Source organism: Ascaphus truei, unplaced genomic scaffold, assembly GCF_040206685.1.
Source record: "Ascaphus truei isolate aAscTru1 unplaced genomic scaffold, aAscTru1.hap1 HAP1_SCAFFOLD_794, whole genome shotgun sequence".
Classification (NCBI taxonomy): Eukaryota; Metazoa; Chordata; class Amphibia; order Anura; family Ascaphidae; genus Ascaphus; species Ascaphus truei.
The window spans coordinates 2,106-146,284 of NW_027457129.1; the positions used below are offsets into that span (position 1 = coordinate 2,106).

The 144,179-nt window shown below is 52.3% G+C and overlaps 1 protein-coding gene across 1 annotated transcript; it reads left to right on the top strand.

Moving 5' to 3' along the window:
* The first annotated feature begins 1,213 nt into the window (after positions 1-1,213).
* Positions 1,214-76,971, top strand: LOC142486231 (uncharacterized). The gene is made up of 4 exons (XM_075584869.1): positions 1,214-1,295; positions 51,113-52,118; positions 54,772-54,941; positions 75,395-76,971. Exons 2-4 carry the CDS (start codon positions 51,305-51,307, stop codon positions 76,547-76,549), a joined length of 2,139 nt encoding a protein of 712 aa, XP_075440984.1. The 5' UTR covers positions 1,214-1,295; positions 51,113-51,304; the 3' UTR covers positions 76,550-76,971.
* The last annotated feature ends 67,208 nt before the right edge of the window (positions 76,972-144,179 follow it).

Consider the following 144,179-nt stretch of genomic DNA (forward strand, 5'->3'; position numbering starts at 1 on the left):
CACCTCTATATAACACACACACACACCTCTGTATAACACACACCTCTGTATAACACACACCTCTGTATAACACACACACCTCTGTATAACACACACACCTCTGTATAACACATACACCTCTGTATAACACACACACAACTCTGTATAACACACACACACACCTCTGTATAACACACACACACCTCTGTATAACACACACACACCCTCTGTATAACACACACACCTCTGTATAACACACACACCTCTGTATAACACACACACCTCTGTATAACACATACACCTCTGTATAACACACACATACACCTCTGTATAACACACACACACACACCTGTGTATAACACACACACACCTCTGTATAACACACACACACACCTGTGTATAACACACACACCTCTGTATAACACACACACACACACCTCTGTATAAACACACACACACACCTCTGTATAACACACACACACACCTCTGTATAACACACACACACCTCTGTATAACACACACCTCTGTATAACACACACACACCTGTGTATAACACACACACCTGTGTATAACACACACACACCTCTGTATAACACACACACACACCTCTGTATAACACACACCTCTGTATAACACACACCTCTGTATAACACACACACACACCTCTGTATAACACACACACACCTCTGTATAACACACACACACCTCTGTATAACACACACACACACCTGTGTATAACACACACACCTCTGTATAACACACACACACACACCTCTGTATAACACACACACACACCTCTGTATAACACACACCTCTCTATCTCCAGCGCTGGATCCTTCTTCCCGGCCGTACCATCAGCTGCACACACGTGGGGGGATCTGATGCCCGCGCACTGACAGGTTCTCCGCGCGCGCACTGCATATCCCCCCTGCACCTGATGTCCGATGGATCCGTCCGGTAAGTACAGCCTCTGCCCCTGGCCCCTGGCCCCCCCGATCTGAGAATGGACGCGCCCAAAGGCCGCACTGTGACCAGGAGGACCGTACCACCTGCCCCAGCGCGCGGGGGAGCACAATGCGCCCCTGTTGTAGTGATGTTGAGCGAGTCCGCCCTCGCAGCGCACATAGAAGGACGGACCCAAGTGCGGCGGGGGGGGGGGTACATAGCTATAAATATATAACGAGTGCGGGGCCGCCGCGGGGTGTACTTACCCCTCACCCAGGAGGTCACGTGACCGCAGCGCGCCTTCCCCGGCAAGGTGCCGCGGTGACGTCATCACCGGACCAGAGACCGTTACAGAAAGGAGATAACTACCGGTATGTGCCCCCTCACTCCCCCCCCCTCACTCCCCCCCCCTCACTCCCCCCCCCTCACTCACCCCCCCTCACTCCCCCCCCCCTCACTCACCCCCCCTCACTCACACTCACCCCCCTCACTCACACTCACATATGCAGGAGGGGGGCGGTGCCAGTATGCAGGGGGGGGGGGGGCGGTGCCAGTATGCAGGGGGGGGGGGGCGGTGCCAGTATGCAGGGGGGGGGGGGGCGGGTGCCAGTATGCAGGGGGGGGGGCGGTGCCAGTATGCAGGGGGGGGGGGGCGGTGCCAGTATGCAGGGGGGGGGGGGGCGGTTGCCAGTATGCAGGGGGGGGGGGGGCGGTGCCAGTATGCAGGGGGGGGGGGGGCGGTGCCAGTATGCAGGGGGGGGGGGCGGTGCCAGTATGCAGGGGGGGGGGGCGGTGCCAGTATGCAGGGGGGGGGGGCGTGTGCCAGTATGCAGGGGGGGGGGGGGGGCGGTGCCAGTATGCAGGGGGGGGGGGGCGGTGCCAGTATGCAGGGGGGGGGGGCGGTGCCAGTATGCAGGGGGGGGGGGCGGTGCCAGTATGCAGGGGGGGGGGGCGGTGCCAGTATGCAGGGGGGGGGGGCGGTGCCAGTATGCAGGGGGGGGGGGGGCGGTGCCAGTATGCAGGGGGGGGGGGGGCGGTGCCAGTATGCAGGGGGGGGGGGGCGGTGCCAGTATGCAGGGGGGGGGGGGCGGTGCCAGTATGCAGGGGGGGGGGGCGGTGCCAGTATGCAGGGGGGGGGGGGGCGGTGCCAGTATGCAGGGGGGGGGGGGCGGTGCCAGTATGCAGGGGGGGGGGGGCGGTGCCAGTATGCAGGGGGGGGGGCGGTGCCAGTATGCAGGGGGGGGGGGGGCGGTGCCAGTATGCAGGGGGGGGGGGGGGGGCGGTGCCAGTATGCAGGGGGGGGGGCGGTGCCAGTATGCAGGGGGGGGGGGGGGCGGTGCCAGTATGCAGGGGGGGGGGGGGCGGTGCCAGTATGCAGGGGGGGGGGGGCGGTGCCAGTATGCAGGGGGGGGGGCGGTGCCAGTATGCAGGGGGGGGGGGGCGGGTGCCAGTATGCAGGGGGGGGGGGGGGGGCGGTGCCAGTATGCAGGGGGGGGGGGGCCGGCGGTGCCAGTATGCAGGGGGGGGGGGGGGGCGGTGCCAGTATGCAGGGGGGGGGGGGGGCGGGGTGCCAGTATGCAGGGGGGGGGGGGGCGGTGCCAGTTATGCAGGGGGGGGGGGGGGCGGGTGCCAGTATGCAGGGGGGGGGGGGGGCGGTGCCAGTATGCGGGGGGGGGGGCGGTGCCAGTATGCAGGGGGGGGGGGGGGCGGTGCCAGTATGCAGGGGGGGGGGGCGGTGCCAGTATGCAGGGGGGGGGGGCGGTGCCAGTATGCAGGGGGGGGGGGGCGGTGCCAGTATGCAGGGGGGGGGGGGGGGCGGGTGCCAGTATGCAGGGGGGGGGGGGGGGCGGTGCCAGTATGCAGGGGGGGGGGGGCGGTGCCAGTATGCAGGGGGGGGGGGGCGGTGCCAGTATGCAGGAGGGGGGGCGGTGCCAGTATGCAGGGGGGGGGGCGGGTGCCAGTATGCAGGGGGGGGGGCGGTGCTAGTATTGCAGGGGGGGGGCGGTGCCAGTATGCAGGGGGGGGGGGCGGTGCCAGTATGCAGGAGGGGGGGCGGTGCCAGTATGCAGGAGGGGGGAGGTGCCAGTATGCAGGGGGGGGGGCGGTGCCAGTATGCAGGCGGGGGGTGCGGTGCCAGTATGCAGGGGGGGGGGGCGGTGCCAGTATGCAGGAGGGGGGCGGTGCCAGTTTGCAGGGGGGATGGCGGTGCCAGTTTGCAGGGGGGGGGGGGCGGTGCCAGTTTGGCAGGGGGGGGGGCGGTGCCAGTATGCAGGGGGGGGGGCGCGGTGCCAGTATGCAGGGGGGGGGGTGGCGCGGTGCCAGTTTGCAGGGGGGGGGGGCGGGTGCGCGGGGTGCCAGTATGCAGGGGGGGGGCGGTGCCAGTATGCAGGGGGGGGCGGTGCCAGTATGCAGGGGGGGGGGGCGGTACCAATTTGCAGGGGGGGGCGGTGCCAGTATGCAGGGGGGGGGTGCCAGTTTGCAGGGGGGGGGCGGTACCAATTTGCAGGGGGGCGGTGCCAATTTGCAGGGGGGGGGGGGGCGGGTACCAATTTGCAGGGGGGTGCCAGTTTGCAGGGGGGGGGCGGGTACCAATTTGCAGGGGGGGGCGGGGGGGGGCCAGTTTGCAGGGGGGGCGTGGTGCCAGTTTGCAGGGGGGGGGGTGCCAGTTTGCAGGGAGGGGGGGTGCCAGTTTTGCAGGGGGGGGTGGTGCCAGTTTGCAGGGGGGGGGGGTGCCAGTTTGCAGGGGGGGAGGGGCGGGTGCCAGTATGCAGGGGGGGGGGGGGGGGCGGTGCCAGTATGCAGGGGGGGGGGGGGCGGGTGCCAGTATGCAGGGGGGGGGGCGCGGTGCCAGTTTGCAGGGGGGGGGGCGCGGTGCGCGGTGCCAGTATGCAGGGGGGGGGCGGTGCCAGTATGCATGGGGGGGCGGTGCCAGTATGCAGGGGGGGGGGGCGGGTACCAATTTGCAGGGGGGGGCGGTGCCAGTATGCAGGGGGGGGGTGCCAGTTTGCAGGGGGGGGGCGGGTACCAATTTGCAGGGGGGGCGGTGCCAATTTGCAGGGGGGGGGGGGGCGGTACCAATTTGCAGGGGGGGTGCCAGTTTGCAGGGGGGGGGGCGGGTACCAATTTGCAGGGGGGGGAAGGGGGGGGCCAGTTTGCAGGGGGGGGCGTGGTGCCAGTTTGCAGGGGGGGGGGGTGCCAGTTTGCAGGGAGGGGGGGGTGCCAGTTTGCAGGGGGGGGGGGGGTGCCAGTTTGCAGGGGGGAGGGGCGGTGCCAGTATGCAGGGGGCGGCGGTGCCGCCAGTATGCAGGGGGCGGCGGGTGCCAGTTTGCAGGGGGGGCGGTGCCAGTTTGCGGGGGCGCGGTGCCAGTTTGCAGGGGGGGGGCGGTGCCAGTTTGCAGGGGGGGGGGGGCGGGTGCCAGTTTGCAGGGGGGGGGGGCGGTAACCAGTTTGCAGGGGGGGGGGGGCGGTACCAGATTGCAGGGGGGGGGGGGGCGGTACCAGTTTGCAGGGGGGGGGGGCGGGTACCAGTTTGCAGGGGGGGGGGGGCGGGTACCAGTTTGCAGGGGGGGGGGGGCAGTGCCAATTTGCAGGGGGGGGGGGGCGGTGCCAATTTGCAGGGGGTGGGGCGGTGCTAGTTTGCAGGGGGGGGGTGCCAGTATGCAGGGGGGGGGGCGGGGTGCTAGTTTGCAGGGGGGGGTGGCGGTGCTAGTTTGCAGGGGGGGGTGGCGGTGCCAGTTTGCAGGGGGGGGGGGTGTGCCAGTATGCAGGGGGGGGGGCGGTACTAGTTTGCAGGGGGGGTGGCGGGTGCCAGTATGCAGGGGGGGGGGGCGGTGCTAGTTTGCAGGGGGGGGGGGGGCGGTGCCAGTATGCAGGGGGGGGGGGGGGCGGTGCCAGTATGCAGGGGGGGGCGGTGCCAGTATGCAGGGGGGGGGGCGGTGCCAGTTTGCAGGGGGGGGGCGGTGCTAGTTTGCAGGGTGGGGGGCGGTTGCAAGTTTGCAGGGGGTGGGCGGTGCTAGTATGCAGGGGGGGGGGGCGGTGCTAGTATGAAGGGGGGGTGGTGCCAGTTTGGGGGGGCGGTGCCAGTATAACAGGGGGGGGGGGTGGTGCCAGTTTGTGGGGGGGGGGCAGTATGCGGGGGGGGCAGTTTGTGGGGGGGGTGGTGCCAGTATACGGGGGCGGTGCCAGTATGCGGGGGGGGGGGGCAGTTTGTGGGGGGGGGGCGGTGCCAGTTTGTTTTGTTCCATACTCTGCCCGAATGTTACACACATTTTGTCAAAAAAAGACAGACCTGAGTTTTCACCAAAACTGGCAAACTTCAGCCCAAGCGATGCGGTATCACAAAGGCTATTAATGTCAATTAATATTACAGTAATGTGTAATATTTTTATATTATAATTGCTCTCACACCGGTGCTGTGGAATATGTCGGCCCTTTATGGATAAATTATAATACATTTCATGACCCTATCATCATTTTGATTCACTCGGCAGTTTTACGCGTAGCTTAGAATTGTAGCCTTAAAATATCGCGGTTTATCGGTATGTATGGGATTGAGATGTCGCGGTTTATCGGTATGTATGGGATTGAGATGTCGCGGTTTATCGGTATGTGTGGGACTGAGATATCGCGGTTTATCGGTATGTATGGGACTGAGATGTCGCGGTTTATCGGTATGTATGGGATTGAGATGTCGCAGTTTATCGGTATGTATGGGATTGAGATATGGCGGTTTATCGGTATGTATGGGATTGAGATATCGCGGTTTATCGGTATGTATGGATTGAGAGAGAGCGCGGTTTATCGGTATGTATGGGATTGAGATATCGCGGTTTATCGGTATGTATGGGACTGAGAGAGCGCGGTTATCGGTATGTATGGGATTGAGATATGCCGGTTTATCGGTATGTATGGGATTGAGATATCGCGGTTTATCGGTATGTATGGGATTGAGAGAGCGCGGTTTATCGGTATGTATGGGATTGAGATATCGCGGTTTATCGGTATGTATGGGATTGAGAGAGCGCGGTTTATCGGTATGTATGGGATTGAGGAGAGCGCGGTTTATCGGTATGTATGGGATTGAGATATCGCGGTTTATCGGTATGTATGGGATTGAGATATCGCGGTTTATCGGTATGTATGGGATTGAGAGAGCGCGGTTTATCGGTATGTATGGGATTGAGATATCGCGGTTTATCGGTATGTATGGGATTGAGAGAGCGCGGTTTATTGGTATGTATGGGATTGAGATGTCGCGGTTTATTGGTATGTATGGGATTGAGATGTCGCGGTTTTTTTTTCGGTATGTATGGGACTGAGATATCGCGGTTTATCGGTATGTATGGGACTGAGATATGGCGGTTTATCGGTATGTATGGGATTGAGAGAGCGCGGTTTATCGGTATGTATGGGATTGAGATATCGCCGTTTATCGGTATGTAGGGGAGTGAGATATGGCGGTTTATCGGTATGTAAGGGGAGTGAGATATGGCGGTTTATCGGTATGTATGGGATTGAGAGAGCGCGGTTTATCGGTATGTATGGGATTGAGATATGGCAGTTTATTGGTATGTATGGGATTGAGATGTCGCGGTTTATCGGTATGTATGGGACTGAGATCGCGGTTTATCGGTATGTATGGGACTGAGATATGGCGGTTTATCGGTATGTATGGGATTGAGATATCGCCGTTTATCGGTATGTAGGGGAGTGAGATATGGCGGTTTATCGGTATGTAGGGGAGTGAGATATGGCGGTTTATCGGTATGTATGGGATTGAGAGAGCGCGGTTTATCGGTATGTATGGGATTGAGATATCGCGGTTTATCGGTATGTATGGGACTGAGATATCGCGGTTTTATCGGTATGTACGGGATTGAGAGAGCGCGGTTTATTGGTATGTATGGGATTGAGATATCGCGTTTTATCGGTATGTATGGGATTGAGATATCGCGGTTTATCGGTATGTATGGGATTGTGATATGGCGGTTTATCGGTATGTATGGGATTGAGATGTCGCGGTTTATCGGTATGTATGGGATTGTGATATGGCGGTTTATCGGTATGTATGGGATTGAGATGTCGCGGTTTATCGGTATGTATGGGATTGTGATATGGCGGTTTATCGGTATGTATGGGACTGAGATATGGCGGTTTATCGGTATGTATGGGACTGAGATCGCGGTTTATCGGTATGTATGGGACTGAGAGCGCGGTTTATCGGTATGTATGGGATTGAGAGAGCGCGGTTTATCGGTATGTATGGGATTGAGAGAGCGCGGTTTATCGGTATGTATGGGACTGAGATATCGCGGTTTATCGGTATGTATGGGACTGAGAGCGCGGTTTATCGGTATGTATGGGATTGAGAGAGCGTGGTTTATCGGTATGTATGGGATTGAGAGAGCGCGGTTTATCGGTATGTATGGGATTTAGATATCGCGGTTTTATCGGTATGTAATGGGATTGAGAGAGCGCGGTTTATCGGTATGTATGGGATTGAGATATGGCGGTTTATCGGTATGTATGGGATTGAAATATGGCGGTTTTATCGGTATGTTATGGGATTGAGAGAGTGCGGTTTATCGGTATGTATGGGATTGAGATATGCCGGTTTATCGGTATGTATGGGATTGAGATATCGCGGTTTATCGGTATGTAGGGGATTGAGAGAGTGCGGTTTATCGGTATGTAGGGGATTGAGATATGGCGGTTTATCAGTATGTATGGGATTGAGATATCGCGGTTTATCGGTATGTATGGGATTGAGATCGCGGTTTATCGGTATGTAGGGGATTGAGATATCGCGGTTTATCGGTATGTATGGGATTGAGATATGGCGGTTTATCGGTATGTATGGGATTGAAATATGTCGGTTTATCGGTATGTATGGGATTGAGAGAGTGCCGGTTTATCGGTATGTGGGGGATTGAGATATGGCGGTTTATCGGTATGTATGGGATTGAGAGAGTGCGGTTTATCGGTATGTATGGGATTGAGAGAGCGCGGTTTATCGGTATGTATGGGATTGAGATATGGCGGTTTATCGGTATGTATGGGATTGAGATATCGCGGTTTATCGGTATGTATGGGATTGAGATATCGCGGTTTATCGGTATGTATGGGATTGAGATATCGCGGTTTATCGGTATGTAGGGGATTGTGATATAGCGGTTTATCGGTATGTATGGGACTGAGATATCGCGGTGTATCGGTATGTAGGGGATTGAGATATCGCGGTTTATCGGTATGTATGGGATTCAGAGAGCGCGGTTTATCGGTATGTAGGGGATTGAGATATCGCGGTTTATCAGTATGTATGGGATTGAGATGTCGCGGTTTATCGGTATGTATGGGATTGAGATATCGCGGGTTATCGGTATGTATGGGACTGAGATATTGCGGTTTATCGGTATGTATGGGATTGAGAGAGCGCGGTTTATCGGTATGTATGGGACTGAGATATTGCGGTTTATCGGTATGTATGGGATTGAGATGTCGCGGTTTATCGGTATGTATGGGATTGTGATATGGCGATTTATCGGTATGTATGGGATTGAGATATGGCGGTTTATCGGTATGTATGGGATTGAGATATGGCGGTTTATCGGTATGTAGGGGATTGAGATATGGCGGTTTATCGGTATGTATGGGATTGAGATATCGCGGTTTATCGGTATGTATGGGATTGAGATATCGCGGTTTATCGGTATGTATGGGATTGAGATATCGCGGTTTATCGGTATGTATGGGATTGAGATATGGCGGTTTATCGGTATGTATGGGATTGAGATATCGCGTTTATCGGTATGTATGGGATTGAGATATGGCGGTTTATCGGTATGTATGGGACTGAGATATGGCGGTTTATCGGTATGTATGGGACTGAGATAATGGCGGTTTATCGGTATGTATGGGATTGAGATATCGCGGTTTATCGGTATGTATGGGAGTGAGATATCGCGGTTTATCGGTATGTATGGGATTGAGATATCGCGGTTTATCGTTATGTATGGGATTGAGATATGGCGGTTTATCGGTATGTATGGGATTGAGATATGGCTGTTTATCGGTATGTATGGGATTGAGATATGGCGGTTTATCGGTATGTATGGGATTGAGAAGAGCGCGGTTTATCGGTATGTATGGGATTGAGATAAGGCGGTTTATCGGTATGTATGGGATTGAGAGAGCGTGGTTTATCGGTATGTATGGGATTGAGATATGGCGGTTTATCGGTATGTATGGGATTGAGATATGGCGGTTTATCGGTATGTAGGGGATTGAGATGTCGCGGTTTATCGGTATGTATGGGATTGAGATATTGCGGTTTATCGTTATGTAGGGGGATTGAGATATCGCGGTTTATCGGTATGTATGGGATTGAGATATCGCGGTTTATCGGTATGTATGGGATTGAGAGAGCGCGGTTTATCGGTATGTATGGGACTGAGAGCGCGGTTTATCGGTATGTATGGGATTGAGATATGGCGGTTTATTGGTATGTATGGGATTGAGATGTCGCGGTTTATCGGTATATATGGGATATAGATATCGCGGTTTATCGTATGTATGGGATTGAGATATCGCGGTTTATCGGTATGTATGGGATTGAGATATGGCGGTTTATCGGTATGTATGGGATTGAGATATGGCGGTTTATCGGTATGTATGGGATTGAGAGAGCGCGGTTTATCGGTATGTATGGGATTGAGAGAGCGCGGTTTATCGGTATGTATGGGATTGAGATATGGCGGTTTATCGGTATGTATGGGATTGAGAGAGCGCGGTTTATCGGTATGTATGGATTGAGATATCGCGGGTTTATCGGTATGTATGGGATTGAGATATGGCGGTTTATCGGTATGTAGGGGATTGAGATGTCGCGGTTTATCGGTATGTATGGGATTGAGATATCGCGGTTTATCGGTATGTAGGGGATGAGATATCGCGGTTTATCGGTATGTATGGGATTGAGATATCGCGGTTTATCGGTGTGTATGGGATTGAGAGAGCGCGGTTTATCGGTATGTATGGGATTGAGATATGGCGGTTTATCGGTATGTATGGGATTGAGATATCGCGGTTTATCGGTATGTATGGGATTGAGAGAGCGCGGTTTATCGGTATGTATGGGACTGAGAGCGCGGTTTATCGGTATGTAGGGGATTGAGAGGGCGCGGTTTATCGGTATGTATGGGATTGAGATATGGCGGTTTATCGGTATGTATGGGATTGAGATGTCGCGGTTTATCGGTATGTATGGGATTGAGATGTCGCGGTTTATCGGTATGTATGGGATTGAGAGAGCGCGGTTTATCGGTATGTATGGGATTGAGAGAGCGCGGTTTATCGGTATGTATGGTACTGAGAGCGCGGTTTATCGTTATGTAGGGGATTGAGATATCGCGGTTTATCGGTATGTATGGGATTGAGATATCGCGGTTTATCGGTATGTATGGGATTGAGAGAGCGCGGTTTATCGGTATGTATGGGATTGAGATATGGCGGTTTATCGGTATGTATGGGATTGAGATATGGCGGTTTATCGGTATGTATGGGATTGAGAGAGCGCGGTTTATCGGTATGTATGGGATTGAGATAAGGCGGTTTATCGGTATGTATGGGATTGAGATATGGCGGTTTATCGGTATGTATGGGATTGAGATATGGCGGTTTATCGGTATGTATGTGATTGAGATATGGCGGTTTATCGGTATGTAGGGGATTGAGATGTCGCGGTTTATCGGTATGTATGGGATTGAGATATCGCGGTTTATCGGTATGTAGGGGATTGAGATATCGCGGTTTATCGGTATGTATGGGATTGAGATATCGCGGTTTATCGGTATGTATGGGATTGAGAGAGCGCGGTTTATCGGTATGTATGGGACTGAGAGCGCGGTTTATCGGTATGTATGGGATTGAGATATGGCGGTTTATTGGTATGTATGGGATTGAGATGTCGCGGTTTATCGGTATGTATGGGATATAGATATCGCGGTTTATCGGTATGTATGGGATTGAGATATCGCGGTTTATTGGTATGTATGGGATTGAGATATGGCGGTTTATCGGTATGTATGGGATTGAGATATGGCGGTTTATCGGTATGTATGGGATTGAGAGAGCGCGGTTAATCGGTATGTATGGGATTGAGAGAGCGCGGTTTATCGGTATGTATGGGATTGAGATATGGCGGTTTATCGGTATGTATGGGATTGAGAGAGCGCGGTTTATCGGTATGTATGGGATTGAGATATCGCGGTTTATCGGTATGTATGGGATTGAGATATGGCGGTTTATCGGTATGTAGGGGATTGAGATGTCGCGGTTTATCGGTATGTATGGGATTGAGATATCTCGGTTTATCGGTATGTAGGGGATTGAGATATCGCGGTTTATCGGTATGTATGGGATTGAGATATCGCGGTTTATCGGTGTGTATTGAGAGAGCGCGGTTTATCGGTATGTATGGGATTGAGATATGGCGGTTTATCGGTATGTATGGGATTGAGATATCGCGGTTTATCGGTATGTATGGGATTGAGAGAGCGCGGTTTATCGGTATGTATGGGACTGAGAGCGCGGTTTATCGGTATGTAGGGGATTGAGAGAGCGCGGTTTATCGGTATGTATGGGATTGAGATATGGCGGTTTATCGGTATGTATGGGATTGAGATATGGCGGTTTATCGGTATGTATGGGATTGAGAGAGCGCGGTTTATCGGTATGTATGGGATTGAGAGAGAGCGCGGTTTATCGGTATGTATGGGATTGAGATATGGCGGTTTATCGGTATGTATGGGATTGAGAGAGCGCGGTTTATCGGTATGTATGGGATTGAGATATCGCGGTTTATCGGTATGTATGGGATTGAGATATGGCGGTTTATCGGTATGTAGGGGATTGAGATGTCGCGGTTTATCGGTATGTATGGGATTGAGATATCGCGGTTTATCGGTATGTAGGGGATTGAGATATCGCGGTTTATCGGTATGTATGGGATTGAGATATCGCGGTTTATCGGTGTGTATGGGATTGAGAGAGCGCGGTTTATCGGTATGTATGGGATTGAGATATGGCGGTTTATCGGTATGTATGGGATTGAGATATCGCGGTTTATCGGTATGTATGGGATTGAGAGAGCGCGGTTTATCGGTATGTATGGGACTGAGAGCGCGGTTTATCGGTATGTAGGGGATTGAGAGGGCGCGGTTTATCGGTATGTATGGGATTGAGATATGGCGGTTTATTGGTATGTATGGGATTGAGATGTCGCGGTTTATCGGTATGTATGGGATTGAGATGTCGCGGTTTATCGGTATGTATGGGATTGAGAGAGCGCGGTTTATCGGTATGTATGGGATTGAGAGAGCGCGGTTTATCGGTATGTATGGTACTGAGAGCGCGGTTTATCGGTATGTATGGGATTGAGATAAAGCGGTTTATCGGTATGTATGGGATTGAGATATGCCGGTTTATCGGTATGTATGGGACTGAGAGAGCGCGGTTTATCGGTATGTATGGGATTGAGATATGGCGGTTTATCGGTATGTATGGGATTGAGATATGGCGGTTTATCGGTATGTATGGGATTGAGATATCGCGGTTTATCGGTATGTAGGGGATTGAGATATCGCGGTTTATCGGTATGTATGGGATTGAGATATCGCGGTTTATCGGTGTGTATGGGATTGAGAGAGCGCGGTTTATCGGTATGTATGGGATTGAGATATGGCGGTTTATCGGTATGTATGGGATTGAGATATCGCGGTTTATCGGTATGTATGGGATTGAGAGAGCGCGGTTTATCGGTATGTATGGGACTGAGAGCGCGGTTTATCGGTATGTAGGGGATTGAGAGGGCGCGGTTTATCGGTATGTATGGGATTGAGATATGGCGGTTTATTGGTATGTATGGGATTGAGATGTCGCGGTTTATCGGTATGTATGGGATTGAGATGTCGCGGTTTATCGGTATGTATGGGATTGAGAGAGCGCGGTTTATCGGTATGTATGGGATTGAGAGAGCGCGGTTTATCGGTATGTATGGTACTGAGAGCGCGGTTTATCGGTATGTATGGGATTGAGATAAAGCGGTTTATCGGTATGTATGGGATTGAGATATGCCGGTTTATCGGTATGTATGGGACTGAGAGAGCGCGGTTTATCGGTATGTATGAGATTGAGATATGGCGGTTTATCGGTATGTATGGGATTGAGATATGGCGGTTTATCGGTATGTATGGGATTGAGAGAGCGCGGTTTATCGGTATGTATGGGATTGAGATAAGGCGGTTTATCGGTATGTATGGGATTGAGATGTCGCGGTTTATCGGTATGTATGGGATTGAGATATGGCGGTTTATCGGTATGTATGGGATTGAGATAAGGCGGTTTATCGGTATGTATGGGATTGAGAGAGCGCGGTTTATCGGTATGTATGGGATTGAGATATGGCGGTTTATCGGTATGTATGTGATTGAGATATGGCGGTTTATCGGTATGTAGGGGATTGAGATGTCGCGGTTTATCGGTATGTATGGGATTGAGATATCGCGGTTTATCGGTATGTATGGGATTGAGATAAAGCGGTTTATCGGTATGTATGGGATTGAGATATGCCGGTTTATCGGTATGTATGGGAGTGAGAGAGCGCGGTTTATCGGTATGTATGGGATTGAGATATGGCGGTTTATCGGTATGTATGGGATTGAGATATGGCGGTTTATCGGTATGTATGGGATTGAGAGAGCGCGGTTTATCGGTATGTATGGGATTGAGATAAGGCGGTTTATCGGTATGTATGGGATTGAGATATGGCGGTTTATCGGTATGTATGGGATTGAGATATGGCGGTTTATCGGTATGTATGTGATTGAGATATGGCGGTTTATCGGTATGTAGGGGATTGAGATGTCGCGGTTTATCGGTATGTATGGGATTGAGATATCGCGGTTTATCGGTATGTAGGGGATTGAGATATCGCGGTTTATCGGTATGTATGGGATTGAGATATCGCGGTTTATCGGTATGTATGGGATTGAGAGAGCGCGGTTTATCGGTATGTATGGGACTGAGAGCGCGGTTTATCGGTATGTATGGGATTGAGATATGGCGGTTTATTGGTATGTATGGGATTGAGATGTCGCGGTTTATCGGTATGTATGGGATATAGATATCGCGGTTTATCGGTATGTATGGGATTGAGATATCGCGGTTTATTGGTATGTATGGGATTGAGATATGGCGGTTTATCGGTATGTATGGGATTGAGATATGGCGGTTTATCGGTATGTATGGGATTGAGAGAGCGCGGTTAATCGGTATGTATGGGATTGAGAGAGCGCGGTTTATCGGTATGTATGGGATTGAGATATGGCGGTTTATCGGTATGTATGGGATTGAGAGAGCGCGGTTTATCGGTATGTATGGGATTGAGATATCGCGGTTTATCGGTATGTATGGGATTGAGATATGGCGGTTTATCGGTATGTAGGGGATTGAGATGTCGCGGTTTATCGGTATGTATGGGATTGAGATATCTCGGTTTATCGGTATGTAGGGGATTGAGATATCGCGGTTTATCGGTATGTATGGGATTGAGATATCGCGGTTTATCGGTGTGTATTGAGAGAGCGCGGTTTATCGGTATGTATGGGATTGAGATATGGCGGTTTATCGGTATGTATGGGATTGAGATATCGCGGTTTATCGGTATGTATGGGATTGAGAGAGCGCGGTTTATCGGTATGTATGGGACTGAGAGCGCGGTTTATCGGTATGTAGGGGATTGAGAGAGCGCGGTTTATCGGTATGTATGGGATTGAGATATGGCGGTTTATCGGTATGTATGGGATTGAGATATGGCGGTTTATCGGTATGTATGGGATTGAGAGAGCGCGGTTTATCGGTATGTATGGGATTGAGAGAGAGCGCGGTTTATCGGTATGTATGGGATTGAGATATGGCGGTTTATCGGTATGTATGGGATTGAGAGAGCGCGGTTTATCGGTATGTATGGGATTGAGATATCGCGGTTTATCGGTATGTATGGGATTGAGATATGGCGGTTTATCGGTATGTAGGGGATTGAGATGTCGCGGTTTATCGGTATGTATGGGATTGAGATATCGCGGTTTATCGGTATGTAGGGGATTGAGATATCGCGGTTTATCGGTATGTATGGGATTGAGATATCGCGGTTTATCGGTGTGTATGGGATTGAGAGAGCGCGGTTTATCGGTATGTATGGGATTGAGATATGGCGGTTTATCGGTATGTATGGGATTGAGATATCGCGGTTTATCGGTATGTATGGGATTGAGAGAGCGCGGTTTATCGGTATGTATGGGACTGAGAGCGCGGTTTATCGGTATGTAGGGGATTGAGAGGGCGCGGTTTATCGGTATGTATGGGATTGAGATATGGCGGTTTATTGGTATGTATGGGATTGAGATGTCGCGGTTTATCGGTATGTATGGGATTGAGATGTCGCGGTTTATCGGTATGTATGGGATTGAGAGAGCGCGGTTTATCGGTATGTATGGGATTGAGAGAGCGCGGTTTATCGGTATGTATGGTACTGAGAGCGCGGTTTATCGGTATGTATGGGATTGAGATAAAGCGGTTTATCGGTATGTATGGGATTGAGATATGCCGGTTTATCGGTATGTATGGGACTGAGAGAGCGCGGTTTATCGGTATGTATGGGATTGAGATATGGCGGTTTATCGGTATGTATGGGATTGAGATATGGCGGTTTATCGGTATGTATGGGATTGAGATATCGCGGTTTATCGGTATGTAGGGGATTGAGATATCGCGGTTTATCGGTATGTATGGGATTGAGATATCGCGGTTTATCGGTGTGTATGGGATTGAGAGAGCGCGGTTTATCGGTATGTATGGGATTGAGATATGGCGGTTTATCGGTATGTATGGGATTGAGATATCGCGGTTTATCGGTATGTATGGGATTGAGAGAGCGCGGTTTATCGGTATGTATGGGACTGAGAGCGCGGTTTATCGGTATGTAGGGGATTGAGAGGGCGCGGTTTATCGGTATGTATGGGATTGAGATATGGCGGTTTATTGGTATGTATGGGATTGAGATGTCGCGGTTTATCGGTATGTATGGGATTGAGATGTCGCGGTTTATCGGTATGTATGGGATTGAGAGAGCGCGGTTTATCGGTATGTATGGGATTGAGACAGCGCGGTTTATCGGTATGTATGGTACTGAGAGCGCGGTTTATCGGTATGTATGGGATTGAGATAAAGCGGTTTATCGGTATGTATGGGATTGAGATATGCCGGTTTATCGGTATGTATGGGACTGAGAGAGCGCGGTTTATCGGTATGTATGAGATTGAGATATGGCGGTTTATCGGTATGTATGGGATTGAGATATGGCGGTTTATCGGTATGTATGGGATTGAGAGAGCGCGGTTTATCGGTATGTATGGGATTGAGATAAGGCGGTTTATCGGTATGTATGGGATTGAGATGTCGCGGTTTATCGGTATGTATGGGATTGAGATATGGCGGTTTATCGGTATGTATGGGATTGAGATAAGGCGGTTTATCGGTATGTATGGGATTGAGAGAGCGCGGTTTATCGGTATGTATGGGATTGAGATATGGCGGTTTATCGGTATGTATGTGATTGAGATATGGCGGTTTATCGGTATGTAGGGGATTGAGATGTCGCGGTTTATCGGTATGTATGGGATTGAGATATCGCGGTTTATCGTTATGTAGGGGATTGAGATATCGCGGTTTATCGGTATGTATGGGATTGAGATATCGCGGTTTATCGGTATGTATGGGATTGAGAGAGCGCGGTTTATCGGTATGTATGGGACTGAGAGCGCGGTTTATCGGTATGTATGGGATTGAGATATGGCGGTTTATTGGTATGTATGGGATTGAGATGTCGCGGTTTATCGGTATGTATGGGATATAGATATCGCGGTTTATCGGTATGTATGGGATTGAGATATCGCGGTTTATTGGTATGTATGGGATTGAGATATGGCGGTTTATCGGTATGTATGGGATTGAGATATGGCGGTTTATCGGTATGTATGGGATTGAGAGAGCGCGGTTTATCGGTATGTATGGGATTGAGAGAGCGCGGTTTATCGGTATGTATGGGATTGAGATATGGCGGTTTATCGGTATGTATGGGATTGAGAGAGCGCGGTTTATCGGTATGTATGGGATTGAGATATCGCGGTTTATCGGTATGTATGGGATTGAGATATGGCGGTTTATCGGTATGTAGGGGATTGAGATGTCGCGGTTTATCGGTATGTATGGGATTGAGATATCTCGGTTTATCGGTATGTAGGGGATTGAGATATCGCGGTTTATCGGTATGTATGGGATTGAGATATCGCGGTTTATCGGTGTGTATGGGATTGAGAGAGCGCGGTTTATCGGTATGTATGGGATTGAGATATGGCGGTTTATCGGTATGTATGGGATTGAGATATCGCGGTTTATTGGTATGTATGGGATTGAGAGAGCGCGGTTTATCGGTATGTATGGGACTGAGAGCGCGGTTTATCGGTATGTAGGGGATTGAGAGAGCGCGGTTTATCGGTATGTATGGGATTGAGATATGGCGGTTTATTGGTATGTATGGGATTGAGATGTCGCGGTTTATCGGTATGTATGGGATTGAGATGTCGCGGTTTATCGGTATGTATGGGATTGAGAGAGCGCGGTTTAGCGGTATGTATGGGATTGAGAGAGCGCGGTTTATCGGTATGTATGGGATTGAGATGTCGCGGTTTATCGGTATGTACGGGATTGAGAGAGCGCGGTTTATCGGTATGTATGGGATTGAGATATCGCGGTTTATCGGTATGTATGGGATTGAGAGAGCGCGGTTTATCGGTATGTATGGTACTGAGAGAGCGCGGTTTATCGGTATGTATGGGATTGAGATAAAGCGGTTTATCGGTATGTATGGGATTGAGATATGCCGGTTTATCGGTATGTATGGGATTGAGATATGGCGGTTTATTGGTATGTATGGGATTGAGATGTCGCGGTTTATCGGTATGTATGGGATTGAGATATAGCGGTTTATCGGTATGTATGGGTTTGAGATATCGCGGTTTATCGGTATGTATGGGACACAGATATCGCGGTTTATCGGTATGTATGGGATTGAGAGAGCGCGGTTTATCGGTATGTATGGGATTGAGATATCGCGGTTTATCGGTATGTATGGGATTGAGAGAGCGCGGTTTATCGGTATGTATGGGACTGAGATATGGCGGTTTATCGGTATGTATGGGATTGAGATATCGCGGTTTATCGGTATGTAGGGGATTGAGATATGGCGGTTTATCGGTATGTAGGGGATTGAGATGTCGCGGTTTATCGGTATGTATGGGATTGAGATATCGCGGTTTATCGGTATGTATGGGATTGAGATATCGCGGTTTATCGGTATGTATGGGATTGAGATGTCGCGGTTTATCGGTATGTATGGGACACAGATATCGCGGTTTATCGTTATGTATGGGATTGAGAGAGCGCGGTTTATCGGTATGTAGGGGATTGAGATATGGCGGTTTATCGGTATGTATGGGATTGAGATGTCGCGGTTTATCGGTATGTATGGGATTGAGAGAGCGCGGTTTATCGGTATGTATAGGATTGAGATATCGCGGTTTATCGGTATGTATGGGATTGAGATATCGCGGTTTATTGGTATGTATGGGATTGAGAGCGCGCGGTTTATCGGTATGTATGGGATTGAGATATGGCGGTTTATTGGTATGTATGGGATTGAGATGTCGCGGTTTATCGGTATGTATGGGATTAAGATGTCGCGGTTTATCGGTATGTATGGGATTGAGATATCGCGGTTTATCGGTATGTATGGGATTGAGATATCGCGGTTTATCGGTATGTATGGGATTGAGATTTGGCGGTTTATCAGTATGTATGGGATTGAGATGTCGCGGTTTATCGGTATGTATGGGACTGAGATATCGCGGTTTATCGGTATATATGGGACACAGATATCGCGGTTTATCGGTATGTACGGGATTGAGAGAGCGCGGTTTATCGGTATGTATGGGATTGAGATATCGCGGTTTATCAGTATGTACGGGATTGAGATATCGCGGTTTATCGGTATGTATGGGACTGAGATATCGCGGTTTATCGGTATGTATGGGACTGAGATATCGCGGTTTATCGGTATGTACGGGATTGAGAGAGCGCGGTTTATCGGTATGTATGGGATTGAGAGTGCGCGGTTTATCGGTATGTAGGGGACTGAGATATCGCGGTTTATCGGTATGTAGGGGATTGAGATGGCGGTTTATCGGTATGTAGGGGATTGAGAGAGCGCGGTTTATCGGTATGTATGGGATTGAGAGAGCGCGGTTTATCGGTATGTATGGGATTGAGATATCGTGGTTTATCGGTATGTTTGGGAGTGAGATATCGCGGTTTATCGGTATGTAGGGGATTGAGATGGCGGTTTATCGGTATGTAGGGGATTGAGAGAGCGCGGTTTATCGGTATGTATGGGATTGAGAGTGCGCGGTTTATCGGTATGTAGGGGACTGAGATATCGCGGTTTATCGGTATGTAGGGGATTGAGATGGCGGTTTATCGGTATGTAGGGGATTGAGAGAGCGCGGTTTATCGGTATGTATGGGATTGAGAGAGCGCGGTTTATCGGTATGTATAGGATTGAGATATCGCGGTTTATCGGTATGTATGGGATTGAGATATCGCGGTTTATTGGTATGTATGGGATTGAGAGCGCGCGGTTTATCGGTATGTATGGGATTGAGATATGGCGGTTTATTGGTATGTATGGGATTGAGATGTCGCGGTTTATCGGTATGTATGGGATTAAGATGTCGCGGTTTATCGGTATGTATGGGATTGAGATATCGCGGTTTATCGGTATGTATGGGATTGAGATATCGCGGTTTATCGGTATGTATGGGATTGAGATTTGGCGGTTTATCAGTATGTATGGGATTGAGATGTCGCGGTTTATCGGTATGTATGGGACTGAGATATCGCGGTTTATCGGTATATATGGGACACAGATATCGCGGTTTATCGGTATGTACGGGATTGAGAGAGCGCGGTTTATCGGTATGTATGGGATTGAGATATCGCGGTTTATCAGTATGTACGGGATTGAGATATCGCGGTTTATCGGTATGTATGGGACTGAGATATCGCGGTTTATCGGTATGTATGGGACTGAGATATCGCGGTTTATCGGTATGTACGGGATTGAGAGAGCGCGGTTTATCGGTATGTACGGGATTGAGAGAGCACGGTTTATCGGTATGTATGGGATTGAGAGAGCGCGGTTTATCGGTATGTATGGGATTGAGATATCGCGGTTTATCAGTATGTATGGGATTGAGATATCGCGGTTTATCGGTATGTACGGGATTGAGAGAGCGCGGTTTATCGGTATGTATGGGATTGAGAGTGCGCGGTTTATCGGTATGTAGGGGACTGAGATATCGCGGTTTATCGGTATGTAGGGGATTGAGATGGCGGTTTATCGGTATGTAGGGGATTGAGAGAGCGCGGTTTATCGGTATGTATGGGATTGAGAGAGCGCGGTTTATCGGTATGTATGGGATTGAGATATCGTGGTTTATCGGTATGTTTGGGAGTGAGATATCGCGGTTTATCGGTATGTAGGGGATTGAGATGGCGGTTTATCGGTATGTAGGGGATTGAGAGAGCGCGGTTTATCGGTATGTATGGGATTGAGAGTGCGCGGTTTATCGGTATGTAGGGGACTGAGATATCGCGGTTTATCGGTATGTAGGGGATTGAGATGGCGGTTTATCGGTATGTAGGGGATTGAGAGAGCGCGGTTTATCGGTATGTATGGGATTGAGAGAGCGCGGTTTATCGGTATGTATGGGATTGAGATATCGCGGTTTATCGGTATATATGGGATTGAGAGAGCGCGGTTTATCGATATGTACGGGATTGAGATATCGCGGTTTATCGGTATGTAGGGGACTGAGATATCGCGGTTTATCGGTATGTATGGGATTGAGATATCGCGGTTTATCGGTATGTATGGGATTGAGAGAGCGCGGTTTATCGGTATGTATGGGATTGAGATATCGCGGTTTATCGGTATGTATGGGACTGAGATATTGCGGTTTATCGGTATGTATGGGATTGAGATCGCGGTTTATCGGTATGTACGGGATTGAGAGAGCGCGGTTTATCGGTATGTATGGGATTGAGAGTGCGCGGTTTATCGGTATGTAGGGGACTGAGATATCGCGGTTTATCGGTATGTAGGGGATTGAGATGGCGGTTTATCGGTATGTAGGGGATTGAGAGAGCGCGGTTTATCGGTATGTATGGGATTGAGAGAGCGCGGTTTATCGGTATGTATGGGATTGAGATATCGTGGTTTATCGGTATGTTTGGGAGTGAGATATCGCGGTTTATCGGTATGTAGGGGATTGAGATGGCGGTTTATCGGTATGTAGGGGATTGAGAGAGCGCGGTTTATCGGTATGTATGGGATTGAGAGTGCGCGGTTTATCGGTATGTAGGGGACTGAGATATCGCGGTTTATCGGTATGTAGGGGATTGAGATGGCGGTTTATCGGTATGTAGGGGATTGAGAGAGCGCGGTTTATCGGTATGTATGGGATTGAGAGAGCGCGGTTTATCGGTATGTATGGGATTGAGATATCGCGGTTTATCGGTATATATGGGATTGAGAGAGCGCGGTTTATCGATATGTACGGGATTGAGATATCGCGGTTTATCGGTATGTAGGGGACTGAGATATCGCGGTTTATCGGTATGTATGGGATTGAGATATCGCGGTTTATCGGTATGTATGGGATTGAGAGAGCGCGGTTTATCGGTATGTATGGGATTGAGATATCGCGGTTTATCGGTATGTATGGGACTGAGATATTGCGGTTTATCGGTATGTATGGGATTGAGATCGCGGTTTATCGGTATGTACGGGATTGAGAGAGCGCGGTTTATCGGTATGTATGGGATTGAGAGTGCGCGGTTTATCGGTATGTAGGGGACTGAGATATCGCGGTTTATCGGTATGTAGGGGATTGAGATGGCGGTTTATCGGTATGTAGGGGATTGAGAGAGCGCGGTTTATCGGTATGTATGGGATTGAGAGAGCGCGGTTTATCGGTATGTATGGGACTGAGATATCGCGGTTTATCGGTATGTATGGGAGTGAGATATCGCGGTTTATCGGTATGTATGGGATTGAGAGAGCGCGGTTTATCGGTATGTACGGGACTGAGATATCGCGGTTTATCGGTATGTATGGGATTGAGATGGCGGTTTATCGGTATGTAGGGGATTGAGAGAGCGCGGTTTATCGGTATGTATGGGACTGAGATATCGCGGTTTATCGGTATGTATGGTACTGAGATATCACGGTTTATCGGTATGTATGGTACTGAGATATCGCGGTTTATCGGTATGTAGGGGATTGAGATATGGCGGTTTATCGGTATGTATGGGACTGAGATCGCGGTTTATTGGTATGTATGGGATTGAGAGAGCGCGGTTTATTGGTATGTATGGGATTGAGAGAGCGCGGTTTATTGGTATGTAGGGCATTGAGAGTGCGTGGTTTATCAGTATGTAGGGGATTGAGAGAGCGCGGTTTATCGGTATGTATGGGACTGAGATATCGCGGTTTATCGGTATGTAGGGGATTGAGAGAGCGCGGTTTATCGGTATGTATGGAATTGAGAGAGCGCGGTTTATCGGTATGTATGGGACTGAGATATCGCGGTTTATCGGTATGTATGGGACTGAGAGCGCGGTTTATCGGTATGTATGGGATTGAGAGAGCGTGGTTTATCGGTATGTATGGGATTGAGAGAGCGCGGTTTATCGGTATGTATGGGATTTAGATATCGCGGTTTATCGGTATGTATGGGATTGAGAGAGCGCGGTTTATCGGTATGTATGGGATTGAGATATGGCGGTTTATCGGTATGTATGGGATTGAAATATGGCGATTTATCGGTATGTATGGGATTGAGAGAGTGCGGTTTATCGGTATGTATGGGATTGAGATATGCCGGTTTATCGGTATGTATGGGATTGAGATATCGCGGTTTATCGGTATGTAGGGGATTGAGAGAGTGCGGTTTATCGGTATGTAGGGGATTGAGATATGGCGGTTTATCAGTATGTATGGGATTGAGATATCGCGGTTTATCGGTATGTATGGGATTGAGATCGCGGTTTATCGGTATGTAGGGGATTGAGATATCGCGGTTTATCGGTATGTATGGGATTGAGATATGGCGGTTTATCGGTATGTATGGGATTGAAATATGTCGGTTTATCGGTATGTATGGGATTGAGAGAGTGCGGTTTATCGGTATGTGGGGGATTGAGATATGGCGGTTTATCGGTATGTATGGGATTGAGAGAGTGCGGTTTATCGGTATGTATGGGATTGAGAGAGCGCGGTTTATCGGTATGTATGGGATTGAGATATGGCGGTTTATCGGTATGTATGGGATTGAGATATCGCGGTTTATCGGTATGTATGGGATTGAGATATCGCGGTTTATCGGTATGTATGGGATTGAGATATCGCGGTTTATCGGTATGTAGGGGATTGTGATATAGCGGTTTATCGGTATGTATGGGACTGAGATATCGCGGTGTATCGGTATGTAGGGGATTGAGATATCGCGGTTTATCGGTATGTATGGGATTCAGAGAGCGCGGTTTATCGGTATGTAGGGGATTGAGATATCGCGGTTTATCAGTATGTATGGGATTGAGATGTCGCGGTTTATCGGTATGTATGGGATTGAGATATCGCGGGTTATCGGTATGTATGGGACTGAGATATTGCGGTTTATCGGTATGTATGGGATTGAGAGAGCGCGGTTTATCGGTATGTATGGGACTGAGATATTGCGGTTTATCGGTATGTATGGGATTGAGATGTCGCGGTTTATCGGTATGTATGGGATTGTGATATGGCGATTTATCGGTATGTAGGGGATTGAGATATGGCGGTTTATCGGTATGTATGGGATTGAGATATCGCGGTTTATCGGTATGTATGGGATTGAGATATCGCGGTTTATCGGTATGTATGGGATTGAGATATCGCGGTTTATCGGAATGTATGGGATTGAGATATGGCGGTTTATCGGTATGTATGGGATTGAGATATCGCGGTTTATCGGTATGTATGGGATTGAGATATGGCGGTTTATCGGTATGTATGGGACTGAGATATGGCGGTTTATCGGTATGTATGGGACTGAGATATGGCGGTTTATCGGTATGTATGGGATTGAGATATCGCGGTTTATCGGTATGTATGGGAGTGAGATATCGCGGTTTATCGGTATGTATGGGATTGAGATATCGCGGTTTATCGTTATGTATGGGATTGAGATATGGTGGTTTATCGGTATGTATGGGATTGAGATATGGCCGTTTATCGGTATGTATGGGATTGAGATATGGCGGTTTATCGGTATGTATGGGATTGAGAGAGCGCGGTTTATCGGTATGTATGGGATTGAGATAAGGCGGTTTATCGGTATGTATGGGATTGAGAGAGCGCGGTTTATCGGTATGTATGGGATTGAGATATGGCGGTTTATCGGTATGTATGGGATTGAGATATGGCGGTTTATCGGTATGTAGGGGATTGAGATGTCGCGGTTTATCGGTATGTATGGGATTGAGATATCGCGGTTTATCGGTATGTATGGGATTGAGAGAGCGCGGTTTATCGGTATGTATGGGACTGAGAGCGCGGTTTATCGGTATGTATGGGACTGAGAGCGCGGTTTATCGGTATGTATGGGATTGAGATATGGCGGTTTATTGGTATGTATGGGATTGAGATGTCGCGGTTTATCGGTATATATGGGATATAGATATCGCGGTTTATCGGTATGTATGGGATTGAGATATCGCGGTTTATCGGTATGTATGGGATTGAGATATGGCGGTTTATCGGTATGTATGGGATTGAGATATGGCGGTTTATCGGTATGTATGGGATTGAGAGAGCGCGGTTTATCGGTATGTATGGGATTGAGAGAGCGCGGTTTATCGGTATGTATGGGATTGAGATATGGCGGTTTATCGGTATGTATGGGATTGAGAGAGCGCGGTTTATCGGTATGTATGGGATTGAGATATCGCGGTTTATCGGTATGTATGGGATTGAGATATGGCGGTTTATCGGTATGTAGGGGATTGAGATGTCGCGGTTTATCGGTATGTATGGGATTGAGATATCGCGGTTTATCGGTATGTAGGGGATTGAGATATCGCGGTTTATCGGTGTGTATGGGATTGAGAGAGCGCGGTTTATCGGTATGTATGGGATTGAGATATGGCGGTTTATCGGTATGTATGGGATTGAGATATCGCGGTTTATCGGTATGTATGGGACTGAGAGCGCGGTTTATCGGTATGTAGGGGATTGAGAGGGCGCGGTTTATCGGTATGTATGGGATTGAGATATGGCGGTTTATTGGTATGTATGGGATTGAGATGTCGCGGTTTATCGGTATGTATGGGATTGAGATGTCGCGGTTTATCGGTATGTATGGGATTGAGAGAGCGCGGTTTATCGGTATGTATGGGATTGAGAGAGCGCGGTTTATCGGTATGTATGGTACTGAGAGCGCGGTTTATCGGTATGTATGGGATTGAGATAAAGCGGTTTATCGGTATGTATGGGATTGAGATATGCCGGTTTATCGGTATGTATGGGACTGAGAGAGCGCGGTTTATCGGTATGTATGGGATTGAGATATGGCGGTTTATCGGTATGTATGGGATTGAGAGAGCGCGGTTTATCGGTATGTATGGGATTGAGATAAGGCGGTTTATCGGTATGTATGGGATTGAGAGAGCGCGGTTTATCGGTATGTATGGGATTGAGATATGGCGGTTTATCGGTATGTATGTGATTGAGATATGGCGGTTTATCGGTATGTAGGGGATTGAGATGTCGCGGTTTATCGGTATGTATGGGATTGAGATATCGCGGTTTATCGTTATGTAGGGGATTGAGATATCGCGGTTTATCGGTATGTATGGGATTGAGATATCGCGGTTTATCGGTATGTATGGGATTGAGAGAGCGCGGTTTATCGGTATGTATGGGACTGAGAGCGCGGTTTATCGGTATGTATGGGATTGAGATATGGCGGTTTATCGGTATGTATGGGATTGAGATGTCGCGGTTTATCGGTATGTATGGGATATAGATATCGCGGTTTATCGGTATGTATGGGATTGAGATATCGCGGTTTATTGGTATGTATGGGATTGAGATATGGCGGTTTATCGGTATGTATGGGATTGAGATATGGCGGTTTATCGGTATGTATGGGATTGAGAGAGCGCGGTTTATCGGTATGTATGGGATTGAGAGAGCGCGGTTTATCGGTATGTATGGGATTGAGATATGGCGGTTTATCGGTATGTATGGGATTGAGAGAGCGCGGTTTATCGGTATGTATGGGATTGAGATATCGCGGTTTATCGGTATGTATGGGATTGAGATATGGCGGTTTATCGGTATGTAGGGGATTGAGATGTCGTGGTTTATCGGTATGTATGGGATTGAGATATCTCGGTTTATCGGTATGTAGGGGATTGAGATATCGCGGTTTATCGGTATGTATGGGATTGAGATATCGCGGTTTATCGGTGTGTATTGAGAGAGCGCGGTTTATCGGTATGTATGGGATTGAGATATGGCGGTTTATCGGTATGTATGGGATTGAGATATCGCGGTTTATCGGTATGTATGGGATTGAGAGAGCGCGGTTTATCGGTATGTATGGGATTGAGAGCGCGGTTTATCGGTATGTAGGGGATTGAGAGAGCGCGGTTTATCGGTATGTATGGGATTGAGATATGGCGGTTTATCGGTATGTATGGGATTGAGATATGGCGGTTTATCGGTATGTATGGGATTGAGAGAGCGCGGTTTATCGGTATGTATGGGATTGAGAGAGCGCGGTTTATCGGTATGTATGGGATTGAGATATGCCGGTTTATCGGTATGTATGGGACTGAGAGAGCGCGGTTTATCGGTATGTATGGGATTGAGATATGGCGGTTTATCGGTATGTATGGGATTGAGATATGGCGGTTTATCGGTATGATTGGGATTGAGATATCGCGGTTTATCGGTATGTAGGGGATTGAGATATCGCGGTTTATCGGTATGTATGGGATTGAGATATCGCGGTTTATCGGTGTGTATGGGATTGAGAGAGCGCGGTTTATCGGTATGTATGGGATTGAGATATGGCGGTTTATCGGTATGTATGGGATTGAGATATCGCGGTTTATCGGTATGTATGGGATTGAGAGAGCGCGGTTTATCGGTATGTATGGGACTGAGAGCGCGGTTTATCGGTATGTAGGGGATTGAGAGGGCGCGGTTTATCGGTATGTATGGGATTGAGATATGGCGGTTTATTGGTATGTATGGGATTGAGATGTCGCGGTTTATCGGTATGTATGGGATTGAGATGTCGCGGTTTATCGGTATGTATGGGATTGAGAGAGCGCGGTTTATCGGTATGTATGGGATTGAGAGAGCGCGGTTTATCGGTATGTATGGTACTGAGAGCGCGGTTTATCGGTATGTATGGGATTGAGATAAAGCGGTTTATCGGTATGTATGGGATTGAGATATGCCGGTTTATCGGTATGTATGGGACTGAGAGAGCGCGGTTTATCGGTATGTATGGGATTGAGATATGGCGGTTTATCGGTATGTATGGGATTGAGATATGGCGGTTTATCGGTATGTATGGGATTGAGAGAGCGCGGTTTATCGGTATGTATGGGATTGAGATAAGGCGGTTTATCGGTATGTATGGGATTGAGAGAGCGCGGTTTATCGGTATGTATGGGATTGAGATATGGCGGTTTATCGGTATGTATGGGATTGAGATAAGGCGGTTTATCGGTATGTATGGGATTGAGAGAGCGCGGTTTATCGGTATGTATGGGATTGAGATATGGCGGTTTATCGGTATGTATGTGATTGAGATATGGCGGTTTATCGGTATGTAGGGGATTGAGATGTCGCGGTTTATCGGTATGTATGGGATTGAGATATCGCGGTTTATCGTTATGTAGGGGATTGAGATATCGCGGTTTATCGGTATGTATGGGATTGAGATATCGCGGTTTATCGGTATGTATGGGATTGAGAGAGCGCGGTTTATCGGTATGTATGGGACTGAGAGCGCGGTTTATCGGTATGTATGGGATTGAGATATGGCGGTTTATTGGTATGTATGGGATTGAGATGTCGCGGTTTATCGGTATGTATGGGATATAGATATCGCGGTTTATCGGTATGTATGGGATTGAGATATCGCGGTTTATTGGTATGTATGGGATTGAGATATGGCGGTTTATCGGTATGTATGGGATTGAGATATGGCGGTTTATCGGTATGTATGGGATTGAGAGAGCGCGGTTTATCGGTATGTATGGGATTGAGAGAGCGCGGTTTATCGGTATGTATGGGATTGAGATATCGCGGTTTATCGGTATGTATGGGATTGAGATATGGCGGTTTATCGGTATGTAGGGGATTGAGATGTCGCGGTTTATCGGTATGTATGGGATTGAGATATCTCGGTTTATCGGTATGTAGGGGATTGAGATATCGCGGTTTATCGGTATGTAGGGGACTGAGATATCGCGGTTTATCGGTATGTAGGGGATTGAGATGGCGGTTTATCGGTATGTAGGGGATTGAGAGAGCGCGGTTTATCGGTATGTATGGGATTGAGAGAGCGCGGTTTATCGGTATGTATGGGATTGAGATATCGTGGTTTATCGGTATGTTTGGGAGTGAGATATCGCGGTTTATCGGTATGTAGGGGATTGAGATGGCGGTTTATCGGTATGTAGGGGATTGAGAGAGCGCGGTTTATCGGTATGTATGGGATTGAGAGTGCGCGGTTTATCGGTATGTAGGGGACTGAGATATCGCGGTTTATCGGTATGTAGGGGATTGAGATGGCGGTTTATCGGTATGTAGGGGATTGAGAGAGCGCGGTTTATCGGTATGTATGGGATTGAGAGAGCGCGGTTTATCGGTATGTATGGGATTGAGATATCGCGGTTTATCGGTATATATGGGATTGAGAGAGCGCGGTTTATCGATATGTACGGGATTGAGATATCGCGGTTTATCGGTATGTAGGGGACTGAGATATCGCGGTTTATCGGTATGTATGGGATTGAGATATCGCGGTTTATCGGTATGTATGGGATTGAGAGAGCGCGGTTTATCGGTATGTATGGGATTGAGATATCGCGGTTTATCGGTATGTATGGGACTGAGATATTGCGGTTTATCGGTATGTATGGGATTGAGATATCGCGGTTTATCGGTATGTACGGGATTGAGAGAGCGCGGTTTATCGGTATGTATGGGATTGAGAGTGCGCGGTTTATCGGTATGTAGGGGACTGAGATATCGCGGTTTATCGGTATGTAGGGGATTGAGATGGCGGTTTATCGGTATGTAGGGGATTGAGAGAGCGCGGTTTATCGGTATGTATGGGATTGAGAGAGCGCGGTTTATCGGTATGTATGGGACTGAGATATCGCGGTTTATCGGTATGTATGGGAGTGAGATATCGCGGTTTATCGGTATGTATGGGATTGAGAGAGCGCGGTTTATCGGTATGTACGGGACTGAGATATCGCGGTTTATCGGTATGTATGGGATTGAGATGGCGGTTTATCGGTATGTAGGGGATTGAGAGAGCGCGGTTTATCGGTATGTATGGGACTGAGATATCGCGGTTTATCGGTATGTATGGTACTGAGATATCGCGGTTTATCGGTATGTATGGTACTGAGATATCGCGGTTTATCGGTATGTATGGTACTGAGATATCGCGGTTTATCGGTATGTAGGGGATTGAGATATGGCGGTTTATCGGTATGTATGGGACTGAGATCGCGGTTTATTGGTATGTATGGGATTGAGAGAGCGCGGTTTATTGGTATGTATGGGATTGAGAGAGCGCGGTTTATTGGTATGTAGGGCATTGAGAGTGCGTGGTTTATCAGTATGTAGGGGATTGAGAGAGCGCGGTTTATCGGTATGTATGGGACTGAGATATCGCGGTTTATCGGTATGTAGGGGATTGAGAGAGCGCGGTTTATCGGTATGTATGGGATTGAGAGAGCGCGGTTTATCGGTATGTATGGGACTGAGATATCGCGGTTTATCGGTATGTATGGGACTGAGAGCGCGGTTTATCGGTATGTATGGGATTGAGAGAGCGTGGTTTATCGGTATGTATGGGATTGAGAGAGCGCGGTTTATCGGTATGTATGGGATTTAGATATCGCGGTTTATCGGTATGTATGGGATTGAGAGAGCGCGGTTTATCGGTATGTATGGGATTGAGATATGGCGGTTTATCGGTATGTATGGGATTGAAATATGGCGGTTTATCGGTATGTATGGGATTGAGAGAGTGCGGTTTATCGGTATGTATGGGATTGAGATATGCCGGTTTATTGGTATGTATGGGATTGAGATATCGCGGTTTATCGGTATGTAGGGGATTGAGAGAGTGCGGTTTATCGGTATGTAGGGGATTGAGATATGGCGGTTTATCAGTATGTATGGGATTGAGATATCGCGGTTTATCGGTATGTATGGGATTGAGATCGCGGTTTATCGGTATGTAGGGGATTGAGATATCGCGGTTTATCGGTATGTATGGGATTGAGATATGGCGGTTTATCGGTATGTATGGGATTGAAATATGTCGGTTTATCGGTATGTATGGGATTGAGAGAGTGCGGTTTATCGGTATGTGGGGGATTGAGATATGGCGGTTTATCGGTATGTATGGGATTGAGAGAGTGCGGTTTATCGGTATGTATGGGATTGAGAGAGCGCGGTTTATCGGTATGTATGGGATTGAGATATGGCGGTTTATCGGTATGTATGGGATTGAGATATCGCGGTTTATCGGTATGTTTGGGATTGAGATATCGCGGTTTATCGGTATGTATGGGATTGAGATATCGCGGTTTATCGGTATGTAGGGGATTGTGATATAGCGGTTTATCGGTATGTATGGGACTGAGATATCGCGGTGTATCGGTATGTAGGGGATTGAGATATCGCGGTTTATCGGTATGTATGGGATTCAGAGAGCGCGGTTTATCGGTATGTAGGGGATTGAGATATCGCGGTTTATCGGTATGTATGGGATTGAGATATCGCGGGTTATCGGTATGTATGGGACTGAGATATTGCGGTTTATCGGTATGTATGGGATTGAGAGAGCGCGGTTTATCGGTATGTATGGGACTGAGATATTGCGGTTTATCGGTATGTATGGGATTGAGATGTCGCGGTTTATCGGTATGTATGGGATTGTGATATGGCGATTTATCGGTATGTATGGGATTGAGATATGGCGGTTTATCGGTATGTATGGGATTGAGATATGGCGGTTTATCGGTATGTAGGGGATTGAGATATGGCGGTTTATCGGTATGTATGGGATTGAGATATCGCGGTTTATCGGTATGTATGGGATTGAGATATCGCGGTTTATCGGTATGTATGGGATTGAGATATCGCGGTTTATCGGTATGTATGGGATTGAGATATGGCGGTTTATCGGTATGTATGGGATTGAGATATCGCGGTTTATCGGTATGTATGGGATTGAGATATGGCGGTTTATCGGTATGTATGGGACTGAGATATGGCGGTTTATCGGTATGTATGGGACTGAGATATGGCGGTTTATCGGTATGTATGGGATTGAGATATCGCGGTTTATCGGTATGTATGGGAGTGAGATATCGCGGTTTATCGGTATGTATGGGATTGAGATATCGCGGTTTATCGTTATGTATGGGATTGAGATATGGCGGTTTATCGGTATGTATGGGATTGAGATATGGCCGTTTATCGGTATGTATGGGATTGAGATATGGCGGTTTATCGGTATGTATGGGATTGAGAGAGCGCGGTTTATCGGTATGTATGGGATTGAGATAAGGCGGTTTATCGGTATGTATGGGATTGAGAGAGCGCGGTTTATCGGTATGTATGGGATTGAGATATGGCGGTTTATCGGTATGTATGGGATTGAGATATGGCGGTTTATCGGTATGTAGGGGATTGAGATGTCGCGGTTTATCGGTATGTATGGGATTGAGATATCGCGGTTTATCGTTATGTAGGGGATTGAGATATCGCGGTTTATCGGTATGTATGGGATTGAGATATCGCGGTTTATCGGTATGTATGGGATTGAGAGAGCGCGGTTTATCGGTATGTATGGGATTGAAATATGTCGGTTTATCGGTATGTATGGGATTGAGAGAGTGCGGTTTATCGGTATGTGGGGGATTGAGATATGGCGGTTTATCGGTATGTATGGGATTGAGAGAGTGCGGTTTATCGGTATGTATGGGATTGAGAGAGCGCGGTTTATCGGTATGTATGGGATTGAGATATGGCGGTTTATCGGTATGTATGGGATTGAGATATCGCGGTTTATCGGTATGTATGGGATTGAGATATCGCGGTTTATCGGTATGTATGGGATTGAGATATCGCGGTTTATCGGTATGTAGGGGATTGTGATATAGCGGTTTATCGGTATGTATGGGACTGAGATATCGCGGTGTATCGGTATGTAGGGGATTGAGATATCGCGGTTTATCGGTATGTATGGGATTCAGAGAGCGCGGTTTATCGGTATGTAGGGGATTGAGATATCGCGGTTTATCAGTATGTATGGGATTGAGATGTCGCGGTTTATCGGTATGTATGGGATTGAGATATCGCGGGTTATCGGTATGTATGGGACTGAGATATTGCGGTTTATCGGTATGTATGGGATTGAGAGAGCGCGGTTTATCGGTATGTATGGGACTGAGATATTGCGGTTTATCGGTATGTATGGGATTGAGATGTCGCGGTTTATCGGTATGTATGGGATTGTGATATGGCGATTTATCGGTATGTATGGGATTGAGATATGGCGGTTTATCGGTATGTATGGGATTGAGATATGGCGGTTTATCGGTATGTAGGGGATTGAGATATGGCGGTTTATCGGTATGTATGGGATTGAGATATCGCGGTTTATCGGTATGTATGGGATTGAGATATGGCGGTTTATCGGTATGTATGGGATTGAGATATCGCGGTTTATCGGTATGTATGGGATTGAGATATGGCGGTTTATCGGTATGTATGGGATTGAGATATCGCGGTTTATCGGTATGTATGGGATTGAGATATGGCGGTTTATCGGTATGTATGGGACTGAGATATGGCGGTTTATCGGTATGTATGGGACTGAGATATGGCGGTTTATCGGTATGTATGGGATTGAGATATCGCGGTTTATCGGTATGTATGGGAGTGAGATATCGCGGTTTATCGGTATGTATGGGATTGAGATATCGCGGTTTATCGTTATGTATGGGATTGAGATATGGCGGTTTATCGGTATGTATGGGATTGAGATATGGCCGTTTATCGGTATGTATGGGATTGAGATATGGCGGTTTATCGGTATGTATGGGATTGAGAGAGCGCGGTTTATCGGTATGTATGGGATTGAGATAAGGCGGTTTATCGGTATGTATGGGATTGAGAGAGCGCGGTTTATCGGTATGTATGGGATTGAGATATGGCGGTTTATCGGTATGTATGGGATTGAGATATGGCGGTTTATCGGTATGTAGGGGATTGAGATGTCGCGGTTTATCGGTATGTATGGGATTGAGATATCGCGGTTTATCGTTATGTAGGGGATTGAGATATCGCGGTTTATCGGTATGTATGGGATTGAGATATCGCGGTTTATCGGTATGTATGGGATTGAGAGAGCGCGGTTTATCGGTATGTATGGGACTGAGAGCGCGGTTTATCGGTATGTATGGGACTGAGAGCGCGGTTTATCGGTATGTATGGGATTGAGATATGGCGGTTTATTGGTATGTATGGGATTGAGATGTCGCGGTTTATCGGTATATATGGGATATAGATATCGCGGTTTATCGGTATGTATGGGATTGAGATATCGCGGTTTATCGGTATGTATGGGATTGAGATATGGCGGTTTATCGGTATGTATGGGATTGAGATATGGCGGTTTATCGGTATGTATGGGATTGAGAGAGCGCGGTTTATCGGTATGTATGGGACTGAGATATTGCGGTTTATCGGTATGTATGGGATTGAGATGTCGCGGTTTATCGGTATGTATGGGATTGTGATATGGCGATTTATCGGTATGTATGGGATTGAGATATGGCGGTTTATCGGTATGTATGGGATTGAGATATGGCGGTTTATCGGTATGTAGGGGATTGAGATATGGCGGTTTATCGGTATGTATGGGATTGAGATATCGCGGTTTATCGGTATGTATGGGATTGAGATATCGCGGTTTATCGGTATGTATGGGATTGAGATATCGCGGTTTATCGGTATGTATGGGACTGAGATATGGCGGTTTATCGGTATGTATGGGACTGAGATATGGCGGTTTATCGGTATGTATGGGATTGAGATATCGCGGTTTATCGGTATGTATGGGAGTGAGATATCGCGGTTTATCGGTATGTATGGGATTGAGATATCGCGGTTTATCGTTATGTATGGGATTGAGATATGGCGGTTTATCGGTATGTATGGGATTGAGATATGGCCGTTTATCGGTATGTATGGGATTGATATATGGCGGTTTATCGGTATGTATGGGATTGAGAGAGCGCGGTTTATCGGTATGTATGGGATTGAGATAAGGCGGTTTATCGGTATGTATGGGATTGAGAGAGCGCGGTTTATCGGTATGTATGGGATTGAGATATGGCGGTTTATCGGTATGTATGGGATTGAGATATGGCGGTTTATCGGTATGTAGGGGATTGAGATGTCGCGGTTTATCGGTATGTATGGGATTGAGATATCGCGGTTTATCGTTATGTAGGGGATTGAGATATCGCGGTTTATCGGTATGTATGGGATTGAGATATCGCGGTTTATCGGTATGTATGGGATTGAGAGAGCGCGGTTTATCGGTATGTATGGGATTGAAATATGTCGGTTTATCGGTATGTATGGGATTGAGAGAGTGCGGTTTATCGGTATGTGGGGGATTGAGATATGGCGGTTTATCGGTATGTATGGGATTGAGAGAGTGCGGTTTATCGGTATGTATGGGATTGAGAGAGCGCGGTTTATCGGTATGTATGGGATTGAGATATGGCGGTTTATCGGTATGTATGGGATTGAGATATCGCGGTTTATCGGTATGTATGGGATTGAGATATCGCGGTTTATCGGTATGTATGGGATTGAGATATCGCGGTTTATCGGTATGTAGGGGATTGTGATATAGCGGTTTATCGGTATGTATGGGACTGAGATATCGCGGTGTATCGGTATGTAGGGGATTGAGATATCGCGGTTTATCGGTATGTATGGGATTCAGAGAGCGCGGTTTATCGGTATGTAGGGGATTGAGATATCGCGGTTTATCAGTATGTATGGGATTGAGATGTCGCGGTTTATCGGTATGTATGGGATTGAGATATCGCGGGTTATCGGTATGTATGGGACTGAGATATTGCGGTTTATCGGTATGTATGGGATTGAGAGAGCGCGGTTTATCGGTATGTATGGGACTGAGATATTGCGGTTTATCGGTATGTATGGGATTGAGATGTCGCGGTTTATCGGTATGTATGGGATTGTGATATGGCGATTTATCGGTATGTATGGGATTGAGATATGGCGGTTTATCGGTATGTATGGGATTGAGATATGGCGGTTTATCGGTATGTAGGGGATTGAGATATGGCGGTTTATCGGTATGTATGGGATTGAGATATCGCGGTTTATCGGTATGTATGGGATTGAGATATCGCGGTTTATCGGTATGTATGGGATTGAGATATCGCGGTTTATCGGTATGTATGGGATTGAGATATGGCGGTTTATCGGTATGTATGGGATTGAGATATCGCGGTTTATCGGTATGTATGGGATTGAGATATGGCGGTTTATCGGTATGTATGGGACTGAGATATGGCGGTTTATCGGTATGTATGGGACTGAGATATGGCGGTTTATCGGTATGTATGGGATTGAGATATCGCGGTTTATCGGTATGTATGGGAGTGAGATATCGCGGTTTATCGGTATGTATGGGATTGAGATATCGCGGTTTATCGTTATGTATGGGATTGAGATATGGCGGTTTATCGGTATGTATGGGATTGAGATATGGCCGTTTATCGGTATGTATGGGATTGAGATATGGCGGTTTATCGGTATGTATGGGATTGAGAGAGCGCGGTTTATCGGTATGTATGGGATTGAGATAAGGCGGTTTATCGGTATGTATGGGATTGAGAGAGCGCGGTTTATCGGTATGTATGGGATTGAGATATGGCGGTTTATCGGTATGTATGGGATTGAGATATGGCGGTTTATCGGTATGTAGGGGATTGAGATGTCGCGGTTTATCGGTATGTATGGGATTGAGATATCGCGGTTTATCGTTATGTAGGGGATTGAGATATCGCGGTTTATCGGTATGTATGGGATTGAGATATCGCGGTTTATCGGTATGTATGGGATTGAGAGAGCGCGGTTTATCGGTATGTATGGGACTGAGAGCGCGGTTTATCGGTATGTATGGGACTGAGAGCGCGGTTTATCGGTATGTATGGGATTGAGATATGGCGGTTTATTGGTATGTATGGGATTGAGATGTCGCGGTTTATCGGTATATATGGGATATAGATATCGCGGTTTATCGGTATGTATGGGATTGAGATATCGCGGTTTATCGGTATGTATGGGATTGAGATATGGCGGTTTATCGGTATGTATGGGATTGAGATATGGCGGTTTATCGGTATGTATGGGATTGAGAGAGCGCGGTTTATCGGTATGTATGGGATTGAGAGAGCGCGGTTTATCGGTATGTATGGGATTGAGATATGGCGGTTTATCGGTATGTATGGGATTGAGAGAGCGCGGTTTATCGGTATGTATGGGATTGAGATATCGCGGTTTATCGGTATGTATGGGATTGAGATATGGCGGTTTATCGGTATGTAGGGGATTGAGATGTCGCGGTTTATCGGTATGTATGGGATTGAGATATCGCGGTTTATCGGTATGTAGGGGATTGAGATATCGCGGTTTATCGGTGTGTATGGGATTGAGAGAGCGCGGTTTATCGGTATGTATGGGATTGAGATATGGCGGTTTATCGGTATGTATGGGATTGAGATATCGCGGTTTATCGGTATGTATGGGACTGAGAGCGCGGTTTATCGGTATGTAGGGGATTGAGAGGGCGCGGTTTATCGGTATGTATGGGATTGAGATATGGCGGTTTATTGGTATGTATGGGATTGAGATGTCGCGGTTTATCGGTATGTATGGGATTGAGATGTCGCGGTTTATCGGTATGTATGGGATTGAGAGAGCGCGGTTTATCGGTATGTATGGGATTGAGAGAGCGCGGTTTATCGGTATGTATGGTACTGAGAGCGCGGTTTATCGGTATGTATGGGATTGAGATAAAGCGGTTTATCGGTATGTATGGGATTGAGATATGCCGGTTTATCGGTATGTATGGGACTGAGAGAGCGCGGTTTATCGGTATGTATGGGATTGAGATATGGCGGTTTATCGGTATGTATGGGATTGAGAGAGCGCGGTTTATCGGTATGTATGGGATTGAGATAAGGCGGTTTATCGGTATGTATGGGATTGAGAGAGCGCGGTTTATCGGTATGTATGGGATTGAGATATGGCGGTTTATCGGTATGTATGTGATTGAGATATGGCGGTTTATCGGTATGTAGGGGATTGAGATGTCGCGGTTTATCGGTATGTATGGGATTGAGATATCGCGGTTTATCGTTATGTAGGGGATTGAGATATCGCGGTTTATCGGTATGTATGGGATTGAGATATCGCGGTTTATCGGTATGTATGGGATTGAGAGAGCGCGGTTTATCGGTGTGTATGGGACTGAGAGCGCGGTTTATCGGTATGTATGGGATTGAGATATGGCGGTTTATCGGTATGTATGGGATTGAGATGTCGCGGTTTATCGGTATGTATGGGATATAGATATCGCGGTTTATCGGTATGTATGGGATTGAGATATCGCGGTTTATTGGTATGTATGGGATTGAGATATGGCGGTTTATCGGTATGTATGGGATTGAGATATGGCAGTTTATCGGTATGTATGGGATTGAGAGAGCGCGGTTTATCGGTATGTATGGGATTGAGAGAGCGCGGTTTATCGGTATGTATGGGATTGAGATATGGCGGTTTATCGGTATGTATGGGATTGAGAGAGCGCGGTTTATCGGTATGTATGGGATTGAGATATCGCGGTTTATCGGTATGTATGGGATTGAGATATGGCGGTTTATCGGTATGTAGGGGATTGAGATGTCGCGGTTTATCGGTATGTATGTGATTGAGATATCTCGGTTTATCGGTATGTAGGGGATTGAGATATCGCGGTTTATCGGTATGTATGGGATTGAGAGCGCGCGGTTTATCGGTATGTATGGGATTGAGATATGGCGGTTTATCGGTATGTATGGGATTGAAATATGGCGGTTTATCGGTATGTATGGGATTGAGAGAGTGCGGTTTATCGGTATGTATGGGATTGAGATATGCCGGTTTATTGGTATGTATGGGATTGAGATATCGCGGTTTATCGGTGTGTATTGAGAGAGCGCGGTTTATCGGTATGTATGGGATTGAGATATGGCGGTTTATCGGTATGTATGGGATTGAGATATCGCGGTTTATCGGTATGTATGGGATTGAGAGAGCGCGGTTTATCGGTATGTATGGGATTGAGAGCGCGGTTTATCGGTATGTAGGGGATTGAGAGAGCGCGGTTTATCGGTATGTATGGGATTGAGATATGGCGGTTTATCGGTATGTATGGGATTGAGATATGCCGGTTTATCGGTATGTATGGGACTGAGAGAGCGCGGTTTATCGGTATGTATGGGATTGAGATATGGCGGTTTATCGGTATGTATGGGATTGAGATATGGCGGTTTATCGGTATGTATGGGATTGAGATATCGCGGTTTATCGGTATGTAGGGGATTGAGATATCGCGGTTTATCGGTATGTATGGGATTGAGATATCGCGGTTTATCGGTGTGTATGGGATTGAGAGAGCGCGGTTTATCGGTATGTATGGGATTGAGATATGGCGGTTTATCGGTATGTATGGTACGGAGAGCGCGGTTTATCGGTATGTATGGGATTGAGATAAAGCGGTTTATCGGTATGTATGGGATTGAGATATGCCGGTTTATCGGTATGTATGGGACTGAGAGAGCGCGGTTTATCGGTATGTATGGGATTGAGATATGGCGGTTTATCGGTATGTATGGGATTGAGATATGGCGGTTTATCGGTATGTATGGGATTGAGAGAGCGCGGTTTATCGGTATGTATGGGATTGAGATAAGGCGGTTTATCGGTATGTATGGGATTGAGAGAGCGCGGTTTATCGGTATGTATGGGATTGAGATATGGCGGTTTATCGGTATGTATGGGATTGAGATAAGGCGGTTTATCGGTATGTATGGGATTGAGAGAGCGCGGTTTATCGGTATGTATGGGATTGAGATATGGCGGTTTATCGGTATGTATGTGATTGAGATATGGCGGTTTATCGGTATGTAGGGGATTGAGATGTCGCGGTTTATCGGTATGTATGGGATTGAGATATCGCGGTTTATCGTTATGTAGGGGATTGAGATATCGCGGTTTATCGGTATGTATGGGATTGAGATATCGCGGTTTATCGGTATGTATGGGATTGAGAGAGCGCGGTTTATCGGTATGTATGGGACTGAGAGCGCGGTTTATCGGTATGTATGGGATTGAGATATGGCGGTTTATTGGTATGTATGGGATTGAGATGTCGCGGTTTATCGGTATGTATGGGATATAGATATCGCGGTTTATCGGTATGTATGGGATTGAGATATCGCGGTTTATTGATATGTATGGGATTGAGATATGGCGGTTTATCGGTATGTATGGGATTGAGATATGGCGGTTTATCGGTATGTATGGGATTGAGAGAGCGCGGTTTATCGGTATGTATGGGATTGAGAGAGCGCGGTTTATCGGTATGTATGGGATTGAGATATGGCGGTTTATCGGTATGTATGGGATTGAGAGAGCGCGGTTTATCGGTATGTATGGGATTGAGATATCGCGGTTTATCGGTATGTATGGGATTGAGATATGGCGGTTTATCGGTATGTAGGGGATTGAGATGTCGCGGTTTATCGGTATGTATGGGATTGAGATATCTCGGTTTATCGGTATGTAGGGGATTGAGATATCGCGGTTTATCGGTATGTATGGGATTGAGATATCGCGGTTTATCGGTGTGTATGGGATTGAGAGAGCGCGGTTTATCGGTATGTATGGGATTGAGATATGGCGGTTTATCGGTATGTATGGGATTGAGATATCGCGGTTTATCGGTATGTATGGGATTGAGAGAGCGCGGTTTATCGGTATGTATGGGACTGAGAGCGCGGTTTATCGGTATGTAGGGGATTGAGAGAGCGCGGTTTATCGGTATGTATGGGATTGAGATGGCGGTTTATTGGTATGTATGGGATTGAGATGTCGCGGTTTATCGGTATGTATGGGATTGAGATGTCGCGGTTTATCGGTATGTATGGGATTGAGAGAGCGCGGTTTATCGGTATGTATGGGATTGAGAGAGCGCGGTTTATCGGTATGTATGGGATTGAGATGTCGCGGTTTATCGGTATGTACGGGATTGAGAGAGCGCGGTTTATCGGTATGTATGGGATTGAGATATCGCGGTTTATCGGTATGTATGGGATTGAGAGAGCGCGGTTTATCGGTATGTATGGTACTGAGAGAGCGCGGTTTATCGGTATGTATGGGATTGAGATAAAGCGGTTTATCGGTATGTATGGGATTGAGATATGCCGGTTTATCGGTATGTATGGGACTGAGAGAGCGCGGTTTATCGGTATGTATGGGATTGAGATATGGCGGTTTATTGGTATGTATGGGATTGAGATGTCGCGGTTTATCGGTATGTATGGGATTGAGATATAGCGGTTTATCGGTATGTATGGGTTTGAGATATCGCGGTTTATCGGTATGTATGGGACACAGATATCGCGGTTTATCGGTATGTATGGGATTGAGAGAGCGCGGTTTATCGGTATGTATGGGATTGAGATATCGCGGTTTATCGGTATGTATGGGATTGAGAGAGCGCGGTTTATCGGTATGTATGGGACTGAGATATGGCGGTTTATCGGTATGTATGGGATTGAGATATCGCGGTTTATCGGTATGTAGGGGATTGAAATATGGCGGTTTATCGGTATGTAGGGGATTGAGATGTCGCGGTTTATCGGTATGTATGGGATTGAGATATCGCGGTTTATCGGTATGTATGGGATTGAGATATCGCGGTTTATCGGTATGTATGGGATTGAGATGTCGCGGTTTATCGGTATGTATGGGACACAGATATCGCGGTTTATCGTTATGTATGGGATTGAGAGAGCGCGGTTTATCGGTATGTAGGGGATTGAGATATGGCGGTTTATCGGTATGTATGGGATTGAGATGTCGCGGTTTATCGGTATGTATGGGATTGAGAGAGCGCGGTTTATCGGTATGTATAGGATTGAGATATCGCGGTTTATCGGTATGTATGGGATTGAGATATCGCGGTTTATCGGTATGTATGGGATTGAGAGCGCGCGGTTTATCGGTATGTATGGGATTGAGATATGGCGGTTTATCGGTATGTATGGGATTGAAATATGGCGGTTTATCGGTATGTATGGGATTGAGAGAGTGCGGTTTATCGGTATGTATGGGATTGAGATATGCCGGTTTATTGGTATGTATGGGATTGAGATATCGCGGTTTATCGGTATGTAGGGGATTGAGAGAGTGCGGTTTATCGGTATGTATGGGATTGAGATATGGCGGTTTATCGGTATGTATGGGATTGAAATATGGCGGTTTATCGGTATGTATGGGATTGAGAGAGTGCGGTTTATCGGTATGTATGGGATTGAGATATGCCGGTTTATTGGTATGTATGGGATTGAGATATCGCGGTTTATCGGTATGTAGGGGATTGAGAGAGTGCGGTTTATCGGTATGTAGGGGATTGAGATATGGCGGTTTATCAGTATGTATGGGATTGAGATATCGCGGTTTATCGGTATGTATGGGATTGAGATCGCGGTTTATCGGTATGTAGGGGATTGAGATATCGCGGTTTATCGGTATGTATGGGATTGAGATATGGCGGTTTATCGGTATGTATGGGATTGAAATATGTCGGTTTATCGGTATGTATGGGATTGAGAGAGTGCGGTTTATCGGTATGTGGGGGATTGAGATATGGCGGTTTATCGGTATGTATGGGATTGAGAGAGTGCGGTTTATCGGTATGTATGGGATTGAGAGAGCGCGGTTTATCGGTATGTATGGGATTGAGATATGGCGGTTTATCGGTATGTATGGGATTGAGATATCGCGGTTTATCGGTATGTATGGGATTGAGATATCGCGGTTTATCGGTATGTAGGGGATTGTGATATAGCGGTTTATCGGTATGTATGGGACTGAGATATCGCGGTGTATCGGTATGTAGGGGATTGAGATATCGCGGTTTATCGGTATGTATGGGATTCAGAGAGCGCGGTTTATCGGTATGTAGGGGATTGAGATATCGCGGTTTATCAGTATGTATGGGATTGAGATGTCGCGGTTTATCGGTATGTATGGGATTGAGATATCGCGGGTTATCGGTATGTATGGGACTGAGATATTGCGGTTTATCGGTATGTATGGGATTGAGAGAGCGCGGTTTATCGGTATGTATGGGACTGAGATATTGCGGTTTATCGGTATGTATGGGATTGAGATGTCGCGGTTTATCGGTATGTATGGGATTGTGATATGGCGATTTATCGGTATGTATGGGATTGAGATATGGCGGTTTATCGGTATGTATGGGATTGAGATATGGCGGTTTATCGGTATGTAGGGGATTGAGATATGGCGGTTTATCGGTATGTATGGGATTGAGATATCGCGGTTTATCGGTATGTATGGGATTGAGATATCGCGGTTTATCGGTATGTATGGGATTGAGATATCGCGGTTTATCGGTATGTATGGGATTGAGATATGGCGGTTTATCGGTATGTATGGGATTGAGATATCGCGGTTTATCGGTATGTATGGGATTGAGATATGGCGGTTTATCGGTATGTATGGGACTGAGATATGGCGGTTTATCGGTATGTATGGGACTGAGATATGGCGGTTTATCGGTATGTATGGGATTGAGATATCGCGGTTTATCGGTATGTATGGGAGTGAGATATCGCGGTTTATCGGTATGTATGGGATTGAGATATCGCGGTTTATCGTTATGTATGGGATTGAGATATGGCGGTTTATCGGTATGTATGGGATTGAGAGAGCGCGGTTTATCGGTATGTATGGGATTGAGATATGGCGGTTTATCGGTATGTATGGGATTGAGATATGGCGGTTTATCGGTATGTAGGGGATTGAGATGTCGCGGTTTATCGGTATGTATGGGATTGAGATATCGCGGTTTATCGTTATGTAGGGGATTGAGATATCGCGGTTTATCGGTATGTATGGGATTGAGATATCGCGGTTTATCGGTATGTATGGGATTGAGAGAGCGCGGTTTATCGGTATGTATGGGACTGAGAGCGCGGTTTATCGGTATGTATGGGACTGAGAGCGCGGTTTATCGGTATGTATGGGATTGAGATATGGCGGTTTATTGGTATGTATGGGATTGAGATGTCGCGGTTTATCGGTATATATGGGATATAGATATCGCGGTTTATCGGTATGTATGGGATTGAGATATCGCGGTTTATCGGTATGTATGGGATTGAGATATGGCGGTTTATCGGTATGTATGGGATTGAGATATGGCGGTTTATCGGTATGTATGGGATTGAGAGAGCGCGGTTTATCGGTATGTATGGGATTGAGAGAGCGCGGTTTATCGGTATGTATGGGATTGAGATATGGCGGTTTATCGGTATGTATGGGATTGAGAGAGCGCGGTTTATCGGTATGTATGGGATTGAGATATCGCGGTTTATCGGTATGTATGGGATTGAGATATGGCGGTTTATCGGTATGTAGGGGATTGAGATGTCGCGGTTTATCGGTATGTATGGGATTGAGATATCGCGGTTTATCGGTATGTAGGGGATTGAGATATCGCGGTTTATCGGTGTGTATGGGATTGAGAGAGCGCGGTTTATCGGTATGTATGAGATTGAGATATGGCGGTTTATCGGTATGTATGGGATTGAGATATCGCGGTTTATCGGTATGTATGGGACTGAGAGCGCGGTTTATCGGTATGTAGGGGATTGAGAGGGCGCGGTTTATCGGTATGTATGGGATTGAGATATGGCGGTTTATTGGTATGTATGGGATTGAGATGTCGCGGTTTATCTGTATGTATGGGATTGAGATGTCGCGGTTTATCGGTATGTATGGGATTGAGAGAGCGCGGTTTATCGGTATGTATGGGATTGAGAGAGCGCGGTTTATCGGTATGTATGGTACTGAGAGCGCGGTTTATCGGTATGTATGGGATTGAGATAAAGCGGTTTATCGGTATGTATGGGATTGAGATATGCCGGTTTATCGGTATGTATGGGACTGAGAGAGCGCGGTTTATCGGTATGTATGGGATTGAGATATGGCGGTTTATCGGTATGTATGGGATTGAGAGAGCGCGGTTTATCGGTATGTATGGGATTGAGATAAGGCGGTTTATCGGTATGTATGGGATTGAGAGAGCGCGGTTTATCGGTATGTATGGGATTGAGATATGGCGGTTTATCGGTATGTATGTGATTGAGATATGGCGGTTTATCGGTATGTAGGGGATTGAGATGTCGCGGTTTATCGGTATGTATGGGATTGAGATATCGCGGTTTATCGTTATGTAGGGGATTGAGATATCGCGGTTTATCGGTATGTATGGGATTGAGATATCGCGGTTTATCGGTATGTATGGGATTGAGAGAGCGCGGTTTATCAATGTGTATGGGACTGAGAGCGCGGTTTATCGGTATGTATGGGATTGAGATATGGCGGTTTATCGGTATGTATGGGATTGAGATGTCGCGGTTTATCGGTATGTATGGGATATAGATATCGCGGTTTATCGGTATGTATGGGATTGAGATATCGCGGTTTATTGGTATGTATGGGATTGAGATATGGCGGTTTATCGGTATGTATGGGATTGAGATATGGCGGTTTATCGGTATGTATGGGATTGAGAGAGCGCGGTTTATCGGTATGTATGGGATTGAGAGAGCGCGGTTTATCGGTATGTATGGGATTGAGATATGGCGGTTTATCGGTATGTATGGGATTGAGAGAGCGCGGTTTATCGGTATGTATGGGATTGAGATATCGCGGTTTATCGGTATGTATGGGATTGAGATATGGCGGTTTATCGGTATGTAGGGGATTGAGATGTCGCGGTTTATCGGTATGTATGTGATTGAGATATCTCGGTTTATCGGTATGTAGGGGATTGAGATATCGCGGTTTATCGGTATGTATGGGATTGAGATATCGCGGTTTATCGGTGTGTATTGAGAGAGCGCGGTTTATCGGTATGTATGGGATTGAGATATGGCGGTTTATCGGTATGTATGGGATTGAGATATCGCGGTTTATCGGTATGTATGGGATTGAGACAGCGCGGTTTATCGGTATGTATGGGATTGAGAGCGCGGTTTATCGGTATGTAGGGGATTGAGAGAGCGCGGTTTATCGGTATGTATGGGATTGAGATATGGCGGTTTATCGGTATGTATGGGATTGAGATATGGCGGTTTATCGGTATGTATGGGATTGAGAGAGCGCGGTTTATCGGTATGTATGGGATTGAGAGAGCGCGGTTTATCGGTATGTATGGGATTGAGATATGCCGGTTTATCGGTATGTATGGGATTGAGATATGGCGGTTTATCGGTATGTATGGGATTGAGATATGGCGGTTTATCGGTATGTATGGGATTGAGATATCGCGGTTTATCGGTATGTAGGGGATTGAGATATCGCGGTTTATCGGTATGTATGGGATTGAGATATCGCGGTTTATCGGTGTGTATGGGATTGAGAGAGCGCGGTTTATCGGTATGTATGGGATTGAGATATGGCGGTTTATCGGTATGTATGGTACGGAGAGCGCGGTTTATCGGTATGTATGGGATTGAGATAAAGCGGTTTATCGGTATGTATGGGATTGAGATATGCCGGTTTATCGGTATGTATGGGACTGAGAGAGCGCGGTTTATCGGTATGTATGGGATTGAGATATGGCGGTTTATCGGTATGTATGGGATTGAGATATGGCGGTTTATCGGTATGTATGGGATTGAGAGAGCGCGGTTTATCGGTATGTATGGGATTGAGATAAGGCGGTTTATCGGTATGTATGGGATTGAGAGAGCGCGGTTTATCGGTATGTATGGGATTGAGATATGGCGGTTTATCGGTATGTATGGGATTGAGATAAGGCGGTTTATCGGTATGTATGGGATTGAGAGAGCGCGGTTTATCGGTATGTATGGGATTGAGATATGGCGGTTTATCGGTATGTATGTGATTGAGATATGGCGGTTTATCGGTATGTAGGGGATTGAGATGTCGCGGTTTATCGGTATGTATGGGATTGAGATATCGCGGTTTATCGTTATGTAGGGGATTGAGATATCGCGGTTTATCGGTATGTATGGGATTGAGATATCGCGGTTTATCGGTATGTATGGGATTGAGAGAGCGCGGTTTATCGGTATGTATGGGACTGAGAGCGCGGTTTATCGGTATGTATGGGATTGAGATATGGCGGTTTATTGGTATGTATGGGATTGAGATGTCGCGGTTTATCGGTATGTATGGGATATAGATATCGCGGTTTATCGGTATGTATGGGATTGAGATATCGCGGTTTATTGGTATGTATGGGATTGAGATATGGCGGTTTATCGGTATGTATGGGATTGAGATATGGCGGTTTATCGGTATGTATGGGATTGAGAGAGCGCGGTTTATCGGTATGTATGGGATTGAGAGAGCGCGGTTTATCGGTATGTATGGGATTGAGATATGGCGGTTTATCGGTATGTATGGGATTGAGAGAGCGCGGTTTATCGGTATGTATGGGATTGAGATATGGCGGTTTATCGGTATGTAGGGGATTGAGATGTCGCGGTTTATCGGTATGTATGGGATTGAGATATCTCGGTTTATCGGTATGTAGGGGATTGAGATATCGCGGTTTATCGGTATGTATGGGATTGAGATATCGCGGTTTATCGGTGTGTATGGGATTGAGAGAGCGCGGTTTATCGGTATGTATGGGATTGAGATATGGCGGTTTATCGGTATGTATGGGATTGAGATATCGCGGTTTATCGGTATGTATGGGATTGAGAGAGCGCGGTTTATCGGTATGTATGGGACTGAGAGCGCGGTTTATCGGTATGTAGGGGATTGAGAGAGCGCGGTTTATCGGTATGTATGGGATTGAGATGGCGGTTTATTGGTATGTATGGGATTGAGATGTCGCGGTTTATCGGTATGTATGGGATTGAGATGTCGCGGTTTATCGGTATGTATGGGATTGAGAGAGCGCGGTTTATCGGTATGTATGGGATTGAGAGAGCGCGGTTTATCGGTATGTATGGGATTGAGATGTCGCGGTTTATCGGTATGTACGGGATTGAGAGAGCGCGGTTTATCGGTATGTATGGGATTGAGATATCGCGGTTTATCGGTATGTATGGGATTGAGAGAGCGCGGTTTATCGGTATGTATGGTACTGAGAGAGCGCGGTTTATCGGTATGTATGGGATTGAGATAAAGCGGTTTATCGGTATGTATGGGATTGAGATATGCCGGTTTATCGGTATGTATGGGACTGAGAGAGCGCGGTTTATCGGTATGTATGGGATTGAGATATGGCGGTTTATTGGTATGTATGGGATTGAGATGTCGCGGTTTATCGGTATGTATGGGATTGAGATATAGCGGTTTATCGGTATGTATGGGTTTGAGATATCGCGGTTTATCGGTATGTATGGGACACAGATATCGCGGTTTATCGGTATGTATGGGATTGAGAGAGCGCGGTTTATCGGTATGTATGGGATTGAGATATCGCGGTTTATCGGTATGTATGGGATTGAGAGAGCGCGGTTTATCGGTATGTATGGGACTGAGATATGGCGGTTTATCGGTATGTATGGGATTGAGATATCGCGGTTTATCGGTATGTAGGGGATTGAAATATGGCGGTTTATCGGTATGTAGGGGATTGAGATGTCGCGGTTTATCGGTATGTATGGGATTGAGATATCGCGGTTTATCGGTATGTATGGGATTGAGATATCGCGGTTTATCGGTATGTATGGGATTGAGATGTCGCGGTTTATCGGTATGTATGGGACACAGATATCGCGGTTTATCGTTATGTATGGGATTGAGAGAGCGCGGTTTATCGGTATGTAGGGGATTGAGATATGGCGGTTTATCGGTATGTATGGGATTGAGATGTCGCGGTTTATCGGTATGTATGGGATTGAGAGAGCGCGGTTTATCGGTATGTATAGGATTGAGATATCGCGGTTTATCGGTATGTATGGGATTGAGATATCGCGGTTTATCGGTATGTATGGGATTGAGAGCGCGCGGTTTATCGGTATGTATGGGATTGAGATATGGCGGTTTATTGGTATGTATGGGATTGAGATGTCGCGGTTTATCGGTATGTATGGGATTAAGATGTCGCGGTTTATCGGTATGTATGGGATTGAGATATCGCGGTTTATCGGTATGTATGGGATTGAGATATCGCGGTTTATCGGTATGTATGGGATTGAGATTTGGCGGTTTATCAGTATGTATGGGATTGAGATGTCGCGGTTTATCGGTATGTATGGGACTGAGATATCGCGGTTTATCGGTATGTATGGGACACAGATATCGCGGTTTATCGGTATGTACGGGATTGAGAGAGCGCGGTTTATCGGTATGTATGGGATTGAGATATCGCGGTTTATCAGTATGTACGGGATTGAGATATCGCGGTTTATCGGTATGTATGGGACTGAGATATCGCGGTTTATCGGTATGTATGGGACTGAGATATCGCGGTTTATCGGTATGTACGGGATTGAGAGAGCGCGGTTTATCGGTATGTACGGGATTGAGAGAGCACGGTTTATCGGTATGTATGGGATTGAGAGAGCGCGGTTTATCGGTATGTATGGGATTGAGATATCGCGGTTTATCAGTATGTATGGGATTGAGATATCGCGGTTTATCGGTATGTACGGGATTGAGAGAGCGCGGTTTATCGGTATGTATGGGATTGAGAGTGCGCGGTTTATCGGTATGTATGGGATTGAGATATCGTGGTTTATCGGTATGTTTGGGAGTGAGATATCGCGGTTTATCGGTATGTAGGGGATTGAGATGGCGGTTTATCGGTATGTAGGGGATTGAGAGAGCGCGGTTTATCGGTATGTATGGGATTGAGAGTGCGCGGTTTATCGGTATGTAGGGGACTGAGATATCGCGGTTTATCGGTATGTAGGGGATTGAGATGGCGGTTTATCGGTATGTAGGGGATTGAGAGAGCGCGGTTTATCGGTATGTATGGGATTGAGAGAGCGCGGTTTATCGGTATGTATGGGATTGAGATATCGCGGTTTATCGGTATATATGGGATTGAGAGAGCGCGGTTTATCGGTATGTATGGGATTGAGAGAGCGCGGTTTATCGGTATGTATGGGATTGAGATATCGCGGTTTATCGGTATATATGGGATTGAGAGAGCGCGGTTTATCGATATGTACGGGATTGAGATATCGCGGTTTATCGGTATGTAGGGGACTGAGATATCGCGGTTTATCGGTATGTATGGGATTGAGATATCGCGGTTTATCGGTATGTATGGGATTGAGAGAGCGCGGTTTATCGGTATGTATGGGACTGAGATATTAAGGTTTATCGGTATGTATGGGATTGAGATATCGCGGTTTATCGGTATGTACGGGATTGAGAGAGCGCGGTTTATCGGTATGTATGGGATTGAGAGTGCGCGGTTTATCGGTATGTAGGGGACTGAGATATCGCGGTTTATCGGTATGTAGGGGATTGAGATGGCGGTTTATCGGTATGTAGGGGATTGAGAGAGCGCGGTTTATCGGTATGTATGGGACTGAGATATCGCGGTTTATCGGTATGTATGGGAGTGAGATATCGCGGTTTATCGGTATGTATGGGATTGAGAGAGCGCGGTTTATCGGTATGTACGGGACTGAGATATCGCGGTTTATCGGTATGTATGGGATTGAGATGGCGGTTTATCGGTATGTAGGGGATTGAGAGAGCGCGGTTTATCGGTATGTATGGGACTGAGATATCGCGGTTTATCGGTATGTATGGTACTGAGATATCGCGGTTTATCGGTATGTATGGTACTGAGATATCGCGGTTTATCGGTATGTAGGGGATTGAGATATGGCGGTTTATCGGTATGTATGGGACTGAGATCGCGGTTTATTGGTATGTATGGGATTGAGAGAGCGCGGTTTATTGGTATGTATGGGATTGAGAGAGCGTGGTTTATTGGTATGTAGGGCATTGAGAGTGCGTGGTTTATCAGTATGTAGGGGATTGAGAGAGCGCGGTTTATCGGTATGTATGGGACTGAGATATGGCGGTTTATCGGTATGTAGGGGATTGAGATATCGCGGTTTATCGGTATGTATGGGATTGAGATATCGCGGTTTATCGGTATGTAGGGGATTGAGATATCGCGGTTTATTGGTATGTAGGGGATTGAGAGAGCGCGGTTTATTGGTATGTAGGGAGGCCTGGATTGAAATGATTGACATATTGTGTTTTCTCTTGTAGAACGGACCGGAGCTTCCCTAGCACTGCACTTTCCAATGTAATGTGTCCGGAGCTTTCCGTGGGCTGCTGTGTATCGCTGCCAGAACATTCCGGAGACGCGGCTTCTTTTGGTTGTGATGGGTAACCCGTTGCCCTCCTTCCTAGTCACAGGAACGCAGTGTCCGTATTACAGGTGATGGGGAAACCATTATAATGAGTCAAGGCAGCAGCTACCTGCCCTGCCTGAATCCCCAGGGCCCAACTCCCAGCTCCGCCGGGTCAGAACCGAAAGCCATGACTGTCCGGGGTGGTTCATGCGACATCCGTGCGGGCCCGAGCGGCACAGAGAGAGCTCTCAAAATGAAGAGGAAGAAAAGCAAGAAGGAGCGTAACCACGCCAGGTTCAGCAATCCGCAGGCCAAGCGCGTCCTGGGGCAGGGGTCCCACGGGTCCTTCCCCCCAAAGTGTCCTCCCCCGAGCTGTGCGAGAGCGATTCCCCCCTCTGCACTGAGGGGAGCGTGCAACTCCAACCCGGTCATCATAACCCAGAGCCGCCTGACTCAGCACCTAGGGATCTTCAACAGGGAGGTGAAGTCTGCCGACATCGGGAGGCTCCTGAGCACGGGGGCGCAGGCGCAGGACCCCCGCAGCAAGTCCCAATCCCAGGGGGGCAGCACGGGGCCAGGGGACGTCACCCCCACACCTGGGACAGAACCGCAGGGTCAGGGAGAAGAGCCTGCCCCAAACATAACACAGGCTGACCAGAAAGGGACTTCCAGCAGCCAGCCGTCCAGCACATTGCCGGCCAGCGGGGCTGACATCTCCCCTCCCCAGCGGCACACAGCGCCCGTCCCGGAGGCAGCACTGGCAATCCTGCACATGCTCCGCTCCCAGCCTCCGTTCCCAGGCCGGAGCCTGCTGAGCGAGACACAACAGGCCATCACCGCAAATGTGCTGCTTCAGCACGGCACAATGCCCAACCTGTCGGCATTATCTGTGAGGAGGAAGCTGGACTACAGCAGCAAAGGTAAAGCACCCACAAGGCAGGGTTACCATGCACGCAGGCACTCGTGTCATGTGCTGTCTGCGATTCCAGTCTCTACAAATACACAGCTGCTTACCTGTAACGGTCACTAACCTCGCGTAGCACCCGATTGTAAGCTCTGCGGGCCACACATCGCCTCTACTGGTGCCTGAATCTATGTTTGTGGCACACATTGTTATAGTGTGTGTGTGTGTGTGTGTGTGTGTGTGTGTGTGTGTGTGTGTGTGTGTGTGTATATACATACACTTGTGTGAAAAAGAAAGTACACCCTCTTTGAGTTCTATGGTGTTACATATCAGGGAATAATAACAATCTGTTCCTTAGCAGGTCTTAAATTAGGTAAATACAACAGATGAACAACACATGACATATTACACCGTGTGTGTGTGTGTGTGTGTGTGTGTGCGTGTGTGTGCGCACACGACATATTACAGTGTGTGTGTGTGTGCGCACACGACATATTACTGTGTGTGTGTGTGTGTGTGTGTGTGTGCGCGTGCGCACACGACATATTACAGTGTGTGTGTGTGTGTGTGTACACATGACATATTACACTGTGTGTGTGTGTGTGTGTGTGTGGTGTGTGTGTGTGTGTGTGTGTGTGTGTGTGTGTGTGTGTGTGTGTGTGTGTGTGTGTGTGTGTACACATGACATAATACACCGCGTCATGATTTATTTAACAAAAATAAAGCCAAAATGGAGGAGTTATGTGTGAAAAACTAAGTACCCCCTTACTGCTTCCATAGGAATTAAGATGCTAAGTAGCAGACAGTTGCTGCTAATCAATGCCCTTGATTAATTGATCCTCAGCAAGTGTGACCACCCCTATAAAAGCCGAAGTTTTAGCAGTTTGCTGGTCTGGAGCATTCAGGGGTGTGTTAACACAATGCCAAGGAGGAAAGACATCAGCAATGCGCGTGCGCGGCGCCAACAACAGACGTCCCTCCATGGGGCCGGCCACAATGCGCGCACAGCGTCGCTCACCCTCACCCTCTCACACCCTCACCTCTCCCCCATCCCTCTCACACCCTCACCTCTCCCCCATCCCTCTCACACCCTCACCTCTCCCCCATCCCTCTCACACCCTCACCTCTCCCCCATCCCTCTCACACCCTCACCTGTCCCCCATACCCCGTACACCTCTCACACTCTCACATCCCTCTCTCTCCCCCTCGCCTCTCACCCTCACCTCTCCCTCTCTCACACCCTCACTTCCCTCCCTCTCTCACACCCTCACTTCCCTCCCTCTCTCACACCCTCACTTCCCTCCCTCTCTCACACCCTCACTTCCCTCCCTCTCTCACACCCTCACTTCCCTCCCTCTCTCACACCCTCACTTCCCTCCCTCTCTCACACCCTCACTTCCCTCCCTCTCTCACACCCTCTCCTCCCTCCCTCTCTCACACCCTCACTTCCCTCCCTCTCTCACACCCTCACTTCCCTCCCTCTCTCACACCCTCACTTCCCTCCCTCTCTCACACCCTCACTTCCCTCCCTCTCTCCACACACCCTCACTTACCTCCCTCTCTCCACACACCCTCACTTCCCTCCCTCTCTCCACACACCCTCACTTCCCTCCCTCTCTCCACACACCCTCACTTACCTCCCTCTCTCCACACACCCTCACTTCCCTCCCTCTCTCCACACACCCTCACTTCCCTCCCTCTCTCCACACACCCTCACTTCCCTCCCTCTCTCCACACACCCTCACTTCCCTCCCTCTCTCCACACACCCTCACTTCCCTCCCTCTCTCCACACACCCTCACTTCCCTCCCTCTCTCCTCACACCCTCACTTCCCTCCCTCTCTCCTCACACCCTCTCCTCCCTCCCTCTCCTCTCTCACACCCTCTCCTCCCTCCCTCTCTCACACCCTCATCTGTCCCCCATACCCTTTACACCTCTCACCCTCACCTCTCCCTCTCACACTCTCACTTCCCTCACCCTCCCGTCCCCCACACTCTCACACCCTCACTTCCCTCTCCTCACCTTCCACCCTCACCTCTCTCACACCCTTGCCCCTCCCTCTCTCACACCCTTGCCTCTCCCCCCTCCCTCTCTCACACCCTCACTTCTCTCTCCTCCCTCTCTCACACCCTCACTTCTCTCTCCTCCCTCTCTCACACCCTCACTTCTCTCTCCTCCCTTTCCCCCTCACCTCTCTTCGGCCTATGCTCTCCCACTATGGAATTTCCAGAAGGCCTCCAGCATAGCGCCGACTAATCACATACTTCCCTGCAAAGCCCAATCAGCGGCCTCGCGCCGAGACCACCCAATCGGCGGCCTCGCGCCGAGAAACCGCCAGTGTCCCCGTAGTATACAGGCAAGGTCTCGGCTCTGGGGTTCATGGGGTTCACGGTGTTGGAGATATGCCTGTGTTTTCATTTGGAAGTGCTGCCCTCTACAGTTTGTCATTAAGAAATGCAAGTGCTGTGACTTGCTTGTCAGATACATTTTAATGACTCATAAAATGAATGTGTTTAATAAAAATGAGAAATAACCCCCAGGTGCGCACCCCCTTAGTCCGCATGCAAAGTCCCGGGGGTCCAGGTTTCCTGGTCCTGGCGCTGTCTCTCTGATTATTACAGATACGGAGCCCGCGTATTTCATGGGATTCGTGTTTCCTGTTATTGCAGTTGGTGCTGACGCCTGTGAGGATATGGACCAGCGACACTCGAACATTGAGGGAACAGGCAGCAGGAAAACTGGGCATAGGTCAGAGAGAGAGAGAAACCTGAAGCAACGATTTCCACTTCAGTTCCTGTCCAGCCCCGAAGCCCGTCCCGTCCACACGGGCATCAAGAGTGTGAGTTTCCTGCACTTCTTCCTCCTCCAAAGTAGAGGCCAGAAACCAGCTGTAGTACAGTAACACCTGAGCGGGCCTCCTGTAAGCGCCCTGTGCACCTCCAGCTCTAGTACAGTAACACCTGAGCGGGCCTCCTGTAAGCGCCCTGTGCACCTCCAGCTGTAGTACAGTAACACCTGAGCGGGCCTCCTGTAAGCGCCCTGTGCACCTCCAGCTGTAGTACAGTAACACCTGAGCGGGCCTCCTGTAAGCGCCCTGTGCACCTCCAGCTGTAGTATAGTAACACCTGAGCGGGCCTCCTGTAAGCGCCCTGTGCACCTCCAGCTGTAGTATAGTAACACCTGAGCGGGCCTCCTGTAAGCACCCTGTGCACCTCCAGCTGTAGTACAGTAACACCTGAGCGGGCCTCCTGTAAGCGCCCTGTGCACCTCCAGCTGTAGTATAGTAACACCTGAGCGGGCCTCCTGTAAGCGCCCTGTGCACCTCCAGCTGTAGTATAGTAACACCTGAGCGGGCCTCCTGTAAGCGCCCTGTGCACCTCCAGCTGTAGTATAGTAACACCTGAGCGGGCCTCCTGTAAGCGCCCTGTGCACCTCCAGCTGTAGTATAGTAACACCTGAGCGGGCCTCCTGTAAGCACCCTGTGCACCTCCAGCTGTAGTACAGTAACACCTGAGCGGGCCTCCTGTAAGCGCCCTGTGCACCTCCAGCTGTAGTACAGTAACACCTGAGCGGGCCTCCTGTAAGCGCCCTGTGCACCTCCAGCTGTAGTACAGTAACACCTGAGCGGGCCTCCTGTAAGCGCCCTGTGCACCTCCAGCTGTAGTATAGTAACACCTGAGCGGGCCTCCTGTAAGCACCCTGTGCACCTCCAGCTGTAGTACAGTAACACCTGAGCGGGCCTCCTGTAAACGCCCTGTGCACCTCCAGCTGTAGTATAGTAACACCTGAGCGGGCCTCCTGTAAGCACCCTGTGCACCTCCAGCTGTAGTATAGTAACACCTGAGCGGGCCTCCTGTAAGCGCCCTGTGCACCTCCAGCTGTAGTACAGTAACACCTGAGCGGCCTCCTGTAAGCACCCTGTGCACCTCCAGCTGTAGTACAGTAACACCTGAGCGGGCCTCCTGTAAGCACCCTGTGCACCTCCAGCTGTAGTACAGTAACACCTGAGCGGGCCTCCTGTAAGCACCCTGTGCACCTCCAGCTGTAGTATAGTAACACCTGAGCGGGCCTCCTGTAAGCACCCTGTGCACCTCCAGCTGTAGTACAGTAACACCTGAGCGGGCCTCCTGTAAGCACCCTGTGCACCTCCAGCTGTAGTATAGTAACACCTGAGCGGGCCTCCTGTAAGCACCCTGTGCACCTCCAGCTGTAGTACAGTAACACCTGAGCGGGCCTCCTGTAAGCGCCCTGTGCACCTCCAGCTGTAGTATAGTAACACCTGAGCGGGCCTCCTGTAAGCGCCCTGTGCACCTCCAGCTGTAGTACAGTAACACCTGAGCGGGCCTCCTGTAAGCACCCTGTGCACCTCCAGCTGTAGTATAGTAACACCTGAGCGGGCCTCCTGTAAGCGCCCTGTGCACCTCCAGCTGTAGTACAGTAACACCTGAGCGGGCCTCCTGTAAGCACCCTGTGCACCTCCAGCTGTAGTACAGTAACACCTGAGCGGGCCTCCTGTAAGCGCCCTGTGCACCTCCAGCTGTAGTACAGTAACACCTGAGCGGGCCTCCTGTAAGCGCCCTGTGCACCTCCAGCTGTAGTACAGTAACACCTGAGCGGGCCTCCTGTAAGCGCCCTGTGCACCTCCAGCTGTAGTACAGTAACACCTGAGCGGGCCTCCTGTAAGCACCCTGTGCACCTCCAGCTGTAGTACAGTAACACCTGAGCGGGCCTCCTGTAAGCACCCTGTGCACCTCCAGCTGTAGTACAGTAACACCTGAGCGGGCCTCCTGTAAGCACCCTGTGCACCTCCAGCTGTAGTACAGTAACACCTGAGCGGGCCTCCTGTAAGCACCCTGTGCACCTCCAGCTGTAGTACAGTAACACCTGAGCGGGCCTCCTGTAAGCACCCTGTGCACCTCCAGCTGTAGTACAGTAACACCTGAGCTGCCTCCTGTAAGCACCCTGTGCACCTCCAGCTGTAGTACAGTAACACCTGAGCGGGCCTCCTGTAAGCACCCTGTGCACCTCCAGCTGTAGTACAGTAACACCTGAGCGGGCCTCCTGTAAGCGCCCTGTGCACCTCCAGCTGTAGTACAGTAACACCTGAGCGGGCCTCCTGTAAGCGCCCTGTGCACCTCCAGCTGTTGTACAGTAACACCTGAGCGGGCCTCCTGTAAGCGCCCTGTGCACCTCCAGCTGTAGTACAGTAACACCTGAGCGGGCCTCCTGTAAGCGCCCTGTGCACCTCCAGCTGTAGTATAGTAACACCTGAGCGGGCCTCCTGTAAGCGCCCTGTGCACCTCCAGCTGTAGTACAGTAACACCTGAGCGGGCCTCCTGTAAGCGCCCTGTGCACCTCCAGCTGTAGTACAGTAACACCTGAGCGGGCCTCCTGTAAGCGCCCTGTGCACCTCCAGCTGTAGTATAGTAACACCTGAGCGGGCCTCCTGTAAGCACCCTGTGCACCTCCAGCTGTAGTACAGTAACACCTGAGCGGGCCTCCTGTAAGCACCCTGTGCACCTCCAGCTGTAGTACAGTAACACCTGAGCGGGCCTCCTGTAAGCACCCTGTGCACCTCCAGCTGTAGTACAGTAACACCTGAGCGGGCCTCCTGTAAGCACCCTGTGCACCTCCAGCTGTAGTATAGTAACACCTGAGCGGGCCTCCTGTAAGCACCCTGTGCACCTCCAGCTGTAGTACAGTAACACCTGAGCGGGCCTCCTGTAAGCACCCTGTGCACCTCCAGCTGTAGTACAGTAACACCTGAGCGGGCCTCCTGTAAGCACCCTGTGCACCTCCAGCTGTAGTACAGTAACACCTGAGCTGCCTCCTGTAAGCACCCTGTGCACCTCCAGCTGTAGTAAAGTAACACCTGAGCTGCCTCCTGTAAGCACCCTGTGCACCTCCAGCTGTAGTACAGTAACACCTGAGCTGCCTCCTGTAAGCACCCTGTGCACCTCCAGCTGTAGTACAGTAACACCTGAGCTGCCTCCTGTAAGCACCCTGTGCACCTCCAGCTGTAGTATAGTAACACCTGAGCGGGCCTCCTGTAAGCACCCTGTGCACCTCCAGCTGTAGTACAGTAACACCTGAGCGGGCCTCCTGTAAGCACCCTGTGCACCTCCAGCTGTAGTACAGTAACACCTGAGCGGGCCTCCTGTAAGCACCCTGTGCACCTCCAGCTGTAGTACAGTAACACCTGAGCGGGCCTCCTGTAAGCACCCTGTGCACCTCCAGCTGTAGTATAGTAACACCTGAGCGGGCCTCCTGTAAGCACCCTGTGCACCTCCAGCTGTAGTACAGTAACACCTGAGCGGGCCTCCTGTAAGCACCCTGTGCACCTCCAGCTGTAGTATAGTAACACCTGAGCGGGCCTCCTGTAAGCACCCTGTGCACCTCCAGCTGTAGTATAGTAACACCTGAGCGGGCCTCCTGTAAGCACCCTGTGCACCTCCAGCTGTAGTACAGTAACACCTGAGCGGGCCTCCTGTAAGCGCCCTGTGCACCTTCAGCTGTAGTACAGTAACACCTGAGCGGGCCTCCTGTAAGCACCCTGTGCACCTCCAGCTGTAGTATAGTAACACCTGAGCGGGCCTCCTGTAAGCGACCTGTGCACCTCCAGCTGTAGTATAGTAACACCTGAGCGGGCCTCCTGTAAGCACCCTGTGCACCTCCAGCTGTAGTACAGTAACACCTGAGCTGCCTCCTGTAAGCACCCTGTGCACCTCCAGCTGTAGTATAGTAACACCTGAGCGGGCCTCCTGTAAGCACCCTGTGCACCTCCAGCTGTAGTATAGTAACACCTGAGCGGGCCTCCTGTAAGCACCCTGTGCACCTCCAGCTGTAGTATAGTAACACCTGAGCGGGCCTCCTGTAAGCGCCCTGTGCACCTCCTGCTGTAGTATAGTAACACCTGAGCGGGCCTCCTGTAAGCACCCTGTGCACCTCCAGCTGTAGTATAGTAACACCTGAGCGGGCCTCCTGTAAGCACCCTGTGCACCTCCAGCTGTAGTACAGTAACACCTGAGCGGGCCTCCTGTAAGCGCCCTGTGCACCTCCAGCTGTAGTATAGTAACACCTGAGCGGGCCTCCTGTAAGCGCCCTGTGCACCTCCAGCTGTAGTACAGTAACACCTGAGCGGGCCTCCTGTAAGCGCCCTGTGCACCTTCAGCTGTAGTACAGTAACACCTGAGCGGGCCTCCTGTAAGCACCCTGTGCACCTCCAGCTGTAGTATAGTAACACCTGAGCGGGCCTCCTGTAAGCGACCTGTGCACCTCCAGCTGTAGTATAGTAACACCTGAGCGGGCCTCCTGTAAGCACCCTGTGCACCTCCAGCTGTAGTATAGTAACACCTGAGCGGGCCTCCTGTAAGCACCCTGTGCACCTCCAGCTGTAGTACAGTAACACCTGAGCGGGCCTCCTGTAAGCACCCTGTGCACCTCCAGCTGTAGTACAGTAACACCTGAGCGGGCCTCCTGTAAGCACCCTATGCACCTCCAGCTGTAGTACAGTAACACCTGAGCGGGCCTCCTGTAAGCACCCTGTGCACCTCCAGCTGTAGTACAGTAACACCTGAGCGGGCCTCCTGTAAGCACCCTGTGCACCTCCAGCTGTAGTACAGTAACACCTGAGCGGGCCTCCTGTAAGCACCCTGTGCACCTCCAGCTGTAGTACAGTAACACCTGAGCGGGCCTCCTGTAAGCACCCTGTGCACCTCCAGCTGTAGTATAGTAACACCTGAGCGGGCCTCCTGTAAGCACCCTGTGCACCTCCAGCTGTAGTACAGTAACACCTGAGCGGGCCTCCTGTAAGCACCCTGTGCACCTCCAGCTGTAGTACAGTAACACCTGAGCGGGCCTCCTGTAAGCACCCTGTGCACCTCCAGCTGTAGTACAGTAACACCTGAGCGGGCCTCCTGTAAGCACCCTGTGCACCTCCAGCTGTAGTACAGTAACACCTGAGCGGGCCTCCTGTAAGCACCCTGTGCACCTCCAGCTGTAGTACAGTAACACCTGAGCGGGCCTCCTGTAAGCACCCTGTGCACCTCCAGCTGTAGTACAGTAACACCTGAGCGGGCCTCCTGTAAGCACCCTGTGCACCTCCAGCTGTAGTACAGTAACACCTGAGCGGGCCTCCTGTAAGCACCCTGTGCACCTCCAGCTGTAGTATAGTAACACCTGAGCGGGCCTCCTGTAAGCACCCTGTGCACCTCCAGCTGTAGTACAGTAACACCTGAGCGGGCCTCCTGTAAGCGCCCTGTGCACCTCCAGCTGTAGTACAGTAACACCTGAGCGGGCCTCCTGTAAGCACCCTGTGCACCTCCAGCTGTAGTACAGTAACACCTGAGCGGGCCTCCTGTAAGCACCCTGTGCACCTCCAGCTGTAGTACAGTAACACCTGAGCGGGCCTCCTGTAAGCACCCTGTGCACCTCCAGCTGTAGTACAGTAACACCTGAGCGGGCCTCCTGTAAGCGCCCTGTGCACCTCCAGCTGTAGTACAGTAACACCTGAGCGGGCCTCCTGTAAGCGACCTGTGCACCTCCAGCTGTAGTACAGTAACACCTGAGCGGGCCTCCTGTAAGCGCCCTGTGCACCTCCAGCTGTAGTACAGTAACACCTGAGCGGGCCTCCTGTAAGCGCCCTGTGCACCTCCAGCTGTAGTACAGTAACACCTGAGCGGGCCTCCTGTAAGCACCCTGTGCACCTCCAGCTGTAGTACAGTAACACCTGAGCGGGCCTCCTGTAAGCACCCTGTGCACCTCCAGCTGTAGTACAGTAACACCTGAGCGGGCCTCCTGTAAGCACCCTGTGCACCTCCAGCTGTAGTACAGTAACACCTGAGCGGGCCTCCTGTAAGCGCCCTGTGCACCTCCAGCTGTAGTACAGTAACACCTGAGCGGGCCTCCTGTAAGCGACCTGTGCACCTCCAGCTGTAGTACAGTAACACCTGAGCGGGCCTCCTGTAAGCGCCCTGTGCACCTCCAGCTGTAGTACAGTAACACCTGAGCGGGCCTCCTGTAAGCGCCCTGTGCACCTCCAGCTGTAGTACAGTAACACCTGAGCGGGCCTCCTGTAAGCGCCCTGTGCACCTCCAGCTGTAGTACAGTAACACCTGAGCGGGCCTCCTGTAAGCACCCTGTGCACCTCCAGCTGTAGTACAGTAACACCTGAGCGGGCCTCCTGTAAGCACCCTGTGCACCTCCAGCTGTAGTATAGTAACACCTGAGCGGGCCTCCTGTAAGCACCCTGTGCACCTCCAGCTGTCAGTTACATTCTTGGCTCGGGGGGAAAGCTCCCTAAGCACCGCCCCGTCCAGGGTCCTCTCGTAACCAGCACGGGGCACACTGTGCGGGAAGGAAATGGTTACTGGTCACTGTAGGAGACGAGTGCAGAGGTATAACCAGGGGGACACAGATTTGGGGGAAACAAACATTGGCTTTTATTTAGCCCGTATCTTCAAACAACACATCTTTAAGGCAGGATACAAATTAGCAGAACGGCCTGTCCCCTTGTAAGGGATAACTCACGTCCCCGGTCCCTATCTGCAGGGCTGGGGGGATACACCCCTTACCCACCTATCCCTGTGTAAGGGGTAACTCACTCCCCCAGTCCCTATCTGCAGGGCTGGGGGGATACGCCCCTTACCCACCTATCCCTGTGTAAGGGATAACTCACTCTCCCAGTCCCTATCTGCAGGGCTGGGAGGATACCCCCCTTACCCACCTATCCCTGTGTAAGGGGTAACTCACTCTCCCCGTCCCTATCTGCAGGGCTGGGGGGATACGCCCCTTACCCACCTATCCCTGTGTAAGGGATAACTCACGTCCCCGGTCCCTATCTGCAGGGCTGGGAGGATACGCCCCTTACCCACCTATCCCTGTGTAAGGGATAACTCACTCCCCCAGTCCCTATCTGCGGAGCTGGGAGGATACGCCCCTTACCCACCTATCCCTGTGTAAGGGATAACTCACTCCCCTAGTCCCTATCTGCAGGGCTGGGAGGATACGCCCCTTACCCACCTATCCCTGTGTAAGGGGTAACTCACTCCCCCAGTCCCTATCTGCGGAGCTGGGAGGATACGCCTCTTACCCACCTATCCCTGTGTAAGGGGTAACTCACGTCCCCGGTCCCTATCTGCAGGGCTGGGAGGATACGCCCCTTACCACCTATCCCTGTGTAAGGGGTAACTCACTCTCCCAGTCCCTATCTGCAGGGCTGGGGGGATACGCCCCTTACCCACCTATCCCTGTGTAAGGGATTACTCACTCCCCCAGACCCTATCTGCAGGGCTGGGGGGATACGCCCCTTACCCACCTATCCCTGTGTAAGGGATAACTCACTCTCCCAGTCCCTATCTGCAGGGCTGGGGGGATACGCCCCTTACCCACCTATCCCTGTGTAAGGGGTAACTCACGTCCCCGGTCCCTATCTGCAGGGCTGGGAGGATACGCCCCTTACCACCTATCCCTGTGTAAGGGGTAACTCACTCCCCCGTCCCTATCTGCAGGGCTGGGGGGATACGCCCCTTACCCACCTATCCCTGTGTAAGGGATAACTCACTTCCCCCAGTCCCTATCTGCAGGGCTGGGGGGATACGCCCCTTACCCACCTATCCCTGTGTAAGGGATAACTCACTTCCCCCAGTCCCTATCTGCAGGGCTGGGGGGATACGCCCCTTACCCACCTATCCCTGTGTAAGGGATAACTCACTTCCCCCAGTCCCTATCTGCAGGGCTGGGAGGATACGCCTCTTACCCACCTATCCCTGTGTAAGGGATAACTCACTCTCCCTGTCCCTATCTGCAGGGCTGGGGGGATACGCCCCTTACCCACCTATCCCTGTGTAAGGGGTAACTCACTCCCCCGTCCCTATCTGCAGGGCTGGGAGGATACGCCCCTTACCCACCTATCCCTGTGTAAGGGGTAACTCACTCTCACAGTCCCTTTCTGCAGGGCTGGGAGGATACGCCCCTTACCCACCTACCCCTGTGTAAGGGATAACTCACTCTCCCTGTCCCTATCTGCAGAGCTGGGAGGATACGCCCCTTACCCACCTATCCCTGTGTAAGGGGTAACTCACATCCCTCGTCCCTATCTGCAGGGCTGGGAGGATACGCCCCTTACCCACCTATCCCTGTGTAAGGGATAACTCACTCTCCCAGTCCCTATCTGCAGGGCTGGGAGGATACGCCCCTTACCCACCTATCCCTGCGTAAGGGGTAACTCACTCTCCCAGTCCCTATCTGCAGGGCTGGGGGGATACGCCTCTTACCCACCTATCCCTGTGTAAGGGATAACTCACACTCCCAGTCCCTATCTGCAGGGCTGGGGGGATACGCCCCTTACCCACCTATCCCTGTGTAAGGGATAACTCACTCCCCAGTCCCTATCTGCAGGGCTGGGGGGATACGCCCCTTACCCACCTATCCCTGTGTAAGGGATAACTCACTCCCCAGTCCCTATCTGCAGGGCTGGGGGGATACGCCCCTTACCCACCTATCCCTGTGTAAGGGATAACTCACTCTCCCAGTCCCTATCTGCAGGGCTGGGAGGATACGCCCCTTACCCACCTATCCCTGTGTAAGGGGTAACTCACTCTCCCAGTCCCTATCTGCAGGGCTGGGAGGATACGCCCCTTACCCACCTATCCCTGTGTAAGGGGTAACTCACTTCCCCCTCCCTATCTGCAGGGCTGGGAGGATACGCCCCTTACCCAGCTATCCCTGTGTAAGGGGTAACTCACATCCCTCGTTCCTATCTGCAGGGCTGGGGGGATACGCCCCTTTCCCACCTATCCCTGTGTAAGGGATAACTCACTCCCCCCGTCCCTATCTGCAGGGCTGGGAGGATACGTCCCTTACCCACCTATCCCTGTGTAAGGGATAACTCACTCTCCCAGTCCCTATCTGCAGGGCTGGGGGGATACACCCCTTACCCACCTATCCCTGTGTAAGGGATAACTCACGTCCCAGGTCCCTATCTGCAGGGCTGGGAGGATACGCCCCTTACCCACCTATCCCTGTGTAAGGGATAACTCACTCTCCCGGTCCCTATCTGCAGGGCTGGGGGGATACGCCCCTTACCCACCTATCCCTGTGTAAGGGGTAACTCACTCCCCCGTCCCTATCTGCAGGGCTGGGAGGATACGCCCCTTACCCACCTATCCCTGTGTAAGGGGTAACTCACGTCCCCGGTCCCTATCTGCAGGGCTGGGAGGATACGCCTCTTACCCACCTATCCCTGTGTAAGGGATAACTCACGTCCCCGGTCCCTATCTGCAGGGCTGGGGGGATACACCCCTTACCCACCTATCCCTGTGTAAGGGGTAACTCACTCCCCCAGTCCCTATCTGCAGGGCTGGGGGGATACGCCCCTTACCCACCTATCCCTGTGTAAGGGATAACTCACTCTCCCCGTCCCTATCTGCAAGGCTGGGGGGATACACCCCTTACCCACCTATCCCTGTGTAAGGGATAACTCACGTCCCAGGTCCCTATCTGCAGGGCTGGGAGGATACGCCTCTTACCCACCTATCCCTGTGTAAGGGATAACTCACTCTCCCAGTCCCTATCTGCAGGGCTGGGAGGATACGCCCCTTACCCACTTATCCCTGTGTAAGGGATAACTCACTCCCCCAGTCCCTATCTGCAGGGCTGGGAGGATACGCCCCTTACCCACCCATCCCTGTGTAAGCGATAACTCACTCTCCCAGTCCCTATCTGCAGGGCTGGGAGGATACGCCTCTTACCCACCTATCCCTGTGTAAGGGGTAACTCACTCTCCCAGTCCCTATCTCCAGGGCTGGGGGAATGTACCCCTTACCCACCTATCCATGTGTAAGGGATAACTCACTCCCCCCGTCCCTATCTGCGGGGCTGGGAGGATACGCCTCTTACCCACCTATCCCTGTGTAAGGGGTAACTCGCTCTCCCAGTCCCTATCTGCAGGGCAGGGAGGATACGCCCCTTACCCACCTTTCCCTGTGTAAGGGGTAACTCACTCTCCCAGTCCCTATCTGCAGGGCAGGGAGGATACGCCCCTTACCCACCTTTCCCTGTGTAAGGGATAACTCACTCTCCCAGTCCCTATCTGCAGGGCTGGGGGGATACGCCCCTTACCCACCTATCCCTGTGTAAGGGGTAACTCACTCCCCCAGTCCCTATCTGCAGGGCTGGGAGGATACGCATCTTACCCACCTATCCCTGTGTAAGGGATAACTCACTCCCCCTGTCCCTATCTGCAGGGCTGGGAGGATACGCCCCTTACCCACCTATCCCTTGTTAAGGGATAACTCACTCTCCTAGTCCCTATCTGCAGGGCTGGGGGGATACGCCTCTTACCCACCTACCCCTGTGTAAGGGATAACTCACCTTCCCAGTCCCTATCTGCAGGGCTGGGGGGATACGCCCCTTACCCACCTATCCCTGTGTAAGGGGTAACTCACTCCCCCTGTCCCTATCTGCAGTGCTGGGGGGATACGCCCCTTACCCACCTATCCCTGTGTAAGGGGTAACTCACTATCCCCGTCCCTATCTGCAGGGCTGGGAGGATACGCCCCTTACCCACCTATCCCTTGTTGAGGGATAACTCGCTTCCCCCAGTCCCTATCTGCAGGGCTGGGAGGATACGCCTCTTACCCACCTATCCCTGTGTAAGGGATAACTCACTCTCCCAGTCCCTATCTGCAGGGCTGGGAGGATATGCCTCTTACCCACCTATCCCTGTGTAAGGGGTAACTCACTCTCCCAGTCCCTATCTGCAGGGCTGGGAGGATACACCCCTTACCCACATATCCCTATGTAAGGGATAACTCACTCTCCCAGTCCCTATCTGCAGGGCTGGGAGGATACGCCCCTTACCCACCTATCCCTGTGTAAGGGTAACTCACTCTCCCAGTCCCTATCTGCAGGGCTGGGAGGATACGCCTCTTACCCACCTATCCCTGTGTAAGGGGTAACTCACCTCCCCGGTCCCTATCTGCAGGGCTGGGAGGATACGCCCCTTACCCACCTATCCCTGTGTAAGGGATAACTCACTCTCCCAGTCCCAATCTGCAGGGCTGGGAGGATACGCCCCTTACCCACCTATCCCTGTGTAAGGGGTAACTCACGTCCCAGGTCCCTATCTGCAGGGCTGGGGGGATACGCCCCTTACCCACCTATCCCTGTGTAAGGGATAACTCACTCTCCCAGTCCCAATCTGCAGGGCTGGGAGGATACGCCCCTTACCCACCTATCCCTGTGTAAGGGGTAACTCACGTCCCAGGTCCCTATCTGCAGGGCTGGGAGGATACCCCCCTTACCCACCTATCCATGTGTAAGGGGTAACTCACTCTCCCAGTCCCTATCTGCAGGGCTGGGAGGATACGCCCCTTACCCACCTATCCCTGTGTAAGGGGTAACTCACGTCCCAGGTCCCTATCTGCAGGGCTGGGGGGATACGCCCCTTACCCACCTATCCCTGTGTAAAGGATAACTCACTCTCCCAGTCCCAATCTGCAGGGCTGGGAGGATACGCCCCTTACCCACCTATCCCTGTGTAAGGGGTAACTCACGTCCCAGGTCCCTATCTGCAGGGCTGGGAGGATACCCCCCTTACCCACCTATCCCTGTGTAAGGGGTAACTCACGTCCCAGGTCCCTATCTGCAGGGCTGGGAGGATACCCCCCTTACCCACCTATCCCTGTGTAAGGGGTAACTCACTCTCACAGTCCCTATCTGCAGGGCTGGGAGGATACGCCTCTTACCCACCTATCCCTGTGTAAGGGATAACTCACTCTCCCCGGTCCCTATCTGCAGAGCTGGGAGGATACGCCTCTTACCCACCTATCCCTGTGTAAGGGATAACTCACTCTCCCCGGTCCCTATCTGCAGAGCTGGGAGGATACGCCCCTTACCCACCTATCCCTGTGTAAGGGATAACTCACTCTCCCAGCCCCTATCTGCAGGGCTGGGAGGATACGCCCCTTACCCACCTATCCCCCTGTAAGGGCTGACTCGCATCCCCCGTCCCTCTCTTGGGGCTGGGAGGGTCGGCCTCTTACCAGACTCTGACCCAAAGTCCAAAGAGGTACCTGTTATCAGGGGCTCGTTCCCTCAGTCTGGGTTGGTGTCCGTGGGTGGGGTGGCACTCTCTAGCGGAATCCAGAGACTGCTGTGTCCTGGAATAGAGGGGCTGCTTCCCTGGGATCTCTCTGGCAGCACACACCTCCTGGAGTAGAGGGGCTGGTTCCCTGGGATCTCTCTGGCAGCACACACCTCCTGGAGTAGAGGGGCTGGTTCCCTGGGATCTCTCTGGCAGCACACACACCTCCTGGAGTAGAGGGGCTGGTTCCCTGGGATCTCTCTGGCAGCACACACCTCCTGGAGTAGAGGGGCTGGTTCCCTGGGATCTCTCTGGCAGCACACACCTCCTGGAGTAGAGGGGCTGGTTCCCTGGGATCTCTCTGGCAGCACACACCTCCTGGAATAGAGGGGCTGGTTCCGTGGGATCTCTCTGGCAGCACACACCTCCTGGAATAGAGGGGCTGGTTCCCTGGGATCTCTCTGGCAGCACACACCTCCTGGAGTAGAGGGGCTGGTTCCCTGGGATCTCTCTGGCAGCACACACCTCCTGGAGTAGAGGGGCTGGTTCCCTGGGATCTCTCTGGCAGCACACACCTCCTGGAATAGAGGGGCTGGTTCCCTGGGATCTCTCTGGCAGCACACACCTCCTGGAATAGAGGGGCTGGTTCCCTGGGATCTCTCTGGCAGCACACACCTCCTGGAGTAGAGGGGCTGGTTCCCTGGGATCTCTCTGGCAGCACACACCTCCTGGAGTAGAGGGGCTGGTTCCCTGGGATCTCTCTGGCAGCACACACCTCCTGGAGTAGAGGGGCTGGTTCCCTGGGATCTCTCTGGCAGCACACACCTCCTGGAATAGAGGGGCTGGTTCCGTGGGATCTCTCTGGCAGCACACACCTCCTGGAATAGAGGGGCTGGTTCCCTGGGATCTCTCTGGCAGCACACACCTCCTGGAGTAGAGGGGCTGGTTCCCTGGGATCTCTCTGGCAGCACACACCTCCTGGAGTAGAGGGGCTGGTTCCCTGGGATCTCTGGCAGCACACACCTCCTGGAGTAGAGGGGCTGGTTCCCTGGGATCTCTCTGGCAGCACACACCTCCTGGAGTAGAGGGGCTGGTTCCCTGGGATCTCTCTGGCAGCACACACCTCCTGGAGTAGAGGGGCTGGTTCCCTGGGATCTCTCTGGCAGCACACACCTCCTGGAATAGAGGGGCTGGTTCCCTGGGATCTCTCTGGCAGCACACACCTCCTGGAATAGAGGGGCTGGTTCCCTGGGATCTCTCTGGCAGCACACACCTCCTGGAATAGAGGGGCTGGTTCCCTGGGATCTCTCTGGCAGCACACACCTCCTGGAGTAGAGGGGCTGGTTCCCTGGGATCTCTCTGGCAGCACACACCTCCTGGAGTAGAGGGGCTGGTTCCCTGGGATCTCTCTGGCAGCACACACCTCCTGGAGTAGAGGGGCTGGTTCCCTGGGATCTCTCTGGCAGCACACACCTCCTGGAATAGAGGGGCTGGTTCCCTGGGATCTCTCTGGCAGCACACACCTCCTGGAGTAGAGGGGCTGGTTCCCTGGGATCTCTCTGGCAGCACACACCTCCTGGAATAGAGGGACTGGTTCCCTGGGATCTCTCTGGCAGCACACACCTCCTGGAATAGAGGGGCTGGTTCCCTGGGATCTCTCTGGCAGCACACACCTCCTGGAATAGAGGGGCTGGTTCCCTGGGATCTCTCTGGCAGCACACACCTCCTGGAATAGAGGGGCTGGTTCCCTGGGATCTCTCTGGCAGCACACACCTCCTGGAATAGAGGGACTGGTTCCCTGGGATCTCTGGCAGCACACACCTCCTGGAATAGAGGGGCTGGTTCCCTGGGATCTCTCTGGCAGCACACACCTCCTGGAGTAGAGGGGCTGGTTCCCTGGGATCTCTCTGGCAGCACACACCTCCTGGAATAGAGGGGCTGGTTCCCTGGGATCTCTCTGGCAGCACACACCTCCTGGAATAGAGGGGCTGGTTCCCTGGGATCTCTCTGGCAGCACACACCTCCTGGAGTAGAGGGGCTGGTTCCCTGGGATCTCTCTGGCAGCATACACCTCCTGGAGTAGAGGGGCTGGTTCCCTGGGATCTCTCTGGCAGCACACACCTCCTGGAATAGAGGGGCTGGTTCCCTGGGATCTCTCTGGCAGCATACACCTCCTGGAATAGAGGGGCTGGTTCCCTGGGATCTCTCTGGCAGCACACACCTCCTGGAGTAGAGGGGCTGGTTCCCTGGGATCTCTCTGGCAGCACACACCTCCTGGAGTAGAGGGGCTGGTTCCCTGGGATCTCTCTGGCAGCACACACCTCCTGGAGTAGAGGGGCTGCTTCCCTGGGATCTCTCTGGCAGCACACACCTCCTGGAATAGAGGGGCTGGTTCCCTGGGATCTCTCTGGCAGCACACACCTCCTGGAGTAGAGGGGCTGGTTCCCTGGGATCTCTCTGGCAGCACACACCTCCTGGAGTAGAGGGGCTGGTTCCCTGGGATCTCTCTGGCAGCACACACCTCCTGGAATAGAGGGGCTGGTTCCCTGGGATCTCTCTGGCAGCACACACCTCCTGGAATAGAGGGGCTGGTTCCCTGGGATCTCTCTGGCAGCACACACCTCCTGGAGTAGAGGGGCTGGTTCCCTGGGATCTCTCTGGCAGCACACACCTCCTGGAATAGAGGGGCTGGTTCCCTGGGATCTCTCTGGCAGCACACACCTCCTGGAGTAGAGGGGCTGGTTCCCTGGGATCTCTCTGGCAGCACACACCTCCTGGAATAGAGGGGCTGGTTCCCTGGGATCTCTCTGGCAGCACACACCTCCTGGAATAGAGGGGCTGGTTCCCTGGGATCTCTCTGGCAGCACACACCTCCTGGAGTAGAGGGGCTGGTTCCCTGGGATCTCTCTGGCAGCACACACCTCCTGGAGTAGAGGGGCTGGTTCCCTGGGATCTCTCTGGCAGCACACACCTCCTGGAATAGAGGGGCTGGTTCCCTGGGATCTCTCTGGCAGCACACACCTCCTGGAGTAGAGGGGCTGGTTCCCTGGGATCTCTCTGGCAGCACACACCTCCTGGGATCTCTCTGGCAGCACACACCTCCTGGAATAGAGGGGCTGGTTCCCTGGGATCTCTCTGGCAGCACACACCTCCTGGAGTAGAGGGGCTGGTTCCCTGGGATCTCTCTGGCAGCACACACCTCCTGGAGTAGAGGGGCTGCTTCCCTGGGATCTCTCTGGCAGCACACACCTCCTGGAATAGAGGGGCTGGTTCCCTGGGATCTCTCTGGCAGCACACACCTCCTGGAGTAGAGGGGCTGGTTCCCTGGGATCTCTCTGGCAGCACACACCTCCTGGAGTAGAGGGGCTGGTTCCCTGGGATCTCTCTGGCAGCACACACCTCCTGGAATAGAGGGGCTGGTTCCCTGGGATCTCTCTGGCAGCACACACCTCCTGGAGTAGAGGGGCTGGTTCCCTGGGATCTCTCTGGCAGCACACACCTCCTGGAATAGAGGGGCTGGTTCCCTGGGATCTCTCTGGCAGCACACACCTCCTGGAGTAGAGGGGCTGGTTCCCTGGGATCTCTCTGGCAGCACACACCTCCTGGAATAGAGGGGCTGGTTCCCTGGGATCTCTCTGGCAGCACACACCTCCTGGAGTAGAGGGGCTGGTTCCCTGGGATCTCTCTGGCAGCACACACCTCCTGGAATAGAGGGGCTGGTTCCCTGGGATCTCTCTGGCAGCACACACCTCCTGGAGTAGAGGGGCTGGTTCCCTGGGATCTCTCTGGCAGCACACACCTCCTGGAATAGAGGGGCTGGTTCCCTGGGATCTCTCTGGCAGCACACACCTCCTGGAATAGAGGGGCTGGTTCCCTGGGATCTCTCTGGCAGCACACACCTCCTGGAGTAGAGGGGCTGGTTCCCTGGGATCTCTCTGGCAGCACACACCTCCTGGAGTAGAGGGGCTGGTTCCCTGGGATCTCTCTGGCAGCACACACCTCCTGGAATAGAGGGGCTGGTTCCCTGGGATCTCTCTGGCAGCACACACCTCCTGGAGTAGAGGGGCTGGTTCCCTGGGATCTCTCTGGCAGCACACACCTCCTGGGATCTCTCTGGCAGCACACACCTCCTGGAATAGAGGGGCTGGTTCCCTGGGATCTCTCTGGCAGCACACACCTCCTGGAGTAGAGGGGCTGGTTCCCTGGGATCTCTCTGGCAGCACACACCTCCTGGAGTAGAGGGGCTGGTTCCCTGGGATCTCTCTGGCAGCACACACCTCCTGGAGTAGAGGGGCTGGTTCCCTGGGATCTCTCTGGCAGCACACACCTCCTGGAGTAGAGGGGCTGGTTCCCTGGGATCTCTCTGGCAGCACACACCTCCTGGAATAGAGGGGCTGGTTCCCTGGGATCTCTCTGGCAGCACACACCTCCTGGAATAGAGGGGCTGGTTCCCTGGGATCTCTCTGGCAGCACACACCTCCTGGAATAGAGGGGCTGGTTCCGTGGGATCTCTCTGGCAGCACACACCTCCTGGAATAGAGGGGCTGGTTCCCTGGGATCTCTCTGGCAGCACACACCTCCTGGAATAGAGGGGCTGGTTCCCTGGGATCTCTCTGGCAGCACACACCTCCTGGAGTAGAGGGGCTGGTTCCCTGGGATCTCTCTGGCAGCACACACCTCCTGGAGTAGAGGGGCTGGTTCCCTGGGATCTCTCTGGCAGCACACACCTCCTGGAATAGAGGGGCTGGTTCCCTGGGATCTCTCTGGCAGCACACACCTCCTGGAATAGAGGGGCTGGTTCCCTGGGATCTCTCTGGCAGCACACACCTCCTGGAATAGAGGGGCTGGTTCCCTGGGATCTCTCTGGCAGCACACACCTCCTGGAATAGAGGGGCTGGTTCCCTGGGATCTCTCTGGCAGCACACACCTCCTTAGTGCTAGAGAGATCCCCTGCAGATTAAGCAGGAGCTTTTCTACCTGTCTGATGAGCCAGGTGGAGACTGGTTAATTGTCTCTAGTTGCAATTAACCAGCTCCCTGCTGGATTCCTCGGCCATATACAGGCTTCCTATTAAGGCCTTAACCGGTCTAGTCACAGTCAGTGAGTTAGATGCACAACGTTTCCACCCCAAAGACCTTCCTCAGGGCAAACACTTTTATTTTAAGGGAAAATGCGTGACAATCTCGCAGACGCAATGCATGCTGGGAATGCAGTTACCAAGCAACAGGTAAACAAATCAGAGACAGAGTGCAAAATCCTTATACCCATTAAAAATACAATGGGTGCTGAGTAATTGCAATATTGAAAAAATATATAATAAAGTATTAATATATTGAGGATATTCTAACTATATATATATATATATATATATAATGTAGAGGTATCAGTACCGTGTTAGCCGAGCTTCAATAATTCCTTGCTTCATTCATTGTAACATCGCCGGAAGAAGAGATCAGTGTATCTCAAAAGCTCGCACAAATAAAAGCATTTCGTTAGCCACAGAACGGTATCATCTATTTATTTTTTGATTATATATTAATATATATATATTAATATAATGATAATTGATTCAGCTAGCGCTCTTGCCTTGGTATGCAGAATAGGCGCCCTGTTGGTGAAAAACCTAGTAAACAGAGTGAAATAATGCTACTATAATAAGCAAAGTTACCCATTGCAGCAGGGAAACCAGCGATGTGCGAGTCCTGAGGAGTCCTGAGGAGTCCTGAGCCGACTGAGGAGTCCTGAGCCGACTGAGGAGTCCTGAGCCGACTGAGGAGTCCTGAGCCGACTGAGGAGTCCTGAGCCGACTGAGGAGTCCTGAGCCGACTGAGGAGTCCTGAGCCGACTGAGGAGTCCTGAGCAGTCCTGAGCAGTCCTGAGCAGTCCTGAGCAGTCCTGAGCAGTCCTGAGGAGTCCTGAGGAGTCCTGAGGAGTCCTGAGGAGTCCTGAGGAGTCCTGTGCCCCACTGAGGAGTCCTGTGCCCCACTGAGGAGTCCTGTGCCCCACTGAGGAGTCCTGTGCCCCACTGAGGAGTCCTGTGCCCCACTGAGGAGTCCTGTGCCCCACTGAGGAGTCCTGTGCCGGGATTCCTGAGGCCTGAGGACTCGCACATCGCTGGTTTCCCTGCTGCAATGGGTAACTTTGCTTATTATAGTAGCATTATTTCACTCTGTTTACTAGGTTTTTCACCAACAGGGCGCCTATTCTGCACATAGGGATTTTCCATGGGCAAACCACCAGGACATACCCGTTTCGGATAAGGATTGGACTATGGACTGGACACTAAGGCTCTTGGACATTGAGCAGGTTTTGCATTAAAGATTATCATGTTTTGCCTTTTAGGTGGTTAATGCCCCATTTATCAGTAATGTCATTAGAAGCCACACCCAGGCTACATATTATGTATCCATTGCAATGGTCTTGTGACGCTTCTGCCACAGCTTTATGCCAGGGCAGTTTATATTGGCCACGTGCCGGGGCCACGGAAACAGCCACTGATTTGATACTAGGTCCACGAGTGACCAACAGCCTTCCACATCGTGATTTTAACATTTATATTTATATTTTTGCACTTAGCATGTTGGAATATTGATTTTTGTATGACAGTGCATGTCTGACCTTGGCCTCATATGCAATTTGTGGTTGGGGCTTTTTTCTGTTTGCCACACAAGTGACACTGCAGCAATGTGAATAGGGACCACAGTTCAGCTCTATGGCTTCTGCCACACACATACATGTGGAGCCTACACACACCACTTTAGGCTTGGGAGCCACTGTGTGAACTTTAATCCCCCTGCAGTGGCTTCCACTATATTTCCTATTGATCTACTAAGTACACCTTGTACTGAGCGCTCACATTGAGGTTACCCCAGGTCAGCACTGCATCTGTACCCCTTGTACTGAGCGCTCACACTGAGGTTACCCCAGGTCAGCACTGCATCTGTACACCTTGTACTGAGCGCTCACACTGAGGTTACCCCAGGTCAGCACTGCATTTGTACCCTTTGTACTGGTGTGTGTGTGTGTGTGTGTTGCTATGAGAGAAATGATGAGGGGCTTGAGTGTCTGTCTCATACCGGTGACTTACAGTTCACTTCCAGGATCATCTCATTCATGGAAAACCTCTTCTTTGTGTCCTATCCGGAGCATTTCATAGTGTGCTAGGCTGCTTCATAAGGGATCCCTGATGAAGCAGTGACTCACTGTGAAATGCGTTAGGAAACAAGGGGATCCCTGATGAAGCAGTGACTCACTGTGAAATGCGTTAGGAAACAAGGGGATCCCTGATGAAGCAGTCACTCACTGTGAAACGCATTGGATAGAAAACAAGGGGATCCCTGATGAAGCAGTGACTCACTGTGAAACGCATTGGATAGAAAACAAGGGGATCCCTGATGAAGCAGTGACTCACTGTGAAACGCATTGGATAGAAAACAAGGGGATCCCTGATGATTCATATAGAGCAATTTAGACGGTGAATCAGAGAGAGATAATAACTAATAATCAGGGAAGTAACACTTTATGGGGGTGGTGGGAGAGACATAAATATTGTAAACATGTTGGTGACCATCGTTGACACCTGGAGAGAAGGGAAGAAACACAATTAATTCATTGTGAATATGGTAAAAATAAATCCGACTGCTGGGATCCCAGATTCCACTCTTATGAGGTTTAATACAAGTTACAGTTGGAAACACCCAGAGAAAATATTACGGTTGTCAATCTACTTTATAAGACATCACATTGAACTCCGTTTCACAATAGGTAATTTTGGGGGGGAGCTGCACCTTTAAACTGCAAGTCACCAAATAGTAGGTAGCAGACCGAGATCAAACCCAAAAGGGAGCCATGTCTGTTTCTGAATGGGTCTGCTGGCTCTATACTTCTGTAACCTGTACTTGGCTGTTCGAGGGCAAACTTTTCCCTCCTGTTCTACCCACCTTTAACCATGTTAAATGGTAAACTTGCTTCACTATGATATATAATGTGCCCACCACAAAGACATGTTAACAATTATTGTATGCCCATCACATGACATATTCCATATGTAACCCCACCATGGTTTGACTAATGTAGAGCCCCCTAGATAAGGGCGCTTTATAAGTATATGCCTGTGTAGGGAACGGTCACTGTTCAGGCCTATCTGTATTACAGCTTTGGTTATGGGATACACTGATGTGTCACCTTCTGATCTGTCTCCCACACAGGCCAAGAATCCACAAGGTCAGCGGGAGGTCACCGATCCCTTTAACAAGCTTTGCGGACCTGAATATAACTTGGCTAGGTGCCCCCAGCGGCACCAGCGCTCACATCAGCACCGGCCGAGGCTTACAGCAGGGGAGGACCATTCATCACTAAGGGACCACCCCGAGCTGGTGTGGGACCCCAGGAGCAGGTTAGAGAGGACCACGGAGGCTTTCCGCCAGGCAATGAGACAAAACCAAACCGACAATCTCTCTGCTGCTGATTGTGGCCCTGGGTTGGGATGGAAAAGGGCACACGATGAGTGTCAGACTTCTCAAACATGTACACACTATGGTCACCAGCATAATGCCAGGCACACTATCAGCCCAAAGCAGTGGGTGCTGAGTGAGCGAAAGCCTCCCGTCAACTACCAGAGCTACCCTTTGCAAGAGATGTTCCCAGGGCAGGTCACACAGGCAGGGCACAGGCACAGGGCTGGAGAAAACCAGACTTCATTTGATGTTCTCAGCAGTATCTGGAGCTGTAATACTCACAAGTCACCTGGTTCCAAAATCTCTGTTCACCAAAGTCACTGCTTGAACGTATCCCCTCAGGAGGCTATGCCATGTTACAGGGAGCTAAGTGCACAAAGAGAGCACTCAAAGGGCAGCCTTCAGAATTACCCCAGCTATTACCCCAGCTTCCCACCTGGGGAGGGCTTTCAGGATGTGGCAGATGCCTCACACGTGGAATCTTTGGAGCTCAGGGATGTAAAGACTGTGCAGAGGCAGCGGGCTCAAAGCTTTGGGTCAGAGACCATATTCCATCATGCGGTACTTCCACCAACCTCCTCTAGATGGAAGGGTGTCCATGAGCACAACCATGGTGCGCTGTGGAGCCCAATATCTGCTCTAACAAGGGACCCTGTGCCCACGGGCGGCATGGAGAATTTGTGGGGCAAAGGATGGCACAGCAATAAGGACTGGTCTTGTGTAGCTGTACACTCGGACCTGCACGGTCACCGAGGCCAGTTGCCCATCTCGATGTTTCCCCCTTCAGAATCCCTGGACCTGGAAGACTCATTTCACACTCTTCCCTCCGGAGGATCATACAGGCGAACACTGTTAAATAGGTCGAGCCCCGACACCTGGGTATTCCCAAGAATGAAACTTTATTAGCAATATTGCACAATCTCCGAGACCCCCAGAGACTGGGGGCTGCCCGAGACCCCCAGAGACTGGGGGCTGCCCGAGACCCCCAGAGACTGGCGGCTGCCCGAGACCCCCAGAGACTGGGGGCTGCAGTACTCCAAGGTACAAGTGTTCCCCATTCTTGAGATATGTAACAATTCTTACCCGGGTCAGCCTTACTATAACGGCTCATTAAAGAGCGGTGACATCGCGAGACGATGTAGGACTAGCTGTGTTTATACCTGACAAGCCCATAACAAGAAAAGCCTTTCTATTACTAGGACAAAGACGCAATTGTCCCCTTGGTGCATGCCAACGTGTCCTCACCCTGCCTGTGTTCCTCTGTCAGTGTCACATTGTATTGTTTGTTTATAAATGCTATCCACAAAACTGTGTCCTCAATGTTTCACTCCACAGCAGACAACATGCACAGGGGGGAGGCAGCACCGCTGCTAGGGCTGACTTACAGGTCACATATCCCACTATCCAACATGCACAGGGGGGAGGCAGCACCGCTGCTAGGGCTGACTTACAGGTCACATATCCCACTATCCAACATGCACAGGGGGGAGGCAGCACCGCTGCTAGGGCTGACTTACAGGTCACATATCCCACTATCCAACATGCACAGGGGGGAGGCAGCACCGCTGCTAGGGCTGACTTACAGGTCACATATCCCACTATCCAACATGCACAGGGGGGAGGCATCACCGCTGCTAGGGCTGACTTACAGGTCAGATATCCCACTATCCAACATGCACAGGGGGGAGGCAGCACCGCTGCTAGGGCTGACTTACAGGTCACATATCCCACTATCCAACATGCACAGGGGGGAGGCAGCACCGCTGCTAGGGCTGACTTACAGGTTAGATATCCCACTATCCAACATGCACAGGAGGGAGGCAGCACCGCTGCTAGGGCTGACTTACAGGTCAGATATCCCACTATCCAACATGCACAGGGGGGAGGCAGCACCGCTGCTAGGGCTGACTTACAGGTCACATATCCCACTATCCAACATGCACAGGGGGGAGGCAGCACCGCTGCTAGGGCTGACTTACAGGTCAGATATCTCACTATCCAACATGCACAGGGGGGAGGCAGCACCGCTGCTAGGGCTGACTTACAGGTCAGATATCCCACTATCCAACATGCACAGGGGGGAGGCAGCACCGCTGCTAGGGCTGACTTACAGGTCAGATATCTCACTATCCAACATGCACAGGGGGGAGGCAGCACCGCTGCTAGGGCTGACTTACAGGTCAGATATCTCACTATCCAACATGCACAGGGGGGAGGCAGCACCGCTGCTAGGGCTGACTTACAGGTCAGATATCCCACTATCCAACATGCACAGGGGGGAGGCAGCACCGCTGCTAGGGCTGACTTACAGGTCATATATCCCACTATCCAACATGCACAGGAGGAGGCAGCACCGCTGCTAGGGCTGACTTACAGCTCAGATATCTCACTATCCAACATGCACAGGGGGGAGGCAGCACCGCTGCTAGGGCTGACTTACAGGTCAGATATCTCACTATCCAACATGCACAGGAGGGAGACAGCACCGCTGCTAGGGCTGACTTACAGGTCAGATATCTCACTATCCAACATGCACAGGGGGGAGGCAGCACCGCTGCTAGGGCTGACTTACAGGTCAGATATCCCACTATCCAACATGCACAGGGGGGAGGCAGCACCGCTGCTAGGGCTGACTTACAGGTCACATATCCCACTATCCAACATGCACAGGGGGGAGGCAGCACCGCTGCTAGGGCTGACTTACAGGTCAGATATCTCACTATCCAACATGCACAGGAGGGAGACAGCACCGCTGCTAGGGCTGACTTACAGGTCAGATATCTCACTATCCAACATGCACAGGAGGGAGGTAGCACCGCTGCTAGGGCTGACTTACAGGTCAGATATCTCACTATCCAACATGCACAGGAGGGAGACAGCACCGCTGCTAGGGCTGACTTACAGGTCAGATATCCCACTATCCAACATGCACAGGGGGGAGGCAGCACCGCTGCTAGGGCTGACTTACAGGTCAGATATCTCACTATCCAACATGCACAGGAGGGAGGCAGCACCGCTGCTAGGGCTGACTTACAGGTCATATATCCCACTATCCAACATGCACAGGGGGGAGGCAGCACCGCTGCTAGGGCTGACTTACAGGTCAGATATCTCACTATCCAACATGCACAGGAGGGAGACAGCACCGCTGCTAGGGCTGACTTACAGGTCAGATATCTCACTATCCAACATGCACAGGAGGGAGACAGCACCGCTGCTAGGGCTGACTTACAGGTCAGATATCCCACTATCCAACATGCACAGGGGGGAGGCAGCACCGCTGCTAGGGCTGACTTACAGGTCAGATATCTCACTATCCAACATGCACAGGAGGGAGGCAGCACCGCTGCTAGGGCTGACTTACAGGTCATATATCCCACTATCCAACATGCACAGGGGGGAGGCAGCACCGCTGCTAGGGCTGACTTACAGCTCAGATATCTCACTATCCAACATGCACAGGGGGGAGGCAGCACCGCTGCTAGGGCTGACTTACAGGTCAGATATCCCACTATCCAACATGCACAGGGGGGAGGCAGCACCGCTGCTAGGGCTGACTTACAGGTCATATATCTCACTATCCAACATGCACAGGGGGGAGGCAGCACCGCTGCTAGGGCTGACTTACAGGTCAGATATCCCACTATCCAACATGCACAGGGGGGAGGCAGCACCGCTGCTAGGGCTGACTTACAGGTCACATATCCCACTATCCAACATGCACAGGGGGGAGGCAGCACCGCTGCTAGGGCTGACTTACAGGTCAGATATCTCACTATCCAACATGCACAGGAGGGAGACAGCACCGCTGCTAGGGCTGACTTACAGGTCAGATATCTCACTATCCAACATGCACAGGGGGGAGGCAGCACCGCTGCTAGGGCTGACTTACAGGTCAGATATCCCACTATCCAACATGCACAGGGGGGAGGCAGCACCGCTGCTAGGGCTGACTTACAGGTCACATATCCCACTATCCAACATGCACAGGGGGGAGGCAGCACCGCTGCTAGGGCTGACTTACAGCTCAGATATCTCACTATCCAACATGCACAGGGGGGAGGCAGCACCGCTGCTAGGGCTGACTTACAGGTCAGATATCTCACTATCCAACATGCAGAGGGGGGAGGCAGCACCGCTGCTAGGGCTGACTTACAGGTCAGATATCTCACTATCCAACATGCACAGGGGGGAGGCAGCACCGCTGCTAGGGCTGACTTACAGGTCAGATATCCCACTATCCAACATGCACAGGGGGGAGGCAGCACCGCTGCTAGGGCTGACTTACAGGTCACATATCCCACTATCCAACATGCACAGGGGGGAGGCAGCACCGCTGCTAGGGCTGACTTACAGGTCAGATATCTCACTATCCAACATGCACAGGAGGGAGACAGCACCGCTGCTAGGGCTGACTTACAGGTCAGATATCTCACTATCCAACATGCACAGGAGGGAGGTAGCACCGCTGCTAGGGCTGACTTACAGGTCAGATATCTCACTATCCAACATGCACAGGGGGGAGGAAGCACCGCTGCTAGGGCTGACTTACAGGTCACATATACCACTATCCAACATGCACAGGGCGGAGGCAGCACCGCTGCTAGGGCTGACTTACAGGTCAGATATCTCACTATCCAACATGCACAGGAGGGAGGTAGCACCACTGCTAGGGCTGACTTACAGGTCAGATATCTCACTATCCAACATGCACAGGGGGGAGGCAGCACCGCTGCTAGGGCTGACTTACAGGTCAGATATCCCACTATCCAACATGCACAGGGGGGAGGCAGCACCGCTGCTAGGGCTGACTTACAGGTCATATATCCCACTATCCAACATGCACAGGGGGGAGGCAGCACCGCTGCTAGGGCTGACTTACAGGTCAGATATCTCACTAACCAACATGCAGAGGGGGGAGGCAGCACCGCTGCTAGGGCTGACTTACAGGTCAGATATCCCACTATCCAACATGCACAGGGGGGAGGCAGCACCGTTGCTAGGGCTGACTTACAGGTCATATATCTCACTATCCAACATGCACAGGGGGGAGGCAGCACCGCTGCTAGGGCTGACTTACAGGTCAGATATCTCACTATCCAACATGCAGAGGGGGGAGGCAGCACCGCTGCTAGGGCTGACTTACAGGTCAGATATCCCACTATCCAACATGCACAGGGGGGAGGCAGCACCGCTGCTAGGGCTGACTTACAGGTCAGATATCCCACTATCCAACATGCACAGGGGGGAGGCAGCACCGCTGCTAGGGCTGACTTACAGGTCAGATATCTCACTATCCAACATGCACAGGGGGGAGGCAGCACCGCTGCTAGGGCTGACTTACAGGTCAGATATCCCACTATCCAACATGCACAGGGGGGAGGCAGCACCGCTGCTAGGGCTGACTTACAGGTCAGATATCCCACTATCCAACATGCACAGGGGGGAGGCAGCACCGCTGCTAGGGCTGACTTACAGGTCAGATATCTCACTATCCAACATGCACAGGGGGGAGGCAGCACCGCTGCTAGGGCTGACTTACAGGTCAGATATCCCACTATCCAACATGCACAGGGGGGAGGCAGCACCGCTGCTAGGGCTGACTTACAGGTCACATATCCCACTATCCAACATGCACAGGGGGGAGGCAGCACCGCTGCTAGGGCTGACTTACAGGTCACATATCCCACTATCCAACATGCACAGGGGGGAGGCAGCACCGCTGCTAGGGCTGACTTACAGGTTAGATATCCCACTATCCAACATGCACAGGGGGGAGGCAGCACCGCTGCTAGGGCTGACTTACAGGTCAGATATCCCACTATCCAACATGCACAGGGGGGAGGCAGCACCGCTGCTAGGGCTGACTTACAGGTCACATATCCCACTATCCAACATGCACAGGGGGGAGGCAGCACCGCTGCTAGGGCTGACTTACAGGTCAGATATCTCACTATCCAACATGCACAGGGGGGAGGCAGCACCGCTGCTAGGGCTGACTTACAGGTCATATATCCCACTATCCAACATGCACAGGGGGGAGGCAGCACCGCTGCTAGGGCTGACTTACAGGTCAGATATCTCCCTATCCAACATGCACAGGGGGGAGGCAGCACCGCTGCTAGGGCTGACTTACAGGTCAGATATCCCACTATCCAACATGCACAGGGGGGAGGCAGCACCGCTGCTAGGGCTGACTTACAGGTCAGATATCTCACTATCCAACATGCACAGGAGGGAGGCAGCACCGCTGCTAGGGCTGACTTACAGGTCATATATCCCACTATCCAACATGCACAGGGGGGAGGCAGCACCGCTGCTAGGGCTGACTTACAGGTCAGATATCTCACTATCCAACATGCACAGGAGGGAGACAGCACCGCTGCTAGGGCTGACTTACAGGTCAGATATCTCACTATCCAACATGCACAGGAGGGAGACAGCACCGCTGCTAGGGCTGACTTACAGGTCAGATATCCCACTATCCAACATGCACAGGGGGGAGGCAGCACCGCTGCTAGGGCTGACTTACAGGTCATATATCTCACTATCCAACATGCACAGGGGGGAGGCAGCACCGCTGCTAGGGCTGACTTACAGGTCAGATATCCCACTATCCAACATGCACAGGGGGGAGGCAGCACCGCTGCTAGGGCTGACTTACAGGTCACATATCCCACTATCCAACATGCACAGGGGGGAGGCAGCACCGCTGCTAGGGCTGACTTACAGGTCAGATATCTCACTATCCAACATGCACAGGAGGGAGGCAGCACCGCTGCTAGGGCTGACTTACAGGTCAGATATCTCACTATCCAACATGCACAGGAGGGAGGTAGCACCGCTGCTAGGGCTGACTTACAGGTCAGATATCCCACTATCCAACATGCACAGGAGGGAGACAGCACCGCTGCTAGGGCTGACTTACAGGTCAGATATCCCACTATCCAACATGCACAGGGGGGAGGCAGCACCGCTGCTAGGGCTGACTTACAGGTCAGATATCTCACTATCCAACATGCACAGGGGGGAGGAAGCACCGCTGCTAGGGCTGACTTACAGGTCACATATCCCACTATCCAACATGCACAGGGCGGAGGCAGCACCGCTGCTAGGGCTGACTTACAGGTCAGATATCTCACTATCCAACATGCACAGGAGGGAGGTAGCACCGCTGCTAGGGCTGACTTACAGGTCAGATATCTCACTATCCAACATGCACAGGGGGGAGGCAGCACCGTTGCTAGGGCTGACTTACAGGTCATATATCTCACTATCCAACATGCACAGGGGGGAGGCAGCACCGCTGCTAGGGCTGACTTACAGGTCAGATATCTCACTATCCAACATGCAGAGGGGGGAGGCAGCACCGCTGCTAGGGCTGACTTACAGGTCAGATATCCCACTATCCAACATGCACAGGGGGGAGGCAGCACCGCTGCTAGGGCTGACTTACAGGTCAGATATCCCACTATCCAACATGCACAGGGGGGAGGCAGCACCGCTGCTAGGGCTGACTTACAGGTCAGATATCCCACTATCCAACATGCACAGGGGGGAGGCAGCACCGCTGCTAGGGCTGACTTACAGGTCAGATATCCCACTATCCAACATGCACAGGGGGGAGGCAGCACCGCTGCTAGGGCTGACTTACAGGTCAGATATCTCACTATCCAACATGCACAGGAGGGAGGCAGCACCGCTGCTAGGGCTGACTTACAGGTCATATATCCCACTATCCAACATGCACAGGGGGGAGGCAGCACCGCTGCTAGGGCTGACTTACAGCTCAGATATCTCACTATCCAACATGCACAGGGGGGAGGCAGCACCGCTGCTAGGGCTGACTTACAGGTCAGATATCCCACTATCCAACATGCACAGGGGGGAGGCAGCACCGCTGCTAGGGCTGACTTACAGGTCATATATCTCACTATCCAACATGCACAGGGGGGAGGCAGCACCGCTGCTAGGGCTGACTTACAGGTCAGATATCCCACTATCCAACATGCACAGGGGGGAGGCAGCACCGCTGCTAGGGCTGACTTACAGGTCACATATCCCACTATCCAACATGCACAGGGGGGAGGCAGCACCGCTGCTAGGGCTGACTTACAGGTCAGATATCTCACTATCCAACATGCACAGGAGGGAGACAGCACCGCTGCTAGGGCTGACTTACAGGTCAGATATCTCACTATCCAACATGCACAGGGGGGAGGCAGCACCGCTGCTAGGGCTGACTTACAGGTCAGATATCCCACTATCCAACATGCACAGGGGGGAGGCAGCACCGCTGCTAGGGCTGACTTACAGGTCACATATCCCACTATCCAACATGCACAGGGGGGAGGCAGCACCGCTGCTAGGGCTGACTTACAGCTCAGATATCTCACTATCCAACATGCACAGGGGGGAGGCAGCACCGCTGCTAGGGCTGACTTACAGGTCAGATATCTCACTATCCAACATGCAGAGGGGGGAGGCAGCACCGCTGCTAGGGCTGACTTACAGGTCAGATATCTCACTATCCAACATGCACAGGGGGGAGGCAGCACCGCTGCTAGGGCTGACTTACAGGTCAGATATCCCACTATCCAACATGCACAGGGGGGAGGCAGCACCGCTGCTAGGGCTGACTTACAGGTCACATATCCCACTATCCAACATGCACAGGGGGGAGGCAGCACCGCTGCTAGGGCTGACTTACAGGTCAGATATCTCACTATCCAACATGCACAGGAGGGAGACAGCACCGCTGCTAGGGCTGACTTACAGGTCAGATATCTCACTATCCAACATGCACAGGAGGGAGGTAGCACCGCTGCTAGGGCTGACTTACAGGTCAGATATCTCACTATCCAACATGCACAGGAGGGAGACAGCACCGCTGCTAGGGCTGACTTACAGGTCAGATATCTCACTATCCAACATGCACAGGAGGGAGACAGCACCGCTGCTAGGGCTGACTTACAGGTCAGATATCTCACTATCCAACATGCACAGGAGGGAGACAGCACCGCTGCTAGGGCTGACTTACAGGTCAGATATCCCACTATCCAACATGCACAGGGGGGAGGCAGCACCGCTGCTAGGGCTGACTTACAGGTCAGATATCCCACTATCCAACATGCACAGGGGGGAGGCAGCACCGCTGCTAGGGCTGACTTACAGGTCAGATATCTCACTATCCAACATGCACAGGGCGGAGGCAGCACCGCTGCTAGGGCTGACTTACAGGTCAGATATCTCACTATCCAACATGCACAGGGGGGAGGCAGCACCGCTGCTAGGGCTGACTTACAGGTCAGATATCTCACTATCCAACATGCACAGGGCGGAGGCAGCACCGCTGCTAGGGCTGACTTACAGGTCAGATATCTCACTATCCAACATGCACAGGGGGGAGGAAGCACCGCTGCTAGGGCTGACTTACAGGTCACATATACCACTATCCAACATGCACAGGGCGGAGGCAGCACCGCTGCTAGGGCTGACTTACAGGTCAGATATCTCACTATCCAACATGCACAGGAGGGAGGTAGCACCACTGCTAGGGCTGACTTACAGGTCAGATATCTCACTATCCAACATGCACAGGGGGGAGACAGCACCGCTGCTAGGGCTGACTTACAGGTCAGATATCTCACTATCCAACATGCACAGGGGGGAGGCAGCACCGCTGCTAGGGCTGACTTACAGGTCAGATATCTCACTATCCAACATGCACAGGGGGGAGGCAGCACCGTTGCTAGGGCTGACTTACAGGTCATATATCTCACTATCCAACATGCACAGGGGGGAGGCAGCACCGCTGCTAGGGCTGACTTACAGGTCAGATATCTCACTATCCAACATGCAGAGGGGGGAGGCAGCACCGCTGCTAGGGCTGACTTACAGGTCAGATATCCCACTATCCAACATGCACAGGGGGGAGGCAGCACCGCTGCTAGGGCTGACTTACAGGTCAGATATCCCACTATCCAACATGCACAGGGGGGAGGCAGCACCGCTGCTAGGGCTGACTTACAGGTCAGATATCTCACTATCCAACATGCACAGGGGGGAGGCAGCACCGCTGCTAGGGCTGACTTACAGGTCAGATATCCCACTATCCAACATGCACAGGGGGGAGGCAGCACCGCTGCTAGGGCTGACTTACAGGTCAGATATCCCACTATCCAACATGCACAGGGGGGAGGCAGCACCGCTGCTAGGGCTGACTTACAGGTCAGATATCTCACTATCCAACATGCACAGGGGGGAGGCAGCACCGCTGCTAGGGCTGACTTACAGGTCAGATATCCCACTATCCAACATGCACAGGGGGGAGGCAGCACCGCTGCTAGGGCTGACTTACAGGTCACATATCCCACTATCCAACATGCACAGGGGGGAGGCAGCACCGCTGCTAGGGCTGACTTACAGGTCACATATCCCACTATCCAACATGCACAGGGGGGAGGCAGCACCGCTGCTAGGGCTGACTTACAGGTTAGATATCCCACTATCCAACATGCACAGGGGGGAGGCAGCACCGCTGCTAGGGCTGACTTACAGGTCAGATATCCCACTATCCAACATGCACAGGGGGGAGGCAGCACCGCTGCTAGGGCTGACTTACAGGTCACATATCCCACTATCCAACATGCACAGGGGGGAGGCAGCACCGCTGCTAGGGCTGACTTACAGGTCAGATATCTCACTATCCAACATGCACAGGGGGGAGGCAGCACCGCTGCTAGGGCTGACTTACAGGTCATATATCCCACTATCCAACATGCACAGGGGGGAGGCAGCACCGCTGCTAGGGCTGACTTACAGGTCAGATATCTCCCTATCCAACATGCACAGGGGGGAGGCAGCACCGCTGCTAGGGCTGACTTACAGGTCAGATATCCCACTATCCAACATGCACAGGGGGGAGGCAGCACCGCTGCTAGGGCTGACTTACAGGTCAGATATCTCACTATCCAACATGCACAGGAGGGAGGCAGCACCGCTGCTAGGGCTGACTTACAGGTCATATATCCCACTATCCAACATGCACAGGGGGGAGGCAGCACCGCTGCTAGGGCTGACTTACAGGTCAGATATCTCACTATCCAACATGCACAGGAGGGAGACAGCACCGCTGCTAGGGCTGACTTACAGGTCAGATATCTCACTATCCAACATGCACAGGAGGGAGACAGCACCGCTGCTAGGGCTGACTTACAGGTCAGATATCCCACTATCCAACATGCACAGGGGGGAGGCAGCACCGCTGCTAGGGCTGACTTACAGGTCATATATCTCACTATCCAACATGCACAGGGGGGAGGCAGCACCGCTGCTAGGGCTGACTTACAGGTCAGATATCCCACTATCCAACATGCACAGGGGGGAGGCAGCACCGCTGCTAGGGCTGACTTACAGGTCACATATCCCACTATCCAACATGCACAGGGGGGAGGCAGCACCGCTGCTAGGGCTGACTTACAGGTCAGATATCTCACTATCCAACATGCACAGGAGGGAGGCAGCACCGCTGCTAGGGCTGACTTACAGGTCAGATATCTCACTATCCAACATGCACAGGAGGGAGGTAGCACCGCTGCTAGGGCTGACTTACAGGTCAGATATCCCACTATCCAACATGCACAGGAGGGAGACAGCACCGCTGCTAGGGCTGACTTACAGGTCAGATATCCCACTATCCAACATGCACAGGGGGGAGGCAGCACCGCTGCTAGGGCTGACTTACAGGTCAGATATCTCACTATCCAACATGCACAGGGGGGAGGAAGCACCGCTGCTAGGGCTGACTTACAGGTCACATATCCCACTATCCAACATGCACAGGGCGGAGGCAGCACCGCTGCTAGGGCTGACTTACAGGTCAGATATCTCACTATCCAACATGCACAGGAGGGAGGTAGCACCGCTGCTAGGGCTGACTTACAGGTCAGATATCTCACTATCCAACATGCACAGGGGGGAGGCAGCACCGTTGCTAGGGCTGACTTACAGGTCATATATCTCACTATCCAACATGCACAGGGGGGAGGCAGCACCGCTGCTAGGGCTGACTTACAGGTCAGATATCTCACTATCCAACATGCAGAGGGGGGAGGCAGCACCGCTGCTAGGGCTGACTTACAGGTCAGATATCCCACTATCCAACATGCACAGGGGGGAGGCAGCACCGCTGCTAGGGCTGACTTACAGGTCAGATATCCCACTATCCAACATGCACAGGGGGGAGGCAGCACCGCTGCTAGGGCTGACTTACAGGTCAGATATCCCACTATCCAACATGCACAGGGGGGAGGCAGCACCGCTGCTAGGGCTGACTTACAGGTCACATATCTCACTATCCAACATGCACAGGGGGGAGGCAGCACCGCTGCTAGGGCTGACTTACAGGTCAGATATCCCACTATCCAACATGCACAGGGGGGAGGCAGCACCGCTGCTAGGGCTGACTTACAGGTCACATATCCCACTATCCAACATGCACAGGGGGGAGGCAGCACCGCTGCTAGGGCTGACTTACAGGTCACATATCCCACTATCCAACATGCACAGGGGGGAGGCAGCACCGCTGCTAGGGCTGACTTACAGGTTAGATATCCCACTATCCAACATGCACAGGAGGGAGGCAGCACCGCTGCTAGGGCTGACTTACAGGTCAGATATCCCACTATCCAACATGCACAGGGGGGAGGCAGCACCGCTGCTAGGGCTGACTTACAGGTCACATATCCCACTATCCAACATGCACAGGGGGGAGGCAGCACCGCTGCTAGGGCTGACTTACAGGTCAGATATCTCACTATCCAACATGCACAGGAGGGAGGCAGCACCGCTGCTAGGGCTGACTTACAGGTCATATATCCCACTATCCAACATGCACAGGGGGGAGGCAGCACCGCTGCTAGGGCTGACTTACAGGTCAGATATCTCCCTATCCAACATGCACAGGGGGGAGGCAGCACCGCTGCTAGGGCTGACTTACAGGTCAGATATCTCCCTATCCAACATGCACAGGGGGGAGGCAGCACCGCTGCTAGGGCTGACTTACAGGTCAGATATCTCACTATCCAACATGCACAGGGGGGAGGCAGCACCGCTGCTAGGGCTGACTTACAGGTCAGATATCCCACTATCCAACATGCACAGGGGGGAGGCAGCACCGCTGCTAGGGCTGACTTACAGGTCACATATCCCACTATCCAACATGCACAGGGGGGAGGCAGCACCGCTGCTAGGGCTGACTTACAGGTCACATATCCCACTATCCAACATGCACAGGGGGGAGGCAGCACCGCTGCTAGGGCTGACTTACAGGTCAGATATCCCACTATCCAACATGCACAGGGGGGAGGCAGCACCGCTGCTAGGGCTGACTTACAGGTCACATATCCCACTATCCAACATGCACAGGGGGGAGGCAGCACCGCTGCTAGGGCTGACTTACAGGTCAGATATCTCACTATCCAACATGCACAGGAGGGAGGCAGCACCGCTGCTAGGGCTGACTTACAGGTCATATATCCCACTATCCAACATGCACAGGGGGGAGGCAGCACCGCTGCTAGGGCTGACTTACAGGTCAGATATCTCCCTATCCAACATGCACAGGGGGGAGGCAGCACCGCTGCTAGGGCTGACTTACAGGTCAGATATCTCCCTATCCAACATGCACAGGGGGGAGGCAGCACCGCTGCTAGGGCTGACTTACAGGTCAGATATCTCACTATCCAACATGCACAGGGGGGAGGCAGCACCGCTGCTAGGGCTGACTTACAGGTCAGATATCCCACTATCCAACATGCACAGGGGGGAGGCAGCACCGCTGCTAGGGCTGACTTACAGGTCACATATCCCACTATCCAACATGCACAGGAGGGAGGCAGCACCGCTGCTAGGGCTGACTTACAGGTCACATATCCCACTATCCAACATGCACAGGGGGGAGGCAGCACCGCTGCTAGGGCTGACTTACAGGTCACATATCCCACTATCCAACATGCACAGGGGGGAGGCAGCACCGCTGCTAGGGCTGACTTACAGGTCAGATATCCCACTATCCAACATGCACAGGGGGGAGGCAGCACCGCTGCTAGGGCTGACTTACAGGTCACATATCCCACTATCCAACATGCACAGGGGGGAGGCAGCACCGCTGCTAGGGCTGACTTACAGGTTAGATATCCCACTATCCAAAATGCACAGGAGGGAGGCAGCACCGCTGCTAGGGCTGACTTACAGGTCAGATATCTCACTATCCAACATGCACAGGGGGGAGGCAGCACCGCTGCTAGGGCTGACTTACAGGTCACATATCCCACTATCCAAAATGCACAGGGGGGAGGCAGCACCGCTGCTAGGGCTGACTTACAGGTCAGATATCCCACTATCCAACATGCACAGGGGGGAGGCAGCACCGCTGCTAGGGCTGACTTACAGGTCACATATCCCACTATCCAACATGCACAGGGGGGAGGCAGCACCGCTGCTAGGGCTGACTTACAGGTCAGATATCTCACTATCCAACATGCACAGGGGGGAGGCAGCACCGCTGCTAGGGCTGACTTACAGGTCATATATCCCACTATCCAACATGCACAGGGGGGAGGCAGCACCGCTGCTAGGGCTGACTTACAGGTCAGATATCTCCCTATCCAACATGCACAGGGGGGAGGCAGCACCGCTGCTAGGGCTGACTTACAGGTCAGATATCCCACTATCCAACATGCACAGGGGGGAGGCAGCACCGCTGCTAGGGCTGACTTACAGGTCAGATATCTCACTATCCAACATGCACAGGAGGGAGGCAGCACCGCTGCTAGGGCTGACTTACAGGTCATATATCCCACTATCCAACATGCACAGGGGGGAGGCAGCACCGCTGCTAGGGCTGACTTACAGGTCAGATATCTCACTATCCAACATGCACAGGAGGGAGACAGCACCGCTGCTAGGGCTGACTTACAGGTCAGATATCTCACTATCCAACATGCACAGGAGGGAGACAGCACCGCTGCTAGGGCTGACTTACAGGTCAGATATCCCACTATCCAACATGCACAGGGGGGAGGCAGCACCGCTGCTAGGGCTGACTTACAGGTCATATATCTCACTATCCAACATGCACAGGGGGGAGGCAGCACCGCTGCTAGGGCTGACTTACAGGTCAGATATCCCACTATCCAACATGCACAGGGGGGAGGCAGCACCGCTGCTAGGGCTGACTTACAGGTCACATATCCCACTATCCAACATGCACAGGGGGGAGGCAGCACCGCTGCTAGGGCTGACTTACAGGTCAGATATCTCACTATCCAACATGCACAGGAGGGAGGCAGCACCGCTGCTAGGGCTGACTTACAGGTCAGATATCTCACTATCCAACATGCACAGGAGGGAGGTAGCACCGCTGCTAGGGCTGACTTACAGGTCAGATATCCCACTATCCAACATGCACAGGAGGGAGACAGCACCGCTGCTAGGGCTGACTTACAGGTCAGATATCCCACTATCCAACATGCACAGGGGGGAGGCAGCACCGCTGCTAGGGCTGACTTACAGGTCAGATATCTCACTATCCAACATGCACAGGGGGGAGGAAGCACCGCTGCTAGGGCTGACTTACAGGTCACATATCCCACTATCCAACATGCACAGGGCGGAGGCAGCACCGCTGCTAGGGCTGACTTACAGGTCAGATATCTCACTATCCAACATGCACAGGAGGGAGGTAGCACCGCTGCTAGGGCTGACTTACAGGTCAGATATCTCACTATCCAACATGCACAGGGGGGAGGCAGCACCGTTGCTAGGGCTGACTTACAGGTCATATATCTCACTATCCAACATGCACAGGGGGGAGGCAGCACCGCTGCTAGGGCTGACTTACAGGTCAGATATCTCACTATCCAACATGCAGAGGGGGGAGGCAGCACCGCTGCTAGGGCTGACTTACAGGTCAGATATCCCACTATCCAACATGCACAGGGGGGAGGCAGCACCGCTGCTAGGGCTGACTTACAGGTCAGATATCCCACTATCCAACATGCACAGGGGGGAGGCAGCACCGCTGCTAGGGCTGACTTACAGGTCAGATATCCCACTATCCAACATGCACAGGGGGGAGGCAGCACCGCTGCTAGGGCTGACTTACAGGTCACATATCTCACTATCCAACATGCACAGGGGGGAGGCAGCACCGCTGCTAGGGCTGACTTACAGGTCAGATATCCCACTATCCAACATGCACAGGGGGGAGGCAGCACCGCTGCTAGGGCTGACTTACAGGTCACATATCCCACTATCCAACATGCACAGGGGGGAGGCAGCACCGCTGCTAGGGCTGACTTACAGGTCACATATCCCACTATCCAACATGCACAGGGGGGAGGCAGCACCGCTGCTAGGGCTGACTTACAGGTTAGATATCCCACTATCCAACATGCACAGGAGGGAGGCAGCACCGCTGCTAGGGCTGACTTACAGGTCAGATATCCCACTATCCAACATGCACAGGGGGGAGGCAGCACCGCTGCTAGGGCTGACTTACAGGTCACATATCCCACTATCCAACATGCACAGGGGGGAGGCAGCACCGCTGCTAGGGCTGACTTACAGGTCAGATATCTCACTATCCAACATGCACAGGAGGGAGGCAGCACCGCTGCTAGGGCTGACTTACAGGTCATATATCCCACTATCCAACATGCACAGGGGGGAGGCAGCACCGCTGCTAGGGCTGACTTACAGGTCAGATATCTCCCTATCCAACATGCACAGGGGGGAGGCAGCACCGCTGCTAGGGCTGACTTACAGGTCAGATATCTCCCTATCCAACATGCACAGGGGGGAGGCAGCACCGCTGCTAGGGCTGACTTACAGGTCAGATATCTCACTATCCAACATGCACAGGGGGGAGGCAGCACCGCTGCTAGGGCTGACTTACAGGTCAGATATCCCACTATCCAACATGCACAGGGGGGAGGCAGCACCGCTGCTAGGGCTGACTTACAGGTCACATATCCCACTATCCAACATGCACAGGGGGGAGGCAGCACCGCTGCTAGGGCTGACTTACAGGTCACATATCCCACTATCCAACATGCACAGGGGGGAGGCAGCACCGCTGCTAGGGCTGACTTACAGGTCAGATATCCCACTATCCAACATGCACAGGGGGGAGGCAGCACCGCTGCTAGGGCTGACTTACAGGTCACATATCCCACTATCCAACATGCACAGGGGGGAGGCAGCACCGCTGCTAGGGCTGACTTACAGGTCAGATATCTCACTATCCAACATGCACAGGAGGGAGGCAGCACCGCTGCTAGGGCTGACTTACAGGTCATATATCCCACTATCCAACATGCACAGGGGGGAGGCAGCACCGCTGCTAGGGCTGACTTACAGGTCAGATATCTCCCTATCCAACATGCACAGGGGGGAGGCAGCACCGCTGCTAGGGCTGACTTACAGGTCAGATATCTCCCTATCCAACATGCACAGGGGGGAGGCAGCACCGCTGCTAGGGCTGACTTACAGGTCAGATATCTCACTATCCAACATGCACAGGGGGGAGGCAGCACCGCTGCTAGGGCTGACTTACAGGTCAGATATCCCACTATCCAACATGCACAGGGGGGAGGCAGCACCGCTGCTAGGGCTGACTTACAGGTCACATATCCCACTATCCAACATGCACAGGAGGGAGGCAGCACCGCTGCTAGGGCTGACTTACAGGTCACATATCCCACTATCCAACATGCACAGGGGGGAGGCAGCACCGCTGCTAGGGCTGACTTACAGGTCACATATCCCACTATCCAACATGCACAGGGGGGAGGCAGCACCGCTGCTAGGGCTGACTTACAGGTCAGATATCCCACTATCCAACATGCACAGGGGGGAGGCAGCACCGCTGCTAGGGCTGACTTACAGGTCACATATCCCACTATCCAACATGCACAGGGGGGAGGCAGCACCGCTGCTAGGGCTGACTTACAGGTTAGATATCCCACTATCCAAAATGCACAGGAGGGAGGCAGCACCGCTGCTAGGGCTGACTTACAGGTCAGATATCTCACTATCCAACATGCACAGGGGGGAGGCAGCACCGCTGCTAGGGCTGACTTACAGGTCACATATCCCACTATCCAAAATGCACAGGGGGGAGGCAGCACCGCTGCTAGGGCTGACTTACAGGTCAGATATCTTACTATCCAACATGCACAGGGGGGAGGCAGCACCGCTGCTAGGGCTGACTTACAGGTCAGATATCCCACTATCCAACATGCACAGGGGGGAGGCAGCACCGCTGCTAGGGCTGACTTACAGGTCATATATCCCACTATCCAACATGCACAGGAGGAGGCAGCACCGCTGCTAGGGCTGACTTACAGGTCAGATATCTCACTATCCAACATGCACAGGAGGGAGACAGCACCGCTGCTAGGGCTGACTTACAGGTCAGATATCTCACTATCCAACATGCACAGGGGGGAGGCAGCACCGCTGCTAGGGCTGACTTACAGGTCAGATATCCCACTATCCAACATGCACAGGGGGGAGGCAGCACCGCTGCTAGGGCTGACTTACAGGTCACATATCCCACTATCCAACATGCACAGGGGGGAGGCAGCACCGCTGCTAGGGCTGACTTACAGGTCACATATCCCACTATCCAACATGCACAGGAGGGAGGCAGCACCGCTGATAGGGCTGACTTACAGCTCAGATATCTCACTATCCAACATGCACAGGGGGGAGGCAGCACCGCTGCTAGGGCTGACTTACAGGTCACATATCCCACTATCCAACATGCACAGGGGGGAGGCAGCACCGCTGCTAGGGCTGACTTACAGGTCAGATATCTCACTATCCAACATGCACAGGGGGGAGGCAGCACCGCTGCTAGGGCTGACTTACAGGTCAGATATCTCACTATCCAACATGCACAGGGGGGAGGCAGCACCGCTGCTAGGGCTGACTTACAGGTCACATATCCCACTATCCAACATGCACAGGGGGGAGGCAGCACCGCTGCTAGGGCTGACTTACAGGTCACATATCTCACTATCCAACATGCACAGGGGGGAGGCAGCACCGCTGCTAGGGCTGACTTACAGGTCAGATATCCCACTATCCAACATGCACAGGGGGGAGGCAGCACCGCTGCTAGGGCTGACTTACAGGTCACATATCCCACTATCCAACATGCACAGGGGGGAGGCAGCACCGCTGCTAGGGCTGACTTACAGGTCACATATCCCACTATCCAACATGCACAGGAGGGAGGCAGCACCGCTGATAGGGCTGACTTACAGCTCAGATATCTCACTATCCAACATGCACAGGGGGGAGGCAGCACCGCTGCTAGGGCTGACTTACAGGTCACATATCCCACTATCCAACATGCACAGGGGGGAGGCAGCACCGCTGCTAGGGCTGACTTACAGGTCAGATATCTCACTATCCAACATGCACAGGGGGGAGGCAGCACCGCTGCTAGGGCTGACTTACAGGTCAGATATCTCACTATCCAACATGCACAGGGGGGAGGCAGCACCGCTGCTAGGGCTGACTTACAGGTCACATATCCCACTATCCAACATGCACAGGGGGGAGGCAGCACCGCTGCTAGGGCTGACTTACAGGTCAGATATCCCACTATCCAACATGCACAGGAGGGAGGCAGCACCGCTGCTAGGGCTGACTTACAGGTCACATATCTCACTATCCAACATGCACAGGGGGGAGGCAGCACCGCTGCTAGGGCTGACTTACAGGTCAGATATCCCACTATCAACATGCACAGGAGGGAGACAGCACCGCTGCTAGGGCTGACTTACAGGTCAGATATCCCACTATCCAACATGCACAGGAGGGAGGCAGCACCGCTGTTAGGGCTGACTTACAGCTCAGATATCTCACTATCCAACATGCACAGGGGGGAGGCAGCACCGCTGCTAGGGCTGACTTACAGGTCACATATCCCACTATCCAACATGCACAGGGGGGAGGCAGCACCGCTGCTAGGGCTGACTTACAGGTCACATATCCCACTATCCAACATGCACAGGGGGGAGGCAGCACCGCTGCTAGGGCTGACTTACAGGTCAGATATCCCACTATCCAACATGCACAGGAGGGAGGCAGCACCGCTGCTAGGGCTGACTTACAGGTCAGATATCCCACTATCCAACATGCACAGGGGGGAGGCAGCACCGCTGCTAGGGCTGACTTACAGGTCACATATCCCACTATCCAACATGCACAGGAGGGAAGCAGCACCGCTGCTAGGGCTGACTTACAGGTCAGATATCCCACTATCCAACATGCACAGGGGGGAGGCAGCACCGCTGCTAGGGCTGACTTACAGGTCACATATCTCACTATCCAACATGCACAGGGGGGAGGCAGCACCGCTGCTAGGGCTGACTTACAGGTCAGATATCCCACTATCCAACATGCACAGGGGGGAGGCAGCACCGCTGCTAGGGCTGACTTACAGGTCAGATATCCCACTATCCAACATGCACAGGGGGGAGGCAGCACCGCTGCTAGGGCTGACTTACAGGTCAGATATCTCACTGTCCAACATGCACAGGGGGGAGGCAGCACCGCTGCTAGGGCTGACTTACAGGTCAGATATCTCACTATCCAACATGCACAGGAGGGAGACAGCACCGCTGCTAGGGCTGACTTACAGGTCAGATATCTCACTATCCAACATGCACAGGAGGGAGACAGCACCGCTGCTAGGGCTGACTTACAGGTCAGATATCTCACTATCCAACATGCACAGGGGGGAGGCAGCACCGCTGCTAGGGCTGACTTACAGGTCAGAAATCTCACTATCCAACATGCACAGGAGGGAGGCAGCACCGCTGCTAGGGCTGACTTACAGGTCACATATCCCACTATCCAACATGCACAGGGGGGAGGCAGCACCGCTGCTAGGGCTGACTTACAGGTCACATATCCCACTATCCAACATGCACAGGGGGGAGGCAGCACCGCTGCTAGGGCTGACTTACAGCTCAGATATCTCACTATCCAACATGCACAGGGGGGAGGCAGCACCGCTGCTAGGGCTGACTTACAGGTCAGATATCTCCCTATCCAACATGCACAGGGGGGAGGCAGCACCGCTGCAAGGGCTGACTTACAGGTCACATATCCCACTATCCAACATGCACAGGAGGGAGGCAGCACCGCTGCTAGGGCTGACTTACAGGTCACATATCCCACTATCCAATATGCACAGGAGGGAGGCAGCACCGCTGCTAGGGCTGACTTACAGGTCAGATATCCCACTATCCAACATGCACAGGGGGGAGGCAGCACCGCTGCTAGGGCTGACTTACAGGTCAGATATCTCACTAGCCAACATGCACAGGAGGGAGGCAGCACCGCTGCTAGGGCTGACTTACAGGTCAGATATCCCACTATCCAACATGCACAGGGGGGAGGCAGCACCGCTGCTAGGGCTGACTTACAGGTCAGATATCTCCCTATCCAACATGCACAGGGGGGAGGCAGCACCGCTGCTAGGGCTGACTTACAGGTTAGATATCCCACTATCCAACATGCACAGGGGGGAGGCAGCACCGCTGCTAGGGCTGACTTACAGGTCAGATATCCCACTATCCAACATGCACAGGGGGGAGGCAGCACCGCTGCTAGGGCTGACTTACAGGTCAGATATCTTACTATCCAACATGCACAGGGGGGAGGCAGCACCGCTGCTAGGGCTGACTTACAGGTCAGATATCTCACTATCCAACATGCACAGGGGGGAGGCAGCACCGCTGCTAGGGCTGACTTACAGGTCAGATATCTCCCTATCCAACATGCACAGGGGGGAGGCAGCACCGCTGCTAGGGCTGACTTACAGGTCAGATATCTCCCTATCCAACATGCACAGGGGGGAGGCAGCACCGCTGCTAGGGCTGACTTACAGGTCAGATATCTCACTATCCAACATGCACAGGGGGGAGGCAGCACCGCTGCTAGGGCTGACTTACAGGTCAGATATCTCACTATCCAACATGCACAGGGGGGAGGCAGCACCGCTGCTAGGGCTGACTTACAGGTCAGATATCTCACTATCCAACATGCACAGGGGGGAGGCAGCACCGCTGCTAGGGCTGACTTACAGGTCATATATCTCACTATCCAACATGCACAGGGGGGAGGCAGCACCGCTGCTAGGGCTGACTTACAGGTCAGATATCTCACTATCCAACATGCACAGGGGGGAGGCAGCACCGCTGCTAGGGCTGACTTACAGGTCAGATATCCCACTATCCAACATGCACAGGGGGGAGGCAGCACCGCTGCTAGGGCTGACTTACAGCTCAGATATCTCACTATCCAACATGCACAGGGGGGAGGCAGCACCGCTGCTAGGGCTTACTTACAGCTCAGATATCTCACTATCCAACATGCACAGGGGGGAGGCAGCACCGCTGCTAGGGCTGACTTACAGGTCAGATATCCCACTATCCAACATGCACAGGAGGGAGGCAGCACCGCTGCTAGGGCTGACTTACAGGTCAGATATCCCACTATCCAACATGCACAGGGGGGAGGCAGCACCGCTGCTAGGGCTGACTTACAGCTCAGATATCTCACTATCCAACATGCACAGGGGGGAGGCAGCACCGCTGATAGGGCTGACTTACAGGTCACATATCCCACTATCCAACATGCACAGGGGGGAGGCAGCACCGCTGCTAGGGCTGACTTACAGGTCACATATCCCACTATCCAACATGCACAGGGGGGAGGCAGCACCGCTGCTAGGGCTGACTTACAGGTCAGATATCCCACTATCCAACATGCACAGGAGGGAGGCAGCACCGCTGCTAGGGCTGACTTACAGGTCAGATATCCAACTATCCAACATGCACAGGGGGGAGGCAGCACCGCTGCTAGGGCTGACTTACAGGTCACATATCCCACTATCCAACATGCACAGGGGGGAGGCAGCACCGCTGCTAGGGCTGACTTACAGGTCAGATATCTCACTATCCAACATGCACAGGGGGGAGGCAGCACCGCTGCTAGGGCTGACTTACAGGTCACATATCCCACTATCCAACATGCACAGGAGGGAGGCAGCACCGCTGCTAGGGCTGACTTACAGGTCAGATATCTCACTATCCAACATGCACAGGAGGGAGACAGCACCGCTGCTAGGGCTGACTTACAGGTCAGATATCTCACTATCCAACATGCACAGGGGGGAGGCAGCACCGCTGCTAGGGCTGACTTACAGGTCAGATATCTCACTATCCAACATGCACAGGAGGGAGGCAGCACCGCTGCTAGGGCTGACTTACAGGTCAGATATCCCACTATCCAACATGCACAGGGGGGAGGCAGCACCGCTGCTAGGGCTGACTTACAGCTCAGATATCTCACTATCCAACATGCACAGGGGGGAGGCAGCACCGCTGCTAGGGCTGACTTACAGGTCACATATCCCACTATCCAACATGCACAGGGGGGAGGCAGCACCGCTGCTAGGGCTGACTTACAGGTCACATATCCCACTATCCAACATGCACAGGGGGGAGGCAGCACCGCTGCTAGGGCTGACTTACAGGTCACATATCCCACTATCCAACATGCACAGGGGGGAGGCAGCACCGCTGCTAGGGCTGACTTACAGCTCAGATATCTCACTATCCAACATGCACAGGGCGGAGGCAGCACCGCTGCTAGGGCTGACTTACAGGTCAGATATCTCACTATCCAACATGCACAGGGGGGAGGCAGCACCGCTGCTAGGGCTGACTTACAGGTCATATATCCCACTATCCAACATGCACAGGGGGGAGGCAGCACCGCTGCTAGGGCTGACTTACAGCTCAGATATCTCACTATCCAACATGCACAGGGCGGAGGCAGCACCGCTGCTAGGGCTGACTTACAGGTCAGATATCCCACTATCCAACATGCACAGGGGGGAGGCAGCACCGCTGCTAGGGCTGACTTACAGGTCAGATATCCCACTATCCAACATGCACAGGAGGGAGGCAGCACCGCTGCTAGGGCTGACTTACAGGTCACATATCCCACTATCCATCATGCACAGGAGGGAGGCAGCACCGCTGCTAGGGCTGACTTACAGGTCAGATATCCCACTATCCAACATGCAGAGGGGGGAGGCAGCACGGCTGCTAGGGCTGACTTACAGGTCAGATATCCCACTATCCATCATGCACAGGGGGGAGGCAGCACCGCTGCTAGGGCTGACTTACAGGTCATATATCTCACTATCCAACATGCACAGGGGGGAGGCAGCACCGCTGCTAGGGCTGACTTACAGGTCAGATATCCCACTATCCATCATGCACAGGGGGGAGGCAGCACCGCTGCTAGGGCTGACTTACAGGTCATATATCTCACTATCCAACATGCAGAGGGGGGAGGCAGCACCGCTGCTAGGGCTGACTTACAGGTCAGATATCTCACTATCCAACATGCACAGGGGGGAGGCAGCACCGCTGCTAGGGCTGACTTACAGGTCATATATCCCACTATCCAACATGCACAGGGGGGAGTCAGCACCGCTGCTAGGGCTGACTTACAGGTCATATATCTCACTATCCAACATGCACAGGAGGGAGGCAGCACCGCTGCTAGGGCTGACTTACAGGTCACATATCCCACTATCCAACATGCACAGGGGGGAGGCAGCACCGCTGCTAGGGCTGACTTACAGGTCAGATATCCCACTATCCAACATGCACAGGAAGGAGGTAGCACCGCTGCTAGGGCTGACTTACAGGTCAGATATCCCACTATCCAACATGCACAGGAGGGAGGCAGCACCGCTGCTAGGGCTGACTTACAGGTCAGATATCCCACTATCCAACATGCACAGGAAGGAGGTAGCACCGCTGCTAGGGCTGACTTACAGGTCAGATATCCCACTATCCAACATGCACAGGAAGGAGGTAGCACCGCTGCTAGGGCTGACTTACAGGTCAGATATCTCACTATCCAACATGCACAGGGGGAGGCAGCACCGCTGCTAGGGCTGACTTACAGGTCAGATATCCCACTATCCAACATGCACAGGAAGGAGGTAGCACCGCTGCTAGGGCTGACTTACAGGTCAGATATCCCACTATCCAACATGCACAGGAGGGAGGCAGCACCGCTGCTAGGGCTGACTTACAGGTCAGATATCTCACTATCCAACATGCACAGGGGGAGGCAGCACCGCTGCTAGGGCTGACTTACAGGTCAGATATCTCACTATCCAACATGCACAGGGGGGAGGCAGCACCGCTGCTAGGGCTGACTTACAGGTCAGATATCTCACTATCCAACATGCACAGGGGGGAGGCAGCACCGCTGCTAGGGCTGACTTACAGGTCAGATATCTCACTATCCAACATGCACAGGGGGGAGGCAGCACCGCTGCTAGGGCTGACTTACAGGTCAGATATCTCACTATCCAACATGCACAGGGGGGAGGCAGCACCGCTGCTAGGGCTGACTTACAGGTCAGATATCTCACTATCCAACATGCACAGGGGGGAGGCAGCACCGCTGCTAGGGCTGACTTACAGGTCATATATCTCACTATCCAACATGCACAGGGGGGAGGCAGCACCGCTGCTAGGGCTGACTTACAGGTCAGATATCCCACTATCCAACATGCACAGGAGGGAGGCAGCACCGCTGCTAGGGCTGACTTACAGGTCAGATATCTCACTATCCAACATGCAGAGGGGGGAGGCAGCACCGCTGCTAGGGCTGACTTACAGGTCACATATCCCACTATCCAACATGCACAGGAGGGAGGCAGCACCGCTGCTAGGGCTGACTTACAGGTCAGATATCTCACTATCCAACATGCACAGGAGGGAGACAGCACCGCTGCTAGGGCTGACTTACAGGTCAGATATCTCACTATCCAACATGCACAGGAGGGAGGCAGCACCGCTGCTAGGGCTGACTTACAGGTCAGATATCCCACTATCCAACATGCACAGGTGGGAGGCAGCACCGCTGCTAGGGCTGACTTACAGGTCAGATATCCCACTATCCAACATGCACAGGAGGGAGGCAGCACCGCTGCTAGGGCTGACTTACAGGTCAGATATCTCACTATCCAACATGCACAGGGGGGAGGCAGCACCGCTGCTAGGGCTGACTTACAGGTCAGATATCCCACTATCCAACATGCACAGGGGGGAGGCAGCACCGCTGCTAGGGCTGACTTACAGGTCAGATATCCCACTATCCAACATGCACAGGGGGGAGGCAGCACCGCTGCTAGGGCTGACTTACAGGTCAGATATCTCACTATCCAACATGCACAGGAGGGAGGCAGCACCGCTGCTAGGGCTGACTTACAGGTCACATACAGTATCCCACTATCCAACATGCACAGGAGGGAGGCAGCACCGCTGCTAGGGCTGACTTACAGGTCAGATATCTCACTATCCAACATGCACAGGGGGGAGGCAGCACCGCTGCTAGGGCTGACTTACAGGTCAGATATCTCACTATCCAACATGCACAGGGGGGAGGCAGCACCGCTGCTAGGGCTGACTTACAGGTCAGATATCTCACTATCCAACATGCACAGGGGGGAGGCAGCACCGCTGCTAGGGCTGACTTACAGGTCAGATATCCCACTATCCAACATGCACAGGGGGGAGGCAGCACCGCTGCTAGGGCTGACTTACAGGTCATATATCCCACTATCCAACATGCACAGGAGGAGGCAGCACCGCTGCTAGGGCTGACTTACAGGTCAGATATCTCACTATCCAACATGCACAGGAGGGAGACAGCACCGCTGCTAGGGCTGACTTACAGGTCAGATATCCCACTATCCAACATGCACAGGGGGGAGGCAGCACCGCTGCTAGGGCTGACTTACAGGTCAGATATCTCACTATCCAACATGCACAGGAGGGAGACAGCACCGCTGCTAGGGCTGACTTACAGGTCAGATATCTCACTATCCAACATGCACAGGGGGGAGGCAGCACCGCTGCTAGGGCTGACTTACAGGTCAGATATCCCACTATCCAACATGCACAGGGGGGAGGCAGCACCGCTGCTAGGGCTGACTTACAGGTCACATATCCCACTATCCAACATGCACAGGGGGGAGGCAGCACCGCTGCTAGGGCTGACTTACAGGTCACATATCCCACTATCCAACATGCACAGGGGGGAGGCAGCACCGCTGCTAGGGCTGACTTACAGCTCAGATATCTCACTATCCAACATGCACAGGGGGGAGGCAGCACCGCTGCTAGGGCTGACTTACAGGTCACATATCCCACTATCCAACATGCACAGGGGGGAGGCAGCACCGCTGCTAGGGCTGACTTACAGGTCACATATCCCACTATCCAACATGCACAGGGGGGAGGCAGCACCGCTGCTAGGGCTGACTTACAGCTCAGATATCTCACTATCCAACATGCACAGGGGGGAGGCAGCACCTCTGCTAGGGCTGACTTACAGCTCAGATATCTCACTATCCAACATGCACAGGGGGGAGGCAGCACCGCTGCTAGGGCTGACTTACAGGTCAGATATCCCACTATCCAACACGCACAGGGGGGAGACAGCACCGCTGCTAGGGCTGACTTACAGGTCAGATATCTCACTATCCAACATGCACAGGGGGGAGGCAGCACCGCTGCTAGGGCTGACTTACAGGTCAGATATCTCACTATCCAACATGCACAGGAGGGAGGCAGCACCGCTGCTAGGGCTGACTTACAGGTCAGATATCTCACTATCCAACATGCACAGGAGGGAGGCAGCACCGCTGCTAGGGCTGACTTACAGGTCAGATATCTCACTATCCAACATGCACAGGGCGGAGGCAGCACCGCTGCTAGGGCTGACTTACAGGTCACATATCCCACTATCCAACATGCACAGGAGGGAGGCAGCACCGCTGCTAGGGCTGACTTACAGGTCAGATATCTCACTATCCAACATGCACAGGGGGGAGGCAGCACCGCTGCTAGGGCTGACTTACAGGTCAGATATCTCACTATCCAACATGCACAGGGGGGAGGCAGCACCGCTGCTAGGGCTGACTTACAGGTCAGATATCTCACTATCCAACATGCACAGGGGGGAGGCAGCACCGCTGCTAGGGCTGACTTACAGGTCAGATATCTCACTATCCAACATGCACAGGGGGAGGCAGCACCGCTGCTAGGGCTGACTTACAGGTCATATATCTCACTATCCAACATGCACAGGGGGGAGGCAGCACCGCTGCTAGGGCTGACTTACAGGTCACATATCCCACTATCCAACATGCACAGGGGGGAGGCAGCACCGCTGCTAGGGCTGACTTACAGGTTAGATATCCCACTATCCAACATGCACAGGAGGGAGGCAGCACCGCTGCTAGGGCTGACTTACAGGTCAGATATCCCACTATCCAACATGCACAGGGGGGAGGCAGCACCGCTGCTAGGGCTGACTTACAGGTCACATATCCCACTATCCAACATGCACAGGGGGGAGGCAGCACCGCTGCTAGGGCTGACTTACAGGTCAGATATCTCACTATCCAACATGCACAGGAGGGAGGCAGCACCGCTGCTAGGGCTGACTTACAGGTCAGATATCTCCCTATCCAACATGCACAGGGGGGAGGCAGCACCGCTGCTAGGGCTGACTTACAGGTCAGATATCTCCCTATCCAACATGCACAGGAGGGAGGCAGCACCGCTGCTAGGGCTGACATACAGGTCAGATATCCCACTATCCAACATGCACAGGGGGGAGGCAGCACCGCTGCTAGGGCTGACTTACAGGTCACATATCTCACTATCCAACATGCACAGGGGGGAGGCAGCACCGCTGCTAGGGCTGACTTACAGGTCAGATATCCCACTATCCAACATGCACAGGGGGGAGGCAGCACCGCTGCTAGGGCTGACTTACAGGTCACATATCCCACTATCCAACATGCACAGGAGGGAGGCAGCACCGCTGCTAGGGCTGACTTACAGGTCAGATATCTCACTATCCAACATGCACAGGGGGGAGGCAGCACCGCTGCTAGGGCTGACTTACAGGTCAGATATCTTACTATCCAACATGCACAGGGGGGAGGCAGCACCGCTGCTAGGGCTGACTTACAGGTCAGATATCCCACTATCCAACATGCACAGGGGGGAGGCAGCACCGCTGCTAGGGCTGACTTACAGGTCAGATATCCCACTATCCAACATGCACAGGAGGGAGACAGCACCGCTGCTAGGGCTGACTTACAGGTCAGATATCCCACTATCCAACATGCACAGGGGGGAGACAGCACCGCTGCTAGGGCTGACTTACAGGTCAGATATCTCACTATCCAACATGCACAGGGGGGAGGCAGCACCGCTGCTAGGGCTGACTTACAGGTCAGATATCCCACTATCCAACATGCACAGGGGGGAGGCAGCACCGCTGCTAGGGCTGACTTACAGGTCACATATCCCACTATCCAACATGCACAGGGGGGAGGCAGCACCGCTGCTAGGGTTGACTTACAGGTCACATATCCCACTATCCAACATGCACAGGGGGGAGGCAGCACCGCTGCTAGGGCTGACTTACAGCTCAGATATCTCACTATCCAACATGCACAGGGGGGAGGCAGCACCGCTGCTAGGGCTGACTTACAGGTCACATATCCCACTATCCAACATGCACAGGGGGGAGGCAGCACCGCTGCTAGGGCTGACTTACAGCTCAGATATCCCACTATCCAACATGCACAGGGGGGAGGCAGCACCGCTGCTAGGGCTGACTTACAGGTCAGATATCCCACTATCCAACATGCACAGGGCGGAGGCAGCACCGCTGCTAGGGCTGACTTACAGGTCAGATATCTCACTATCCAACATGCACAGGGGGGAGGCAGCACCGCTGCTAGGGCTGACTTACAGGTCAGATATCCCACTATCCAACATGCACAGGGGGGAGGCAGCACCGCTGCTAGGGCTGACTTACAGGTCAGATATCTCACTATCCAACATGCACAGGGGGGAGGCAGCACCGCTGCTAGGGCTGACTTACAGGTCAGATATCTCACTATCCAACATGCACAGGGGGGAGGCAGCACCGCTGCTAGGGCTGACTTACAGGTCATATATCCCACTATCCAACATGCACAGGGGGGTGGCAGCACCGCTGCTAGGGCTGACTTACAGGTCAGATATCCCACTATCCAACATGCACAGGAGGGAGGCAGCACCGCTGCTAGGGCTGACTTACAGCTCAGATATCTCACTATCCAACATGCACAGGAGGGAGACAGCACCGCTGCTAGGGCTGACTTACAGGTCACATATCCCACTATCCAACATGCACAGGGGGGAGGCAGCACCGCTGCTAGGGCTGACTTACAGGTCAGATATCCCACTATCCAACATGCACAGGAGGGAGGCAGCACCGCTGCTAGGGCTGACTTACAGGTCAGATATCCCACTATCCAACATGCACAGGGGGGAGGCAGCACCGCTGCTAGGGCTGACTTACAGGTCACATATCCCACTATCCAACATGCACAGGGGGGAGGCAGCACCGCTGCTAGGGCTGACTTACAGGTCAGATATCCCACTATCCAACATGCACAGGGGGGAGGCAGCACCGCTGCTAGGGCTGACTTACAGGTCAGATATCCCACTATCCATCATGCACAGGGGGGAGGCAGCACCGCTGCTAGGGCTGACTTACAGGTCAGATATCTCACTATCCAACATGCACAGGAGGGAAGCAGCACCGCTGCTAGGGCTGACTTACAGGTCAGATATCCCACTATCCAACATGCACAGGGGGGAGGCAGCACCGCTGCTAGGGCTGACTTACAGGTCAGATATCCCACTATCCAACATGCACAGGGGGGAGGCAGCACCGCTGCTAGGGCTGACTTACAGGTCACATCTCACTATCCAACATGCACAGGGGGGAGGCAGCACCGCTGCTAGGGCTGACTTACAGGTCAGATATCTCACTATCCAACATGCACAGGAGGGAGACAGCACCGCTGCTAGGGCTGACTTACAGGTCAGATATCCCACTATCCAACATGCACAGGGGGGAGGCAGCACCGCTGCTAGGGCTGACTTACAGGTCAGATATCCCACTATCCAACATGCACAGGGGGGAGGCAGCACCGCTGCTAGGGCTGACTTACAGGTCAGATATCTCACTATCCAACATGCACAGGGGGGAGGCAGCACCGCTGCTAGGGCTGACTTACAGGTCACATACAGTATCCCACTATCCAACATGCACAGGAGGGAGGCAGCACCGCTGCTAGGGCTGACTTACAGGTCAGATATCTCACTATCCAACATGCACAGGGGGGAGGCAGCACCGCTGCTAGGGCTGACTTACAGGTCAGATATCTCACTATCCAACATGCACAGGGGGGAGGCAGCACCGCTGCTAGGGCTGACTTACAGGTCAGATATCTCACTATCCAACATGCACAGGGGGGAGGCAGCACCGCTGCTAGGGCTGACTTACAGGTCAGATATCCCACTATCCAACATGCACAGGGGGGAGGCAGCACCGCTGCTAGGGCTGACTTACAGGTCATATATCCCACTATCCAACATGCACAGGAGGAGGCAGCACCGCTGCTAGGGCTGACTTACAGGTCAGATATCTCACTATCCAACATGCACAGGGGGGAGGCAGCACCGCTGCTAGGGCTGACTTACAGGTCAGATATCCCACTATCCAACATGCACAGGGGGGAGGCAGCACCGCTGCTAGGGCTGACTTACAGGTCACATCTCACTATCCAACATGCACAGGGGGGAGGCAGCACCGCTGCTAGGGCTGACTTACAGGTCAGATATCTCACTATCCAACATGCACAGGAGGGAGACAGCACCGCTGCTAGGGCTGACTTACAGGTCAGATATCCCACTATCCAACATGCACAGGGGGGAGGCTGCACCGCTGCTAGGGCTGACTTACAGGTCAGATATCTCACTATCCAACATGCACAGGAGGGAGACAGCACCGCTGCTAGGGCTGACTTACAGGTCAGATATCTCACTATCCAACATGCACAGGAGGGAGACAGCACCGCTGCTAGGGCTGACTTACAGGTCACATATCCCACTATCCAACATGCACAGGGGGGAGGCAGCACCGCTGCTAGGGCTGACTTACAGGTCAGATATCTCACTATCCAACATGCACAGGGGGGAGGCAGCACCGCTGCTAGGGCTGACTTACAGGTCATATATCTCACTATCCAACATGCAGAGGGGGGAGGCAGCACCGCTGCTAGGGCTGACTTACAGGTCACATATCCCACTATCCAACATGCACAGGGGGGAGGCAGCACCGCTGCTAGGGCTGACTTACAGGTCAGATATCCCACTATCCAACATGCACAGGGGGGAGGCAGCACCGCTGCTAGGGCTGACTTACAGGTCAGATATCCCACTATCCAACATGCACAGGGGGGAGGCAGCACCGCTGCTAGGGCTGACTTACAGGTCACATCTCACTATCCAACATGCACAGGGGGGAGGCAGCACCGCTGCTAGGGCTGACTTACAGGTCAGATATCTCACTATCCAACATGCACAGGAGGGAGACAGCACCGCTGCTAGGGCTGACTTACAGGTCAGATATCCCACTATCCAACATGCACAGGGGGGAGGCTGCACCGCTGCTAGGGCTGACTTACAGGTCAGATATCTCACTATCCAACATGCACAGGAGGGAGACAGCACCGCTGCTAGGGCTGACTTACAGGTCAGATATCTCACTATCCAACATGCACAGGAGGGAGACAGCACCGCTGCTAGGGCTGACTTACAGGTCACATATCCCACTATCCAACATGCACAGGGGGGAGGCAGCACCGCTGCTAGGGCTGACTTACAGGTCAGATATCTCACTATCCAACATGCACAGGGGGGAGGCAGCACCGCTGCTAGGGCTGACTTACAGGTCATATATCTCACTATCCAACATGCAGAGGGGGGAGGCAGCACCGCTGCTAGGGCTGACTTACAGGTCACATATCCCACTATCCAACATGCACAGGGGGGAGGCAGCACCGCTGCTAGGGCTGACTTACAGCTCAGATATCTCACTATCCAACATGCACAGGGGGGAGGCAGCACCGCTGCTAGGGCTGACTTACAGGTCAGATATCTCACTATCCAACATGCACAGGAGGGAGGCAGCACCGCTGCTAGGGCTGACTTACAGGTCACATATCCCACTATCCAACATGCACAGGAGGGAGGCAGCACCGCTGCTAGGGCTGACTTACAGGTCATATATCCCACTATCGAACATGCACAGGGGGGAGGCAGCACCGCTGCTAGGGCTGACTTACAGGTCAGATATCTCACTATCCAACATGCACAGGAGGGAGGCAGCACCGCTGCTAGGGCTGACTTACAGGTCAGATATCTCACTATCCAACATGCACAGGGGGGAGGCAGCACCGCTGCTAGGGCTGACTTACAGGTCACATATCCCACTATCCAACATGCACAGGAGGGAGGCAGCACCGCTGCTAGGGCTGACTTACAGGTCACATATCCCACTATCCAACATGCACAGGGGGGAGGCAGCACCGCTGCTAGGGCTGACTTACAGGTCAGATATCCCACTATCCAACATGCACAGGAGGGAGACAGCACCGCTGCTAGGGCTGACTTACAGGTCAGATATCTCACTATCCAACATGCACAGGGGGGAGGCAGCACCGCTGCTAGGGCTGACTTACAGGTCACATATCCCACTATCCAACATGCACAGGAGGGAGGCAGCACCGCTGCTAGGGCTGACTTACAGGTCACATATCCCACTATCCAACATGCACAGGGGGGAGGCAGCACCGCTGCTAGGGCTGACTTACAGGTCACATATCCCACTATCCAACATGCACAGGGGGGAGGCAGCACCGCTGCTAGGGCTGACTTACAGGTCAGATATCCCACTATCCAACATGCACAGGAAGGAGGTAGCACCGCTGCTAGGGCTGACTTACAGGTCAGATATCCCACTATCCAACATGCACAGGAGGGAGGCAGCACCGCTGCTAGGGCTGACTTACAGGTCAGATATCTCACTATCCAACATGCACAGGGGGAGGCAGCACCGCTGCTAGGGCTGACTTACAGGTCAGATATCTCACTATCCAACATGCACAGGGGGGAGGCAGCACCGCTGCTAGGGCTGACTTACAGGTCAGATATCTCACTATCCAACATGCACAGGGGGGAGGCAGCACCGCTGCTAGGGCTGACTTACAGGTCAGATATCTCACTATCCAACATGCACAGGGGGGAGGCAGCACCGCTGCTAGGGCTGACTTACAGGTCAGATATCTCACTATCCAACATGCACAGGGGGGAGGCAGCACCGCTGCTAGGGCTGACTTACAGGTCATATATCTCACTATCCAACATGCACAGGGGGGAGGCAGCACCGCTGCTAGGGCTGACTTACAGGTCAGATATCCCACTATCCAACATGCACAGGAGGGAGGCAGCACCGCTGCTAGGGCTGACTTACAGGTCAGATATCTCACTATCCAACATGCAGAGGGGGGAGGCAGCACCGCTGCTAGGGCTGACTTACAGGTCACATATCCCACTATCCAACATGCACAGGAGGGAGGCAGCACCGCTGCTAGGGCTGACTTACAGGTCAGATATCTCACTATCCAACATGCACAGGAGGGAGACAGCACCGCTGCTAGGGCTGACTTACAGGTCAGATATCTCACTATCCAACATGCACAGGAGGGAGGCAGCACCGCTGCTAGGGCTGACTTACAGGTCAGATATCCCACTATCCAACATGCACAGGGGGGAGGCAGCACCGCTGCTAGGGCTGACTTACAGGTCAGATATCCCACTATCCAACATGCACAGGAGGGAGGCAGCACCGCTGCTAGGGCTGACTTACAGGTCAGATATCTCACTATCCAACATGCACAGGGGGGAGGCAGCACCGCTGCTAGGGCTGACTTACAGGTCAGATATCCCACTATCCAACATGCACAGGGGGGAGGCAGCACCGCTGCTAGGGCTGACTTACAGGTCAGATATCCCACTATCCAACATGCACAGGGGGGAGGCAGCACCGCTGCTAGGGCTGACTTACAGGTCAGATATCTCACTATCCAACATGCACAGGAGGGAGGCAGCACCGCTGCTAGGGCTGACTTACAGGTCACATACAGTATCCCACTATCCAACATGCACAGGAGGGAGGCAGCACCGCTGCTAGGGCTGACTTACAGGTCAGATATCTCACTATCCAACATGCACAGGGGGGAGGCAGCACCGCTGCTAGGGCTGACTTACAGGTCAGATATCTCACTATCCAACATGCACAGGGGGGAGGCAGCACCGCTGCTAGGGCTGACTTACAGGTCAGATATCCCACTATCCAACATGCACAGGGGGGAGGCAGCACCGCTGCTAGGGCTGACTTACAGGTCATATATCCCACTATCCAACATGCACAGGAGGAGGCAGCACCGCTGCTAGGGCTGACTTACAGGTCAGATATCTCACTATCCAACATGCACAGGGGGGAGGCAGCACCGCTGCTAGGGCTGACTTACAGGTCAGATATCCCACTATCCAACATGCACAGGGGGGAGGCAGCACCGCTGCTAGGGCTGACTTACAGGTCAGATATCTCACTATCCAACATGCACAGGAGGGAGACAGCACCGCTGCTAGGGCTGACTTACAGGTCAGATATCCCACTATCCAACATGCACAGGGGGGAGGCAGCACCGCTGCTAGGGCTGACTTACAGGTCAGATATCTCACTATCCAACATGCACAGGGGGGAGGCAGCACCGCTGCTAGGGCTGACTTACAGGTCAGATATCCCACTATCCAACATGCACAGGGGGGAGGCAGCACCGCTGCTAGGGCTGACTTACAGGTCACATATCCCACTATCCAACATGCACAGGGGGGAGGCAGCACCGCTGCTAGGGCTGACTTACAGGTCACATATCCCACTATCCAACATGCACAGGGGGGAGGCAGCACCGCTGCTAGGGCTGACTTACAGCTCAGATATCTCACTATCCAACATGCACAGGGGGGAGGCAGCACCGCTGCTAGGGCTGACTTACAGGTCACATATCCCACTATCCAACATGCACAGGGGGGAGGCAGCACCGCTGCTAGGGCTGACTTACAGGTCACATATCCCACTATCCAACATGCACAGGGGGGAGGCAGCACCGCTGCTAGGGCTGACTTACAGCTCAGATATCTCACTATCCAACATGCACAGGGGGGAGGCAGCACCTCTGCTAGGGCTGACTTACAGCTCAGATATCTCACTATCCAACATGCACAGGGGGGAGGCAGCACCGCTGCTAGGGCTGACTTACAGGTCAGATATCCCACTATCCAACACGCACAGGGGGGAGACAGCACCGCTGCTAGGGCTGACTTACAGGTCAGATATCTCACTATCCAACATGCACAGGGGGGAGGCAGCACCGCTGCTAGGGCTGACTTACAGGTCAGATATCTCACTATCCAACATGCACAGGAGGGAGGCAGCACCGCTGCTAGGGCTGACTTACAGGTCAGATATCTCACTATCCAACATGCACAGGGCGGAGGCAGCACCGCTGCTAGGGCTGACTTACAGGTCACATATCCCACTATCCAACATGCACAGGAGGGAGGCAGCACCGCTGCTAGGGCTGACTTACAGGTCAGATATCTCACTATCCAACATGCACAGGGGGGAGGCAGCACCGCTGCTAGGGCTGACTTACAGGTCAGATATCTCACTATCCAACATGCACAGGGGGGAGGCAGCACCGCTGCTAGGGCTGACTTACAGGTCAGATATCTCACTATCCAACATGCACAGGGGGGAGGCAGCACCGCTGCTAGGGCTGACTTACAGGTCAGATATCTCACTATCCAACATGCACAGGGGGGAGGCAGCACCGCTGCTAGGGCTGACTTACAGGTCAGATATCCCACTATCCAACATGCACAGGAGGGAGGCAGCACCGCTGCTAGGGCTGACTTACAGGTCACATATCCCACTATCCAACATGCACAGGGGGGAGGCAGCACCGCTGCTAGGGCTGACTTACAGGTCACATATCCCACTATCCAACATGCACAGGGGGGAGGCAGCACCGCTGCTAGGGCTGACTTACAGGTTAGATATCCCACTATCCAACATGCACAGGAGGGAGGCAGCACCGCTGCTAGGGCTGACTTACAGGTCAGATATCCCACTATCCAACATGCACAGGGGGGAGGCAGCACCGCTGCTAGGGCTGACTTACAGGTCACATATCCCACTATCCAACATGCACAGGGGGGAGGCAGCACCGCTGCTAGGGCTGACTTACAGGTCAGATATCTCCCTATCCAACATGCACAGGGGGGAGGCAGCACCGCTGCTAGGGCTGACTTACAGGTCAGATATCTCCCTATCCAACATGCACAGGAGGGAGGCAGCACCGCTGCTAGGGCTGACATACAGGTCAGATATCCCACTATCCAACATGCACAGGGGGGAGGCAGCACCGCTGCTAGGGCTGACTTACAGGTCACATATCTCACTATCCAACATGCACAGGGGGGAGGCAGCACCGCTGCTAGGGCTGACTTACAGGTCAGATATCCCACTATCCAACATGCACAGGGGGGAGGCAGCACCGCTGCTAGGGCTGACTTACAGGTCACATATCCCACTATCCAACATGCACAGGAGGGAGGCAGCACCGCTGCTAGGGCTGACTTACAGGTCAGATATCTCACTATCCAACATGCACAGGGGGGAGGCAGCACCGCTGCTAGGGCTGACTTACAGGTCAGATATCTTACTATCCAACATGCACAGGGGGGAGGCAGCACCGCTGCTAGGGCTGACTTACAGGTCAGATATCCCACTATCCAACATGCACAGGGGGGAGGCAGCACCGCTGCTAGGGCTGACTTACAGGTCAGATATCCCACTATCCAACATGCACAGGAGGGAGACAGCACCGCTGCTAGGGCTGACTTACAGGTCAGATATCCCACTATCCAACATGCACAGGGGGGAGGCAGCACCGCTGCTAGGGCTGACTTACAGGTCAGATATCTCACTATCCAACATGCACAGGAGGGAGACAGCACCGCTGCTAGGGCTGACTTACAGGTCAGATATCTCACTATCCAACATGCACAGGGGGGAGGCAGCACCGCTGCTAGGGCTGACTTACAGGTCAGATATCCCACTATCCAACATGCACAGGGGGGAGGCAGCACCGCTGCTAGGGCTGACTTACAGGTCACATATCCCACTATCCAACATGCACAGGGGGGAGGCAGCACCGCTGCTAGGGCTGACTTACAGCTCAGATATCTCACTATCCAACATGCACAGGGGGGAGGCAGCACCGCTGCTAGGGCTGACTTACAGGTCACATATCCCACTATCCAACATGCACAGGGGGGAGGCAGCACCGCTGCTAGGGCTGACTTACAGCTCAGATATCCCACTATCCAACATGCACAGGGGGGAGGCAGCACCGCTGCTAGGGCTGACTTACAGGTCAGATATCCCACTATCCAACATGCACAGGGCGGAGGCAGCACCGCTGCTAGGGCTGACTTACAGGTCAGATATCTCACTATCCAACATGCACAGGGGGGAGGCAGCACCGCTGCTAGGGCTGACTTACAGGTCAGATATCCCACTATCCAACATGCACAGGGGGGAGGCAGCACCGCTGCTAGGGCTGACTTACAGGTCAGATATCTCACTATCCAACATGCACAGGGGGGAGGCAGCACCGCTGCTAGTGCTGACTTACAGGTCAGATATCTCACTATCCAACATGCACAGGGGGGAGGCAGCACCGCTGCTAGGGCTGACTTACAGGTCATATATCCCACTATCCAACATGCACAGGGGGGTGGCAGCACCGCTGCTAGGGCTGACTTACAGGTCAGATATCCCACTATCCAACATGCACAGGAGGGAGGCAGCACCGCTGCTAGGGCTGACTTACAGCTCAGATATCTCACTATCCAACATGCACAGGAGGGAGACAGCACCGCTGCTAGGGCTGACTTACAGGTCACATATCCCACTATCCAACATGCACAGGAGGGAGGCAGCACCGCTGCTAGGGCTGACTTACAGCTCAGATATCCCACTATCCAACATGCACAGGAGGGAGGCAGCACCGCTGCTAGGGCTGACTTACAGCTCAGATATCCCACTATCCAACATGCACAGGGGGGAGGCAGCACCGCTGCTAGGGCTGACTTACAGGTCAGATATCCCACTATCCAACATGCACAGGAGGGAGGCAGCACCGCTGCTAGGGCTGACTTACAGCTCAGATATCCCACTATCCAACATGCACAGGGAGGAGGCAGCACCGCTGCTAGGGCTGACTTACAGGTCAGATATCCCACTATCCATCATGCACAGGGGGGAGGCAGCACCGCTGCTAGGGCTGACTTACAGGTCATATATCTCACTATCCAACATGCACAGGGGGGAGGCAGCACCGCTGCTAGGGCTGACTTACAGGTTAGATATCCCACTATCCAACATGCACAGGGGGGAGGCAGCACCGCTGCTAGGGCTGACTTACAGGTCAGATATCTCACTATCCAACATGCACAGGGGGGAGGCAGCACCGCTGCTAGGGCTGACTTACAGGTCAGATATCCCACTATCCAACATGCACAGGAGGGAGGCAGCACCGCTGCTAGGGCTGACTTACAGGTCATATATCTCACTATCCAACATGCACAGGGGGGAGGCAGCACCGCTGCTAGGGCTGACTTACAGGTCAGATATCCCACTATCCAACATGCATAGGGGGGAGGCAGCACCGCTGCTAGGGCTGACTTACAGGTCACATATCTCACTATCCAACATGCACAGGAGGGAGGCAGCACCGCTGCTAGGGCTGACTTACAGGTCAGATATCCCACTATCCAACATGCACAGGGGGGAGGCAGCACCGCTGCTAGGGCTGACTTACAGGTCAGATATCCAACTATCCAACATGCACAGGAGGGAGGCAGCACCGCTGCTAGGGCTGACTTACAGGTCACATATCCCACTATCCAACATGCACAGGGGGGAGGCAGCACCGCTGCTAGGGCTGACTTACAGGTCACATATCCCACTATCCAACATGCACAGGGGGGAGGCAGCACCGCTGCTAGGGCTGACTTACAGGTCAGATATCTCACTATCCAACATGCACAGGGGGGAGGCAGCACCGCTGCTAGGGCTGACTTACAGGTCAGATATCTCACTATCCAACATGCACAGGAGGGAGGCAGCACCGCTGCTAGGGCTGACTTACAGGTCAGATATCCCACTATCCAACATGCACAGGGGGGAGGCAGCACCGCTGCTAGGGCTGACTTACAGGTCAGATATCTCCCTATCCAACATGCACAGGGGGGAGGCAGCACCGCTGCTAGGGCTGACTTACAGGTCAGATATCTCACTATCCAACATGCAGAGGGGGGAGGCAGCACCGCTGCTAGGGCTGACTTACAGGTCAGATATCTCACTATCCAACATGCACAGGGGGGAGGCAGCACCGCTGCTAGGGCTGACTTACAGGTCATATATCTCACTATCCAACATGCACAGGGGGGAGGCAGCACCGCTGCTAGGGCTGACTTACAGGTCAGATATCCCACTATCCAACATGCACAGGGGGGAGGCAGCACCGCTGCTAGGGCTGACTTACAGGTCAGATATCCCACTATCCAACATGCACAGGAGGGAGGCAGCACCGCTGCAAGGGCTGACTTACAGGTCAGATATCCCACTATCCAACATGCACAGGGGGGAGGCAGCACCGCTGCTAGGGCTGACTTACAGGTCAGATATCTCACTATCCAACATGCACAGGAGGGAGGCAGCACCGCTGCTAGGGCTGACTTACAGGTCAGATATCTCCCTATCCAACATGCACAGGGGGGAGGCAGCACCGCTGCTAGGGCTGACTTACAGGTCAGATATCCCACTATCCAACATGCACAGGGGGGAGGCAGCACCGCTGCTAGGGCTGACTTACAGGTCATATATCTCACTATCCAACATGCACAGGGGGGAGGCAGCACCGCTGCTAGGGCTGACTTACAGGTCAGATATCTCCCTATCCAACATGCACAGGGGGGAGGCAGCACCGCTGCTAGGGCTGACTTACAGGTCAGATATCTCACTATCCAACATGCACAGGGGGGAGGCAGCACCGCTGCTAGGGCTGACTTACAGGTCATATATCTCACTATCCAACATGCACAGGGGGGAGGCAGCACCGCTGCTAGGGCTGACTTACAGGTCAGATATCCCACTATCCAACATGCACAGGAGGGAGACAGCACCGCTGCTAGGGCTGACTTACAGGTCATATATCTCACTATCCAACATGCACAGGAGGGAGGCAGCACCGCTGCTAGGGCTGACTTACAGGTCATATATCTCACTATCCAACATGCACAGGAGGGAGGCAGCACCGCTGCTAGGGCTGACTTACAGGTCATATATCCCACTATCCAACATGCACAGGGGGGAGGCAGCACCGCTGCTAGGGCTGACTTACAGGTCAGATATCTCACTATCCAACATGCACAGGGGGGAGGCAGCACCGCTGCTAGGGCTGACTTACAGGTCATATATCTCACTATCCAACATGCACAGGACGGAGGCAGCACCGCTGCTAGGGCTGACTTACAGGTCATATATCCCACTATCCAACATGCACAGGGGGGAGGCAGCACCGCTGCTAGGGCTGACTTACAGGTCAGATATCCCACTATCCAACATGCAGAGGGGGGAGGCAGCACCGCTGCTAGGGCTGACTTACAGGTCAGATATCCCACTATCCAACATGCAGAGGGGGGAGGCAGCACCGCTGCTAGGGCTGACTTACAGGTCAGATATCTCACTATCCAACATGCACAGGAGGGAGACAGCACCGCTGCTAGGGCTGACTTACAGGTCAGATATCTCACTATCCAACATGCACAGGGGGGAGGCAGCACCGCTGCTAGGGCTGACTTACAGGTCAGATATCCCACTATCCAACATGCACAGGGGGGAGGCAGCACCGCTGCTAGGGCTGACTTACAGGTCACATATCTCACTATCCAACATGCACAGGGGGGAGGCAGCACCGCTGCTAGGGCTGACTTACAGCTCAGATATCTCACTATCCAACATGCACAGGGGGGAGGCAGCACCGCTGCTAGGGCTGACTTACAGGTCACATATCCCACTATCCAACATGCACAGGGGGGAGGCAGCACCGCTGCTAGGGCTGACTTACAGGTCACATATCCCACTATCCAACATGCACAGGGGGGAGGCAGCACCGCTGCTAGGGCTGACTTACAGGTCACATATCCCACTATCCAACATGCACAGGGGGGAGGCAGCACCGCTGCTAGGGCTGACTTACAGCTCAGATATCTCACTATCCAACATGCACAGGGCGGAGGCAGCACCGCTGCTAGGGCTGATTTACAGGTCAGATATCTCACTATCCAACATGCAGAGGGGGGAGGCAGCACCGCTGCTAGGGCTGACTTACAGGTCAGATATCCCACTATCCAACATGCACAGGGGGGAGGCAGCACCGCTGCTAGGGCTGACTTACAGGTCATATATCCCACTATCCATCATGCACAGGGGGGAGGCAGCACCACTGCTAGGGCTGACTTACAGGTCATATATCTCACTATCCAACATGCACAGGGGGGAGGCAGCACTGCTGCTAGGGCTGACTTACAGGTCAGATATCCCACTATCCAACATGCACAGGGGGGAGGCAGCACCGCTGCTAGGGCTGACTTACAGGTCAGATATCTCACTATCCAACATGCACAGGGGGGAGGCAGCACCGCTGCTAGGGCTGACTTACAGGTCATATATCCCACTATCCAACATGCACAGGAGGGAGGCAGCACCGCTGCTAGGGCTGACTTACAGGTCAGATATCCCACTATCCAACATGCACAGGGGGGAGGCAGCACCGCTGCTAGGGCTGACTTACAGGTCAGATATCCCACTATCCATCATGCACAGGGGGGAGGCAGCACCGCTGCTAGGGCTGACTTACAGGTCAGATATCTCACTATCCAACATGCAGAGGGGGGAGGCAGCACCGCTGCTAGGGCTGACTTACAGGTCATATATCCCACTATCCAACACGCACAGGGGGGAGGCAGCACCGCTGCTAGGGCTGACTTACAGGTCAGATATCCCACTATCCAACATGCACAGGGGGGAGGCAGCACCGCTGCTAGGGCTGACTTACAGGTCAGATATCCCACTATCCAACATGCACAGGGGGGAGGCAGCACCGCTGCTAGGGCTGACTTACAGGTCAGATATCTCCCTATCCAACATGCACAGGGGGGAGGCAGCACCGCTGCTAGGGCTGACTTACAGGTCATATATCCCACTATCCAACATGCACAGGAGGGAGGCAGCACCGCTGCTAGGGCTGACTTACAGGTCACATATCTCACTATCCAACATGCACAGGGGGGAGGCAGCACCGCTGCTAGGGCTGACTTACAGGTCAGATATCTCACTATCCAACATGCACAGGGGGGAGGCAGCACCGCTGCTAGGGCTGACTTACAGGTCAGATATCCCACTATCCAACATGCACAGGGGGGAGGCAGCACCGCTGCTAGGGCTGACTTACAGGTCAGATATCTCCCTATCCAACATGCACAGGGGGGAGGCAGCACCGCTGCTAGGGCTGACTTACAGGTTAGATATCCCACTATCCAACATGCACAGGGGGGAGGCAGCACCGCTGCTAGGGCTGACTTACAGGTCAGATATCCCACTATCCAACATGCACAGGAGGGAGGTAGCACCGCTGCTAGGGCTGACTTACAGGTCAGATATCTCACTATCCAACATGCACAGGGGGGAGGCAGCACCGCTGCTAGGGCTGACTTACAGGTCAGATATCCCACTATCCAACATGCACAGGGCGGAGGCAGCACCGCTGCTAGGGCTGACTTACAGGTTAGATATCCCACTATCCAACATGCACAGGGGGGAGGCAGCACCGCTGCTAGGGCTGACTTACAGGTCAGATATCCCACTATCCAACATGCACAGGAGGGAGGCAGCACCGCTGCTAGGGCTGACTTACAGGTCAGATATCTCACTATCCAACATGCACAGGGGGGAGGCAGCACCGCTGCTAGGGCTGACTTACAGGTCAGATATCTCACTATCCAACATGCACAGGGGGTAGGCAGCACCGCTGCTAGGGCTGACTTACAGGTCATATATCCCACTATCCAACATGCACAGGGGGGAGGCAGCACCGCTGCTAGGGCTGACTTACAGGTCACATATCCCACTATCCAACATGCACAGGGGGGAGGCAGCACCGCTGCTAGGGCTGACTTACAGGTCACATATCTCACTATCCAACATGCACAGGGGGGAGGCAGCACCGCTGCTAGGGCTGACTTACAGCTCAGATATCTCACTATCCAACATGCACAGGGGGGAGGCAGCACCGCTGCTAGGGCTGACTTACAGGTCATATATCTCACTATCCAACATGCACAGGGGGGAGGCAGCACCGCTGCTAGGGCTGACTTACAGGTCAGATATCTCACTATCCAACATGCACAGGGGGGAGGCAGCACCGCTGCTAGGGCTGACTTACAGGTCAGATATCTCACTATCCAACATGCACAGGGGGGAGGCAGCACCGCTGCTAGGGCTGACTTACAGGTCACATATCCCACTATCCAACATGCACAGGGGGGAGGCAGCACCGCTGCTAGGGCTGACTTACAGGTCAGATATCTCACTATCCAACATGCACAGGGGGGAGGCAGCACCGCTGCTAGGGCTGACTTACAGGTCATATATCTCACTATCCAACATGCACAGGAGGGAGGCAGCACCGCTGCTAGGGCTGACTTACAGGTCAGATATCTCACTATCCAACATGCACAGGGGGGAGGCAGCACCGCTGCTAGGGCTGACTTACAGGTCAGATATCCCACTATCCAACATGCACAGGGGGGAGGCAGCACCGCTGCTAGGGCTGACTTACAGGTCAGATATCCCACTATCCAACATGCACAGGAGGGAGGCAGCACCGCTGCTAGGGCTGACTTACAGGTCAGATATCTCACTATCCAACATGCACAGGGGGGAGGCAGCACCGCTGCTAGGGCTGACTTACATGTCAGATATCTCCCTATCCAACATGCACAGGGGGGAGGCAGCACCGCTGCTAGGGCTGACTTACAGGTCAGATATCCCACTATCCAACATGCACAGGGGGGAGGCAGCACCGCTGCTAGGGCTGACTTACAGGTCACATATCCCACTATCCAACATGCACAGGGGGGAGGCAGCACCGCTGCTAGGGCTGACTTACAGGTCATATATCCCACTATCCAACATGCACAGGGGGGAGGCAGCACCGCTGCTAGGGCTGACTTACAGGTCATATATCCCACTATCCAACATGCACAGGGGGGAGGCAGCACCGCTGCTAGGGCTGACTTACAGGTCACATATCCCACTATCCAACATGCACAGGAGGGAGGCAGCACCGCTGCTAGGGCTGACTTACAGGTCATATATCCCACTATCCAACATGCACAGGGGGGAGGCAGCACCGCTGCTAGGGCTGACTTACAGGTCATATATCCCACTATCCAACATGCACAGGAGGGAGGCAGCACCGCTGCTAGGGCTGACTTACAGGTCACATATCCCACTATCCAACATGCACAGGGGGGAGGCAGCACCGCTGCTAGGGCTGACTTACAGGTCAGATATCTCACTATCCAACATGCACAGGAGGGAGGCAGCACCGCTGCTAGGGCTGACTTACAGGTCAGATATCTCACTATCCAACATGCAGAGGGGGGAGGCAGCACCGCTGCTAGGGCTGACTTACAGGTCAGATATCTCACTATCCAACATGCACAGGGGGGAGGCAGCACGGCTGCTAGGGCTGACTTACAGGTCATATATCTCACTATCCAACATGCAGAGGGGGGAGGCAGCACCGCTGCTAGGGCTGACTTACAGGTCAGATATCCCACTATCCAACATGCACAGGAGGGAGGCAGCACCGCTGCTAGGGCTGACTTACAGGTCAGATATCTCACTATCCAACATGCAGAGGGGGGAGGCAGCACCGCTGCTAGGGCTGACTTACAGGTCATATATCTCACTATCCAACATGCACAGGGGGGAGGCAGCACCGCTGCTAGGGCTGACTTACAGGTCAGATATCCCACTATCCAACATGCACAGGAGGGAGGCAGCACCGCTGCTAGGGCTGACTTACAGGTCACATATCCCACTATCCAACATGCACAGGAGGAGGCAGCACCGCTGCTAGGGCTGACTTACAGGTCATATATCCCACTATCCATCATGCACAGGGAGGAGGCAGCACCGCTGCTATGTCTGACTTACAGGTCATATATCCCACTATCCATCATGCACAGGGGGGAGGCAGCACCGCTGCTAGGGCTGACTTACAGGTCAGATATCCCACTATCCAACATGCACAGGGGGGAGGCAGCACCGCTGCTAGGGCTGACTTACAGGTCATATATCTCACTATCCAACATGAGAAACATGGAAACTGAACTCGCTCACCAGACGGGACGGAATTACCCAATTCTTTAGATTGAACAAAGGTTATGTTGACTCACGCGACCCACCCACACACGGGAAGCACATAAGGCGACTTTAAGGGGGGCTTTAAATAATATAGCAGCCCGTAGAAAGAGGGAAAGAAACTCCCAAAATGTTGTCATTACAAGGGAAACTAAAAGAGTTGCTGACAGTCCACAAACGGCACACAAAAGCCGCAATATTGCAACAAATAAAGGATGTACAAATAGAACTGAAACTACTGCGGACGTCCCGGGCTGAGAACTCGCTGAGAGGGCCGGATACTCTGCGAGCAAACAAATTAAAGAACAAGGTCCCAAAGGACAATATCCACGCCACCCGACTGCAGTCGGGTGCTCTCACGTCCAATCCGAAAGCAATAGTGTAAGAGTTTAAGAACTTCTATGAAAATGTACATAATGGAGAGAAAGTGGCACATAATCCAAATGCAAAAAGAGCTATGCGGGAATTCCTAAGAAGCTCTAACGTGCCGAGACTGAGGGGTGGGAGCGAGAATCGCTGGGGTCGGAGTTCACGTCAGAGGAACTCACCCAAGTAATTAAGGACCTGAAACCAGCCAAAGCACAAGGTCCAGGTGGTTTTTCTAACTTGTATTACAAAAAATTTGTTAAGATCCTGGCCCCACATATGCTACGTATGTTTAATGCGGTGTTTGGGGGGGAAGTCCTTTCCTGGATCACATGCTCCAAACGTCCATATCCCTTATCTATAAATCAGGAAAAGAACCGCTTGACTGCAAAAGCTATTGACCAATCTCCCTAATAAACACGGATGTAAAAATATACGCCAAATTATTCGCCAATAGATTGAGTCACATCCTGCCCAGACTAAGGCCTGGGACCCGGCGGGCGGCCACACGCGAGTTCCCCACCAGCAGGGGAATCCTCCCGAGCCGGTCCCGGCCCCCCCTGGCCGCACAGCTCGCTACAACGCTGTGACGCGTCAGCCGCCAGGGGATTCAAGAGAATTGTAATTCCTAGCGTCGACGCGTCACGTGGTGTGGCTGTGAGCCAATGGGGAGGGGAGGCTTCGGGAGGAGGGGAGGCTTCGGGGAGCGGGGAGGAGTGTGGAGGGAAAGCAGCGTGAGTGCCTGTCTGTGTGCCTGTCTGTGTGTGTGTGTGTGTGAGTGCATGAGTGTCAGCGTGTCTCCTGCTGCAGCCGGATACAGTGTCCCTCTCCCAGTGCTGTCTGTACAGCCCGAGCCCGAGCTTGTGGAGGGGGGGGGTTAGCGGGTCCCTCTGCTTAAACCACGCCCCCCGCTTAAACCACGCCCCCTCCCTCCCACTCCAGCCCCGACTCCCGCTCCCTACAGACCGCATATCGCGGTCTGTGTCTGTCTGCGCCCCGCCTGTCTGCAGTGCTGGCGCACTGACGGAGGGAGCGGGGCCTTAGCCTAATACACCCAGATGAAGTCGGCTTCATTAAAGATCGTCAAGCGGCGGACAATTCCCGACAAATCATTGATCTGATAGAAATAGCCAATTCTAAACAGATACAAGTTATGGTGTTAAGTCTGGACGCAGAAAAAGCATTTGACAGGATTGACTGGGCATATTTAAGAACACGCTTGGAGCCTTTGGTTTCGGTGAAAAGTTGGTAAAAGCGATACTATCCTTGTACTGAAACCCAGCCGCCAATTTTCAACACCAGGGCTTCCCATCCACTCTTTTTAAGATCAAGAGCGGAACAAGACAGGGTTGCCCACTCTCACCCCTCGTTTGCCCTCTGTATGGAACCGCTAGCAGCCCACATCCGCTTGAGCCCAGACATCACAGGAATAAATATGAACAACCAAACACATACAGTAAGGTGGCGCTCTATGCCGACGATGTCTTCATGACCATCTCAAACCCCCTAACCTCGCTCCCAAATCTGTTTGACTTGTCAGGGAAATTTAAAGGAATTTCGGGATTTAAAATAAATCAAGCCAAATCGGACACGCTAAATATTAATCTATGGAAAGACGTGGAAAAATTGATGACACTCAATTTCAACTTTAATTGGCAACAGAGAGCAATCAAATATTTAGGAATAAACATCACTAAAGATGATAAGTCCATATACAAGGCAAATTTCCCCAAATTGTTCAGAACACTGAGAGAGGACATTAGACAATGGGCCAGCTACAATATATCTTGGATTATTATTATTATATCTGTTTCAGACTCTGCCAGTGCCACTGAGATTGAAGGACATACTCTCCCTTCAATCCGTGATCTCCACATTCATCTGGGGAGGCAAAAAACCGAGAGTAAAGAAACACATTTTGTTAAAACAAAAATCAGAGGGGGGCTGGCGGTACCTTGTTTCTTATCCTACTGTAAAGCAGCACAAATTTCCCAATGGCAAACAGACCCAGAATTGAAACATTGGGTAGCTTTGGAAAAAGAGTGTTGCTCCCCAATGGAGTTAAACAACTTGATTTGGACCCCAAAATCAGCGAAAAAAGCTGGAACATGGCTGCTCTCCTCAATAACCAACTCGCTATCAATTTGGGAGTCTACCAAATTTTCTTGTAATTTAACTACTAAAGACACTCTAATTACCCCACTATGGGAAAATACGAACTTCGCTCAGGGCCTGGATAGGGCAAACTTCTCAACTTGGAAGATTAATGGAATTAATAGACTTCGGGTTCTGGAGGTAATAACAAGATTAAAACATTTGAACAAAATAAATCTGAAAAAGATATCCCCCAGGCTGAATTTTATAGAAACCTCCAGATTAGAGCATTCTACATATAACAAAATTACACTCCGTCCCCCATTGACCACTTTCGAAAAGCTCTGTCTAGTAGAGACCGACACCAGGGGACTCACATTGCAGATGTATAGGGAAATGATCGGTTCTAGCCCCAAAGTTACACACAAATTGAAATATATGCTGATGTGGGAAGCAGACCTAGGGGAGTCACTAGAGGTTGATAAATGGTCGGAGATGGTTACGGCCAATCCAAAAGCTCAATGTGCACCACCTTAAGGGAGAATGCAGATAAAGTTCTGATGAGGTGGTACCACCCTCCACTTAGACTATCACAATTCATCCCAGGATACTCCCCATTATGCCCTTAACAGTGTGGGGAGACCACTGATTTGTTGCACATGCTGTGGTCCTGCCCTCGGGTTACCCCTATATGGGAACAAATTAGAGATTGGCTTCAGAGGATGCTTAACCTCACAATTCCACTGGACCCGTGGCTATTTCTACTGAACAGGAAGGTTCCGGGGATAGCCAAATCAGAGCTGAAAGTGGTTGCACACTTGGCACTGGCCACAAGGTGCGAGATCGCAGCATTATGGAAACAAAACAAAATTCCAGTAATCCCCAAAATTCGGAACCGAATTTGGCATGTGTGCCAGATGGAGAAGCTGACAAGCCTCCTAAACGATACTGGCAAAAACTACCTAAAAGTTTGGACGCCATGGCTGGCCCAAACAGGTATCCCTGGAGTGGAAAGGTCCACAATTTGGCTATGATAGAGACAGATGCGTTCTCCTTTGATGCCGGAGGCACGAAACAGTCTTCCAAAATCTAGGAAAGCGACAAGGACCTACAGTACTGCAATGTACACTTAACCTCGTAGGAAAGGCAGAGCGTAGGCTTCTAGAAGATTCCGATGCTCTAAAGATCGTGAACACCCCCCCCCCTCACCTCTCAACTTTCCTTTCTCATATATTATTTAATTTTAGTTTTAATTTGGATAAAACTATATTCTGAATATGTATTCAATGTAGGAAAATATAAGGAAAACAATGCATTTCTTGTAATATTGTTAAAACCAATAAAGAACAAGTTATATATATAAAAAAAAAAACGCTATCCTTTACCATTGATTCCTGAACTCTTCAACCACCTCCGAGGAGCGAACATCTTTACTAAATTGGATCTGATCTTCGTGGGGCCTACAATTTGGTGAGGATTCGCCAAGGCGATGAAAGGAAAATGGCTTTCAACACCTGTGACGGCCACTATGAATACCTCGTCATACCCTTCGGTCTCTGTAATGCCCCTGCCGTCTTCCAAGACTTTGTTAACGAGATTTTCAGAGATCTGCTCAATCAATTTGTGGTCATTTATCTGGACGACATAATGATCTTTTCTAAATCCTCACAGGAACATGTCAGCCATGTTAAACAGGTACTTCTACACCCAAGGGAAAACCATTTGGTTGCCAAGCTGGAAAAGTGTCACTTTCATCAAACTTCCACAGCCGTCCTGGGATATATAATTTCTAACACGGGTCTCACCATGGATCCAGCGAAGGTAAAGGCGGTTCTGGATTGGCCCCGTATCACTACCCTCAAAGCAGTGCAGTGCTTCCTGGGGTTTGCGAATTATTACCGCAGGTTTATTCAAAATTTCTCCTCAGCAGTAGCCCCCATCACAGCACTAACTAAGAAAGGTGCGGATCCCACCTCATGGTCGTCGGCAGCTAATCAAGCTTTTGATCACCTGAAGACCGCCTTCTGCACCCATCCTTATCCATCCAGATCCCAAGCTACTGTTCACCTTGGAGGTAGATGTGTCGGACGTCGGAGCCGGTGCTATTCTCTCCCAGAGGAAGAACCCTCAAGCCAGACTCCACCCCTGTGCTTTTTTTTTCCGAAAAAAATGTCTCCAGCGGAATAAAATGATGACGTCGGTAACTGAGAACTCCTAGCAATCAAATTAGCTCTGGAGGAATGGAAACATCTGTTGGGGGGTACGGAGAACCCCATCACTATTCTCACTGACCACAAGAATTTGCTCTATATCGAGGGTGCTCGACGCTTAGGGGCTCGTCAAGCCCGGGGGGGTCGCTTTTCTTTTCACGATTCAATTTTATTATCTCTTTTCTTCCGGGTTCTAAAAATACCAAAAGCCGATGCTCTCTCCCGCCAGTTCCTGGTAGACGACAAAACCGAGGATCAGCAGAAACCTACTGTATTCTTCCCTCCAAATATATTCTTTTTGCCAACACGTTTGATGCTTTGAAAGACATTTTACAAAAGCAATCTCACATTCCGGAAGATCTCGTAGTTCCTGATGGTCGATTGTTTACTCCACCACCTCATCGGAAGAAGGTTCTTGAATGGGGTCACTCTTTAAGCTTTCTGGACATCCAGGTACTAGAAGGACCATTGATTTCGTGGAGCGGGTCTTTTGGTTGCCCGGTATGCCAAAGGACATCAAAGAATTCATTGCTGTGTGCCTGACATGCTCGGAATAAGACTCCATGGAATAAACCACCAGGACTCCTTCGCCCTCTTCCCATCCCGGACCGTCCATTGACACACTTGTCCACGGACTTCATAGTCGAACTGCCAGTATCTAAAGGGATGAACACCATCTTAGATGTGGTAGATCGCTTTTCTAAGCAGTCTCATTTTATTCCATTAAAAGGCCTCCCTAACTCTCCCAAATTGGCAGACATCCTCATCATGGTCCCAAGGCTCAACAAAGTATCCGGACGTTCCTCCTTCTCCTACCGTGCACCCCAAAACTGGAACAACCTACCAGAGACTCTCACATCCACCACCAGTTTAAGTTCTTTCAAATCTAAGGCTGTCTCACATTTTAACCTGGTCTGTAACTGTTACATACGCTCATAATATATATTTTCTTTAACTGTGCACGCAATGTCTTGTATATAATGTATACCCTGTTCATTTATGTAACTGTACTTGTAACCATGTATTATTTGTTTTACTCTGTACCCAGGACATACTTGAAAACGAGAGGTAACTCTCAATGTATTACTTCCTGGTAACACATTTTATAAATAAATAAATAATCAAAGAAATCTTTCGCCTCCACGGGGTACCATTGGTCATTGTCTCCGATAGCGGGTAACAGTTCATATCCAAGTTCTGGCGCTCCTTCTGCCAGCAACTAGGAATAGCGCTACATTTTTCTTCAGGGTATCATCCCCAAACCATCGGCCAGACCGAGCGAACCAATCAGTCTCTGGAGCAAAATATCCAGTGTTTCGTTTCTGATACTCAGGACAACTGGTCTGAGTTCCTTCCCTGGGCCGAGTTCGCGCATAATAATTGGCACAACGAATCCACCACAGAGTAACCCTTCTTCGTTAATTATGGATTTCACCCATTACTTCTACCCATCTCCACTTCCACTTCCGGGGTACCAGCAGCAGACGACAGAGTTAATGGTCTTCGAAAGCTGTGGAGAAGGATTCAGGAAAACCTCAAGACGGCAACTACCAGACAAAAGGTGCAGGCGGATCATCACCAAAGAAGGATCCAAGAGTTTAAACCAGGAGACAAGGTGTGGTTGTCATCTAAAAACATCAAACTCAAGGTCTCTACGCTGAAACTGGCATCTAGATTTATTGGACCATTCGCTATTACGAAGAAAGTCAACCCGGTCACTTAGAGGATATTTGGACTGGGGCGCTCCCTGGATTTCGTGGCTTAAAAAGTTATTGTAACGCCTTACTCTATTAAAATTAATAAAATATACAAATATGGTTTTGTGTTTGTGGTGCAAAAGAGTATATAAAAAACATATACTGGCCCTTTTTGCTGATTTTTGTGGTTGCTGCTTGACCTTGGAGAAGGGAATCCCGTGTCCTTCTCAGCGTGGCAATAGTGGTGTGAAGATGGTCAGCGCGAACCTCGTGGACCTCACGAATATGGTGGATCCGGATGAAGTATCAATGGAAGAATAAATGAGAATAAAACACAATATTAGTGTATCGTGTCCACATGTGGGGGATGGGGGGATGGGGAGTGGGGGGGGGGAGTGGTGGGGTGAGGGAGGAGTGGACGATGGAAGGATTGATAGTGGGTTCCCACTAACTAATCACAGAATACATAGAGTATATGGATCCAGTGACTCACACGGGCTTGTGTGGTGTCTCTCCCTCAACGCTGACTGGAGTGGGTTAATACAGACTCATAAGCTGGAGTCTCAATATACATAAAACTCACACGGCCTGATGTGAGTCCTTGCTCTCAGAGGGTGATGTCCTTTATGGATGGTGTTTTGTTGTTTCAGCAGAGTTGTCCCCCGATGGGTGTGGTGTGTGGGTGTCTCCTCTCCCCGTATCCCAAATGACCAAAAAAAGGAGGTGTGCAAACCAAAATATATTAAAGGTCTTTAATGGGTTAACAGTGAAGACATGTGCATACACTATGCATACATGTTGTGGTGCTTTAAAAAGTATAAAACAATATAGGACACAATGACACAATGAACTCGACAGCAGATGATGTACTGAAGCAAACACAAAAAATAGACACACACTAATCAAATTTACTTGCCCAGCATCATCCGCTCAGAGCACTCCTGCACGATTTCCTCCTCCGTTCTTGCTCCCACTGGCGCGTCCGGCAGCGGAACCGGAAACGGATATACATCTCAAAGGCAGCTCCTATAAAGAGATGTATATCCGTTCAATTTTAAAACATTTAATTAGATCCAGGTGATTCTCCAATTAACTAATGGGGGCACCTATAAATGCAGCACACAATGAGCATCCGGCAGGAACCTGACGAAGCTTATTGCGAAACGCGTAGTTCCCTGCCGGAGCTCATTGACAGAGGGACCCAGCACACTGCAGGACATCCGGTTCAGATAACCCTTTCCGGTTCCGCTGCCGGACGCGCCAGTGGGAGCAAGAACGGAGGAGGAAATCGTGCAGGAGTGCTCTGAGCGGATGATGCTGGGCAAGTAAATTTGTTTAGTGTGAGTGTCTATTTTTTGTGTTTGCTTCAGTACATCATCTGCTGTCCAGTTCATTGTGTCATTGTGTCCTATATTGTTTTATACCTTTTAAAGCACCACAACATGTATGCATAGTGTATGCACATGTCTTCACTGTTAACCCATTAAAGACCTTTAATATATTTTGGTTTGCACACCTCCTTTTTTTGGTCATTTGGGATACGGGGAGAGGAGACACCCACACACCACACCCATCGGGGGACAACTCTGCTGAAACAACAAAACACCATCCATATAGGACATCACCCTCTGAGGGCAAGGACTCACATCAGGCCGTGTGAGTTTTATGTATATTGAGACTCCAGCTTATGAGTCTGTATTAACCCACTCCAGTCAGCGTTGAGGGAGAGACACCACACAAGCCCGTGTGAGTCACTGGATCCATATACTCTATGTATTCTGTGATTAGTTAGTGGGAACCCACTATCAATCCTTCCATCGTCCACTCCTCCCTCACCCCCCCACTCCCCCCCCCACTCCTCATCCCCCCATCCCCCACATGTGGACACGATACACTAATATTGTGTTTTATTCTCATTTATTCTTCCATTGATACTTCATCCGGATTCACCACAACCCGGTCACTTGCCAGCTACACCTCCCACCGTCTATGAGAATACCTTCCCTATTTCACGTCTCCCTCCTGAAACTGGTTACTCTGAACTCTCATTCTTCCGACTTGTCTTCGCCTCCTCCTTGCCTCGTACAAGGCCAAGGAGGAGTACGAGGTACAATCCATCCTGGATTCCAGGTCCTCCAGAAGATCAACCCAGTACCTGGTGCACTGGAAAGGCTTCGGACCCGAAGAAAGATCTTGGATTCCTCATCAACGTCTCCATGCACCCAGACTCCTCCATCTCTTCCATCAGAGATACCCTGACAAGCCTTCCTGGAGTCGCCCGGAGGTTTCTCCTGAAGGGGGGGTATTGTATGGACCCGTCATCCGCGCTCCTTCCGATGCGCTCCTAGCTTACTCAGACCTGCGATCGGGCGTCTTGCCTCTGCTGCCTCCTGCAGCGCATCTCGCGGACCAGCGAATGCCAGTGTTCTTTCTAGGGGCGCGCGCGGACCGCACTCAGCTTTTAATGCTGTTTCCGCTGGTCCCGCCTCCAGGCTTCGCTCGTGCTGTGACATCATCGCCGCGCACGCGCAGAAGCTTCCTTGCTCCTGGGTTTAAGGGATACACCTGTACTGTCTCCATCGGCCAACCACAGCCATGCATACTAGGGAGTATGCTTCCTCCTCATTGGTCTGTTCTTGCTGCTCATCCTGCCCTCTGGCACATTGGCTGAGCATAACCTTGTGTATGTGCGCTGTGTTCACTACAGTCCTGCCCCCTGTCTGAGCCTTGCCTGTCTTGTCCTGTGTTGCCTCGCTTGTTCTTTGGATTCCGCACTTCTCCGCTCCTGACCCGGCTTCCCAACGACGATCCGTATCTCTCCGCTCCTGACCCCGGATTACTCACGATGATCCGCACCTCTCCAATCCCGACCTTAGCAAAAGTACCTGCAACGATCCGCATGTCACGGGAGACCAATGCTTTTAACACAAAAATACCCGGATCCTTTGAGCAAAACATGAGATAAAATAAATTGTGATTTATTTACATGAGAACACACACAGCTTGAATTACAAAAATATCATGAATAAAGACTTACGGGAGCAGGGCAAAACGAAATTAAATACTTTCAGAATGAAAGTCCACGAAATAAGTTCTCCGGGTATCAATTCCCAGGAGCAGAGTTGATACACAAGCGGGAGACGCGAAACAGTCTTTTGGCTAGGGGCGCAGCTTGCGGTCCCTGTATCTCCGCCAAATGAAATCATTTCATTCTGCCCTTGCAGAATTTGTTAGCCAGTCCTTAGATCTTACGAAATCCTGAGCGGGGTACGAATCCTTGGTTACGATGAAAAACGTCTTTTGTACCGCCCGCTATCCTTTCAGATGTAATATGAAGAACACTCACCCGACGGCCTGCATGGGCTTATAATACCCTCACGAGCCTATCTGGGCAATGGGCAACCAATCTTAGGTGTGGAAAGCAAACTCCCACCTATAGTAAGGTTGCCAATAGTTCCTGCAGCCGGGCAAAGGGCGTCACGGCAGGCTAAGGGCCATGCGCTAACTTCACACTTGACCCACTTAGCATACCTGGCCAAACCAGTCGGGACGCGGGACATTAGCAGGTGATAGTCAGGAAGCGGGACATTAGCAGGTGATAGTCAGGACCCGGGACATTAGCAGGTGATAGTCAGGACCCGGGACATTAGCAGGTGATAGTCGGGACACGGAACATTAGCAGGTGATAGTCGAGAAGCGGGACATTAGCAGGTGATAGTCAGGACGTGGGACATTAGCTGGTGATAGTCAGGACGCGGGACATTAGCTGGTGATAGTCGGGATGCCTCATCACCTTAGTTAATGTGCAGGTCACCTCACGAGTGTGTAGTATTGATCTGGTTTGATTATTGACGACAGTTGTATCATTCCCATTCATTTGCATTTTTGATCTCACTTTCTCCAGGATAAAATCCCTGGGATTACAGATTACAGAAAGGAGGAAAAGAAACTGCCGACGATCAATTTTCTGTAAGAAAAATATCTATTGGAGGAACTTGTGGATATGTCAGACAAAGTATTCGTGCGTTCCCAGAGTCATGTTCTGGTTCTTACCCAAACCCCAGAGCAGAACTGGAACTAGGGCGCCGTTTTGCAGAAGCTAAGTTTTCAGCGCAGACGAAAATGTCTAAATGAGAACACTAAGTGCCCGCAATCTGAGCGACTTCCCCAACATTACTACGTGTTAAACAGAACCCTTTACACGCCGGCCAGAAACAGGAACACGTCTCTGCGGCCCATTCTAGCAGCTTCGATAAAATCACTGCCACATCGAACGGTCTGACCCCACCTCGCGGTCTGACCCCACACCTCGCGGTCTGACCCCACCTCTCGCGGTCTGACCCCACCTCTCGCGGTCTGACCCCACACCTCGCGGTCTGACCCCACACCTCGCGGTCTGACCCCACCTCTCGCGGTCTGACCCCACCTCTCGCGGTCTGACCCCACCTCTCGCGGTCTGACCCCACCTCTCGCGGTCTGACCCCACCTCTCGCGGTCTGACCCCACCTCTCGCGGTCTGACCCCACCTCTCGCGGTCTGACCCCACCTCTCGCGGTCTGACCCCACCTCTCGCGGTCTGACCCCACCTCTCACGGTCTGACCCCACCTCTCGCGGTCTGACCCCACCTCTCGCGGTCTGACCCCACCTCTCGCGGTCTGACCCCACCTCGTGAGTTACTGATGCAGCGGCCGTTATTCGAACACTTCACGCGTCACATACATCGGAATCCCGATGTGAAACCGCGGGATGAATTCCAGCGTTCCCCGCACTAAGCTGCGAGCGCGGCGAGTGCAGAAAAACGCGTTTTAGTGTTCTGGCTTTTAAAAACCTGACAGAGTGACAGAGTGACAGAGTGACAGAGTGACAGAGTGACAGAGTGACAGAGTGACAGAGTGACAGAGTGACAGAGTGACAGAGTGACAGAGTGACAGAGTGACAGAGTGAGTGACAGAGTGACAGAGTGACAGAGTGAGTGACAGAGTGACAGAGTGAGTGACAGAGTGACAGAGTGAGTGACAGAGTGAGTGACAGAGTGAGTGACAGAGTGAGTGACAGAGTGAGTGACAGAGTGACACAGAGAGAGAGCCGCATCTCCCTGCACAGAGAGAGAACTGCATCTCCCTGCACAGAGAGAGCCGCATCTCCCTGCACAGAGAGCCGCATCTCACTGCACAGAGAGAGAGTCGCATCTCCCTGCACAGAGAGAGAGCGCCGCATCTCCCTGCACAGAGAGAGAGCCGCATCTCCCTGCACAGAGAGAGAGAGCCGCATCTCCCTGCACAGAGAGAGAGAGCCGCATCTCCCTGCACAGAGAGAGAGAGCCGCATCTCACTGCACAGAGAGAGAGAGTCGCATCTCCCTGCACAGAGAGAGAGAGCTGCATCTCCCTGCACAGAGAGAGAGAGCCGCATCTCCCTGCACAGAGAGAGAGAGCCGCATCTCCCTGCACAGAGAGAGAGAGCCGCATCTCCCTGCACAGAGAGAGAGAGCCGCATCTCCCTGCACAGAGAGAGAGAGCCGCATCTCCCTGCACAGAGAGAGAGAGCCGCATCTCCCTGCACAGAGAGAGAGAGCCGCATCTCCCTGCACAGAGAGAGAGAGCCGCATCTCCCTGCACATAGAGAGCTGCATCTCCCTGCACATAGAGAGCTGCATCTCCCTGCACATAGAGAGCTGCATCTCCCTGCACATAGAGAGCTGCATCTCCCTGCACATAGAGAGAGAGCAGCATCTCCCTGCACAGAGAGAAGCTGCATCTCCCTGCACAGAGAGAGAGCTGCATCTCCCTGCACAGAGAGAGCTGCATCTCCCTGCACAGAGAGAGAGCTGCATCTCCCTGCACAGAGAGAGAGCAGCATCTCCCTGCACAGAGAGAGAGCAGCATCTCCCTGCACAGAGAGAGAGCAGCATCTCCCTGCACAGAGAGAGAGCAGCATCTCCCTGCACAGAGAGAGCATTATCAATTTAGCATTTTAGCATTATCAATTTTCAGGTATCGAACACATCCCTGTCCCCATTCGTGGGGGGGGACAGACTGAATAGATTGAATAGACGAGAAATGGCATGGATCTGCAGTATGGGTACGATGTCTCCTATGGGTATCAATGTAAAAAACAGCAGACATGGCGGCTCCCAGCCACCCTTATGGGTAAGGATAGAGCGCAATCAGTAAATTACACAAAGTAGCTTTTAATGGACACTAAACATATACAAAAAATGCCACAAAGACACTGACGCATTTCGCCCGTAACTAGGACTTTGTCAAAGAGTAACTGGTATAAGCACAAAGTGATTCCTATGTGGGGGCGCCTGCCATCTGATTGGTTACACAGTTAGTGCGTCACCACGGACCATCTGTTGTATAATCAGGCTTGAAAAATAGAGAAAAGCAATAGTTATATCTCTCATATAGATAGCCCAGGCACCACCCAACAGAGATAGCCTAGGCACCACCTAACAGAAAGCCCAGGCACCACCCAACAGAGATAGCCCAGGCACCACCTAACAGAGATAGCCCAGGCACCACCTAACAGAGATAGCCCGGGCACCACCCAACAGAGATAGCCCGGGCACCACCTAACAGAGATAGCCCAGGCACCACCTAACAGAGATAGCCCAGGCACCACCTAACAGAGATAGCCCAGGCACCACCTAACAGAGATAGCTCAGGCACCACCTAACAGAGATAGCCCAGGCACCGCCTAACAGAGATAGCCCAGGCACCACCTAACAGAGATAGCCCAGGCACCACCTAACAGAGATAGCCCAGGCACCACCTAACAGAGATAGCCCGGGCACCACCTAACAGAGATAGCCCGGGCACCACCTAACAGAGATAGCCCAGGCACCACCTAACAGAGATAGCCCAGGCACCACCCAACAGAGATAGCCCAGGCACCACCTAACATAGATAGCCCGGGCACCACCTAACAGAGATAGCCCAGGCACCACCTAACAGAGATAGCCCAGGCACCACCTAACAGAGATAGCCCAGGCACCGCCTAACAGAGATAGCCCAGGCACCACCTAACAGAGATAGCCCAGGCACCACCTAACAGAGATAGCCCAGGCACCTCCTAACAGAGATAGCCCAGGCACCGCCTAACAGAGATAGCCCAGGCACCACCTAACAGAGATAGCACAGGCACCACCTAACAGAGATAGCCTAGGCACCACCTAACAGAGATAGCCCAGGCACCGCCTAACAGAGATAGCCCAGGCACCACCTAACAGAGATAGCCCGGGCACCACCTAACAGAGATAGCCCAGGCACCACCTAACAGAGATAGCCCAGGCACCACCTAACAGAGATAGCCTAGGCACCACCTAACAGAGATAGCCCAGGCACCACCTAACAGAGATAGCCCAGGCACCACCTAACAGAGATAGCCCAGGCACCACCTAACAGAGATAGCCCAGGCACCTCCTAACAGAGATAGCCCAGGCACCGCCTAACAGAGATAGCCCAGGCACCACCTAACAGAGATAGCCCAGGCACCGCCTAACAGAGATAGCCCAGGCACCTCCTAACAGAGATAGCCCAGGCACCACCTAACAGAGATAGCCCAGGCACCGCCTAACAGAGATAGCCCAGGCACCTCCTAACAGAGATAGCCCAGGCACCTCCTAACAGAGATAGCCCAGGCACCACCTAACAGAGATAGCCCAGGCACCACCTAACAGAGATAGCCCAGGCACCGCCTAACAGAGATAGCCCAGGCACCACCTAACAGAGATAGCCCAGGCACCGCCTAACAGAGATAGCCCAGGCACCTCCTAACAGAGATAGCCCAGGCACCACCTAACAGAGATAGCCCAGGCACCTCCTAACAGAGATAGCCCAGGCACCACCTAACAGAGATAGCCCAGGCACCACCTAACAGAGATAGCCCAGGCACCACCTAACAGAGATAGCCCAGGCACCACCTAACAGAGATAGCCCAGGCACCACCTAACAGAGATAGCCCAGGCACCGCCTAACAGAGATAGCCTAGGCACCACCTAACAGAGATAGACCAGGCACCACCTAACAGAGATAGCCCAGGCACCACCTAACAGAGATAGCCCGGGCACCACCTAACAGAGATAGCCCAGGCACCACCTAACAGAGATAGCCCAGGCACCGCCTAACAGAGATAGCCTAGGCACCACCTAACAGAGATAGACCAGGCACCACCTAACAGAGATAGCCCGGGCACCACCTAACAGAGATAGCCCAGGCACCACCTAACAGAGATAGCCCAGGCACCACCTAACAGAGATAGCCCGGGCACCACCTAACAGAGATAGCCCAGGCACCGCCTAACAGAGATAGCCCAGGCACCACCTAACAGAGATAGCCCAGGCACCACCTAACAGAGATAGCCCAGGCACCACCTAACAGAGATAGCCCAGGCACCACCTAACAGAGATAGCCCAGGCACCACCTAACAGAGATAGCCCAGGCACCACCTAACAGAGATAGCCCAGGCACCACCTAACAGAGATAGCCCAGGCACCGCCTAACAGAGATAGCCCGGGCACCACCTAACAGAGATAGCCCAGGCACCACCTAACAGAGATAGCCTAGGCACCACCTAACAGAGATAGCCCAGGCACCACCTAACAGAGATAGCCCAGGCACCACCTAACAGAGATAGCCTAGGCACCACCTAACAGAGATAGCCCAGGCACCACCTAACAGAGATAGCCTAGGCACCACCTAACAGAGATAGCCCAGGCACCACCTAACAGAGATAGCCCAGGCACCGCCTAACAGAGATAGCCCGGGCACCACCTAACAGAGATAGCCCAGGCACCACCTAACAGAGATAGCCTAGGCACCACCTAACAGAGATAGCCCAGGCACCACCTAACAGAGATAGCCTAGGCACCACCTGTTACGCAGATGCTCGCCACAAACCGGGACCGGACCGCGGGGCTGAGGTGGGGTTATATAATCACCGACCTTAGACCGCGCAGACTGATCCAGAGTGCGCAGTTCGTAGTCGTACATCGCAGGGTCAGGATTGGAGAAGGCAGCATTGTCGTTATTGAAGCCAAAGTCGGGGTAGGAGAAGACAGGACAATCGATGGCCGAAGCAGGGTCAGGATAGAAGACATCCGGGTGGTCGTAGTAAGGAATCGGCAACAAGCAGACAGGAGTTCCCCGCTTCAGCTTAGGAGCGTGAGCACGGGGGTGGCTTCTGCGCGAGGAGCGGCCTCGGCCCATGACACCGATCTCAGCAGGAGGAGACAGCAGGCTGGCCGAAGTTCACCGCAGGGCGGCGTCGGGGAGAACCAACGCTTCAGCGCAGAAGTCCAAGGCAGGCCACTGCAAAGGGATAGCAGCAGGTTGCAGGAAAGGAAGGGTAGCCACTGCTAGGAGGGAATGCAGCAGGTACCGGTGCTGGCAACACGCTTCAGCACAGGAGAAAGAACAGGCCTCTGGATACTCAGGAACTTGGAAGGTAAGAACGCTAGGAGAGAGGCCTGGGGCGGTTTGTGGCAGAGACAGTAACATGAGGTAGGAATAGTTATGCTCGGCGCTGGTTCAGTGCCAACGCCTAGAATATAAAGGGCGGAGATCCAATCACAGGAGGAGGGTGTGTGAGTATTCCTCCAATGAAAGAGCACAGGGCAGAAGCTGCAATGAGAAGCAGCACATGTGCCATAGATTGCCAGAGGAAGCCTGCAACTGCAGAAGTCTGCAAAAGCTATAATCAAAGCCAGGAGTGGATTCCTTACACCACCTAACAGAGATAGCCCAGGCACCACCTAACAGAGATAGCCCAGGCACCACCTAACAGAAAGCTTAGGCACCACCTAACAGAGATAGCCCAGGCACCGCCTAACAGAGATAGCCCAGGCACCACCTAACAGAGATAGCCCAGGCACCACCTAACAGAAAGCTTAGGCACCACCTAACAGAGATAGCCCGGGCACCACCTAACAGAGATAGCCCAGGCACCACCTAACAGAGATAGCCCAGGCACCACCTAACAGAGATAGCCCAGGCACCACCTAACAGAGATAGCCCAGGCACCACCTAACAGAGATAGCCCAGGCACCACCTAACAGAGATAGCCCAGGCACCACCTAACAGAGATAGCCCGGGCACCACCTAACAGAGATAGCACAGGCACCACCTAACAGAAAGCTTAGGCACCACCTAACAGAGATAGCCCGGGCACCACCTAACAGAGATAGCCCAGGCACCACCTAACAGAGATAGCCCAGGCACCACCTAACAGAGATAGCCCAGGCACCACCTAACAGAGATAGCCCAGGCACCACCTAACAGAGATAGCCCAGGCACCACCTAACAGAGATAGCCCAGGCACCACCTAACAGAAAGCTTAGGCACCACCTAACAGAGATAGCCCGGGCACCACCTAACAGAGATAGCCCAGGCACCACCTAACAGAGATAGCCCAGGCACCACCTAACAGAGATAGCCCAGGCACCACCTAACAGAGATAGCCCAGGCACCACCTAACAGAGATAGCCCAGGCACCACCTAACAGAGATAGCCCAGGCACCACCTAACAGAGATAGCCCAGGCACCTCCTAACACATAGCCCAGGCACCACCTAACAGAGATAGCCCAGGCACCACCTAACAGAGATAGCCCGGGCACCACCTAACAGAGATAGCCCAGGCACCGCCTAACAGAGATAGCCCGGGCACCACCTAACAGAGATAGCCCAGGCACCACCTAACAGAGATAGCCCAGGCACCACCTAACAGAGATAGCCCAGGCACCTCCTAACACATAGCCCAGGCACCACCTAACAGAGATAGCCCAGGCACCACCTAACAGAGATAGCCCAGGCACCACCTAACAGAGATAGCCCAGGCACCGCCTAACAGAGATAGCCCAGGCACCACCTAACAGAGATAGCCCAGGCACCACCTAACAGAGATAGCCCAGGCACCACCTAACAGAGATAGCCCAGGCACCACCTAACAGAGATAGCCCAGGCACCACCTAACAGAGATAGCCCAGGCACCTCCTAACAGAGATAGCCCAGGCACCTCCTAACAGAGATAGCCCAGGCACCACCTAACAGAGATAGCCCAGGCACCACCTAACAGAGATAGCCCAGGCACCACCTAACAGAGATAGCCCAGGCACCACCTAACAGAGATAGCCCAGGCACCTCCTAACAGAGATAGCCCAGGCACCGCCTAACAGAGATAGCCCAGGCACCACCTAACAGAGATAGCCCAGGCACCACCTAACAGAGATAGCCCAGGCACCACCTAACAGAGATAGCCCAGGCACCACCTAACAGAGATAGCCTAGGCACCACCTAACAGAGATAGCCCAGGCACCACCTAACAGAGATATCCCAGGCACCGCCTAACAGAGATAGCCCAGGCACCATCTAACAGAGATAGCCCAGGCACCACCTAACAGAGATAGCCCGGCACCACCTAACAGAGATAGCCCGGGCACCACCTAACAGAGATAGCACAGGCACCACCTAACAGAGATAGCCCAGGCACCACCTAACAGAGATAGCCCAGGCACCTCCTAACAGAGATAGCCCAGGCACCTCCTAACAGAGATAGCACAGGCACCGCCTAACAGAGATAGCCCAGGCACCGCCTAACAGAGATAGCCCAGGCACCTCCTAACAGAGATAGCCCAGGCACCTCCTAACAGAGATAGCACAGGCACCGCCTAACAGAGATAGCCCAGGCACCGCCTAACAGAGATAGCCCAGGCACCACCTTACAGAGATAGCCCAGGCACCGCCTAACAGAGATAGCCCAGGCACCACCTAACAGAGATAGCCCAGGCACCACCTAACAGAGATAGCCCAGGCACCACCTAACAGAGATAGCCCAGGCACCACCTAACAGAGATAGCCCAGGCACCACCTAACAGAGATAGCCCAGGCACCACCTAACAGAGATAGCCCAGGCACCATCTAACAGAGATAGCCCAGGCACCACCTAACAGAGATAGCCCAGGCACCACCTAACAGAGATAGCCCAGGCACCACCTAACAGAGATAGCCCAGGCACCGCCTAACAGAGATAGCCCAGGCACCATCTAACAGAGATAGCCCAGGCACCACCTAACAGAGATAGCCCAGGCACCACCTAACAGAGATAGCCCAGGCACCTCCTAACAGAGATAGCCCAGGCACCGCCTAACAGAGATAGCCCAGGCATCATCTAACAGAGATAGCCCAGGCACCACCTAACAGAGATAGCCCAGGCACCACCTAACAGAGATAGCCCAGGCACCACCTAACAGAGATAGCCCAGGCACCACCTAACAGAGATAGCCCAGGCACCGCCTAACAGAGATAGCCCAGGCACCACCTAACAGAGATAGCCCAGGCACCACCTAACAGAGATAGCCCAGGCACCGCCTAACAGAGATAGCCCAGGCACCACCTAACAGAGATAGCACAGGCACCACCTAACAGAGATAGCCCAGGCACCACCTAACAGAGATATCCCAGGCACCACCTAACAGAGATAGCACAGGCACCACCTAACAGAGATAGCCCAGGCACCACCTAACAGAGATAGCCCAGGCACCACCTAACAGATATAGCCCAGGCACCACCTAACAGAGATAGCCCAGGCACCACCTAACAGAGATAGCCCAGGCACCGCCTAACAGAGATAGCCCAGGCACCGCCTAACAGAGATAGCCCAGGCACCACCTAACAGAGATAGCCCAGGCACCACCTAACAGAGATAGCCCAGGCACCACCTAACAGAGATAGCCCAGGCACCATCTAACAGAGATAGCCCAGGCACCATCTAACAGAGATAGCCCGGGCACCACCTAACAGAGATAGCACAGGCACCACCTAACAGAGATAGCCCAGGAACCGCCTAACAGAGATAGCCCAGGCACCATCTAACAGAGATAGCCCAGGCACCATCTAACAGAGATAGCCCAGGCACCACCTAACAGAGATAGCACAGGCACCACCTAACAGAGATAGCCCAGGAACCGCCTAACAGAGATAGCCCAGGCACCACCTAACAGAAAGCTTAGGCACCACCTAACAGAAAGCTTAGGCACCACCTAACAGAGATAGCCCAGGCACCACCTAACAGAGATAGCCCAGGCACCACCTAACAGAGATAGCCTAGGCACCACCTAACAGAGATAGCCCAGGCACCACCTAACAGAAAGCTTAGGCACCACCTAACAGAAAGCTTAGGCACCACCTAACAGAGATAGCCCAGGCACCACCTAACAGAGATAGCCCAGGCACCACCTAACAGAGATAGCCTAGGCACCACCTAACAGAGATAGCCCAGGCACCACCTAACAGAGATAGCCCAGGCACCACCTAACAGAGATAGCCCGGGCACCACCTAACAGAGATAGCCCAGGCACCACCTAACAGAGATAGCCCAGGCACCAACTAACAGAGATAGCCCAGGCACCACCTAACAGAGATAGCCCAGGCACCACCTAACAGAGATAGCCCAGGCACCACCTAACAGAGATAGCCCAGGCACCACCTAACAGAGATAGCCCAGGCACCACCTAACAGAGATAGCCCAGGCACCGCCTAACAGAAAGCCCAGGCACCGCCTAACAGAGATAGCCCAGGCACCACCTAACAGAGATAGCCCAGGCACCACCTAACAGAGATAGCCCAGGCACCGCCTAACAGAGATATCCCAGGCACCACCCAACAGAGATAGCCCAGGCACCGCCTAACAGAGATAGCCCAGGCACCACCTAACAGAGATAGCCCAGGCACCACCTAACAGAGATAGCCCGGGCACCACCTAACAGAGATAGCCCGGGCACCGCCTAACAGAGATAGCCCAGGCACCACCTAACAGAGATAGCCCAGGCACCACCTAACAGAGATAGCCCAGGCACCGCCTAACAGAGATAGCCCAGGCACCACCTAACAGAGATAGCCCAGGCACCACCTAACAGAGATAGCCCAGGCACCACCTAACAGAGATAGCCCAGGCACCACCTAACAGAGATAGCCCAGGCACCACCTAACAGAGATAGCCCAGGCACCACCTAACAGAGATAGCCCGGGCACCACCTAACAGAGATAGCCCAGGCACCACCTAACATAGATAGCCCAGGCACCACCTAACAGAGATAGCCCAGGAACCGCCTAACAGAGATAGCCCGGGCACCACCTAACAGAGATAGCCCAGGCACCACCTAACAGAGATAGCCCAGGCACCACCTAACAGAGATAGCCCAGGCACCTCCTAACAGAGATAGCCCAGGCACCACCTAACAGAGATAGCCCAGGCACCACCTAACAGAGATAGCCTAGGCACCACCTAACAGAGATAGCCCAGGCACCACCTAACAGAGATAGCCCAGGCACCTCCTAACAGAGATAGCCCAGGCACCACCTAACAGAGATAGCCCAGGCACCACCTAACAGAGATAGCCCAGGCACCTCCTAACAGAGATAGCCCGGGCACCACCTAACAGAGATAGCCCAGGCACCACCTAACAGAGATAGCCCAGGCACCACCTAACAGAGATAGCCCAGGCACCGCCTAACAGAGATAGCCCAGGCACCACCTAACAGAGATAGCCTGGGCACCACCTAACAGAGATAGCCCAGGCACCGCCTAACAGAGATAGCCCAGGCACCACCTAACAGAGATAGCCCAGGCACCACCTAACAGAGATAGCCCGGGCACCACCTAACAGAGATAGCCCAGGCACCACATAACAGAGATAGCCCAGGCACCTCCTAACAGAGATAGCCCAGGCACCACCTAACAGAGATAGCCCAGGCACCACCTAACAGAGATAGCCCAGGCACCACCTAACAGAGATAGCCCGGGCACCACCTAACAGAGATAGCCCAGGCACCACATAACAGAGATAGCCCAGGCACCACCTAACAGAGATAGCCCGGGCACCACCTAACAGAGATAGCCTAGGCACCACCTAACAGAGATAGCCCAGGCACCACCTAACAGAGATAGCACAGGCACCACCTAACAGAGATAGCCCAGGCACCGCCTAACAGAGATAGCCCAGGCACCACCTAACAGAGATAGCCCAGGCACCACCTAACAGAGATAGCCCGGGCACCACCTAACAGAGATAGCCCAGGCACCACCTAACAGAGATAGCCCAGGCACCACCTAACAGAGATAGCCCAGGCACCACCTAACAGAGATAGCCCAGGCACCGCCTAACAGAGATAGCACAGGCACCACCTAACAGAGATAGCCCGGGCACCACCTAACAGAGATAGCCCAGGCACCACCTTACAGAGATAGCCCGGGCACCACCTAACAGAGATAGCCCAGGCACCGCCTAACAGAGATAGCCCGGGCACCACCTAACAGAGATAGCCCAGGCACCACCTAACAGAGATAGCCCAGGCACCACCTAACAGAGATAGCCCAGGCACCACCTAACAGAGATAGCCCGGGCACCTCCTAACAGAGATAGCACAGGCACCACC

What these genes read in the sequence shown, in the direction of transcription:
- LOC142486231 (XM_075584869.1), top strand. Translation starts at nt 51,305, where the DNA reads ATGAGTCAAGGCAGCAGCTACCTGCCCTGCCTGAATCCCCAGGGCCCA. An exon ending in GCTGGACTACAGCAGCAAAG is followed by an intron (nt 52,119 to 54,771) that starts GTAAAGCACCCA and finishes CTGTTATTGCAG; the next exon opens with TTGGTGCTGACGCCTGTGAG. An exon ending in TCCACACGGGCATCAAGAGT is followed by an intron (nt 54,942 to 75,394) that starts GTGAGTTTCCTG and finishes TCTCCCACACAG; the next exon opens with GCCAAGAATCCACAAGGTCA.